Source organism: Carya illinoinensis, chromosome 5, assembly GCF_018687715.1.
Source record: "Carya illinoinensis cultivar Pawnee chromosome 5, C.illinoinensisPawnee_v1, whole genome shotgun sequence".
In the NCBI taxonomy this organism is placed as follows: domain Eukaryota; kingdom Viridiplantae; phylum Streptophyta; class Magnoliopsida; order Fagales; family Juglandaceae; genus Carya; species Carya illinoinensis.
Window position 1 is genome coordinate 29,919,217 of NC_056756.1, and position 144,179 is coordinate 30,063,395.

Sequence of the window (144,179 nt, forward strand, 5' to 3'; positions counted from 1 at the left end):
TTTATGGCTCGTGGCGGGGCTGCCTTGCAGCCACCGACACTTGATCTTGAACAACATGGCCATCCACCACATTCACCCCTCTTTGGTTTTTTATAGCTATTCTCCCTTCTACCTTCTCCCTTCCTCCTCTTCATCAACTAAACTTTGCTTCTTTAACATTGCAAGACTCTCAGAAGTTGACACCATACCTTTGGCTCGAGTAATCTCTTCCATTTGCCTTTTTTCTATAATAAGTTGATGCCTCCTATTTGTTCTTTCAAAGTCTCATTTTCCTGCATCTTTTCATTGAGTAATGACTCTCTTTCTCTAATACACTCTGTTTCACCTCTTGGATGGGCCTCAACATTATCCAAGCCCACTCTTTGCTTTTGTTTATCCATACTCAGCCTCTCACTCAACCTGACTGGCCCACTAAAGTTACATTGATTAATGCACTCAAATTCCATTTCCAACTGCCGTTTTGAAACTTCTTTTCCCACCATTTATTCAAAATTCATCCACAACAGCATTTCCTCAATATTCTCCCATATGTATTCTAGATTCAAAATTCAAAAAAGAATCTATCTCCTTATCCTCTCCGTGAAAATCTCCATCTTCTTCGTAGTTTCGAAAACCTCTTCCACCACTGCAACCCCTCTCATTGGATTGAACCTCTACCTCAGCCACCACCTTCTTCATTCCTTCCTTAGACCCAACCTCTCTACTATCTACACTCCTGCACTCCATGTTGTAATCCTTCCTTTCCTTCCATTTTGGTTCCTCAAGTCTACCAAACTTACCAAATGATTTCCTCATTATTGGCGTGTCTGCTCTCAGCCAACTCCCAAACTGATCAGAATGCAGCCCCGACACCCCCATAGCATACTTGACAAGGATCCAAGCATTTTCTCCTTTAACACTAATTCTCCTTCCTCTAGCCAAGGCCTTCTGCAATGGTATCTCAATTTTGATTTGTAAATACGATCCTCAACCAACAACATCATCTTTTGAATCCACCTCAATTATCTTCCCAATAGTCCTCCCTAGTTTTTCAACACAGTCCTTTATCATATATGCAAATTGTAGATTATGAAACTAGACCCAAAATACTTCACTTTGAAACTAAATTCAACTTAGTGGCATGAATCCATCAAAAATCTTGAGCACAAGCAGGCAATTGTCAAACAACCAAGGTCTCCCAGCCAAAACCTTCTCTTTCTTCGCATGAGTTGCAAAAGTAATCACAAACATGTTTTGTCCACATTCTTGAAACATGGCAGGTTTACTAATCTTCCATATTTTGGCCATTGTTGTTCCAAGTACTTCTTTCCCAAAAAAACAATCCATATATAATCTCCCGATGATACTATGATCACCTTTCCTCATTGATTCATCAAACCCCTCCATCCAATTCAAATATGTTATTTTCCTCCTCCGTCAATGAAAGCCTACCCCAATGACTTTCCTATCCCTCCATACTTTCCTTACTTTCCTATCAAAAAAGTACCTAATGCTAGAGACCTGAACACCACTCCTATTCTCTCAGAGAAAACAGAGAAGAGACTTACAATCAAGTGTGTTTTGATCCATTTCTAATTATTATTAAAAGGGTTAAAATGAATAATATGACCTGTTATTTAAATAGATTGTATTAAATTTTAAATGTCTTTTAAGTATAGACCAAAGTTAGATATAGACAAGACTACTAATTAAACAATGACTTAATCAGCAACATCCTTTTTCTCGAGTATGCAAAGTTACGTGGCTACATGGTATACGCCTAAGTCCTAAGATGCCACCAGAACTTGTGAATCATTCTTACCTTTAACTTTAGTTGTTCGGACACCTTGTGCCACTTGGAGACTTCGATCGCTTTTGCAACTTTTGTTTGTTTTTTCAAATGAAAAGATAAAACAAGCTAATGTTGTTGTTAACGCCTAGAAATAACACAATAGGCCAAAATGAGAGAAAGATTCATTCTTAGCCCATTGAGGCTATTTGGACTTGATCAATGCTGTATGGAGCCCTCGACGGTGGTCCAGTGCGGTTATACGGTATCCGTGCATTCATCCATGGCAGTGAGCATTAAATATATGCAGAAAAAATAAAAGAGACGGAGGCATATTGATTTACGTGGTTCAACGCTAGGCCTACATCCATGGGTCGTTTGGGAAGGAGAACCCACTATCATATGTTTGTTTTATAGTCTCTCATAATTTCTCATCCTTGCTATACAATAGAGATCGGAGCTGTATCTTTTGGGGATATCTTGTCAATGGAGTCCCTCTCGTGAGGTTGAAGAAGCTGAAGAAGTTTAAATCAAAGGAAAAGTCCCCTTAATCATATGGCAGAGGCCCCCTGATCCTTTGCTCCTCCCTTGCTTTATGTCTCATCTTCTCTTATTTACGCCACATCTCTACTTTTCCTCCTAACAACCTTTTCCTTCCTCAGCTCTTTGTCCCCTCCTTCTCTCTTCTTCCTCTCTCCTTGGCTTCTATTGGGACCCTTTGATGGCTAGGCATTGTTATTTGGGCCTGTGATATTTTATTCCTTTTAGTTGTATTCTCAAATCAATGATATTATCTACATTATTTAAATGATAAGATTTGATTTATAAAATTCAAATCTTAATATTTCTCTTTCAAATCGAATTATATCATATAAACATTTTACTATGTGTATTATCCACACCAATTTATGAATAGAATTTATTGACTTCTCAACTAAAATGCATTCACACACCTTTATCTTGTGAACCATAATAGAGTGATGAATTATATGTCTAGCACGTATTTTACATAGTGTCACATTCAATGCATATCTATAACATGATTTATAATTTCCAAACTCATAATAATTTAAAAGTTTATATACACTTCATCTTCTTGATATTTAATTTATAACATTAAATTTTCTTTTTTTAATGACTTTGAAAATTTCAACTCATTGCTTGGCGAGAAATTCTTCACATCTCCATATCTTTGAACCAAGAGAGAGTGATGGAACAAATACCTTGAATCTTTTTCATATAGTGTAACAATGAATGCAAATTATCATTAATATTTGTAATTTTCATACCATTATTTTTGTTCATGTTGAATCATTCCATCCACGACAATAGACTTAAAATAATTTGAAAGTTTGGAAACACTTCACTTCTTAGCATTTCTTTTGTGACATTTCTTTTTATTATTATTATTTTATTTATTTGAAAATCCCAACTTGTTACAAAACTTCTTCATAACTCTTTATCTTATGATCCAAGATAAAGTGATGAAGTATATATCTTTCACCTATTTCACATAGTGTCACATTTTTTTTTATAACTTTCATTGATTAAACATACTATTACAAAGGTCTAATTGAACAACATGTCTAATGCAATTAGGTATCTCTTCTAATTCATAGAGATCACACTCATTCAATAGGGCATCCTTGGCTAGTGTGTGGGCTGCCATGTTCGAAACCCTCTTAGTGTGGCAAAAGCTCCAAGAAACAAACTCTTGTAAAACCTATTTTGTATCCTTGATGATTAGACCACCTTGACTCCAGCCAATTGTTGTCTTCTACATTCTCTCCATCACTTGAAGTGAGTCCCCTTCGAAAATGATAGAATGAAAACCAGCCTCTTTGTAGAATAACATTGACATCATCATTGCATAAGCTTCAGCAGTAAAGGGGGATAAGTTGAAACTTCTTCTTGCTTAGATAGTGTCAAGGACTTGGCCATTATAGTCCCTGAGAATTGCACCAATGCTCGTAAGTTCCAAGGATTGGTTTATTGCAGCATCCTAATTCAACTTATAGATCCCCTCAGGAGGTGGTTTCCATCGTTGGTTACTCCCAGAGTAGCCTGCAGATGTTGCATTTGGACCCTTCTATTTTGCAATTTTAAAACATTTTAGATCATCCAAGGCTTTATGAATAATAGAGTTTGGATGTCTAAACTCTTTGCCATGCACAACCTCATTCATTTTTGTCCATATTAATCTCATAATTGATCATGCTTCCTCCATCATTGGTTTTGGTAGCTTCCCCATCATTTTCTACCAGATATCTTTTAGGGACTTTTCATCTAGGGAGAACTTTTGGAGTGGTCTGCTAGCTTGGCTCCAGATATCTCGAGCTACACTACAGCTCCACAAAACATGACCTGAGGTCTCTTCTTCAAGGCCACATATTGGGCAGCTGTCGTTCTATATTATTTTCCTCTTGACTAGGGTAGAGCAAGTTGGCAGAGCTTCATTACACGCCCAATCCTCCATTGCAAACCTTCTTTTAGTAACTTAAAGCCAACATGCAGGCTCTTCGAAGGGTGAGGGACGTGCACCTACTCTTGTATCTAACACAGAACCATGTGGCAAGTATTTTTGCTTGAGAATAAGGGCAAGAAGTGAAGTTGGGCATTGCAGCATTTTCCACCCATTTTTGGCAAGGAGAGCAATGTTGAAGCTATTAAAATTTCTGAAACCCAAGCCTTCTTGGTCTTTTGCTTTGCTGATCTGACTCCACTTTACCTAATGTATCTTGGATTGATCCTCATTAAAGCCCCACCAGAACTTCCTTATAACCTGGTCCAACCTGTTGGTGATGGACTTGGGAAGAAGGAAGATTCTCATTGTGTATGTGGGGATGGCCTGCAACACTGATTTTAGTAGCACCTCATTTCCTGTAGCTGATAGTTTATTTGTTTTCAAGTTATTGATCTTAGACCATACTCTATCAATTAGTCCATGAAAGCATGCCACCTTTGCTCTTCCCACCATGGTAGGTAAGCCTAAGTATTTCTCAAAAGAGCCTGTGGGATTATCACTTACAATTTGAAAAATATTAGCTCTGCAGACAGTGTTTGTGTTCCTGCTAAAATAGATGGCTGACTTTTCTTTGTTTAGTAACTGGCCAGAAGTTTGCTCATATACATTCAGAATGCTTATCAGTCTTCTCCATTCAAGTGTGTTAGCTTTGCAAAATAGCATGTTGTCATCAGCAAAAAACAGGTGGCTAACTTTGACAGGACCCCTTCCCACTGGTACACTTGAAAGCCTACCATTCCTCTCTGCCTGGAATAGGAGATTTGAGAGGGCCTCTACACAAATGATAAACAAATAGGGGGACATGGGATCTCCCTACCTTAAGCCTCGAGTTGGCTTGAAAATGTCATGAGCTTCACCATTGAGCAGGATGGAGTAGAAGACAAAGTTGATGCAGTTCATCACAAGGGCTATCCATCTACTATCAAAACCCATTTTGTACATCACTGAGGATAGAAAGGTCCACTCCACTCTATCATAAGCCTTGCTCATGTTAAGTTTTAAGGCCATGTAAGCTGACTTCCCTTGCATTCTTGTGGACATGGTGTGGAGATCTCATATGCCACCAAAATGTTGTATGTTATGGCCCTACCTGGAACAAAAACACTTTGGTTCATAGAAATTATTTCAGGGAGTATAAGTTTGAGTCTATTTGATAGCACTTTTGTCACAACTTTATAAATTACTTCACATAAACTTATAGGCCTATAATCAAAGACTTGTTTGGGATCTTTGACTTTTGGAATCAAGGATATATATGTGTCATTTACTCCTTTTAAAGAGTCTGCAGTGTTAAGGATATTGAGCATAAAGCTTGTCACTTCTTTGCTCATGATGTCCCAATTTGACTGGTAGAATAAGGCTGGAAAGCCACCAGGTCCTATAGATCCCATCCCTTTCATTTGAAAAATAGCACTTTTGACTTCATCATTCATACTAGCTGTAACTTTTTGAGGCATGTGAATTCCTGGAGAAGTAAATCATTCATACTAGCTGTAACTTTTTGAGGCATGTCCCTTATACACTCTTCTATGCTAGTAGGAGAGGAAGTAGTGAATAGTTCTAAGAAGTAACTTGTGAAAATGGCTCCAATCTGCTATTTGTCTAAGATCACCATGTTTCTGTGGACCATAATCTGTGAGATCTTGTTAATTTTCCTCCTGTGAGAGGTATGTAGGTGGTAAAACGTGGTGTTCCTATCCCTTTTTTGTAGCCAATGTTGTTTGGCTCCTTGTTTCCATCTCAATTCATCATCAGCTAAAGTTTGATCAAAATCACTTTGTAACTTTTTGACAGTTTCCACATGATCCCCTCTGCCTGTTCCTTAAAGCTCTTCTAACCTTTTTAGTTTCTATCTAATGTCATTTGGTGCTCTCTTATTTTCTCTTGCATTCCATTTCCTTAAGCCAGTTCTACAGTTCATCAATCTTTTTCTCATGATCTCAGTAGCATTCTCCCCAAGTGCATGTTTATTCCAAACATCTTTAATTGTTGTAGCACAACTTTCTATTAAGGACCAAGTTGCTTCATATCTAAAGCACGAAAATTGCTTGTGCTTGATGAGTGCTCATCGAAATGAGTAGGAGGGAATGGTCTGACTTCAAAGTTGGGAGTACCTTGTAGCCTGCATCATTAAACCTTTCCATCCAAATTGGGTTAGCTAGAGCTCGATCCAACCTTTCTTTAGTGAATAAAGGTTCACTTATATTATTGGCCCAAGTGAAACTGGGGCCTCTTGTAAGGATTGTGTTCAAAGAGCACCATTCAAGTGTGTTCCTGAAGGATTCCATTTATTTGTAGGGTCGAGGGGCCCCTCCCATCTTCTCAGCCTGACAAACAATTTCATTAAAATCTCCACAGCAGAGCCAAGGTGTCTGCTATACTGGTTTGAGGGACTTGAGGAATTCCCAGCTTAGATGCCTCTTAGATGTTTATGGATTACCATAGAAGCCCGTGAAAAGCCATGGCTACTCATTTGCAAAAGCTACATGTGCACTAATATGCCACCTCGAGTAGTTATAAATGGTCACATTATCTTTTGTCTTCCAAATTAAGGCTAGTCCCTCACTACTCCCTCTATTGTCCACTACTGACCAACCATCAAACCTCAGTTTGTTGCACACCTCTTCAATCCTTGCCTTAGTACATTTTGTTTCCATGAGAAATATCATGGTTGGGCTCTTATCCTTAACCAAGAGGTTAAGGGATCTCTGATCGAGGGTTCCCAAACTCTCAGCAATTCCAATCTAAAATACTCATTGAGTCTGGCAGGGCTGGAGACCAACATCTGCCTTAGTTGTGGTGCTTTCATTAGTGTTCTCCTGCTTCCTTGATCTCTTTAGTTCATTTTTATCTTTGTTGATGTTTCTAGTTCCTCCCCTCATGGTACCAATTTGTAGGAAATAATTTGAGATATCAACCCGTGCTCCCCTCTCACTTTCTCCATTTTTAGGGCTCCTCACACGAGCTAGCCTCTTCCATTTTCTAGTGATGGGCTTGGTAGGATTCATGTCAGGCGGCTTGCTTGTATCAGTACTAGGCAAGGAGCATTTTCTTTCTATGTTTTTGTCTACCTTTAAGCTAAGACTCGTGTGACTTCTAAGTGGTCCCCTCTCACTACTTTTCCCTCCCTCTTGGTCCTCACGGAATGAGACCTTACCCTTTTATTTGCCATTTAGTATCAGAGGTTCATGGTTAGAGTCAAGATCCATTTTAGTGTAATTACCTGAGGATTTTTTGGTCCCTGGTTCAGCTTTGATAGTTACCAGCTTGTCTTGAGTTACTTCTTCCTTGGATCCTGATGGTTGACTTCCCTATTTAGTTCTCTTGAGGGACCCGAGGATAAAGTCTAAACTTTTACTGACATTTGAGGTTTCCAGGTTTACCGCTGCTACTTTCTGTTGCAGGTTTGCTAAAACAGCTTGCTGGCTAACTCTGTTGCTTGTCCTAGTTTCTTCCATGTCACCACCTTCCCTATCATCATGCTGTCCACTTTGGTGGTGGCTGTTTCCTGGTGGACCACAGTATCTGCAGCTGTCAAAGATGTTTGTGTTCATGGGTTGAGTTCGTAGCCATGAACCGAATTGCTGAGGAGTTTGTGCATCACTCTGCAGATTCTTACGTTGTCTCATGCAAGACCTTCCTTTGTGTGACAACACTCCATACTAAAAATAGAAATTCTGCAACCTTTCCTGCATCACTCTACAGATCATTACATTGTCTCATGCAAGACCTTCGTTTGTGCGACAACACTCTATAGTGAAAACAAAAATTCTGCAACCTTTTATACTTGAAATGGATCCAATGTTGCTTTTCATTGAACATGAGCCATTTACCTCGCATCAAAGGTTTGTGGAGATCCGCCGCCACCCTTACTCAAAGGCATCTTCCCCATGCACGTCCGTCTGTTCCTACTTCAACCCTGATAATAGGTCCAATCGAGGAAGCAACCTCCTCGCCAAATTCCTCTATCATGGTAGCTAATGGAAGATTGTAGAGTTGAACCCAAAATGGTTCATATCGAAAGTGTAATGCATTAAAAGATAAAGTTTCATCAACCTATTGTATAGCTAGCAAACTTCTATAAAAAAAAAAAAAAAAAAAAAAAAAAAAAAAAAAAAAAAAAACCTAGGCACGCTCGTTGAGGACATTCTCCTTATCCACCATTTTTTGAAACTCTATCAGGAAACACTGATCTCCAAGTTCCTTGAAACTAAGCCATCCCTCCAATCTCCACACCTACGACATGGTGACCAGAAAAGCCTCATTGTTAACATTCTTTTTCACTAGTGCCTTCCCCCCTATGCATTGTTTTCCGAGTTCCCCAACCCCTTTATGACCTTCCTGTGTGACATGAAAACAAGAGCTCTCTTCCTTTGACAGATGCAGGCTCGTTTGGCCTAGTCCTTGGCTGCATCCATTGTAGGCTAGAAACCAATAGAACAGAAAACTCACCTCACAGTATGTGAGACCTAAACCTTTGAGACCTCAAAGATACTGGAACATTACTCTTTCTCACGAGAAAAGGACGTCACTCCTGCTCTAGTAATGTTCGAAATCCATATTGTGTCACATTGAATGCATATTATTTGTGATATTTATAATTTTCAAACTTAGTATAATTTAAATGTTTATATACACTCCACCTTCTTGATATTTCATCTATAACATTTCATTTTCTTCCTTTGATTATGCAGAAAATTCGAACTCAATGCTTGGCAAGAAGTTCTTCACATCTCCAGATGCTTGTGAACCATGAGAGAGTGATGCAGCATATACCATACATGCATCTATTTCATATAGTATAACATTGAATGTATAATATCAATGGCATTTATAATTTTTGAACCCATAGTTTCGTTCTCGTTAAATCTTGTCATCAACGTATGTGTTAATCGACGATAAATTAAAAAAATTTGAAAGTTGGACAACACTTGACCTTATTAGCATTGGATATTTGAAAACCCATTTTCTTCTCCAAGCACTCTAAAAATTTAAAGACATTGCATGACCAAAGATTCTTCACCACTCCGCATCATCTGAACCATGAGAGAGTGACGAAATATATATCTTACACCTATTCACATAGTGTAATATTCAATGCATAGTATTTATGTTTTTTATAATTTTTAAAACTCAAAATAATTTATAAATTTATAAACACTGTTAAGGACATATCCCACTTCCCCTCTGCAACCGTTCAACCACGTACTGTTAAGAGGCTCCGGTGTAATCCACCTGGGAAAACTCCGATACTTAAGTCAGTAAGTGTAACCAAAGAATTTAGAATTGAAAATAGAGTTCGATCCCTTACTATCAAGGGTTACCTGGTATATATAGGCTCATACATGATGCTTATCTTATTCAGAGTTTATCGGTGTGGATCATCACCCGATACGTGGAATGATCACGTAACCGCATGAAGTCTCTATATCTCCGTGAAAGATGGCGTGGTGCATTTATAATTTCGATGAACTTTGGACTCTCTTACTCCCTTCAATCAACCAAGGTCCTCTCCTATGGGCTTTTCCCATATTGGGCTTTTATGATAGATTGGGCCCTCAGTTTAAATGGGCCCTCCAGCTACCCAGCTAATTCTCTTTGCTCCCAGGCATAGGGAATTTATATTGATTAATCCTACCACCTTGTAAATGTTGTGAACCTCGCTATGGGACTCCTCCTTGCTTCCAAACCCCAAATCTTTTAATGGTTTACCACGCGCTTGCGTGCACGGAAAGCAAATAACTGTTGGTACAATCCCAGCCCATCTATGAACCCTTGAGTGCCTGCTGAACTTTCATATTCTCCTCCTACGTCATCTCACTTTTTCAAAAATTGAGGAGCCCCCATGATTTCCCTTTGTAGTGGCAAAAGGGGAGGGAAGCTTTCGTGCGACAGTTACTTTTTTGCTTCAGTATCAGGCCATGATGTCTACGGCCATTGGCATTCCATATTTGTTATTCTTTAAATACCCCTTCTCTGTCTCTTTTAATTTTTCCTCTGCTGGCTTTTCTTCCTCATGCTTCCTTTCTTGCTTTTGCTTCTTGCCCACTTTGTCTTCATTCACCTCCTTGCTTCCTTTCTCCCTTCCAGTTTCCATGGCTAAAAAAGGCGATAGCTTTATACAACTTTCCAAGTCCCGGAAGGAACAACCTTCGATGGGTACAGGTGGCGCTCAAGCCTCTGAGAGAAACATTTACCACTGATTAGGGAGGAATATCGCATCCTCGAAACAACTGTGATGGAGGCTTCATCGTCTAGATGTTGTGATGACGAAGGCTTTGCAGGTAAAATTGCCATAACCGTATCCCTTTTGTCACATGGGTTCAGGCTTCCCTTTTGCCGCCCTCTTCGTGATATCTTGGACCTTCTTGGTCTTGAGCCAGCTCAACTACACCCTTTATGTTGAGAGTGTATCTCTGTGCTTGCATCGTTTTCTATATGTTCCTAGAGCCTCTTGGCAACCCCTATCTTGATTTGACTGCCTGGAAATTTTTGACTTTTTACAATGTGAGGGCTACTACCAAGGGCAACGTCGTCAGCTTTTGCAATAAAGATAACGAGTTGACCTTGACTCGATTTGAGACTCGGTACTCCAACGCCAAAGCCTGGACAACCAAGTTTTTCTTTATTACCAGTCAAGGCTGGGAGTTTCCCACCCAAGAAGACATTTTCAGAGATTTTTCAATTAGAGCAATCTGGCGCCCTCTATCTGATGATAAGAGCTTGTGGGCTACCATGGAACCTTTATCATGTTGGGAACTAGCTCGAATTGAGACTGTCCATTCCTGGGCTGAAGCTCATCCTGATGATCTCTAGACTGACTTTTTGTTGACGCCCGTTTATATTGATTGGTTCATGATGTCTCTCAACCGATCCTATGTTCAAAGTTGTTCATTCATGATTTCAAACACTATTCCCCCTCCTCTACCGAAATTCTCTGAAAAGAGTAAAGGCATGACCACTCCATTCAAGAAAAGAAAGAGAAAAAGAGGCTATCTAAGAAGGAGGAGAATGCCGAGAAGAGAGAGAAAATGAGCAAGAAAAAGAATGAAGATGAAAGCCAAAGAAAAAGGACTTGCTCTAAAGACTCTCCTCTACCTTTGCCTCCCCAAAAGAAAACTTTGGCGCCCGTGCCCAAACGCCCCCATCGCCAGCCACAGCTGTGCCTTTAGTACCATTACCTACAAGCATTTTGGCACCCTTGGAAGGTGCCCGGATTCATCCACTTTTGCAGCCAGCCACACCCTCAGGCGTGAACAGGTCCAACTGTCCACCCCACCAACTACTGCGGTGCTCCCATCACACCGCGAGTCCCCCACCCAGCTTCTTGCCTTCGGTTTAAGGGACATTGAGGGTTTAGCCAGCATGGCCCTCTTTGACTTGGATGTTCCCCTCCGAGTCATGCCCGCCCAGTAGGCGTGCCCTCTGACATCCGACCCTACATTTCAGTTTCCTATTTTAGAGGGCCCGGTAAAGGAAGGCAAGCCGGATACTAAAGTGGTGGCCGCCCTCAACTTAGGTTCTATCACTGGTGTGAGGGCTCACCCACCCCTTTGACTGAAGCTATTCATGGAGAGGTGCCCAATTCCTTTTCCATAGATGGGGCGGATGAAGCTTCCCTACTCCCAAAGGGCAACCATGCCAATGCAGCAGAGTGCACGCTCTCTTGCCACGAGGATGTAAGCAACGAGACTGGGGCAAAGCAAACAACCCTAGAGACCCCACCAACCACTGTCTCTGGGGGAAGCACCCATTTGCCGATTGGCAGTGGTTAAGGGCTTTCTCTTCCTCCCCTCCACGCCTCATCCTTTGGGGGAGACACTGACTCCTTCTTCGAGGAGGAGTGGGGAAACTTTCTGTAGGAAGATACCTACCTGATGAAGGCCGACCTGGCTTACATCACCCCCTTCCACCTGCATGCCTCGGGGGTCTATCAGAAAAGGTAGTGGATTCACATATAAGGCTTACAAAGGCTTCCTCACTTGTGGTGGTTTCTAGCACTGGAGAGATCGTTGGGGGCGATGCTAGTGGCGGTGCCTCCTCTACTACTAGTGGTGCCCAAGCTGAAGCCATCGCTCAAATGCCCAATCGTTTAAAGGACTGGTTCTATGAGGTACAATACATCTTGTTTTTCTTCCTTTTCGTGCTTACACATCGTTTCTTACTTTGGGTTGTTTCACTTTCTCTATGCAGGGCATTAACGATCTGGCAACGTGGATTGTGCCAAATCATGCCCGCCTTGAGAAGGAGGTCAGAGAGCGACGTAAGTTATGCTAGGTTACCAAGCATGCTTCTAAGAAGTGGCTAGTTGATAGGGCTACCTTGGCTAAGAAGAATAAAGATTTGGAGATTCTGCTGGAGCAATTAGAAAGTTACTCCTACTCGTTGCAAGGCGACTTGGAGATGCGCGAGGGAGAAATCCTCGAGCTCTGTGAAGCTGCTTGCCTCACCCAAGAGGCGAAGGTCAGGGATGACTTTTCCCTAACACTTCTACAGTCCAAAAGGGACTTAGCCAGGCTCCAACTTTTTGAGGCACAGAAGAATTTTGAAGCCAAGAAGGCCTGCCTAAACTCTGAGCTTCTAGCCCACGATGAGGAGTTAAGCTCAACCCATGAAGAAGTAGCTCGCTCGCAAGAAAGCCGTAGTGAGCTCTCACGAGAGTTGGTGGCTGCCGTGGAGAAAGCCCGTCTTACCGCCCTTGATCTTTCAGAGGCGTAGGGGTCCTTGGTAGAACTCCTTGATGAGGATCTTTCACAAGCAGTAAAAGGACAGTCGTAAAGACCTTGATGAGGATCTTAGGAAGGCAAACTTGGCTCTTGTTGCTAAGCACCAGAGGCTGACTGAGAAGATGGATGAGCTAGTTGCTGCTCAGGCAGAGATCGCATGGCCTCATGCCCAGTTAGCTCACGTTCCTGCTACCAGGGATCATGCCTTTGCTTATGGCCACAACTTTGGCATTCTGAGGCTCAGGAACCACCTTCTGGTCGACCCTGCCACCAATGTTGAAACTCTAGATCAAGGTTTGTTCTCTCCTAAGGAAAATGCCTGCCATCGAGTCAACATGTTTAGGCGTGATGATATGCTTGATGCTTTTATAGGTGTACCTCCATTGCCGCCTCCCGACAACACTCCTTAGCTTCCTGGCCTCTTTCCTTTTGTTTTTATGAAAATTTTTGTCCTTTTCACATGTTGTAATCTTGTTATAAACTTTGGTTTACAATGATGAGTATATGTTACTTCTGCTATTGCACATTTTTGTTCTTTGGTCTTTTGTTTATGCTTAGACGGTTCTATCTTTTTGGTTTTTTGTTTGTTCTTGGTCAGCTTGTGGTGACCTTCAAACCCTTTTTCATGGCACCACAAGCTACTAAGGCTTGCTTTTTGTGTTTAGGGGTGGTGTGGTCTGATGACCTCCTCGCTCTTTTTCACTACACCACAAGTTACTAAGGCTTGCTTTTGGTGTTTAGGGGTGGCATGGTCTGATGACCTCTGCGCCCTTTTTCATGGCACCACAAGCTACTAAGGCTTGCTGTTGATGTTTAGGGGTGGCGTGGTCTTATGACCTCCGCACCCTCTTTCATGGCATCACAAGCTGCAAGGGCGTACCTTTGGTGTTTAAGGGTGGCGTGGTCTGATGAGCTTTGCGCCCTTTTTCATGGCACCACAAGCTGCTAAGGCTTTCTTTTGATGTTTAGGGGTTGCGTGGTCTCATGACCTTTGCTTCCTCTTTTATGGCACCAAAGGCTACTAAGGCTTGCTTTTAGTGTGACCTTCGCACCCTCTTTCGTGGCACCACAAACTGCTAAAGATTGCTTTTGGTGTTTAAGGGTGTCATGGTCTAATGACCTTTGCGCCCTCTTTCATGGCACCACAACCTACTAAGGCTTGCTTTTGGTGTTTAGGGGTGGCTTGGTCTAATGACATCTGCGCCCTCTTTCATGGCGCCACAAGCTGCTAAGGCTTGCTTTTGGGGTTTAGGGGTGGCGTGGTCTGATGACCTCCGTGCCTTTTGCTTTTTTGTGCTTGCCAGGCTTTGCACCAATGTCCACCCTCGGATGTTCTTTACCTTTTATCGAAAAGTTACTAATAACATTGAGCACAATAGTTTTTAAGCAGTGATAAGTGAACGAAAATATTTCCTCAACATGAATATGAATGTAATATTGTAAATACTAGGGAAATGAATTCGACATAAATGACAATGCTATAAAGGCTACTGATAAAATTTCCTTAAGTGCTCTGCGTTCCATGGATGTGGCAACTCCTTGCCCTGGCTATCTTTCAAATGGTATGATCCAGGCCTGTTGTTAGCTATCACAAGATAAGGCCCTTCTTATCAGGGCCCCTTTTTCCCTCGCTTTGGGTAGTCACTTCAGCCTTCCTTAAAACTAGATCTCCTACTTTAAAAGTCCTAGGCCTCACCCTCTTGTTGAAGTACTACTCAATTCTTCCTTTTTTCTGCAACATTCTGGCTTCTGCTATCTCTCGTTCTTCCTCTAATAAGTCAAGGTATTCCTCCATCTTTTTATCATTTTGGACGATCGAGAAGTAACTCGTTCTATAACTTGGAAGCCCTACTTTAACTGGTGGGACTACCTCGCATCCATACATTAGTGTGAATGAAGATTCCCCTATTGGGGTTTTAACTGATGTTCTATACACCCAGAGTAACCCAGGCAACTTGTCCGCCCAATCTCCCTTCTTCTCCCCAACCTTCTTCTTAAGAATTGAGAGTAATGCTTTGTTTGTTGTTTATTCTTGCCCGTTCGCTTGGGGGTGGCCCGGCGAGGAGTACTTTGTCTTGATCTTCAACTTAGCACACCACTCTTTGTAATGGTCAGAGTCAAACTTGCATCCATTGTCTATTACTATGCTTTGTGGGATTCCAAATATACAAACAATGTTTTTCCACAAGAACCTTGTTACGACCTTGCTGGTCACAATCGCCAATGGTTCCGCCTCTGCCCACTTCATGAAGTAATCTACGATAACTATCATGAATTTCACTCCCATTTTTCCTTGTGGGAAAGGTCCCACCAGGTCTATGTCCCACTGGGCAAAAGGCCACGGCGCAGTCACAGATGTTAACTCCTATGGGGGGGCATGCAGTACCGGCGCATAGGTCTGGCACCTAACACACTTCTCGGTGAAATCCGGAGAATCCCTTAAAACATTAGGCCAGTAGTATCCTACCCGGACTGCTTTCCTGGCCAAGGCCCTTCCACTGGAATGGTTTCCACATATTCTTTCGTGTATCTTTACTAATACGTATTATGCCTCTTATGTGGAAATGCATCGCAGCAATGGGATGGAGAAACCCCTTCTATAAAGGACTTCGTCTATGAGCAGGAATCTTGTCACTTTCCTTCTCATCCTCCTCACCTCTTCCTTTGCTTCTGGTAGCTTTCCTTAATCTAAGTACTCAATCATCCCGCTTGCCCAATCTAGGATGTTGGAGCCCAAGGCGCCTACTTCTGGGCTAATGGCAGGGACCTCGATGACTCTTCTTTCAACTCGCCATGGGAGGGGCACCTCCTCCATCCCTAATGCTGTTCACACCAATTTTTTCCCTACTTAGTTGCCTACCCTTGGCATCTGAGTTATTGTGAAGCATGAGAAAAGGTCGCGCACCTCCTAGACTCATGCTAAATATTTTTTCAATTTCTCACCTTTGGTAGCATACAGGCCCAACACCTGATTTACCACGACCTGCGAATCTGATTTGGCCTTTATCTTGATTGCCCCTATCCTAGCGGCTATAGAAAGTCTCGCTATGAGTGCTTCATACTCAGCCTCATTATTTGTCACTTTGAAACCCAGTGTGGTCATGTAGTACCGTTCTTGGCTATCAGGGCATAACAAATGTATTCCCAGGCCCCTGCTGGCTCGACAGGATGAGAAATTTATGAAAAGTTCTCATGGCTTTCCCAATGGGGCTACCGTGTCTTTTTGGGGAAAACTTGAGAACTTCGCCAATAAGTATGCCAGTGCTTGACCCTTAACTGCCTTTCTTGGCTGAAATTCTAGATCAAACTCACTCAACAGATTGCCCATCCTATCAGTCTTCTTGTGTTGTCTGGCTTCCTTAGGGTTTTTGCTAATGGAGCTTTTGTAAGCACCCTTACTGTGTGGGCTTGGAAGTACGGGCAGAGCTTACTAGCCGTTGTTACTAAGGCAAAGGCTAGCATTTCCCTTCGAGGGTACCATGCTTCTGCTCCTCTGAGAGCCCAACTTACGTAGTACATGGGATGTTAGGTGATCCCCTCCTCTTTCACCAGGACGGTGGACATGGTAAGCGGGGAGACTGCTAGATATGCGCAAAGTACATCACCTTCCTTTAGCTGCTTCAGAAGGGGCAGACTGGCCAGGTACTGCTTCAACTTCACAAATGCCTCATCACACTCTTTGTTCCAAGGATGCACTTTTCACAATACTTGAAAAAAAGGGAGACATTTGTCCATTGACTTAGCTATGAATCTTCCCAGGGCGGCTACTCTGCCCGCCAATCGTTGAGTTTCATTCAGATTTCTCAGCGGCTTCATGTTGAGTATGGCTTCTATCTTTTCTGGGAAGGCTGCAATTCCTCTTTCAACCACAATAAAACTCAAGAACTTCCCCAGTTGGACTCCAAAGGAATACTTTGTAGTGTTCAACCTCATTTTATAGTGGCATAAGATCCCGAACACCGTTCGCAAGTCATCAAGGTGTAGGTTGGGCTCCTTGCTTTTTATCAACAAGTCATCCACTTAAACCTCCATAGAATTCCCAATTTTTTGTTTAAATATTAGATTGACCAACTTCTGGTAGGTTGCCCCTGCATTCTTCAATCCGAAGGGCATGACCTGGTAACAATACAATTCTTGGTCTATTATGAACGAGGTTTTTTCCTCATCTGCTACATGCATCCGTATCTAGTTGTAATCCGAGTATGCATCCATGAAACTCAACATATAGTGCCCTGCCGTTGTATCCACGATAACGTCGATGCATGATAACGGGAAGCTATCCTTTGGGCAAGCTTTATTCATAAATGTGAAGTCTACGTATATCCTCCACTTTTCATTTGCCTTTTTCACTAAAACCACGTTGGACAGCCATTCTAGATAACAATCTTCCCTAATGAAACTACCTCCGAGCAGCCTTTCTACCTCCTCATTAATGGCAGAGTCCTTTTCCATACTGAACGATCTTCTTTTTTGGGGAATTGCCTTGTGTGTAGAGTCCACGCCCAAGCAGTGTTCAATGACATTGTTGTCTATACCAGGCATTTCTTCGTGGCTCCATGCAAAGACATCTTTGTGTTCTATCAACAGCTGCTTCAAGGCTTCTCTATCCGTCAGCGAGACTTGTGTCCCAATGCGTGTGGTAGTTCATGGGCAGTCTGCATATAACGTCACAAGCTCCAATGGTTCATTGACTTCAGCATGTTGTTGACTATGGTCGTCCCTAATCTACACATCTTTTTCTAAAGTCACCGCCAATAGTGGTGCAAGGGGTGGTGCGGGCACCTTGTTTTGCTCTGTTACAACACAAACTTCACTTCAGACCTATCTTAATTCTTGCACATAGCACTCCCAGACTAGAGCCTGCTCGCCCTTTGATTCCCCCACCCTGCTATCGATTGGGAACTTTATCTTAAAGTGGTATGTTGATGTCACTGCCTTGAGATGGTTGAGTGTTGGTCTTCTCAATATGGCATTGTAAGTAGATGGAGCTTTTACCACCAAGAAATCAGTCATGATGGTCACCATCCGTGTTCCAGTCCCGATGGTCACCGGAAGGGTGATAGCTCCTACTGGCTGAATCGTGTCTCCAAAGAAACCATTTAATGGTGTTGGGGAGACCCTTAACTTGCCAGCATTGATTCCCATCTTAGTGAATGCCTCCTAAAATAGTATATTGGTAGAACTTCCATTATCAACTAGCACCCGCCTGGTCGTATAGTTAGCTATCACAAGAGTGATTACCAAAAGCATCATCATGTGGGTACAGCACTCCTTCTCTATCCGCCTCTCCGAAAGCTATTACCACCCGATCATTGCTAAGCTTTTATTGTTTGGGAGCTCTGTCTGCTACAAATACTTCCTCATATCTCGTCTTTCGTGCATACACCTTCCAACTGGATGCGGAAACACCGCCCCCAGCAAAACCTCCCGTTATGGTCCTTATTTCCCCTATGGATGGTCTGTTCCTGTTGCCTTTTGGAGGTGTTTTGTCTCCATCATTCTGACAACCACCAACTCGATGCCTTCGTTCCTGACTACTGCTCCTCTTGGCCTCACACCTAGATTCCTAACACCTTCTAGGCTTCAACCGCTCTGCCACCATCCATTCCAATTCGCCTGTTCCCGCTAGTTCAGCTACTCTCTTCTTCATGGTCATGTAGTCTTCCTTTTCCTTTTCTTCCTCTCGTATGTTCAAATTATTATGTATCAATCTATGATTGTGATCTGACCGCCTTTCTCGTGCTCTTTCCTGCCTACTCACCTTGGCCTTCCTGTCAACCGGCCCACTCCTCCATTCAATCTTCTTATCCTCCTTACAAGGATCCACCAAAGATTGCAATGTATCCTCTACGTTAACAAAGTCATCCGCCCTATTCATGAATTCCCTGATGGTGGAAGGAGTCTTTCGGGTCAGCTCCGCCATAAAAGGACTGTGTGGCCATATTCCTTCCAAAAGGATGGCAAGGGTAATCTTTTCATTCTGGTCATCCGTTGTTAATTACTCTTTGTTGAAGCGTGTAAGGTAAGCCTTCAAGTTCTCATCCTCTTTCTGCTTGACTGTTAGCAGGTAGGCAGCTGGGCGCCAACGCCTCTTGCTAGACATAAACTCGGTTAGGAACTTCTTTGACAATTCTTCAAAGTCTATCAACTTTGGCCTGAGGGTTCCGAACCATCCTCTTGCAGTCCCTTTCAAGGTCAAAGGGAAAGCCCGGCATGCAATCTCACCCAAAAAATCGTGGAGTGTGATGTGGGCCTTGATGTTTTCAAATTATCTATCGGATCTTTGGATCCATCATACATGTCTATCTGGGGAACTTTGAATTTTGGCGAGAGTGGCATGGCCATAATCCCTTCGCTGTATGGCAGATCTGTCCGATGAAGCAGGCATTCCACTAAGGAAGATCCCCCCATCCTCTTCGCCATCTCCTCATACTTTCTTGCCAATTCTTTTAATTCTTCATGCATTATTTCCTTCTTTGTTCACCCCATGTTTGCCTCAGTATTACAGTGTGCCTCCCCCTCACCTTGCTCACTGTGGGCATGCGTAGCGGTATCACTAGATTCAGCATTCTTCCGCCTCAGGTCGTCATTTTCCTTCTGCAAGATTTCCATGGCTTCCAATGCCTTCTTCAGCCTCTCCTCTGCTGCTGCTAATCGTGCCTTCATAGATGGTGGCAATGTATCCACCGCTCGGCTTGCTAGGAACATGTTACAGTTGGCATGTGAGAACCACGCTGGATAATTATGAGATCCCGCAGATGGCGCCAATATTAAGGATATGTTCCACTTCCCATCTACAACCGTTCAACCATGTACTATTAAGAGGCTCTAGTGTAATCTACTTGAGAAAACTGTGATGCTTAAGTCAGTAAGTGTAACCAAAAAATTCAGAATTCAAAAGAGAGTTCGATCCCTTATTATCAAGAGTTACCTAGTATATATAGATCATACATGATGCTTATCTTATTCAGAATTTATCGGTGTGGATCATCACCCCGATACCTGGAGTAATCACATAACCGCATGAAGTCTCTATCTTTCCTTGAAAGATGGCATGGTGCATGTATAATTTCAATGAACTTTGGACTCCCTTCAATCAGCCAAGGACCTCTCATATGGGCTTTTCCCATATTGAACTTTTATGATAGAATGGGCGCTTGGTTTAAATAGGCCCACCAAACACTTCACCTTCTTCATATTTTATCTATAATATTTCATTTTCTTTCCTTAATAACTTCAAAGATTCCAACACATTCCTTGATGATAAATTATTTACAACTCCATAATATTTGTAGTATTTATAATTGAGTTCTGCTACCCAACCTCCTACTATTCCCCAACCTCTGCACACCATCCTACATGTCATTTATTTATTTTTAAATGAAGCATGCATTTTGCATCTTCTGCAATAGAAACCAAATTCAATTTCCCTCCCACCATTGGGCATTCTTCCCCCCTCCCCATGTTCCCTTGCATTTCCCCCCGTCTTTTTCCCTCCTCCCACATTCTTGCTACCGACATCATCACTGTCTATCTTCTAGTTCCACCGTTATCTAGTATCGCTGCCTCCACCAACAAAGGTAAGAATAGCCCGAAGAATGGTTTTTTTTTTCTCTCTCTTTTCGTTGCCCACTTTTTTTCTCTCTCTTTTCGTCTCTCACTTACTCTCAATTTCTAGCATTACTCATCTTGTGTGGTTTTGTGTTAAATGGATCTGTGTTTTGTGGGTTTTTGGTTGCTGATTTTTTGGGTATTTTCTCATCCGAGAATAGCATCAACTATCCACAGTACACATAAATTTTGTATACCATGGCACAGTACACATCTACTGTGTTTTTTGGGGGATGATTTTGTATACGATTCACTGGTTTTTGGGTTGCTGATGTTGTATACCAAGTTTCTCAACTTTTCTACTTTAAAGACTATCAGCCTTTGAAAAAATTGATATTAATTTGCCATTGAAGTGTTTAAATAAAGAATTAAGCAAAAATAAATTAAAGCTTTGATTGAGAATGGAAAAATTATTGTTTTGCTTTTTACAAAAGGTGTGTAGCCTAAGATCATGAAGCAAGTGGACAATTTATGAATGCAAGATAAATGGATAATTATGTTGTTTTTAATACTTTTAATATAATGGGTTGAGGGAACTTTATATGTTAAAATAAGAGTATTAATCAAGAAATGTGCATTAGCTCTTCCTAGCTTATGAAATGACCATTTATACCTTAAGTAGATATAAACTTCATGTTCTCCTATAAGAAGCACTTAACTAATGTGTACATGATTTGATTATTATTTCTATCAACTATTGAGCTTACTAGTGTTTAATTACAACTTATATGAGCTATGACCCATTATTGCAGGAGTGAGGCCCATGAGTAAACTAAGTAAAGGAAAAGAAAGGGGAAAGCTTATGTGAGGATCCGAAAAGAAGCAGGTGGTCATAGGGGAATATCCATTGAGCTGTTATGCGTGAGAAGGAAGAATGTCTGTTACTTATGAAGGAGGAGAGGGGATCCGTGGCAAGGAGAGAGAAAATGGGGAAAAGATTCGGGTATAAGAGGAAAAGAAGATTCAAACCATGGGGGGATTCAATTTTATTCTGCTGGAATTTTTCCTAGTGCTTTACGGAAGACATTTTTCGTATTCTTCATAGGGTTTGTTTTCATTTCCATTGTTTTGATAGTTTTAGAGTAAGGTGGTCGGCTAATCTTTTATAGCTTGGGTTGCGGTATAATCTCTACTGTTTTACATGATTTGATATATTTTCTGTGATGTTAATTATATACTTTTGCTTGGCTGAGAGCAAATTTGAAGAGCAAAGTTGATAAATCTCTTGCTCTTATTTCTTGTTTGGTTGTTGACATTAGGCACAGCAAAACCTTGAATTAATCAAGGATTTTCATCAGCTAAGTGTTACATGAATTTTGGTTGATACTTAGTGAGGGTATTTTTCTATTAAGAACTGGCATGTTTACTTGAGTTTCAATTTGTATATTTCGCTTTATTAAGGCCCTGATTGGATTAATATGAGAGGAGTAATGCCCAGAAAACTAGTAAATGGTGGAAGTAATGAATGTTTAGACCTGTAACCCAAGTGTTTGATAATTTGACTCTGTGAACTTGTTTTATTTTGGCTACTGTTTTGGAAGTATATTTTTGAGTCTTAATAAAGTTTAAATCTCATTTTCAGCTCTTTTGAATCATTTAATTTTTAGAAGTCAAATAGTTCATGATTTAGCTAACTTTTCAAAACATAATCACAAACCCGAGACCCTCCAAGCTCAACCATACATTCCAATTTTCATACCTTTTCTACTGTGAATATACCACTTCCCATTTTGCTTATTGTTTTCATAAACATAAAAATACAAAAAGAGTTTTTTACATAGCATTTTAGATTATCATATTTTTACAATAAGCTTGACAAATACTTTGAAAATCATTTGTTCCTGTGAAATACGATCCTGGACTTATCATTGATACAACTTGATACTTCTACACTTGGAAACACGTTTGAGAACACGTCACTGACATGCCAGCATTTTTGCCAAAAAGTATTAAGTTTATGTGTAAGCTTTGAAGCTTTGTAAGCTTGTATATTTAGGGAAGTCAAACCTATGCTGCCAGAAATGGCATGGCTCCAACCTTTGGTCTGCTGGTCCTACTCATGAGTATGGATGTTTTTCATGTTCTATAACCAAAGAGTCCCCAAATGTGATACAGCAAAATCTTTAATACATTGTCTTCTTCACCTGCCAATTATGTAATGTAAAAATTGTTGTGAGAGTGGAGATCAATAAGGCTTAGAAGTCTAAACTCATTAGTTATGTTTGGTACTTAACGTATTACCTAGATCATGAGTTGTACAAGGTTAATCTTGTTTAAAAAAAAAAAAAAAAAAGGCCAGCATGTTCAAAGTCGAAAACTGAACACGCTCCTAGAGCTATTGCAACTTTTTCAGTGGACTGAAGATGGTTCTTCTTCTTGAAACACGATGTCCTCATGTGAAGGGTTGATTTGGAGCTCAGCATTTAAAAAATCTAATTTTAAGTAATCCCAGTTGACTTTGGGAGGAGCTCACTGCCATTAATGGTGAAATCAGTCCCTGAGTTTGAGTTAAGCTGAGGCCTACTCATTGTGTATTAATTGTAAATGGGTAATTTCAGCCTCTGTGAATTTACATAGCTATTAGGGTTATATATTAGTGTTTTTTTTTTTCTTTGTTGCTAGAGGTATATACATAGTTGTTAATGTTATGTATTAGTGTCAGAGATTTTTTTTAATTTTTTCCTTCCTTTGTTGGTACAAGTATATACATAGTTGTTAGTGTTATGACTTTTTTTTTCCTTTCTTGGTACAGGTATATACAGTGAAGGTTGAACATGCAAAGGACACTAGAAGTTCAAAGGCCTGCTTTCCACCTAGAGATTGATGTTGATCTGATAATGCATCTTTTATGGAGCTATGTCACTGTAATCTGTTTCTATAAAATGTAGGGTATGGAACTGTAATCGTTTTTTGTATCTAAACTTGGTATTTTGATGTTTGTAGTGCTTTGGTTATGGATTAAGATAATTATTTTGCTTTTAAGGATAGAGGGATGTGAATGCCTTGAAGAATTATGGCTTAAAGATGAGTTCCACGATAAGAAGAAAGAACTGTAGATTGTTCAAAGCCGAATTTCCAGTTAATGAATGTAGTTTTGAATGTTGAATGTACTTTTTGTTCAAAGCCGAATTATATGTTGCTATTTCATCATCTTGGTTACATTTTGGACACTGTTTTACTTCTACATACAGAGTTCAATATATTTATCTGTTTATATATATATATAATGTATTGCTCGTGTTGGGTGAGGCTTGGTGATTAAATACATGTATGTGGACCTTGTGTATTGGTTATTGGGTCTATTAGTGCACACAGAATGAAGAATTTCATGTCTTTATCATTTCTAATATGCTTGTGCACACATAATAGTTTTCAATTTTACCATATACTTGTCTTGTCAGGCTATCTATTTAGATATACTACTTATATAAAACTGAAGCATCTTCTCCAGTAAAAGAATGGCTTACTTCATCCTTTAACATTTTATAATTTGTTATTTGAGATTTGAAGCTTTGAAGATGTAACATTCGGGGTTTTTGGAAATACTCTCTCTGCTTCTCATTTATTTCTCTCTTTATATATAATTATATATATATAATGTCTTGCTTGTGCTGGGTGAGGCTTGGTGATTAAATACATGTGGACCTTTGCATTTCGAATGAATAAGTTCCAGCTTCGTTTTCCACGTACGCAAACAATGAATAAGTCCCTGCTTCCACTCTTCTCACAGTCCCGCTCCCTCCCTCTCTCATTTTCAAAATCATGATTTCCATCTCTATCCCTAAGCCTTTCCTTGTCCTTGTCTTGGTTTAAGGATTTCCATGGTGGGCTCTCACTTTGGCTTTGGCTGAGGTGCCGCTTTCTTGAAGCGTCTCAAGCATCATTTCGTCCGTCCCTCCTCTCAGAGGATGTTCTTGCTGTAGCTTCAAAGTAAAATGAAAAACATGTTAAACACCAAATCCAATTCAGTCTTGCAATTTGCAAAGAACCATTAACACAAAAGCTAACAAGGACTAAAGTAAAAATCTATGATAGAATTAAAAGGCATGAAAAGCAATAGATAAACCTATATATAGCAGAGAATAGTTAACATTTTAATATCAGTGGACAGAGAACACGAATTCAACCATGTTAAATCTTGCCTGCTTACAAAATGAGAGCACTTATTGTTCCCTGAAGAACCGTCGTTAGAATCTGATAACACATATTTAGGTTATAGCTATTGTCGACAGATAGCAACCTTCTTCTCAATTTCATCCAAACTTTTAATTCCCTACTCTTCAAGGGATTCACTATATTCTATCAAGGCTACCTCTAGACGTCTCAGCTTTTGTATGTACCAACATAAGAATAGTCAAGAACTGTAAATACAAATAGACCACCCAAAAAAAGCAATCTACATAATTCATGCCAAGCAGGGAGCATTAGATAGAAGATGTAAATGACCTCATTTACAACCTTTTCTGCATGGCATTCAAAAAACTTCAAATTGGAATATTTAAGCTCCATCACACCTTAAAGGAAAAGAAGACCAAAGGGAAATTTGAAATAATTTTTGACAGGTGCAAGGTCTTATAAGAATTTTTTGATAAACCATCTTTTCCTGAAAGAATGAAACTATGACTGCACGTTACAGTGAAAATATGATCTTGTCTTTGCTTTCCATTCATTATAGTGTCAGGTTGTGTTGGGATGCTGGTACCAACTGCAAACTCCATGTCATCAGTGTTATAGGATCATCACCAGCATTCTCATTGAAGGGGTGAGGGAGATGGGGCTCGAGGGTGGGTTTCTGGAGTGAGACTAAAGGACTGGGGTTTTTGTTGGGGGCGAAATTTGTGAGACTGATGTGGCGTTATACCACGTCAGCTAATATTAAAAAAAAAATGAATACAAAAAGGGGAAGAAAAGCCGATTGAAACCATTTCTCTAGTTTCTTGCTTGGAATTTGTTTTTCACTTTTCTCAGGCAAATTCTCAAACTTCGAATGCAATGCCTGAGTACCATAATCCTAAGTTCTATAAAAAATATCATAAATATCAATTACATCAGATGTATCACTGATAGAATCAAATTTAGAATTAACAAGAAAATACTCAAGGGGATCAAAATCATGAGCTGTAGAAACGCCCCTATCCATGAGTGAGTCAATCATGTATGTCTGGTGGCTCTCATCATCATATTCTAACTGTTTTGCAATATGGAAGATATTCACCTCGAGAGTCATGTTTCCAAAAGACAGCTTCATGAGCCTATTACTGCAATTAATAAAAGCATTAACAGTGGCAAAGAAATGCCTATCTAAAATCAAAGAAATTTTAGAAGCAGTATCAACAACAAAACTAGTGTCAAGAATTAGGAAATCAACAGGATAATAAAACTTGTCAATTTGAATTAGAACATCCCTCTACCACACCCTGAGGTATTTTGACTGAACGGTCAGCCAATTGCAATACCACATTGGTTGGTTTGATTTCTCCCAGCCCCAATTGCAAATAAATAGAATATGGCATTAGATTCACACTAGTTCCTAAATCTAGCAAAGTTTGTCCAAACTCATGATTTTCAATGCTGCATGCAATGGTTGGACAACCAGAATCCTTGTACTTGGGAGGGATCTGCTGCTCAGTTAGAGTACTAACTTGCTCTGTCAGGTTTGCTGTCTTCTTCACATGGTACTTCCTCTTTACTGTACACAAATCCTTGAGAACTTTTGTATAAGTAGAAACTTGTTTAATCACATGAAAAGAGGAAGATTGATTTTTACCTGCCTTAGATTCTCTAGGATTTCATTATTAGGATCCAGAACTTGCTTGCTTGATTTAAAGCTTGAGGGAATTGTACCTAAACAAGACTCTTTGTCACCTCAAGTTCCTTGGGCAGCTCGGCATCACTACTATCTTAATTCTTTTCCACATCCTCTGACTTGTTAGTTGTTGAAATGTGTAATGACTTATCATTTCATGTCACAATGGCATTCACATTCTTCAAATTCTCTTGCCCCATTTGTTGACCATGGGGTATGGACTGAGCTTGAGAAGAGAACTTACCTCGCTCATTCACACTCAAGGAGCTCATCAATTTGGACACTTGGCTCTTTATCTCCTTATTTTCTTCAACAACCTACGTAACCAAATATTCAAACTTTTGGTTAGTCTTACCATGTGCCTCACTAAAAGCATGAAAATTGTCTTCTAAAGGACTCCTAGAAGATGAAGGTGTATGATATGGTGCAGGATATAATCTAGGGGGTTGTGCAGGCGGCTGGTTTTCAAACTTTCAGCTAAAATTGGAGTGATTGGACCACTCTGGATTATAGGTATTAGAGAAAGGTGTAAAAGGTTTCTTGTACATACCTAAGGTATAACATTATTCCTTATACATCCCTCTCATCTTAGCAAATGTGGGACACTCTTGGGCGGGATAATCTACCCTGCCACACACAACACATGGTTCAAAAGGCTCTACATGATTAGCCACTTATGTTGGCTTTAAGTCCTTAGTCTTTAACACCTCTAGCTCCCTAGTCAACATCTCAACCTTAGCTTTTAGATTATTCTTTTCCTTGATATGGTAAATTCCACCACCATTTTGACTTCCAGCAAGTCGTGGCCTATTTGTACTCTCAGTAGGTTCGATCCAAGTGTAAGCCTTTTCAGCTGGCTCATTTAGGTATTCTATGGCCTCATCAGGATATTTCTATAAGAATTCACTATTATACATTGTCTCCACAAATTGGCGCTCTGTAGGTGCAAGTCCCTCATAAAAATAGCTCAATAAGCACCAATTCTCATACCCATTGTAATGACACATACTCAACAACTCTTTAAATCTCTCCCAATATTGATACAAAGTCTCACTGTCCTTTTGTGCAAAGGTAGAGATTTGTCATTTTAGAGCGTTGCTCTTATGTTGGAGAAAATAGTTATTAAAGAGGACCCGAGTCATCTCATTCCATGACCCAATATATCGTGGTCTCAGTGAGTATAATCAACTCTTAGCTCTATCATTCAAAGAGAAAGGAAAGAACTTAAGTCTCACAATGTCATCAGTTGCATTTTGACTATGAAAAGTCGCAACTATTTCCTCAAACTCCCTAATGTGTATATATAGATTTTCATTTTTCAAGCCATGAAAAGTAGGGAGTAACTGTATCATCCTTGTTTTAAAATCAGTTGGCGAGTATTAGATAGAAATATGATGCATGATGGTATGGCTATGCGTGTAGGGTGGAGGTAATCCTAAAGGGTACTAGTGGGTTGATCTCCTTGTTCACTCATTTCCTCAGAATTAGAAGAATTATCAAACAAATTATTAGAAAAATTAGATTCTGACTCTGACTCTAACACAGTCTACAAGCAAATCAACCCAAGGCGTCTCTATACCGGTGCATGCAAGGTAGAGAAAAATGCAATACTAAAACAAACTATAAAAATAAAAAGAAACTAAAATAAAGATGCAGCAAGTTAAAATAGGGAACAAAGTTATCGCCTTTACAAACTGCTGAAAAGAAAAACTATCTAACAATTCTTCTACAGTTTCCTTGGCAACGACGCCAAAATTTGATTACACCCAAAGAATAATGCGGTAGTTGTAGCACGGTTTTGGGGTGTCCATTCCACATGGAGACAAATTAAAAGAATAGCAGAAGGAACAAACAAACTAAAAAAAAATATTAAATGATTAATAGAGAATAAAAATTAATTTTAAATGCAAATCAAAGTGAAGCAAAGTAACTAAAGGAAAAATTACTCAAATTTGACAAACAATAAAGCGTTGGAAATCCCTTGCACAAATCTGGTATTTTAATTATTCTTAATTCATTGAATAAGTCAATTGGAAACTTAATTCTCAAAATTTTCAATCGGAAAATATAGATTATAAACCAAATATAACCCTTTGAAAAACCATTCACCACTTTTAAAATATATAAATTATTATTACTATTGAGAAAATCCAATGACGATAATATACGTAGGGAGCAATATTGCAGTAAAAAATTAAATCAATATAAATAAATAATTGATCCAAACATAATCACAGAACTAATCCATTCAATAGAAAAAATATGACTAAATCCATAAACAAAATAAATTTTATAATTATTCGGAGAAGAAAACAGCAACAATGAATTGAGAACGATAAAACAAAAAAGTTTTAGTAATTGAAAATCAAATACATAAATTAGAATTAAATTAAAAATATCATCTAATGTGCAAGTTCATCCTTACCTCTACTTGAGAATTTAGTTACCCATAAATATAATGAACAACAAAAATCTCCAGAGAAAAATAAATCAAACGGCGGCCATGAAAGTAATTTTCTCCTCTATTCAAATCTGCCTCTTGTACCTCTCCTCTCCTCTCCTCCCATTTCATGCTAATGATATGCTTATATAGAGTAGGAAATAAATTTATAGCTTTCTAACGTATGAAGAAGCACATAAATATGATATATGAGTGGAAAGTTATAATTAAAATACTAAAATATGTCCAGGTTGTCTCCTAGTGAATTTTGAACTTGGACTTCTTGCAGTTTCCTTTTGTGATTTTTTTCTTGATCTAAATTGCTCTCAAATATCTCGTTGATCCTGACGCTTGGCAAGAGGGTCGCTCGCCATCGTTGCAAAAGTCAAATTAGTTAGTGTAAATAATCACTAAAGTATGCAAATCTAGGCTATCTAGCTGATTTGTGAAGGTTCGAGATGTTACCCAAAAGAGGAGACAACCTTTCTGACATTGTGTCGGGTAGTTTTGAGACTATCCCGCACTCTGTCGAGGGAGGGAAAGGGGTTTCTCAAACCACACCCTTCCCTTTAGGTCCCTCGAGAGAAGTAATCATCCCTTTGCCATGACGGGATGGGATAATGTTCAGGTAGTCTCGGGGTTGGACCTGCTCTCCTTCATAGGGGAGGTCGGGCTAACCTAGAGTTAGTCCTGTCTGTTGACGCTCATGTGGAGGTAGTCTGCTCAGACAATTGATGTTGCAATTTGCAACTATACCCTCTCCCACCCGTTAATGTTGCAGGAAAGGGGAGTGAGGGCCAAGTTGGAGCTCTGCCCAATCTTCATCATAGCGGAACGGGGGACGTTCGAGCAGCCTCAGGGTTGGACCCCCTCTCCATTGTGGGAGGATTGAGACAGCCTTTGGCTCGTCCTGCCCATTGATATCCTGAGGGGTGGTAATCTGTTCGGATAGTCCCTAACTGGACCCGCTCTCGTCGATCAATGCTCACGGTGAAGGTAATATATATCAACTGCTGAGGACAAACTTGCACTCTGCCACAGAAGGGATTGAGCTGACCTTAGGCATCACACCCATTCCTTTGGCTTCCCATAGGGTAGGTAACGATCGGAGGGCCGAGGGACCATCCACTCTTCGCCACAATTGGGACGAGGTAAAGTTCGAGCAGACTCAGGGCTAGACTTGCTCTCCCCCACAGAGAAGGTAGGGCAAGCTCGGAGCTAGTCCCACCTGTTGACCCTCAAATGGAGGTAGTCTGTTCAAAAAATTTGTGGTTGTAATAGCTCTCGTCCGTTGACATCACAGGGAAGGTAAATGAGGAATGGGCTGGTGCCACGTCCACTCTTCGCTGTGTCAGAATGGGGTATATTTGGGCAACCTTAGGACTGGACTCGCTCTCCCCCGTGGGAGGGTCGAGATAACCCCTGGCTCATCCTGTCCTTTGTTATCCTGATGGGAGGTAATCTGTTTGGGCAACCCATGACTGGACCCACTCACGTTTGTCTTTGCCCACGGCAAAGGTAAATCCATGTGCAATCGGGCTTTACCCGCTTCTCACCACAAGAGGGATAAAGCAGCCATTTGGCATTACACTCATTCCTTTGATACTTGCGGGGAGATAGGTGTCAGAGGGCCGAGGGGTTGTTCGCTTCTTCATTATGATGAGGATGCGGTAAAGTTTGAGCAGCCTTAGGGCTGGACCCGCACTCCTTTGCTAGGGAGGTCGGGATAGGTCGGGACTAGTCCTACTTGTTGACCCTCGTGCAGAGGTAGTTTGTTCAGTCAATTTGTGACTGTACCCACTCCGATTTGATGACATCATAGGAAGGGTACTTTATTGCCATGGTTCTCATTGGTGCAAATTGTGCTCAAATAGGAATCTCATTTTTGTGCATATTAATCCCTAAAACATTCACAGTTTTTTCATTAATAAATACACAGCAATCACAAAGTTGATCATAAGTAACACATATGTGCATCACAGAGTCTTCATTGGTAGAACATTCGTAGGTGTTCAGAGTTCCACAGATGTTGTAGTTCATTCCCACAAGAGTCAAGGAGCCAGTAAACCCTAGGACAATTGCTGGCAACTACCACATAGGGGCCTTCCCATTGCGGTCCAAGCTTGCCTTCGTCTCTCATGGTGGTCCCCGTCTGTTTCAGCATAAGGTCTCCAATTTTGAACAACCGTCGATATACTCTTTGGTTGAAGTAGTGTTCTACCTTCTTCCTATATGCCGCCATTGATCGTTCTGCCTCCTCTTGTATCTCTCATACCAGGTCAAGTTGTTCTTTAAGGCATCGGTCGTTGGAGTGCTACTCGTAGTGGCGCACCCTGTTGGTTAGGACATTCGCTTCTATCAGTGGCAAGGCTTTGTGAACATACGCAAGGGTGAACTGGGTTTCCCCTCTCGATGTCCTCACGGTCACCCTATATGCCTATAGAACAGCCGAGAGTTCTTTTTCCCAAGTTCCTTTCCGGTCATTTAGCTTCTTTTTTAACATTCACAACAAGAACTTGTTGATCGTTTCCACTTGAACATTCAACTGGGGGTGCCACGGAGAGGAATATCGAAACTTAATCCCTAAATCTTGGCATCAATCTCAGCAGTCGTCGGATTCAAATTACCTCCCATTATATGAGACGATGCTATGGGTATGCCAAACTTGCAGACGACACTCTTCCACTTGATGAAATAATCCACCGCTACCACTACGAACTTTACCTTGCCTTTGTCCTAGAGGAGGGGGCTTACTAGGTCGACCCCTCATTGGGCAAAGGGCCAGGGGGAGGCTATCAGCATTAGTTCTTCTGGTGGGCGATGGATGATTCGGAGAACTGCTGTCACTTTTTGCACCTTCGTACATATTCCTTAGCATCCCTCAAGGAGCGTGGCCAATAGTAACCTGCTCGCATTGCCTTTCCTACTAATATTCTTCCTCCAGTATGGTTGCCACAAATTCCATCATGTATCTCTGTTAACATCTGCTAGGTTTGTTCGCCTGAGATGCATCTTAGTAGGGTAGTACTGTATCCCCTACGGTACAGGACACCATCAACTATAATGTACCTTGCCACTTGGTACTTGACCTTCCTCGCCCTTTGTCTATTGTCGGGACTTCATCGACATTCAAATATTGGAGGATGTCCTGAGCCCATTCGGCGATCCCGGCCCTACTTGTAGCAACTCGATTCCTATGGTTGGCACTTCCACAGTTCTGAGAATGGCTGATTCTAGTATCAGGTTAGCTTCCTATCCAGACGTCGTTTTCACTAGTTTGTCTACTTTGTTGTTCTCGGCTATGGGGATTTACTGTATTTGGAAGTGCTTAAAATGAGCATGCTCAGCCTGCACCAATGTTAGGTACTTTTTCAATTTTTCACTCTTCGCCCCAAACTCCTGCACTTGGCTAACTACCACATAGGAATCAGCTCGAACCTCTATCTCCTCAGTGCCTAGGACTTTGCTATGGTCATGCCAAAGAACAACGGCTCATATTCCACTTCATTATTCGTGGTTTTAAACGATAGCTTAATGGCATAGTCGTGCTCTTCACATTCGTCTGTGATGATATGCACCCCCGCTCCCCCTTTAGCATGGCAGGATGAGCCATCAATGACAACCTGCCAGGCCTTCACTGGTTGTGCATATCCCTTCTCGTCAGCAAAGCTAGTGAATTCTGCGATGAAATCTGCTAATATCTACCCCTTTAGAGAGTTGCGCGAGTCTTATTCGATGTCAAACTCTCTTAGTTCTACAGGGCCTAGTTAGTGAGACGGCCTAAGGTATCTGGTCGTTGCAGTATCTTTCTTAGAGAGACTTCTGTGAGGACCTTGACCAGATGTGCTTGGAAATAGGGTCAAATTTTCCAAGCGGTTATTATTAGTACAAAGGTGAGCTACTCAATACAGGGGTATCTGGCTTCTACCCCCCGGTATGCTCGACTAACATAGTAGATTGATTTATGTACCTCGCCATCGTCTTACACTAGAGTTGAAGAGACCGTTTGTAGGGAGACTATTAAGTATAAGATTAGTGTTTCCCTGCACTAGGGTTGGCTAAGTAACGGAGGGCTAGCTAGATACTTCTTGAGCGTAGTGAATGCAGCATCACACTCTTTGTTCTAGTCTTGGACCTTTCGCAGTACTTTAAAGAACAGTATGCATTTATTCGTGGATCGCGAGACAAAGCAGTTAAGAGCCGCCACTCGGCCGGCGAGCTTTTGTACGTCATTAATGCTCCAAGGAGGAGGCATGTCTAAGATTGCATCCACCTTTTCGAGATTGGTTTCAATCCCTCTTTCCAATACCACGAATTCGAGGAATTTACCTGAGCCTACTCCAAATGCGCATTTGGCGGGATTCAACTTTATCTTGAACTACCTTAGTACTGCAAAGGCTTCTCAGAGGTTGTTCAAGTGCTACATCGAGTCCCTGCTTTTGACTAGCAGGTTGTCTATGTAGACCTTCATATTTCTTCTGATCTACGCTTTAAACATTCGATTGACTAGCTATTGATATGTGGCCCCTACGTTCTTTAGACTGAAAGGCATGGCAGAGTAGTAGTATAGCCCTCGATCAGTGATGAACGACGTCTTTTCCTCGTCGCTTGGGTTCATATAGATTTGATTATACCCAGAGTAAGCATCCATGAAGCTCAACATACGATGGCCAACTATTGAGTCCACAATGAGATCGATGTGGGGTAGAGGGAAATGATCCTTTGGGCACGTTTTGTTTAGAGTCGTGAAGTCTACGCACATTCTCCATTAACCATTAGACTTCTTCCCAAGCACCACATTGAGCAGCCAATTTGGGTAGTGCGCCTCCCGTATAAACCCTCTATGAGTAGGCAGTCAACCTCAACGTTGACGACGGCATTCTTCTCAGCACTAAAACTCCTACGCTTCTACCTTACTCCCCTGGCTTTAGGATCTACACTCAAATAATGCTGCATCACGGTTGGGTCTATTCCCTGCTTATCCTCTTTGCTCCATGCAAAGATGTCGCAGTGTTCCACAAGCAATTATTGCAAAGCCTCCCTCATGTCGACGGTCATTCTTGTGCTGATCCTGGCGGTCGCTTTCGGTCAATCCTAATCCAGCAGAATCAGCTCAAAAATTGTTCGCTTCTGCTTTCTTTAGTGTGTATTCATCCCTTGTTTTGTTTTCCGCAAGGATGCATTCTAGGGTAGATGGGAGGTTGGGTAGTGTCTCATCCCCTTGCTGTGTGGTGCGAACTCCCCCTCCAGCATGTTCTGGTCAGCCTACCGCTTTGCCTTGTATTGTTGCCCGCGCTTCTTCCAGTTGGTCCCTTCTGTGGTTGCCATTTGCACATTTACTTATTTTAGTGTGCTACCAAGCCCCCGAGCCTCCTGAGGGTGTGTTTCACAGGCGTATGAAGGACACATTTAAATTTATCAGATTCCACAAATGGCACTACTATTGACGACATGTTTTGTACACTCTTGGGCCGGGCCCTTGGCAGCACGGGTCTTCGACCTGAGTCTTGCAAACACAAGGAAACTCTCAAGTTTGGCAACTGTGGTGGTGGCCGGACCAAGCCTTTGATACTTAAGTTAGTGAAAAGCGGAGGAAAAGAGAGAGGATTCTAGAGAATCAAAGTCGATCACCTTCAAAGAGAGAAGAGAGAGAAAAGAGACCCCCTACTTAGTGCCTAGGGGGCTTCTTTTATACCTGCGTCCGAGGTCAAAGACCCATGACCTGTGGTTTCGTGGAGGAGCATCTCTTGGTAGACCTCATTTAATGTGGCGTGGTCTTCTAGTAAAACAATTAATGTTGCGTGGCTTCCTAAAGATGCATGCATGTGGAGTTCCATCGAAATGGCATGCTTCTTTCCCCCTGTCTGAAAGGTTTCCCATGCTCCCCGGTTTGTGGTCTACCCCGATCCCACACCTCTGTTCGTGCTGCCCGGGTCAAGGCTCTCAGGTGGGTCGTCTAGAAGTCAAATGGGCTCTGCCCTTGAAGTGATGGGCCTATCTGCATTTCGAAGAAAGTGTTTTTTTATCCCTCGAGCTGGGCCTATGCTCTTGGGCCCAAGGTCTCGAGAAAATCCCCCCAACACCTAAGTTGGATTTAAATGGGCTTTTTACAATAGATGTAGGGCCACAATTTTCTCCTATAACGGTATCTTCTTCGTACAAATGACCAACTTCAGTGCCCCCTTCGAAATTTAGGCACTAGGCTATTGGGTTAAGTTGAGTTGAATGGTGAATAATAATATTTTATAGGTCATATTGAGATGTGTTTTACTTTTTAGCTTTATATGAATTTAATTTTTTAGGTTGAAATGTATGAAGTAAGTTGAGATAAGTAGGGCTGTTCATCCGGGTTCCGACCCGGAAATCCGGGTATACCCAACCCGGAATCCGGATTTGAAATCCGAGCCGGAACCCGGACCGGGTTAGCCCGGATCAGATCCGGGCTGGAACCCGGATGAATCCGGGTTTTGTAAAACCCGGATTCCGAGTTCCAGATTGAAACGGTTTTTTTTTTCTTTTTTCTGCTGTATTTGTCTTCTGTTTGTCCTCTGTGGTCTGGAGGGTCCCACCCTATCCTAACAAAGCCTGTGGTCAGGGCAGTGAAAAGCTGACGACGGCAGTCACTAAACTGCATCTCCAGAGCTTCCACGGTGACTTCAATTGATTCTCGTGTCGGCAGAGACCAAAGGAATACATGGTGATTTCTGCGTCTGTAATGCTACTCGATAGGTGGTTTTCATGGTGTGGAACAGAACTGAAGTTAAGGAGAAGATGTGTAAAGGAGTTGGGCAATGATTGAGAGTGCTCTGTTTTGGATACCAGAAACAAACATGGTGTTGCAAAGTCCTTCTACGGGGGTTACAATGGCGTCTTGTTGGCTGAGCAAATGCAAACGACATCATAAGGCAGACAGCGGTTCATGGGGAAACTATGGTGCTTGGTGGTTTGTTTTGAGGAAGCACGAGTTGCGATGATGGTGGTTCACGGTTGCTAAGGATTGGTAAAAAGGCAATGATAGAATTATATACTAGGGGTTATCGAGTCTGAAAAGAGACTGAAATGATAGAATTTTATTGAGGAGATTTGAAAATAAAGAAATTAAAGATTACCTGAACCTTTTAAAAAAGTGAGATGAGAATCTCAACAAAATAATAGCTCTGTTTCAGTCTCTTTTCTTTCTTTCTTATTTCTCCCTAGATCAAATGAGCAGGATAATGAAGACTAACACGAACACACAACCGAAAACCCAGGTGACTGGGAGGACGAAGACGAAGGCAAGCTCGAGAAGACCATTGAAGACGAAGACCACAGAGACAAAGACTGGATACCTTATTCGGACTTCAATCGGGTCTGTATAGATACTCGATGAGTCCAGAACCGTAATCGTCATGGGAAACGCTATCTTCCTAAGGCCTGAGCAGGTAAGATGAGAGAGAGAGAGAGAGAGAGAGAGAGCAGTGAGATTAAAAGGGAGGGGTGGATAACGGAAACCGGGTACCGGGTTTTACCCAGACCGCATAGGTCCGGGTTTTGAAATCCGGGTTTCGGCCCGGATTAAATCCGGGCCGGATTTTATGAACAGTCCTAGAGATAAGTTTAAACTTTTGTAGAAAATTAAGATAGTAGTGGGTCCCATCAATGATTGGTTTGATATTAGATAAATTTAGTTGTTGAGTTTGATTCAACAACTAAACATAACTAAAGAATTTCAAAATTTGAATTTAATTTTTCACTCAAAACTACTGCTCCTTTTTCAAATTACACCTCAAATAATAAATATTAACAATCTGGTACCATAACCTATTAATTTTTTCCAACAGAAATTAATTGTGCATTGATATGGCCAATTCTTTTTTACTGTTCATAATCAATATGTGAATTCTACCTTCATATGTGTTGAGGCAATTTCCGGTCACAGTCCCGATAGTATGGTCGGATGATATTTCCCTTTCACGTGGTGGTTCATGGTGGTGATATACTCGGAACTCTCATTTATGGCATATTTAATCATAAATAACTAAAAATAAAGGAGGTTTGTATCAACGTGTTTCAACACCGGGGCTTATGTCCACAGATTTTAGGTATAAATCCACTATAACCAAAGTTTTATACAAACTCCCTAACCTCTCAAAACACTTTACAAATGCTCCCGTGGAGTTTTCTATGGTTTTCAAGTTATCCCTCCAGATCTCTAGTCTTCATTCTCTCTTCAAGTAGCCAAAACCGAATGAATCTCCCTCTCTGTTTCCCTCATTTTTTTTATTTTTTATTTAAAGTCTATCTTCTTGCTGTATATTCTATTCTCAAGGTTTATGTCTCATCTCCCTTGCTTTGGTGGGTGGCTAGCATCAAAGGGTAGCAAGTAGCCCAGCTCAGTCCACGTGGCTGACCCAATTTTCAATTATTATTATCATCATTATCATCATCACTATCATCATCATATTTACAAAGAAAAATTTTATATATCACATTATCATCTTATTTTTATCTTATTACGTAAAATGTGTCATATTTATTATTATTGAATGATCTTTTATTAGATAATTTTTTATTATCTAATAATAATAAATGTGCTGTATATTATATAATAAGATAAAAATAAAATAAAAGTATAGTATATAACATTATTCAAAAAATAGATAATCGCCAGCCACCTATAAAAACCTAGGAGTGATTGAATCAACCCTAGAAAACTCTTCATAGGGTGCTCCAGCCACCCACTGTAGCCACAGACATGATGCAAACCACCTCAAAAGAGAATTCTCACGGATTGCAACCACGCGCATGGCAAGTGATAATACTAGTCCCACTGCTAGTGGCTCTCACTGCGAGTTACTGCTAGGATTAGTTTAATTCTTTATTATTATTTTTTTATTTTGTGATTAGAAAAATATTTTGTAATAATGTTATGAATTTTTTTAAAAAAATATATTTAAAAATATTAAAAAATATACATATAAAAAAGTTAAAAAAAATATCAAAAATCACTAACGGTAGCTCTCTGTAGGAGCTGGTAGCGGTAAGTATAGCATGATCCCATGGCAATAGGAGGGTCCTCAAGGCCACTATGGGGTGGCTAGTAGGCCACGCTTCCGGACAGTCACTAAAAATGGTGGCTTGTCGGTCAACATAATTTAAAAAATATGAAAAACAAGTTTTAAAAATTTTACACATATATCTATGTAAAAAAATTCTATTAATCATCTTACACACCATATTTTTTTATTTTTATTTTTTATTGTTATTAAATGTGTGGTGTATGGATGATGAATATAAGAATTTAATTAGTTCAAGAATAATAAAATAATAAAATAATAAAAGTAAAAATAAGTGTGATGTGTGGGAATAATAAGTAGCAAAATTTATCTATATAATAGTTATTCTTTTATTTTTTATTTTTTTATTTTTTTTTTCTTTTGGAGAATAGCAATTCTATAAGAATGACTTTTTTTTTTTAATTTAAAAAATAGTCATTCCATGGGAATAGTCACTCTTCGATACTATTCCAAGTGAATATTCTTTATCTAAAAAGACAATCAAATAAAATAATAATCATCCCTATGGAATTATTATTCATTTTCAATACTCTATATTAGTGTAGTGTATAGAATTCTTTATTTATAAATGAGTAATGTTATACATCATATTTTTATCATATTTTTATCTTACTATGTAATATATGGTACATTTATGACCATTAGATGATAAAGAATTATCTAATAAAAAATCATACAATGATGATAAATGTGTCACATCTTACATAGAATGATGAAAGTAAGATAGTAGCATGGTGTATAAAATTTTTTTATTTGTGAGTAATCAAATACACTATACTCTTATCGTATTTTCATCTCACTATGTAATATATATATATGACATATTTACCACCATCAAATAATAAAGAATCGTCCAATAAAGAATCATTTAATGATAATAAATGTGCCACATTTTATATAATAGGATAAAAGTGAGATAGTAGTATGATGTATAGAATTCTCATTACTTATTATCATGTAATAAGTAAATTGAAAAAATAATAATAATAATAGGATGCAAAAGAGAGAGTTTTACCTCCATACACAAATCTCACACAAAAATGTATACAAACTGGTATGACTTAATGTAAATATTGTATCTACTTTATTAAAAAAAAATTATTTTAGAATCTAATGAATTATATTAAACCATGTTATCATATAAGCTTTATTTCGTTTATATTTTATTTAAAGAAATGAAATTTTTATTTAATTAGTCAATTGGATAGATAAAAATATAAAAATAATAATAGTTTGGGATGCTAAAAAGAAGTGTTAAATTCATTCACAAATCTTATGCAAAATATTTACATGCTGAGAGTGATATATCATATCAATCTTATAATAAAAAAATATTCGATAATCTAATAGATCATATTAAACAAAGTTATCGCGTAAACGACTGGTTTGGTTACCAAATACTAAACTATCTTATCTCATCTCATCGTATCTAATCATTATAATTTTCTTAAATTTTCGTATAAAATATAATATATAATTCAATTTTTTTAAATTTTAAAATAAAATTAATATTAAAAAATTATATTATAATAATATTTTATTTAACTTTCAATAAAATATCTCATCTCATCTCATTTAAATTGTATAACCAGACGAGACATAATTTTGTAATATTAGGGCTTAAATCAAATATTTCACAATTTTTTAATAAATGAATGTTGACAAGGGCAAGATCGTGTGCACACGCACGTATCCGTGATCCTATGCACACAGCAAATCCAATGGAAAGTCCGCTCCACTTTGTTACCGTTAAAGGCGCAATTCAAAATGTTACCGTTGGCCATTGCCAACTTTTTGCTTCCATTTCGATTCAAGACTAATCTATTTCTGCAGCGTCTTTCGCGATCTTCGTGTTTGGCATCGTCTTTGAATGAACGAAACCCTCCTCCTTTTGATCTTTAAACTAATAGAGCTCTCACCATTTTCTTTTTTCTTTTTTTGCAAGATTGAACAAAACCCTTACAAAAATTATCCCATTTTTTTGTACCGATCAATTTGAAAGAAAGAAAAAGAAAAACCGTAGCCTGTGCGCTTCGCTCTTCTTTTACTGATCTTGAACAATTGCCTCTTCTGCTACCGATCTTTTCTTCTACAAATCCCGATTAGTTGGTTTTCTCCCAGCCCAAAACATCTATTTACAGGAAGGTTCTTTATGGCTTCAAGAACTGTTGCTAAAGATATCATCACCCTTCGAGGTTCAGCGGCAATTGCCAGCGAGTTCTTTGGTATATTTCATCGTATCTTATACATCTTTCAGATCCTTTTTTTTTTTTCTTTTTAACTTACTTTCCGATTTTTCTATTGGGTATTGAGGTTTCCTGGAAATGCTGGCTGATCTTTGTTTTTCTTTGCAATTTTACTCTTTCAGGGTATGCTGCAAACAGGTAACAACATTGGGTATTAAATTTCTTCTTCCTTTCTTTAACGTTGCCTTTTTTTAGTTTAATATTTAAGACGTACAAGTGTTAAGTCTTGAAAATTTTGCAGTATTCTCTACAATCGGGGAGTTTATCCGGAAGAAAGTTTTGTCAAGGTAAAAAAATATGGGCTTCCAATGCTGCTTACTCAGGATGAGGGTGTCAAATCCTTCGTTGCCAACTTAACCTCTCAGCTTTCCGGTATGTTCTTCCTCTCCGGCAGTGTTCAGTTCGAATACAAATCAAATGTTGGAAAAGGGTAAAAAATCCAACTACAAAACAGAAAGCTCTTTTTATTTTTTTGCTGGTTGTATGTTCTTCGCATCATCTGAAGTTTCGTGCAACATTTAGTAACTGAAAAAAAAAAATATGACGTTTCCTTCATTTGAACCTCGAACGATTTGGCTTAGCGTACATTCTGTTTCCCACTTTTGGAATATCAAAAAATGAGAAATAAGATTTATTATTATTATCATCAACAATAATATCATCATTGATATTATTGTTGTTATTGGGTTTCGTTCTCTTCCAATTTGTGAGCATCCATTCTTCAATTTTGTGCTGCCATCTGTACAAATTCAATGACCGAACTGTTTGGATTTCTTGTAAAAGAATGGCTGGAAGCTGGAAAGTTACAGAGGATTGTTCTTGTAATAATGAGCAAGGCTACCAATGAGGTTCTAGAAAGGTGGAACTTTAGCATCGAGACGGATAGCGAGGTTGTTGAGAAGGGGTAAGTAATTTAACCAAGTCTCGAGTTCAACTTTTCTTCCTCGTGCTAAGAAATCATCGATCATTCTTAATGCAGGAGGGCAGAACTCATTTGTTTTTTATTCTTTGATATGTTTCAGTGTCTCAAGGGAGAAGAGTGACAAGGAAATCATGAGAGAAATTCAAGCTATCATGCGGCAGATTGCTTCAAGCATTACCTACTTGCCATGCCTCGACGAACCATGTAAAAAGACTTGGACTTTCCACTCTAATTTGGATTAGTCTTTGTGATTATTCTAATCAAATTCCTTTGTTTTATAGGTGTGTTTGATGTTTTGGCATACACTGATAAAGATGTTGCAGTTCCATTCACTTGGATTGAGAGCGACCCCAAACTCATAGCAAATCCACAAATGGTCAAATTGCATTCATTTGATACCAAGGTAAGACACACCATGAATTGTATATTATTTGATCTGATAGAGACGAGAATTTCTGATTGGAAAAGTCATTTTTTGGTGGGTTGTGCAGATTCACAAGGTTGACACTCTTGTTTCGTACAAGAACGACGAATGGGACGAGCAGTAGAGATTCATTCAACACTTGTTTAGTTGCCAATTTGTTTGTGCTTTTTCCCCCTTCTTGGCTTGAGTGGAGATATTGTGAATCTTTTATTCACATTTTGTAAGAAATTTCCATTTGTTTTGTGTGGCTGTAGAAGAAATACAATGCATGTCTTGCTTGCTTGCTTTCTGGCTGATTCGTTTTCCATTATAATTGTTTTCCATTATGAACAAAAGGTACGTAATTTTTCCTTTTTTCAGAATAGTGCATGGTTGACAAGGCCAGTAATTGCCATCTAAGAAGAAGATTGCCATCTCAGAATAGCGCATGGTTTCTTCATATAAAAGAGCTCTACGTTCATCTTGTTTCTCTTTATAGAATCTCTCTTAAACAGTTTCGCTGGTTCTCTCTAGAATTTAGAATGTGGATTTTATGGGGATTTCAATCTCGTGACATGAATGCTCTTGTTTAATCTAAATTAAGTACAAAATAAAATAATATCTTTAATAATTGTTTCTTTATAAGTAATTTTTCTTTTTAGAATACTCCACCGTTGTCAAGGCAAGTAATTGCCAGATATTATGAAGATTGTTTCTTTTGTAAAGGAGTTTCTTTATATAAAAAGCCCTCTTTATATATTAAAATTTAATATTGAGTGTTTTATTAATATTGATGCACAAAATATTAGTTATAGATGTTGCATCGGTTTTTAATCCCAACATATTATTATTATTCTTGGATTAATTTTATTTGCGTATTTGAAATTATTACACAAGATGAGAGCTTATTGATACAAGTGAGAAATATGGGCATTTTCCTAATCTTCTCATTTTTCATTATTCACATATCGTTGATGTTAGGTAAAAGTGTGCACCGAGAGTATAGGTTCCAAAAGATCCGTAGATTTGAGTGTTAAACCACTTAAATCTTAGTGATCTTTTTATTTTGATTTTATTTACCGTTTAAACTATGAATGAGAGGGTCCAAGCATTGAACCACCGTCCAACCCCTCAGTGGGCCATCCAACTCTATACTGTTAGCTTCCAAGCTCGACAGAAAAATGCATCAAAAGCATTGAAATTTCCTTGAAGAAGACAGTGTTTCACATAGCAGTCCGAGTTTTGGGGTTTCTTTTACCCATCGATTCAGCCACTGAGAAAGGAGTATAACTCGGAGAGGCGTCCGTGCTTCGGTTGAGCCCAGAGCTTCTTCGAGTGGAAACCAGAACCAACCTAAACTTGAGAGATTAAGGGCATGTTGGGTAAGTGATGAGATAGATGAGAATTCTGTAAAAAATATTAATGAAATGGTTTGAGTTAAAATATTTTTTTGGGTTTTAGAAAAGGAAAGAATAAAAATATTATAAAGTTAAAAAATTGTTTGAATATATTTCTTGTTTTGAAATTTGAAAAAATTGTATTATTTTTTTGGTTTTATTTGAAAATTTAGAAAAGTTGTGTAATAAGGTAATGATTAGATGAACCACCAAGGTGATAAGCCTGTATGAGCTGGTATTTCATGACTTTGATATCAGAATTTTGAGTAAGGACATAAGTTGAAACCATTTGTAGTAGTAAAGTCTGACTTTTAGATCATGTGATGGGCTTTGGAGCAACTGGATACTTTGAGGGTGTTGTGGTGACCAGGTTGCCCTTGGGGCAGTAGCTATTGCTCAAATCAGACATTCCTCAGTTGGGAGGGGCTCCTATAGTCACGTTCAGAGAGAGTTGCTACGTTAGTCGCTCCAACCTCTCCTTTTAAAAAAAGAAAAATGTAATGATTAGATAAAAAATTGAAAATTTGAATTTAAAAAGTATTTTGTAATTGAGTGATGTTTGAGAATGAAATTATAAGAAGTTTTGAGATAAGATTCTCACTTTCAAACATGGCCTAAGAATTCACCACATCAATGGCAGCTCTACAAGGTATTCCAGATATAGATCCATTAGTTTTCCCAGGTTGTTTCCCTTCATAGAAGCATTTTTTGTGGTCATCCATTCGAGAGAAAGTCATGAACTTTGTATCTAGAAAGGAGGCTCCAAAAAATCAAATCTCTTTCAGTGTTACTTGATGACCCACGCAGTTCGGCTTTAGGACAAGTAGATAACCTAGTTAGTAGTTGCGTTCCGGGGAATTTGAGACATCGCTTTCTCGTTATAAGGTTTGAAAAGTTTATCGGAAGAATAGATTGATCAAAGTCCTTCATGCTTTCAGCAATTGTCCATGCTTGAAACATGTTCTATTTTCTATAGGTTCTATATCATTTGTAGTGGTTGAGGAAGGTCTTCTACTCAACAACCTTGGATAAGAGAATACGTGTACTCCTATCGACGGCACACAAAGCTACATCACAAAACTTCCACACTCTAAGAAAACTCGTTTGATTCTCGCAATGAGTTAAAAATGGTTGGGCTAATGGGTAATGAAGGATTAAAAATCACCAGATGATCAAGAGAGTGGTGATTGTGGTGGTTTGTAACTGACAATGAATCAAACTTTAAACTTGTCTCCACAAATAGAGTGCATCCACTTAGATATAAGGAAAGCAATAAAATAGGCAAGAACATGGGGTCTGAATCGTCTGATCAATAACAATTTCACCAATGTTTGAGAAGTAAAAAGAATTGCACCAACATGTGGAACTCAAACAAACAGTTGGTGAAGGCGTGGGTTATATCAAATCTTGAAGAGATGGGACCAATGAATCTATTGAAGTAGCATGTGTGACAATGAGAGCTCAGACAACGTAAGACACGCGAGGCCCATGCATCACTTTGAGGTGCGTGTAATGTACATGCACCCATAGAAGTGAGTCGCAATTTTTTCTTTTTCTTTTTTTCAAATCTTTGTAGATTGGCAGCATGAGGATCTAGTTGTAGGTGGTGTGTTGCTTAGAAATTGCCGCAAGGCTGTAGATCATTCATTTTCCATTGTAGAAGAAGACCCATTGGAAAACTCTACAAAAATGGCTTTTAAGCCTCAATAAGTAAAGGGGTAAGGGAGAGGAATGGAAGGGAGGAGCTCCTCTTTCCACTCATATCAGCACCTTAAGTGGAGGATTTCGCAGTGGATTTGGGATGCAACTGCAAAGTATTTTCAGGATAGCTATATGGAGAGAGGAGAGAAAGATTCAATGTAGGTTCGAATATTAAAGACATGGAAATTACTCTACTGTCAATGGAAATAAATATTTACAGATTATCTGAATTTGTGTAATGGGCTTTTCCATGTCCTATGAACATGCATATTGAGCAACATTGTTCTTGATCAGTACAGCGCTTGTATCAAGAAACAGCACAACAAATTCCCTCCAATGCATTGAAGCAAATAAAAGTGGGGGGAATAACACTATACACAACTGAGCAATACTGTTTCGAACCAGTGACAAACCTATATCAAGATTGAAACAGAATAACGAAATCCCATTGACGATGATGATGTACCTGTCTTCAACTCATGCCACGGTATATTGCACCAGGCCGAAGATCGTCCATATTATCGATGTTTCTATAACCATCAAACTCCCTCAGACATGACCAGCCCCGGTGGGACAGAAAACTACGGTAATCATCTTCAGTGTAAAAAATTTTCTCTTCAGTGTGCACTGGTATGTGATCAGACTCGTCATAAAGGCACACTTTTATTGCCAATCCTGCAATTAGGAGTTCAACATTTCTGCTTAGCCCCAACCAAAAAGAAAGGGGAAAAAAGAGAAAAAGAAAATTGCTTAGCAAAAACTTGTACAAAAGGGGGACAAAAAAATTATATCAACTCATCCAAGTTACAATCTACCTCTTAAAAGTCATTACGCTAGGCATATGGCTGTAGTGTACGTACTTGGTTAGAACACAAAGATTTCATATTAGCAAATATAGATCTTCGAAGGGTGGGACAAAGACAGGTTATGATAATTAATTCCAGTTAGAAAAAACTACCACCTTTCAACATTTTTTTTTTTTTCATAATGCACAGATCACTGTACCTTCATCAAGATGAAGCATATAATTCCCCAAAGGCATATCCCGGTCAAGGCTTCGGACTATCTGGTCCTCATCCTCCAACCAAAAGGAGCGTTTAGTTCTTAACCTAAAAGCACATTTAATTGCCTCCTTGATGGCTTCTGCAGTGCCATCAATACCAATTCTTCTAGTGTAATCCCCCCACTTGACTGATATGACCCTTCCACAATATGACTGACTCTCCCCACCTGCCAAAAAAGGAACAGAGAACAACAGCATTAACATGGAGATGTCATTAGTTCTGTATTGTCCGCTTGAAAGAACATGAGAGTGAAGATCCCATGATTCATGGTACTGGCCTTGATCACACTCACTTGGGCATGTCAGGTGGAGGGCACTCACTCATCGATAGACAAAAAGTGATTACAACTTTTTTTTTTATGAGTAAAAGAAAGTGACTACAATTTTTTTTTTTTTTTTTTTTTTTTTTTTTTTTTTTTTTTTTTTTTGTAAAAGAAAGTAATTACATTTTTGTTATGAGTAAAAGAAAGTGATAAAAAAAAAGTCACATTTAACAGCAAAGTTACCATTTCCAGGGGTCTCTCTCCAATTCCATGGAGGAACTCCAGTTGCAGCTGCTGCAACTGCATCAGCAGTGGTAATGGCAAGAGGATGTCCATCATGATCCAAACGTCTCTCAAGATTGAGTGTTGGCCTGCCAGTGGCTGCACACGGAAGAACTTAAACAGGAGGAAATGCGTTTTTCTCTGAGATAAACAGTTAAAAAGATAAAGGAAATGCAAAATATAAAAGTGTCATAACTGGAAAAGGAATAAAATACAAATGAATTTATCAAAGTTAATAAAGAAATTTCCAGTTTTCTCTTCCCTATCTCTTTCTATGATCAGTTAAACTTAGTCGTGGGGTACAAACATTGATAAGGACGCACAGAAACAAGATTGTCCAAACAGAATCTAACACATGAACCAGAGATACAGAGAATTCAGATGACCGCTTTGATTCAAAATTCTTCAGGTCTCAGCTTGTATGATCCACACATGATATACATAGGGAGTTATCAAGACAAGGTGAAACTCTGAAAAATGAGCTAGAGTTCTCGAGCCAGTTTCTTCTCTATGGACCTTCATGGACTGTTTTTTGGATTACTGAAGTGGAATAGACCTAAAAAACATACGCAAAGAGAGGAATAAAATATCTATTCACTCTCAACCTCCATTCCCCTAGTTAGCCTAGTCCATGGGAGGCGCAATTAATAAAAAAAAAATTTTATGATTCTTCTTTGTTTCCTTTAACACTATGTTTATTGTGTAATAGGATGTTCCCGAAAGAGAGAAAAGAACCAAGAGAGATTTCATAAATACATTTCTAAGTATACTCTAATACATGTTATAGCAAAATCGTTCGGTATTTGCAGAGGATAGACAACGGAGACATAAAATACCATGGGTTGGCATTGTACTGCTATATCCACTACAAGATCATGTCTTACTCAATAACAAACTGTGCAAGTCTATGAAAGGCTTCCATAGTGACACCCCCCCAATAAATCATTTCTGCCCAAAGGTGATGTTATGCAAGTTTTCTTGGAATTCTACTCTTTCATGAAGTTCGAGAAAAGCCTTAATGCGACCTTCATCGCACTTATCCCGAAGAAACATGGGGCTACAGCTGTTTGAGGATTTTCGCCCCATAAGTCTTGTGAGCAGAGTATATAAGATTATTTGCAAAGGTTCTTGCTAACCGGCTTAGCTCGATTCTGGAACATATTATTTCCAAGCCACAAAATGCATTTATTCAGGAGAGAGAAATTCTTGACTCAATTCTTATTGCCAACGAATGCGTAGATCATTAGTTGCAAGAAGGTGTGCCCGGTATTCTATGCAAGCTTGACATGAAAAAGGCTTATGACCATGTGAACTATGATTTTCTCTTTTACTTGTTGAGGAGGTGTGGCTTTGGGAATAGGTGGATTTCCTAGATTCGATAGTGTGTCTCTACCGCATGCTTTTCGGTGTTAGTAAATGGTACTCCAGCTGATTTTTTCAACAGCTCACGCGGTTTGAGACAAGGCGACCCTCTGTCTCCGCTTCTCTTTGTTATTGTTATGGAAGCACTTGGGCGGTTGGTGAAGGTAGCTGTTCAAGGAGGGTTAATGTCTGGTTTCTCGATCGCTAACGGCACTAATGGATCTATTTCGCTCTCACACCTCTTATTTGCAGATGACACTCACCTCTTCCAGGAAGTGGATCATGGGCAAATTCAAGTGTTGCATGCAACGCTGTTATGTTTTGAAATAGTGTCAGGGCTTAAGGTGAACTTTGAAAAATCCAAAATGGTGGCGGTAGGTGTGGTGCCTAATATCACTAGCTTGGGTCATCTCCAGGATTGCAAAGTGTCTTCTCTGCCTATGAAATATTTGGGACTTCCGTTGGGGACTTTTAAAGCTCAAGTTATTTGGGACATGGTTATGGAAAAAGTAGAGAAAAGGCTTGCTGGTTGGAAACGATTGTATTTATCGAAAGGGGAGAGACTCACTTTGATTAAGAGTACTTTAACTAATCTTCCCACCTATTTTCTTTCTCTATTTCTATTGCCTGCAGGGGTGGCAAATAGGATTGAAAAATTATATCGAACTTTCTTATGGGGAGGAACGGGGGAGGAAACGAAATTTCACCTTGCTAATTGGAGCAAAGTTTGTTCCCCAATACCTTATGAGGGTTTGGGTGTTTGCAATTTGAGGACTTTCAATAAAGCTTTATGGGAAAATGGTTATGGAGGTATCATTTAGAAGAAGACTCGCTATGGAAGGAGATTATTAATGCTAGATATGGAAGTGCCTAGGGGAGTTGGTGTTCTAATGTAGCAAGGGGGGGATATGGTGTAGGTCTTTGGAAATTTGTTTGGAAGGGATGGCAGAGTTTCGAGGATCAAATCCGGTTTGTGGTGGGTGAGGGGACATGAGTTAGGTTTTGGCATGATGTTTGATGCAGTGATTGCGCTCTTCACAGGGCATTTCCAGCTTTGTATCGTATTGCAACTAACCGCAAGGCTTCAGTGGCAGAGATGCGGGTTTTTTTCCATGGCTCTTCCCAGTGGAATGTTCTCTTCAACAAGGACATTCACGACTGGGAATTGCAAATTGTATCAGAATTTTTCAGGTTACCATATTCCCTGGGGAACACTACGCCGCTGGAGGATACGATATAGTGGAGGGCCAAAGGTAGCAAGAAATTTACAGTTAGAGGATACTACAAGATCTTGACAGCATAAGACCAATTAGAGGATTTGGAGGTCTTGTGTGCCTTCCAATGTAGCTTTCTTTGTATGGACTGCTGCTCTTGGGAAGATTTTGACTACAGACAATCTAAGAAAAAGGGGACTCATCGTGATGGATTGGTGCTATTGGTGTAAAAAGCAGGGAGAATCCATGGATCATCTACTCCTGCATTGTGAAGTGACAAGGACGCTATGGAATGAGATTTTCAAAAGGGTGGATGTTGCCTAGGTGATGCCATTGAGAGTAGTCGATTTATTGGCCTGCTGGAAGGAAATTCAAGGCTATCCTTAAGTGGCAAAATTGTGGAAGATGATCCTATTGTATATCATGTGGTGTACTTGGTTGGAAAGAAATGAACAATGTTTTGAAGATAGGGAACGCACTACGGTGGAATTTCAGAACTTTTTTATGCACACTTTAATGCTTTGGTTTTCAGCCATTGTACTTGATGGAAACAATATTCATGACCTTTTGTCTTTAATTTAGGATGTATTTAGGTGTTCTGCTATATACTTCCTATGTACATGGGCTATGCCTATTTCATTCATATCAATATAATTTACTTCTTACATAAAATAAAAAAAAAATAAAAAATAAAAATGAAGATCTCAGACCACCAACAAACCCACCACCTCCGAATAACCTTGATGAGATTTTAAGGGAGGAAATCACTTAGGAAGACCATGGACAATGGAATGCCCTACTCAATTCCTACTGACGAGGAGATTAGAGAAGTTATCTTTCCAAATGGGAGCAACAAAGGCAGCAGACTTGGATGGCACTGCGGCTTTGTTTTACAAGCCCTACTAGCAAATTGTCAAAAATGACATCACAGCAACAATCAAGAATTTTTTCAGAAGCAGGTTGCCTGTTAAATAAGCTCAACCATACACATTTCATTTTACCAAAAATTCCACCACAGCAAGCCACTACCAACCTAACTGTGCAATGCCATTTATAAGGGTCATACATAATATCCTAGCCAAAACAGTCCTCCATAAGATTATCTCCCCAACACAATTTGCATTCATCCAAGACAATTCCATCTTGGCCAGGAAATATTCCACATAACGAAACACAAAAAAGGGATGGGGCCTAATAGCAGTCAGGGTGAATATGGAAAAAGCCTACGACAGGATAAAATGGAGCTTTATCTTGAAAGTTGTCAAAAACTTTGGCTTCAAAGACACATGTATCAACTGGATCCACCAGTGCATTTCCATGCCCATGTATGCCATCATGCTAAATGGAAGCCTGTTCAGTCTCATCAAGTCTTCTAGATGATTAAGACAGGTGATCCTCTCTCACCTTTTCTTTTAATCATTGGATCAGAAGTTCTTGCAAGTTTTCAAGATTACTACTCAAGAGGAATGGATCAACTGTTTGCACAACATCAAAGTAAGCAAATCTGCTTCAGCCATGTCACATTGAGTAGTAACCTCAATCTGATGAGATCGTATTCGCTCGTGCAACAAAACAAGAGGCTGGAACTATCTTGAACACTTTCCAATCAATTGTCAAAGCAAAAGATATTAATTGTATCAAATCTAGTGTTCATTTCATCAAAACTTTGTCCCTGAAGGCTATCCAGACAATCTTCATAGCAGGTCAAAAAACAAAACTTTGGCTGAGATTGTAGACAAATCCCAAAGCAAGATAGCAGGATGGAAAGCAAGTCATATCCCTTAGTTGCTTTAGCTACTCCCAACCTATGGTATGACCACCTTCCTTCTTCCATAGTATGCAACTTCCTTGATAAAATGTTCAAAACTTTTGGTGGGGGCTCTACGAAAAGAGGTATTTACCTCCAAACCATGGGATATTATGTCTATATAGGGAGGTCGAGAGCCTAGGACTGAGAAGAATGTATGACATCAATAGAGCCCACACTGCTAAACTTGGGTGGTCAGTCTTGAACACTCTAACTGCCTGTGGGTGAAAACTCTAAAGCACAAACATTTAACAGGCAACTCTAGCCATAATCTTCAACAAACCACCAATGCCTTACGGGTTTGTAAGAGTATTCTGAAAATGAATGATATAGTAACATAGGTGATACAGGTTGCATGGCTATCAAGGGCATATAAGTGCTTAGAGGACAAAATGGCTTGGAAAGAATGGCTCAACTCAAGAGTTTGCTCAACTCCTACTCAACATTCAATCGAGCTGGAATCTGGCAGAGAATTCGCTTGAGACCTCGCTCGAGTCTCGGTCAAACAAACATGGCTGAATCACCTCTATTCCGTATTTTAGATAGATTTTTAATTCAATTTGAGTAATAATTAGCATTTGAGATAAATTTTTTTATCGATAAACAAAATTTTATTGATCATACAAATAAGAAAGAGCCCAAGTATACGGGACAATAAGAAAGAGCCCAAGTATACGGGACATATACAAGAGCAACACCTAAGCGTGCTAGTTTAGAGACACAAGGAATTCATGAAAAGTCATGCCATGAAAACCGATTGCAATCTACAATGGAGTAAAATATTGAAAAAGAAATTTCTAAGCTCATCCATTGACTGCTCTCGATCTTCAAAGCTTCTTTCAGTCTTTACCCTTCAAAAACATCAGCTTAAACATATTTGAACCATCTTCCATATTGTTGCAATCTGAGAGTTGCCCAAATGCCTCTCCAAGAAGCTAGGAGGTCAATTACCCTTCTCGGTATCAGGCAAGCTAATCCTATCCAAGCAAAGATTTCATTCCACAATGTCATGGCAATCTCACAGTGAAGTAGTAGATAGTCGATGCACTCTCCGCTCTTTTTGCACATACAACACCAATCCATGACTATGATTCGGCATTTCCTTTAGTAGTCTTTAAGTGGTGAAGGCCTTGGTCTTGGGGTCTCATTCCCTTCAAGGTCCAAGGTTCAACACCTCATGGGTCAATCCTTTGGGGCCACATCCCCTGGTGAAAAGCCAGCGATTTAACCAGTTCCATGTAGGGAAACTTCCGAGGGTGCGGTACACGGGACCGGGGTTTATTCTGCAGGGATGGGTCCAAAGGGCCCTGCCTTGGAGAGGTTCCCCGACATCAAAAAAAAAAAAAAAAAAAGTCTAGTGTGAGGATCTTCGCCAAGGAAGCCGTCCATACAAAAAAACATTGCCTTTAGGAGTGTCTCTGTCTTCCAAATATGCTTCCATGGGAATAGATTGTTCTAGCATTCGTGCGTATCCCTAGTCAAAGTGAATATTGTGCATTGTCATGGTTGGTAGAAAGAGTGGCCTGCGAACTTTCCTTTCTTAGAGGGGCACAAAAAAATATTGTCTTCAACTACTGGGTAAACACTAGATCATAGAACTCTAAAAAAGCGTCAACTTCCCAATCTTATGCATCTCTAAGGAAAGTAACATTCCATTGGGGAGTAACATTGGATAGGATTAAGAGGTTTGCAATTGAGGCTTCTTTCATTCTTGCTATACCATAAAAAAATTTGACAAGAAAATTTTATTGATAGTAAAAGGCATAACCCAAGTACACGGGAAGTATACACAGAATACACCTATACCATAAACTTGTGGATAAATTTCCTTGAGTGTCATATAGCCACACCATACATCATGCCAAAATTTGATTTTGGATCCACTACCCACCTTAAAACAGATATTTCTTGAATTTCAGCCCCACAACTCAAAGATTTTCTAAATTCGCAGCCATTCACCTCTCTTAACATAAACCTTAACTGTAGGGCATTCATGTGGTATTTTGACAATTTTTCTTCAAGTTGTCTAAAGTCTTTACATCAAGAATTAAATCTAGAAATCAAGTAGTCATCTATTAGATTTCTGCAGAGGTTTTGTCATCAAAATCAACGCAAGACCAATATTTCACACCACAACTCGTCAAGATGTACTGGAAAGATCAGGGGAACCAATTCAATGGAATATCATATTCAGTAGGGCGGCACAAGATTGGGAGATGAGCAGTATTGAAGCCTTTTGTATGCTACTAAACCGGATAATTCACAGGATAGTTTATGGTGGATACCTACAGCTAAAGGTACTTTTTCGGTGCACTCTTTTTATAAGTCTCTTTCCTAAGAAACACCTATTCAGTTCCCATGGCGAAAGATATGGAGACATAAGGCGCCACCCAAAGCAGCATTTTTTGTGGACTGCAGCATTGGGTAAGATTCTCACAATTGATAATTTGAGGAAGCGCAGGGTGATCATCACAGATTGGTGTTGCATGTGTAGAAAGGGAGGTGAATCGGTGAACCATCTCTTAATACACTGTGAAGTAGCAAGTAGGCTATGGAATGAGGTACTTGGTGGACTTGGCTTGGGCCATGCCGGAGACGGTGGTCGGGGTATTGGCCAGTTGGAAAAATATGAGAGGAAATCAACAGATAAAAGCAATATAGAAGATGATCCCTATATGCATCATGTGGTGTCTATGGAGAGAGCGCAATGACAGGACGTTCGAGGACAAAGAGAGATCGTTGGAGGAATTGAAAGTTTTTTTCTTTAGAGCTCTTTGTACATGTACCTTAGTAGTTGATTTCAATGGTTTGGGGCTACATGAGTTCCTTATATCCATTGTTCATACCTAGATGTGGTCTCTAATCTTTGTATCAGGCTTTTGCCTTCTTTTGATAATATAATTTATTTTACTTATCAAAAAAAGAAAAAAGAACTCAATACCCAACCACTCTTGGTTTTATTCTATTAGGTAGGAGTCTTTATTCAATCCTACAGGCTATCTTGCTAACTTGTTGTAGAGTTAAGTGATTAGAAGGTGAAATACATAGAATGCGGTTTTCAATTCCTAAAGGAACTTCCAGAGACAAAGATGGGCTGCTTTTAGGGTTTAGGGTTTAGGGTATGTATCACAGGTTGATCCGACATAGACCATTTATGTATCCAGGTCGTGCCAAGTTTAAAAGGGGAGAAACCAGATCTGTACTAAACCACTGGAAGCATTGTTTAGCAAATATCAAAGATCGATGGTTTACAAATGTGATAGCATTATATGATATGTTATGAACATAAATTTTTGCATATACTTTGAACATAAATTTTTGCATATACTTTTTAATGTGATACTTAGCTATATTATATGTACTGGATGTGCTCATGTTATAAACATTTTGAAAATGCTCATTAATGAAAGCTATGCTAAATAATGAATCAAATGAATGAATTATGATGCACGAATGTATGAATGTTTTAAAAATGTTTTAGTTGCATAATTATGTTAAGTGAATCAGTGATACTGGATTAAAAAGCAGGGGCAAACATCAATGTATGAACTGTGGCGGTTTGGTCGTATAATGATGTGCAATGGTATCGAGGCAAAAAGCAATGGCAACCATCAATGTACCGTGGAGGCTTACAACTCTTTTTAATGTATGATATGCCATTTAATTAGTATTCGACTCATTCTGTTTTTATGTTTTTAACGTCTCAAGTAACGATCGCGATGAGTATATAGGCCAAAGTCAATAGAGGAAACAATGACTTAGTGAAACTAACTTAGGCTATTCATTTAGGATTATTATATGACATTATGATTTTTCCTAAATTTGAACGTGCTGAATTCTATTCCTATATTATTTCAAGGTTTCATTAAGTGATCAATAGTGTTTGAAATCTATATTGTTCATAGAACTCTTATTAGCTGGTGCTATGGAAAGTGCCATGTAGCATTCCTAACCTTAATGTTACACAAGTGCTAGATGGGCTGCCTTCAATGATGTCATTGGAGGCATTCCCACACCGAGCATCCCTCACCACATCTTCAATCCAAACTTCCATTTCAATCCTATTTGATCCCATGTCTTGTAATCTTGTAATATGCTTATCTTGTAATAATGTCATTGTCAATCTTGTAATATGTCTATTTTATTGGCAGTAATTCCATCCAACCAGTCAAGATATTTTATGGTAGACTGAAGCTTGAACAACACAGCCATCTAAAGAAGCATGTCCCATGCATGTTCAATTCTTTTTCTATCGCTTTACAACTAAACAGGCAATAAACAAAAAATCCCATTAGAATTACAGATACTACGCTAGTCACAAGCCACACAAGAGAGAGAGAGAGAGTAAATAGGCGAGAAAGAAACATGGAATTCAAATTAGTAGAATATCAATCGAATATTCTTTTTTAGATTAGTACAATGATAATCAAGTATGTACATACCTTCCACAGGTCCAAAAGAAATGCTGGCATCCTCAATCCCTGCATACGCAGAAAATAGTTAAACAGTGTATCGTATAGACCTCAACATCCTAATATAAGTACGCCATATCATACAATCATAAGATGTAATTAGGTAGCTTAGTGCATTACTCATCTCCATCCCAAGATAGGAGTTTGAAACTGGCACATATTTTAATGAAACAAAATACATATAACATCTTCCTATGATGCCCTTAGTTGGGCCAAGAAGGATGACTTTGAATTTGGAAAAATGAAGGCTCAATATAAACGATAATCGAGGAAAATACATGGATAAAAACTTTCAATTTTAGGAAAGAATCTTCCTATAACGCCCTTAGGTGGGACAAGAAGCATAGCTTTAAATTTGAAAAATTGCAGGTTCAGATTTAAGGATAGTGTTGCAAGATAATTGGATAACTACTTTTGTTTTAGTGAGTTGAATATGCAGACAAATAATCCTTGCAACGAAACGTCCTAATTGGAAGCCTAAAACTAAACAAAATCAAGCCAGAAGCCTTTTTGATCCAAGAACAAGTGTCCATGGTAATTAATTGGGTCAATAATATCTGTTTTAATGTATTTGTGGTTTTTTCTAGCTGTAGGCCATAATTGTGAGTCTTAGGTTTCATTTCATTAACAGTCAAGTCATAAAATGTTTGTAAGGGAACAGGTGGGGTTTGGCTCAATCCAATATAGAGTTTTTTTTACTAGATATTTCAAACAGTTCAACTCTAAACTTTTTCCATTCAGTAAGACGGTAACCCACCAAATAAACCCTCAAACAGTCTCAAATTGTCAAATCTTGTTGCACGAGCTGTCTGCTTAGAAAATAGACATCTTTACTTTTTAACCCTGTATCATCCAAGCGCAATCCTTTTATACATACCCTCGAGATGATGTTCTACAATCCTTGCCCTTAAACCCCAACTTTTGACCCTAAAGCGCACCACAAGACACATAAACAGACTCTACATCTGCCCTAAATTCAATGAAGAGGCTGACCTATATAGCCAGATTTTCAGTTATCTGTTTAAGTTTTGAACAAGGTATTAAAGGATCAAAAGAGAATTATGCAATCAAGTCAAATAATCTAGGACAGATAATATGAGAATGTGCCACAGAAAATTGGTCTTGTATGGAATATCTACATGCTGTCATTCTACCAATGCAACTCTACTAGCATTGGTAGAACGACACAGCATTTGAATGAAGAGTAAAAATAGAGGGGTTGAAATTGCAAATCAAAAAATAACTTCTAAGAAGTTTGCACACACCAGAGAATATTATCCAACTTGGATGATATCATCTATCCATTATCTAATATCCATAGATGCATACCCAGTAACCTATATGATCTGTTTATAGGCGATTTCAATGCACAGGAGCATATGATATTTGGAAACAACCAAAATCAGGGAGTATTGTGTGCCAAGATGTATAATCTGGCGACATTCTGGATGTTACTGAAAGAAGCTTCATAACTGTCCATGTATATTTTTGAAACCAAGCAGAGAAATCATCATAAACAAGTAGAAGCAAACTGAAAGACAGGAAAGGTTATTACCACAAAATCCTAGTGTCACATTCATTTCACATCCAGGTTGGCAATTGAAATATAGAATGCTGTAAACCATGTAATGTAATTTGATCCAAAAATAACAAATTTCCTTCAATATTTTTCCTCAAAAGTAACATAGGTAGATGAATTAAAACCTAATGTTTTGGAATCCAATGAGAGGTAAGATTTTCAGAACAATGTAAAGGGACCTGGGTAATCAAGAAATCTCGGAAGATAATGAAAGCTACTATGCATTCCACTTCTTTTGCCCTGCCTATGAAATTGAGATGAAAATATTTTTTAATTAGACTACGTTAATCTAGAAGTCCCCATACACTGGTTGATAAGATATCATGGCTTCTAATTAAAACTAGAAAATGATATTCTCATTATTAAGTGGCCTTTATGGCCCCAAATCCCCTCTCCAGTTGAGTTCCCACATGATGTAGAGTATAAACAGCATATGCAGTCCACACTCAAGGTAGCAAGCAAAAATAGTCTTGATGTGCCTTGCTATTTTATCAGAGTGCAGGAAGCACTGAAATAGGAATTTCAAGTGCCTTCCCCCCCCCCCCCCCAAAAAAAAAAAACCACCCGGTGTTTTAGGGTTAATCTACAAGTCCCCATAAACTGGTTGATAAGATATCGTGGCTTCTATTTAAAACTAGAAAATGATATTCTCATTGTTAAGTGGCTTTTATGGCCCCAAATCCCCTCTCCAGTTGAGTTCCAAAGTGATATAGAGTATAACCAGCATATCATTGCAGTCCACACTCAAGGTGGCAAGCAAAAAGAGTCTTGATGTGCCTCGCTATTTTCTCAGAGTGCTCCAACAAAAAAAAAAACAAAAAACCAACACCACAAAACAAAATAAAAGAACAAAAATACAACAAATAGAAATGAGAATTACAAGCAAGAAGAGATAGTGATGATGATGAATTGATGAAGATGGTTTTCAGTAAAATTAACTATGGCTTGGGATGTTCGAGGCTCCCAATTCCTCCAATGATTTCAGCCAACATACAATTCAGATGCCCCCTACAAACCATCACTTCCCATATATATTCTGGAATACAAACCCCCTTAATTAATTGACAACAACCAAACTAAGGCCATGGGCCATTCCTACACACAACAACTAAGCCCATGGGCCACTAAACGACTTAACAACTCAAATAAAGTAAAAGGGAAACAACTAAGCTGGAGAACCATCAAGCCCGGCCCAAATTAATTGGGTTCGTTACAAATAATGAGATTTACAGTTTGGAAGAGTTAAACAGTGCGCTGAATGCATTAGTGATAGAGTGTGTTTTGGGGTTAGAAGAATAAGAGTCGAAGGATGCATTCTTAGGCCAATACGTTGTCGTTTTATTCTTGTATTCTTTGTAAAGAAAACTGGTATAAAAGCCTGGAGGGAACTCTATGAATGATCATCTCTGAAAGTATTGAACTTGCTTGTACGGGAGGTTGAAGGAAAACCTTTTCCAAGAATTAAAACAAGTGATTCTTGGGTTTTTTTTTTTTTTTCATCTCTTTCTCTCTGTTTTTGCATTAGATTGATTCTGTTCTGGGTGTGTGGTATTTTCTTGCTATTCTTGGTATTTTCTTGCTGTTCTTGGTACTTTATCCCTTACAATTGGTATCAGAGAGGACGATCCTCTCCTAGCAGACGGGACACGTGCAACTTTGAAGGCACAACAAGATGGATCACAGAAGCAACAAGAGGCTGTACAACGGCAGTTGGATGATCATCATCATGCCATTCACAGCATTACTAACAGGTTAGATAAGCTTTCTGATATGTTGAAATCTTTGGTTGAAAGTCAACAAGTTTTACCTCCTGAGGGGAATTTGTATGAGGGTAGAAGTAGTAGTCATTCTTTTTAATTGTTGCATTTTATCAGGTTATCTCTTCTACCATATTCTTCGTTTCTTTCAGACTTAAAGTGGGATTGCTACCGTATTCAGACATCTTTGTTTTGACTCCAGAAAATGGCCTTCTTCTTTATGTAAGCTATATGCATCTGCCAATGTTTCATGCTTAGAATACAGTCAGTTATCCTTTATAGTTAGGGTGGTTGACGACATCTCTCACGGTGGCGTTTTTCCTGGTACGTGATGTATCTGTGTAAGGAGTTAGTTATAGGGTCAAAATGTTTCACTCTTGCCAAGGAGGGAGACGGTGGTGATTACAGAAAAAACTTGGAGAATGGTGGCAAAGGTTGTCCTGGGACCTTCAGCAGTGCAGTGGCTGGTTAAGGCAATGGAGACGTGCTCAAAGGAAGAAAAGAAGGATTTTTACACCACAATAAGGGAAGGTAATAGTAGTTTTATTGGTCAACGGTGTGCAAATATGAGAGGCCGATACTTGGCGGTGGTGGAATATGGAGGTGGAGGGAGGAGAAATTTCATCTTCATACCTGAGGAAGTGGGAGATGGGTGGAGGAAGATGGGGAAGGCACTGAGGGACCTTTCCGATGAGATGAAAAATGCATACAAGGGGAATAGCCTAAAGAGGTCAAGGGCCAAGGCACAACCACTAGCTCTTTCGTATAGGGAGGCGTTGATGGTGGAAAAGTCACATGGACCTAGAGTACAACAGGGTGCGGCTATGGGACTGGTCTCTGACAATGAGGCGTGCCATGTACAGTGGAAGGATGGGAGTAGCAGAGTTGGTGGCGTGGATGACAGGGAGACGATCACACTTTTATGGGAAGCTAAGTCCCAGCTAGAAGATCTACAGCTAAAGGTAGACTTCTTGATACGGAAGGAAATGAGGCGGGAAGGGGGAGGGCCTGGAATGGGCTTGGAGAGTATGGGCTTGGAGAGGGGAGCCATCTCGGCCCAGAGTCAGGATGGCCTCATAAGAATTAGGCCTGCTGCAAACGGCCTTACCCGTAGAACAAAGGAACTGGCCTCATTCCATGGGCCGGCTGCATCTCGGGTAAGGAACTGGACCCGAAAGTCACAATCCGACCCATCAACGTCGGACCCGAAGAAACCAGCACTGAACCAGACTCGGGTTGAGCCTCCGATGGCTCAGAAAACGCCGGCAACACTGAGTATGGCACAGAAAACACCGGCGATGGCGGTAGACCAAATCTTGCCGTTGCGTAGGGGGGAAATGGCCGAGATTCAGCCTCCGATGGCAATTTTCCCTGATTTATACACACAGAACCCACAGATTTTAAACATGGAGATGATTTCTTCACAAATGGAGGCTCATGGCACTGAGTATGAGCATTTAGACTTGTTTTTGGAAGGAGGGGCTGTAAGGGACCAGGAGGCCGTGGTCGAGATAGAAGAAAATGGGCTCCAGGGACCAGGAACACTTTGGGTTTGTTCACAAAACCTGCCGACTACCCATTTGGGTCCTGAATCAAATGGTGAAGGTACTTTTACTGTGGTTCCTGAATCTCAAGAAGCTATTCAACTTTCGGAGGGGGTGGAGATTGTGGATACGGTGGTGGAATGGGAAGGTATTAACCAGTTTGAGGGGCATGGTGATGGGAACCCGTTCCCTTTACATTGTTTGTTACCAAAGGAATGTGAGATATCAAATTGGGTATTCAATAAAGTAAAGGATATCCAACATATAGTGGGTTTGAAGTGTGTGGGCTATGAAGAACAGTTTCTAGCTCTTCTCACGGCCATTGAGGTGGGTCATTCGGATTCTAAGAATAAGGGATCAAAGAAACGAAGAGAGCTTAAGAGGCTGGACTGGTCATTGAATGAGGGTAGTTCAAGCCGGGAGAGAGCTAAAGGGAAGGGTACGTTTGTCTCTTTATGAAGCCAAAAATTGTGTCTTGGAATGTTAGGGGGTTGAATGTTTTTAATAAGCGATCTCGCATAAAAAATTTACTTAGAGATTGGAGGGCTGATATTGTGTGTCTTCAAGAAACTAAATTGAGACTGGTGACTAGAAAAATAGTGAGAAGTGTGTGGCATTGCTCGTATGTAGATTGGGTATATCTGGCTTCTAATGGGGCGTCAGGAGGTATTCTTGTGATGTGGGACAAAAGGGTGGTAGAGAAGATGGAGGAGTTCATAGGGGATTACACGGTTGCCGTCTCTTTTAGGATGGTGGAGGATAATTTTTTGTGGGCTTTTGCAGACATTTATGGACCAAATAACGACAACGCCAGACAGTTTCTATGGGAAGAACTTGCTGGTGTACACAGCTGGTGGGACCTCCCTTGGTGCATAGGAGGGGACTTTAACATCACAATGTTCCCTAGTGAAAGATCTGGTGACAGTCGTATACGCCAAGCCATGACAGATTTCTCCGACTGTATTTTCAATCTGAACTTGGTGGATCTCCCACTCATTGGTGGTCCGTTTACTTGGTCAAATAGCCAGACGTGGTTACGGCTGGACAGATTCTTGATATCGCCGGAGTGGGAATGTCATTATCCAAAAGTATGTCAGAGGAGATTGCCACGTCTTTGTTCAGATCATTTTCCAATTTTACTGGATGGTGGAGGCATTCGAAGTGGGCGCAGTTATTTCAAATTTGAAAATATGTGGCTGAAAAGCGAGGGTTTTGTGGACAAAGTAAGGCAGTGGTGGTCTTCTTACCAGTTTATTGGTACCCCTTCTTATATACTTGCAGGTAAACTAAAGGCACTAAAGGAGGACTTAAAGATTTGGAATATTCAAACTTTTGGAGACGTAGGGGAGCAAAAGAAAAACAGGATGGAAGAGTTACAGGTGATAGAAATGATCAATGAAAATAGACCTCTTACCACAGAGGAAATAGTAAGAAAGGCAGAAATGACTTTAGAGCTGGAAAAGGTAGTATCACTTGAAGAGATCTCTTGGCAGCAGAAGTCAAGAGCTTTGTGGCTGAAAGAAGGGGACCGAAGCACAAAATTCTTCCATAGAGTGGCAAATTCGCATAGGAGAAGTAATACTATTGAGTTGCTGAAAATCAATGGTAGTGAGTGTAGGGAGGCTCCTATGATCCGGGATCATGTGCGGAATTTTTTTGAACAGCTTTTCACGGAAAGAGAGGGATGGAGACCCAACTTGGATGGACTTGTTTTTGATTCGATTGATACATAGACTGCGGTACGTTTGGAAAGAGCTTTCGAGGAAGATGAGGTATATGAAGTGGTCAAAAGAATGGGGAAAGATAAAGCACCAGGACCAGATGGTTTTTCGATGGGGTTTTTTCAAACTTGTTGGGAGGTAGTAAAAGTGGACTTATTGAATGTCTTTCAGGAACTGTTCTTGCATGGGAAATTTAAGAAAAGCCTGAATACGACTTTTATTGCATTAATCCCGAAGAAGACCGAGGTTCTGGAAGTGAAGGATTTTAGGCCGATTAGCCTTATTCATGGGGTATATAAAATTATCTCAAAGGTGCTTGCAAATAGGTTGGGGGAGGTCATGGGAAAGATAATATCGAAGCCACAAAATGCCTTTGTTAGGGGTCGTCAAATTCTGGATTCAGTTTTAATAGCTAATGAATGTTTGGATACTAGATTAAAGTCTGGGATTGAAGAGATTATCTGTAAGCTAGACATGGAAAAGGCATATGATCACGTAAATTGGGAATTCCTTATTTATTTACTGAGGAGATGTGGCTTTGGGAAAAAATGGTGTAAGTGGATTAGATGGTGCATTTCAAAGGCAAGTTTTTCAGTTCTGATTAATGGCAACCCAGAAGATTTTTTCAATAGCTCTCGAGGGTTAAGACAAGGGGATCCCTTGTCACCACTTCTCTTTGTGATCATCATGGAGGCTCTGAGTAGGATGTTGATGGCACTAGTGAACAACAGGCTGTTGGCTGGTTTCTCAGTGGGTGATTTGAATGGGGGCCTTAGTTCGATATCTCACTTACTTTTTGCCGATGACACACTAATTTCTTGTGAGGCTGAACAAGAACAACTGAGGACATTGAAGGCTCTTTTTTTATGTTTTGAAGCAGTATCAGGGTTGAGAGTGAACTTTGATAAATCAGAATTAGTTCCAGTTGGGAATGTTAGTAATACTTGACAATTGGCGAGCACACTGGGGTGTAAGGTCGCTGCTTTGCCTATGATTTATCTGGGATTACCGTTGGGAGCTGCTTCACGAGCCGTATCTATCTGGGACACAGTCATCGAGAAAATAGAGCGAAGATTGGCTGGATGGAAGAGATTGTACTTGTCGAAAGGAGGTCGTGTGACTCTGATTAAGAGTACTCTTTCTAACTTACCTACTTATTTTTTGTCCTTATTCCCTATTCCAGCTTCTGTGGCGGCCCGGATCGAAAAATTGTACCGTGATTTCCTGTGGAGGGGGATGGGGGATGAATTCAAGTATCACCTAATCAGCTGGGATAAGGTATGCAGACCAATTTCTTCAGGGGGGGTTGGGGATAAAGAACTTGAGAACTTTTAATCGGGCACTTCTTGGTAAGTGGCTATGGAGATACAATATAGAACCGGAAGCTTTATGTAAAGTAGTAGTCGACAGCAAATATGGCAGCTTATGGGGGGGCTGGTGCACTAGAGAGGGGAATGGGTCTTGTGGTGTGGGGATTTGGAAGCATATACGAAGAGGGTGGGGCGTGTTTGCCAACCATACTAAACTTTTGGTAGGTGAGAGCACACGAATAAAATTTTGGAGGGACATCTGGTGTGGAGAGGAGGCACTGAAGGATTCTTTTCCATCTATTTTCCGTGTGGCTTGTTATCAAGAAGCTTCGGTGGCGGATCTCTTGGTTCGGTCAGGGGACCAAATACTTTGGAATGTCACTTTTAGTAGAGCTGCACATGACTGGGAAGAAGATAGCTTTGCGGCTTTTTTCAGCCTAGTGTACTCTATGAAGCTGAATGGTTTGAATGAAGATAAGCTGTGGTGGAAACCTGCGGGTAAGGATACTTTCTCGGTTCGCTCTTACTATAAGTCCCTTACAATTAATACAAACTCTCATTTCCATGGAGAAACTTGTGGAGGAATAAGGCGCCTCCCAAAACGCTTTTTTTCATTTGGACAGCAGCTCTGGGTAAGATCTTGACTACGGATAATTTACAAAAGCGTCGGGTAATTATTACTGATTGGTGTTGTATGTGTAAGAAAGCTGGTGAGTCAGTGAATCATCTCTTGCTACACTGTGAGACAACTCGAGCCTTGTGGTACGAGGTATTTAGTCGTATTGGGTTAAACTGGGTGATGCCGAATTCAGTGGTTCAAGTATTGGCCAATTGGGCGATGCCAGACGGCGATTCACAAATCAAATCTATGTGGAAAATGGTCCCTACCTGCATTATGTGGTGTATTTGGCAAGAGCACAACGCACGAACTTTTGAAGATAAGGAGCGGACAACAGAGGAGCTTCGTTCCTTATTTTTCAGTACTTTATTTTTGTGGACCTTAGCTATAGATTTTTATGGTTTGAATGTACATGATTTCCTTGCGTCTACTATAGGGACCTAAATAGGTTCTTATCTCTTGTATACCATCTTGTGTACTGGGGCTATGCCTATTATTATTAATACTACCGTTTACTTATCAAAAAAAAAAGTAGTAGTCATTTTTTTGATGACGAGGTATCCGAGAACTTTCACTGCTCTAGATAAGACTCTGGTTCTCGACTAATCCCAGAGTTAAAAGACGTCTCTGCGAGCAAATTTGTCACCTTCACCGCGGTTCCTTGTTCCCAAGGACCAGAGATCAGCCAGGAGCAACCCACCTGTAGGGTTTCCTTTCAATGCGTTCCTCACCCAAACTGGGGTCTCTGGGGAGCCTTTTAACCTCCTGCTCATGAGGAGAAGTAGTAATCATGAGGAACAGTTTGTCAAAGCCACCCAGTATTTCGAGTTTCATCAGACTCCTTTTTTTAAACAAGTCCGCTTTGCAATGGTCCATCTGTTGTTAAGCCATCAACAACATCCAATAAAAGTCCTCCACATAAGCAAGTCCAAATAAAAGCCATAAGTATCAATAAACTAGATGATTTATCTCTTTGTTAAATTATTTCTCCGCTGATTTATTTTGATCATTGAGCCTCTCTCTCTCTACTCTTCTCCAAATCCATTGAAAACCTACCTTATCTCTCTCTTCCCTTTCCAATTCCCAAAGCTCCTTTCTTGCTTGCTAGCTACCTGCTCGGGTCCTCCTTTTAATTAATTTCTATCAAGAAGATTAATTAATCACACCTACTTCCATCATCAACCTCCCATCACAAGTATGGGCAAGATCGACGCCCTCCGTCGATTACTCCCTTCTTGTTTCTTCCCCACCACACAAACCAACACTGCCACGGCCTTTTTGGAAACCATTCCTGAGGGAATAAAAGGGTATATCTGGCTGACATCTTTCCAACCCAAATGATCATACAACAAAAGCCCAAAAAGAAGAAGACATTAATACCTGATACAGACTTTGTTTTCTGTTCCAGAGGATCCCAAAGATTAAAATGTCTTATTTCTTTTTCCTTCTCTGTTGACTTGCCCAGGTTTTTTTATCTCTTTGTTAATTTACTAACATTCAATGGGGGGAAAACATAATTTGCCTCTGGAACCAAATTTGCCTCTTTGTTAATTTGCCTCTTCTCCCAGATTCACAAGGCACAAAAATATTTTGCACAAAAATACCAGAGAGGAATTACGTTGGCGCCGTCTAGTCTAGGAGAGGGGTGGGTGGAGGGGGGGATGGGTTTCATGCAAGAGGATGGGTAAGGGGGGAGAGGGGTGGGTTCCGTGGGATTTCATGTAGTCTACAGGTACATGGGAATTAAAATGGGGAGTTTATTTGTCAACCTCCTATTGGAGGGCTGTTATTTGGGGATTATTAGACAGATTGATCTGAAGATACTCTCTTTTTTTATAGTTAAAATTTCATCAGACTCCTCTAAATCAAAGGATCTTGATGTCAGCATATCACATGCAAGGTAAGGCCTTGGTATGGTACCAAGATGCTATAGACTAGAGTTTTTTATGGGTGGGAAACATTTATAAAAGCCTTGCAAGTCAAATTTGGCCCCACAGTCTATGATGACCCTATGGAGGCTTTAACACGCCTCAAGCAGACTGCTTCTGTGACTAGTTATAAGGCTCAGTTTGAGTCTTTGTCTAATAGACTTAAAAGGGTTGCCTAAAAGGCATAAGTTGAGTTGCTTTTTAAGTGGGTTGAAGGATGAGATTTGGTTGCCTATCCAAATGCTCAATCCTATTAACCTTAATGCTACCTTTGGATTGGCAAAAATCCAATAGGAGTATTTGATAGCGACCACATCATGGAGAAGTGGTGGAATCATTTCTGATAGATTGCAATCTGAGACAGTTTGGGACAAGAATAGAAACCAGAAGAAGTGGTGCCAATTAAGAAAGTTTTTTCAGCCTAAATGGATGAGAAAAGTAGGAAAGGGTTATACTACCACTGTGATGAAAAGTGGAATCCAACACACGTGTATAAAAAGCCAAAAGTTTATTTGCTGCAAGGGGAAGAGAGTGTAGCTGAAGACTCAGTGATGAAGGAAGATAGTGAGGAGGTCAGTGCTTTGGGGAAAAAACAGTGATTGATGATGACACTGAAATTTCGATTCATGCTCTTTCTGGTGGCCTCAACAACAATTCTTTTTTTTTTTTTTTTGATAAGCAATAATCTTTATTGAATATGAAGAAACTAGGCAACAAGTACACAGGGAGTATACAAAGTGAGACACCTAGTTACATTCTAGTGGACTATAAAGAAAATTGGAGGGGGTTGAGTTGAGGGAAATGGAGACTAGTGGGGTTGAGGGAGATATGGATAGCCCTATCATGCTACGTACCCTATCCCCAAAACCGGTGTTCAGATTTTCTTCGGATTGGGTGCTAAAAGAAGTCACAAAACTGCATGAATGTGTGGGGATTTCGTGTCCTGGGTTCAAAGATCAGTTTAAGGCTCTTTTAAGTGCAATAGATGAAGGGAGAACTACAGTGCTAAAATCAGCTGTGAAACAAGACCAGGAGTTGAAACACCTCAAGAGTTCTATTAATTATGATAACAAAGAAAGCAGTGTGGGGAGGGAGAGGGTGAAGGGAAGGGGGCCAGCGTCTTTTATTAATGCCTAAAATCCTTTCGTGGAATGTAAGGGGGATTAATGATGTGAATAAGCGCCTTCACATTAGATCCCTTCTCCGTATTTGGAAGGTGGACATTGCTTGCATTCAAGAGACCAAGTTGTGTAGTATTGACAGGCACATAATTCGCAGTTTGTGGGGTTGCTCCTTTGTGGGGTGGTGTTACTTAGCTTCATCAGGGGTTTCGGGAGGTGTGTTGGTATTGTGGGATAAGCGAGTGGTGGAGATGGTGGAAGAATGTACCGGGATGTTCTCTTTGGCAGTATCTTTTAAGAATATTGAGGATGGGATGACGTGGGCTCTAGCTAACCTATATGGGCCCAATGCGGATAGAGAGCGAAATTTGTTGTGGGACGAATTGGCGGGTTTACACTGTTTGGGACTTACCTTGGGTCTTTTGCGGAGACTTTAATGTAGTTAGGTTTCCTAGTGAAAGGGAGGGGGCATCCATGTCAACGGGCGCAATGGAAGCTTTTTCAGAGTTGATATTTGATTTGAACCTTGTGGACTTGCCGCTGCAAGGGGGGGCATATACTTGGTCCAATAGCCGAGGGGGGTCCCGACTGGATAGATTTCTAGTCTCTTCTTCATGGGAAACACGTTTCCCAGATCTATGCCAGAAAAGGGTATGTTTTGATCATTTCCCAATTTTGCTTGATTGTGGTGGCATTCATGGGGTTAGGCGCTCCTTCAAATTTGAGAATATGTGGTTGGAAGTTGAAGGATTTGTGGAGAAGGTACTGAATTGGTGGGATGGTTACTCTTTTGATGGTACCCCTAGCTTTATTGTGGCGAGTAAACTTAAAGCTCTCAAGTTAGATGTAAAAAAATGGAATGTAGAAGTTTTCAGACATACAGAAGTACAAAAAAAGTCCTATGGGAAGAGCTGCACGCTTTGGAGGAAGGGGATGTTAATGAGGCTTCTTTGTCAAGGAAGAATGCGGTTGTGACCGAAATTGAGAAGGTATTGCTGCTGGAAGAGATATCTTGGAGGCAGAAGTCTAGGGCGCTTTGGTTGAAGGAGGGGGACAAGTGCACCAAGTTTTTTCACAAGGTGGCCAATTCACACAGGCGCAATAACGCTATTGAAGTCCTCCATTTTGGCTCACAGGTGTTGCTTTCTATTGAAGAAATTCAAGATCACACAGTGCAGTATTATGAGGAACTCCTTGCTGAAAAAGTAAAGTGGCGCCCCAAACTTGATGGTTTAAGTTTTGGACAGTTGGATTCCAAGGTAGCAGGATGGTTGGAGAGGCCGTTTGAGGAAGAGGAAGTGCATCTTGTGGTGAAAGGTATGTGTAAAGACAAAGCCCCGGGCCCAGATGGTTTCTCCATGGCTTTCTTTCAAGAATGTTGGGATATAGTGAAGGAGGAAGTAATGAAAATTTTTCATGATTTTCATACTACTCACAAGTTTGAAAAGTCACTAAATGTTACCTTCATTGCTCTCGTTCCAAAGATAGTGGGTGCCAATGACTTGAAAGATTTTCGGCCTATCAGTTTGGTAGGTGGGATTTATAAAATCGTCTCTAAGGTGCTAGCAAAGTGCATGAGCATAGTGATGGATAGTATCATATCCAAATTCCTCATTCCAAGCTAAGATTTTTCAGCACATACACAACAGCCCCCAGGCTAGACATGTGGGATACAAGAAAACTTGCAGAGGGCCAAGTCAGATTTTTTATGGGAAGCAATGCGCAATAGCATCAAAAGGCTTTTGAGAGAATGTGTAGTTTGCCAAGCCAATAAAAATGAAACCATTTATCAAGCAAACTTATTACAGCCTTTACCAATCCCTCATTCTCCTTGGTTAGACATATCTATGGATTTTATTTAGGGATTGCCATTGGCAGATAGCTTTAGTGTTATTTCTTCTGTGGTGGATAGACTCACCAAGTTTGCTCACTTTCTACCATTGGCTCATCCCTATACAGCAAGCAAGATAGCTCAGGTGCTTTTCAATGGGGTTTTTAAACAGCATGGCATGCCAAAGTCAATTGTGTCAGATAGGGATCCAATTTTCACAAGTTCCTTTTAGAAGGAATTATTCAAGCTGCAAGGGACCTCATTGAATTTTAGTTCTACTTATCATCCACAGTCAAATGGTCAAATTGAGGTGTTGAATAAATGTGTGGAAGGGTATTTGAGGTGCTATACTAGTGACCCGCCAAGGGAATGGAACCTTTGGATTCCCATGGCAAAGCAGTGTTATAACACCACCTATCATTCCTCCATTGGAACGTCTCCTTTTGAAGCTCTCTATGGTTATTTACCTCCAAAATTGCTCTATTATGTCCCTGGCACAACTACTAATGCAACTGTTGATCAGCAGTTGAAGTTCAGAGAACAGTTGTTAGTGATGTTGAAAGATAACTTGCAAAAGTCCCAGCAAAAGATGAAGTTCTTTGCTAATAAGATAAGAACTAAAAGATCATTTCAAATTGGAGATTGAGTATTCTTAAGACTTTAGCCATATAGACAGAAATCAATAGCCATGCGCCACAACTTGAAATTATCCCCAAGATTTTATGGGCCATTCCAGGTGGTTGCCAAGGTGGCGTCAATGGCCTATAAACTCAATATGCTAGCATCTTCAAAAATTCACCAGTTTTCCATGTCTCATGTTTGAAGAGGAAATTGGGTCAAGATATAAGTCCACTTCCTGCATTGCCTCCATTTGATGCACGAGGACAGGTTCAAACTGAGCCTGAGAAGATCTTAGAAAGAAGAATGAAAAAGCTGGGGAATCAAGCAGCTACTGAAGTTTTGGTGAAGTGGCTGGGTGCACCTATTGAGGACAGTTCATGGGAGTTGTTATGGGACCTACGTAAGTTGTACCCACATCTGGTGCACAAGATCCTTTGATTTCCAACTAAGTTTTTCTAAGGGGCCTTGAGGACAAGGTCCTTAAAGTGGGGGATATTGTAAGCAGCATAGTAGTGGTTTGGAGGAGTGAAGGGATGTACGAAACGGTGCGCTTCATTAAGTTGAATAATGAGATTAACAGTTTGGAAGAGTTAAACGGTGCACTGAAGGCATTAGTGATTTGGTGTGTTTTGGGGTTAGGAGAATAAGAGTCCAAGGACGCATTCTTAGGCCAAAACGTTGTTGTTTTATTCTTGCATTCTTTGTAAAGAAAACTGGAATAAAAGCCTAGAGGGAACTCTGTGAATGAACATCTCTGAAAGTATTGAACTTGACTGTATGGAAGGTTGAATGTTACTAAAAAAACCTTGTCCAAGAATTAATACAAGTGATTCTTGGGTTTCTTTTTCATCTCTTTCTCTCTATTTTTGAATTAGATTGATTCTGTTCTGGGTGTGTGGTATTTTCTTGCTATTCTTGCTATTTTCTTGCTGTTCTAGGTACTCTATCCCTTACACTATTTTATATCGAAGTAATGCAGCACATAAGCACCAGAATAGCCATAAATGCATCAATCATATCATATACAGCTGAAATAGCAATGAAACCTACATCCAGAAACAGCAATTTGAACGAAATTTCTTTACAACAACGAATTATTAGTTCATACCCACAAAGACTTCTTCGTAAAGAAAGATTGAAACAGAGCTGAAGTCTATACCTTTATCCGAGAATTGCATATAAGTATCAACTTTAGGCGGCGTGGGGCTCTTGTACTGCGCATTCTTACTCCTCTCTCTTAAAATCTCCTCAATTTCCTTGTAATACGACATCTTGGCCGACCCACTCCCCCTATCTTGATGCTTAGCCTTCTTAAATTCCTTCAGCAAGTTCCTCCACTTATCGGTGCACATTGTCGGGGAACGATCGAAACCCTTTTCCCTCATCTTCGAGGAAATCTGCTCCCACAAATGCTTGTTAGACTTGGAGGTGTTAAACAACCCGTCCATCTCTCGGCGAAGAGCGATTAGGCTACGGGTCTCGTCCTGGACCCAGGTCTCGGCGCGCTTCTTGGGGGCCTTGACCTCGACCTCATGGTCCTCGTCGCCGCCGCTGCTATCGCCAAGGATCATCTGCTGGTGGTGCGGGTGAGGGTGGTGATGAGGTGGCAGGTCGCCATTGGAGACGACCTCGATCATCATGTCGCGGGTGCTTTCCTCCTTGTAGAAATCGATGGGACGGGGCTTCTCGGACAGATACATGGTGGTCGGTGTTTGTGTCTTCGTCTGTGAGAGAGAGAGAGAAGTGGCTTGCGTCTAGAAAGAGATGGGGATTTTGATGGGTGGAAGTTGGAGTGAGAGTAAACTCATTTGTGGGGACTGAGAGCTGCTTGGAAACTTTTGATTGCTTTCTTCGGTATTTGGTTTCCCTTTATGCGGACGTAACAGTAACTTTGAAGGAGTGTGTAATTTCTGTCTGTGTCGTGAAAAACACAGGCAGGCAAGAGAGAGAGAGAGAGAGCGTGAAGTTCAAGCTTTGTGTATAACTAGCGAGAAGATGGATTGAACTTGAAACAGATTTTTTTCTTTAAAATATTCGTAGTTTACTTTTGTATATTTTTTTTTATAAGTAATATGATATTTCTTCGTAAAAGGGTAGCCATAGCCTAAATATATTAGAGGTATACAAAAGCATATACTTTTTTAAGTAGTAACAATTACAAGGAAATTATGAAAACTAAGTTTATTTAAATCCAATGCAATAGTCCACAAAAACAAAGTCTTCTAAAAGAAACTCATAAACTCTTCCAAGAAACGTTCATTATCTTCAAAAAGTTTCTCATTACGTTCACTTCAAATACATCAAAAAATACAAATAAGGGTCATTTTCCAAACAGCTGGAATATGTGATGTCCCAATGATATCTCTCCAGCATGCCAGAAGATCAACCACCCCGCCTGACATCACCCACGTTAATTCCATCTTACTAAAAAAATAGTTCCATATGTTTCTAGCAAACTCATAGTGTAAAAGTAAATGATCCACCATTTTCCCACTCTTTTGAAACAAACAACACCAGTCTGTTATAAGAAAGCCCCTTCTCCTCAGATTATCATTAGTCAGTATCTTGATTAAGGTTGCTATCCACACAAAAAAGGCGGCCTTTGTAGGTGTTTTAGTCCTCCACATGTTCTTCCAAGGGAAAGAATGTCATTGTTGCCCAGCAATAAAATCATAAAATGAGCGTACCGTGAATTTTCCTTTCTTAGAGGGTCTCCAAATTATCACATCTTCAGCTCTGGCAGCAACAAAAATATTATATAGCAAGTTAAAAAAAATCCACCAGCATGTTCAATTCTCAGTCATGTACCTCCCGATTTAGGCTAATATTCCACTCTTGTGAACCTTGTATAGTTACCCTCAAATCAGCCACTATGGCATCTGGATCCCTTGCAATACTGTAAATAGCGGGATAAGCCTCCCGCAACGATGTATCACCCACCCAATTATCCTTCCAAAAGCGTATCCTTCTTCCATCTCCCAAGCTCAATCGAGTATTACTAGCAAAAGAATCTAATCCTTTCCGTATGAACTTCCACAACCCCACTCCATAGGACCCCCTTCCCTCTTTTGAACACCAACCCCCCGTTTCACAACCATATTTCAAGTCTATCACCCTTTTCCATAGAGCTTCCCTTTCATTGTTATAACGCCATAGCCATTTACCTAGTAAAGACCTATTAAGAATCCTCACATTCCTAACCCCCAGTCCGTCATCTCTCATGGGATTGCACACTTTATCCCATTCCACTAAAATGAAACTTAAACTCCTCTCCTATTTCACTCCATAAAAAGTCACATTGAAGTTTTTCCATTCTACATGCAATGCTAGTAGGAAGAGGGAACAAAGATAAATAGTATGTGGAAAGATTTGAAAGAGTGCTCTTAATAAAAGTGAGCCGCCCCTCTTTGGATAAATATAACATTTTCCAATTGGCCAACCTACGCTCAAATTTTTTCAAAACTCCATCCCAAATGGACTTAGCTTTGAAAGAAGCCCCCAATGGGAGCCCAAGATACTTCATCGACAAGGAAGAGACCACGCATCCCAATGTGTTAGCCAATCTACTTATGTTACTTACATCCCCTACTACGACCATTTCTTTCTTATCAAGATTAATCTTTAATCCTGAAATAGCTTCAAAACAAAGTAGAATGGCCTTCAGTGATTGAATATGTCCTGCATTTGCCTCACAGCACAATGAGGTATCATCTGCAAATAAAAGGTGAGAAATAGTGGTTTGGTTGTGTGAATCTCCCTTCGAGAAACCAGAGAAAAACCCTCCTCCTACTGCCGCCGTCACCATTCTACTCAAAACCTCCATGACTACTACAAATAAAAGTGGTGATAGTGGATCTCCTTGTCGTAGCCCTCGCGAACTGTTAAAGAAGCCCACAGGTTCTTCGTTTACCAAGACCGAGAAACGTGTCGTTGACACACAATGCCTTATCCAGTTCCTCCATCTTACCCTAAACCCACATCCACTCAACATGTGCATCAGAAAGTCCCAGTTAACAAAATCGTATGCCTTTTCTATATCTAGCTTATAAAAAATACCTGGAATTCCTGACCTGATTCTGTTGTCCAAACATTCATTGGTAATGAGAACCAAATCTAGTATTTGTCTCCCCCTTATAAAGGCATTTTGCGATTTATAGATAATCTTTTTCATTACTGTGCTCATTCTATTTGCCATCACTTTCAACAATAACTTATAAACACTACCTACAAGCCAACACCTTCTACAAGGTGATAAAGGTAGCGTTTAAGCTTTTTTCAAATTTGCCATAAGTGAAAAATTTATGGAAAACCAGCATAACATCTTCTCTCACAACCTCCCAACAAGTTTGGAAAAAAGCCACATTGAAACCATTCGAGCCTGGAGCTTTATCTTTATTCAATTTCCTAAGAACGTTATGTACCTCTTCCTCTTCAAAAGGTCTCTCCAACCACACCATACTAACTTGGTCAATACTCTCAAAAGTTAGACCAACCACCTTAGGTCTTCATGCAATAGGTTTTGACAATAAGTTTTCAAAATGGCTAGCTACATATTTCTTCATTTCCGCCTGATCTGACGAGATAATACCATCAATATCCAGAGACTCAATGGTATTGAACCTCCTAAGTAGAGGTGGCAGTATGTCACACGACCCGTTAACCCAACACGAACACGACACGATAATAGCGGGTTAGGGTTTAGCCTTAATGAGTTCGGGTCAAAACGGGTTGACCTGTTAAGACACCCCGTTATGACACGTTAAGAAAGTTAAAATTACAATTATACCCTTATATCTAAAAATAAAATTGTTAGAATTTCAATTTCGATATTTTTATTATTTGGATTGTAGTTTTGGACTTATTAGTTTTATAATTTTATAAATATTGTAATTTTAACATTTATATAAAATTATACTAAATTTAATCAGGTTAAAAAGGTTAATTTCAGGCCTATTCAACCCATTTATATAAATAGTTTAAAATAAGTTGTATTGTGTCGTATTAACTTATTTCGTAATATTTTCTTAATTTATTTGTTTACTTATAAAAAAACATATTTCGTAATATTTATTAATGGGTCAAAACGGGTTGACACGACACGACCCGTTATGTTAATGGGTCGTGTTAGGGTTTGAGATTTTGACACGATAAGCTTAACGGGTCGGGTTAGGGTTGACTTATATGACCCGTTAACACGATTTGACACGACACGAACACGACCCATTAACACGATTTGACACCTCTACTCCTAAGTGCATTAGGTATACGGCGGAAAAACTTAGTACATTTATCCCCCTCCCAAAGCCATAAAGTCATTGACTCTATGAAATCTCCTCCAATAAGGTCAATCTTTCAAGTTCAGTTACTACTTGCTCATTTCGGTTGTTCTCGTCGTCTACTCTCTTCAAGCTTTGTAATTCTTGTCATAAGCAATTTTTCTATTTAGGTTCTGCTTCGCCACTGAGAATTCTCAGATGAGAATTTTGAGTTTTAAGATTAAATATTAAAATATTATATTTTAATATTATTATTGTATTGGGATTTGAAAAAGTTAAGAAAAAGTTAAATTGTTTATTATATTTTGTATGGGAATTTGAGAAAGTTGTAATGATGAGATGAGAATTTTATGTTTGAGATAAAAATTCCTTAAGGCCAAGCAGAACCTTAGTTATCCCACCAAACTCCTGCTCATTCCAATTCTTCAAATTCTTCTTCAAAACTTTTAATTTTCCAGCCAACACCTTACTTAGATTACCCTCAAATACATAAGAATTCCACCAATTTCTAACCAAATGCACAAACCCCTCCTTTTTTAGCCACATATTTTCAAACTTAAAAGGCCTCTTACCCCCTTGCACACCACTCCCATCTAGTAAAACAAGAAAATGGTCAGAGCATAACCTCTGAAGTCGCTTCTGGGTCAGATCTGGAAATTGCAGCTCCCATGAAAGAGAAATAAGAAACCTATCCAGTCTTGACCAAGTGTGATTATTAGACCAAGTGCACTCTCCTCCCATTAGGGGAATGTCCATAAAATCTAGCTCAAATATAAAGTCCGAAAACTCCACCATTGCTGAATTTTAACATCCCTCCCTGATCTTTCGGTAAGAAATCTTGTTACATTAAAATCCCCTCCAATGCACCATGGGACCTCCCACCAAGAATAAAGTCCAGCCAGCTCATCCCACATTCTTTTCCTCTCCCTATCCAAATTAGGCCCATAGACCCCAGCAAAGCCCCATAAAAACCCATCTTCTAAATTTTTGAAGAAACACCCCATTACGTACTCCCCCATAAACTCATCGGTGCACTCCACAACCCTCTTATCGCACATAACCAATATACCTCCCGAGGCCCCTTTCGATGGTAAGTATATCCACCCTACATATTGACAACTCCAAATGCTTCTAATAATTCTTCTACAAATGATTTTCAGCTTTGTTTCCTGCAAATAAATGACGTCTGCCTTCTATTGCCTTAACAAAGCTCTTATATAAAGACTTAGAGAAAATAGAAGATGAATTGAGATAAAGGTTAAATAAAATATTATTAAAATATATTTTTTAATATTATTTTTATTTTAAATTTAAAATTTTAAATTATTTATTTTATTTTGTATGAGAATTTGAGAAGTTGTAATGATAAATAATTTGAAAAGAGTTGTGAAGACAAATGAAATCGCATCTCTATATTTTTTTTAAACGCATTAGTTACGAAAACATGGTAAATTTATAAATTGAATAACTTGATATAGTATATTAGTTTCTAAATTTACTATTATTGTAAATTAGATTTAATATTTTATATGAAATTATATGAGTTTATAAATTTAAGATCTCTTTATAATTATAACATTTTTTTTTATATTAGGCCAACTAAAGATTTTATGGTAAGTGTGATGACCCGCTTTTAAGTGTATTTTCGTTGAAATAAGTGTTTTTATTTTAATTAATATATCAGTTATTTATTTTAATTTATTTGATGTTGTGTTTTATTTCTTTAAGTTGTTTTGTGGTTTTTAATCTTTTTGGCGGTTTAGTTTCGTTTCTCGGAATGAGGATTGGACCTCATTTCTTTTTACATCTTTTTCCTTTTTCTCTTTTTCCTTTTTTCTTTTTCCCTTCTTTTCTTTTTTCCTTTCTTTTTCTTTTTTCTTCTTTTTCTTTTTCTCTCTTCTCTCTCCCCGATCGGTCCCCCCCGAGCTCTCTCTCTCTCCTCCCTCTCCCTCACGCCGGCGTCCCTTCAACAGCCCAGACCGCCGCCGTCCAGCCACCGTTCGGCCCCCCACCGGTCTCATTCTCTTCCCCTCCCTCCGGTGCACCACCCCACCCAAGCTCACCCCCAACCGGCCGACCATTTGGCCGGAAAAAGCCCAACAAAGCCGCACGGTTTTGGCTCCGATCCGCCGCCGTCGCTCCACCTCCGGCCACCACTTCTTCACCACTTCATCACCGACTCCTTGCCGTCCTAACCCACCCATTTCCGGCCTCCAACGACCACCGGAACAGCTCCTACGAGCTAGCTTTCCGTTTTGGGTAATCCGGCCATTTCCGGCGATTCCGCCGCCACCCACGGCCAACCACCACTTCCAATAGCTTCACAACTATCCCTAGACCATTCCCTATCAATCTCGTGTCCTAGTTTGTCCCCGTTCAAAAGTGGGTTTTTCAAACCCACGGCCACAGTGAATTTTCACTGTGACGTTGCTGTTTTTCCGCCGTTTGCAACGCCGCTTGTTTTCTAAAATTGCCATATAGCGCTGTAAGTATTTTCCAAACCCTATTTTCAGATTTTAATATATATTGCTCATTCAATTATTTACTGTTGTTGGTTGTTGATTCCGGACTGAGTCCGAGGAGTTTCGGGGGTCGGATGGATGGAGGACGGAGTTGCCTGTTTATTTGATTTATGATTGTTGGATTATTTTATTATGCATTGTTATGGCATTACATGGTGCATGCACGTGTGTTTAAGGATTTATGTGAAAAGCCTGTGTTTTGGCGTAAGTGTATTGCGGGTGCGTGTGTATCACGAGCCCAAGCCGGGATAGGTTATTATCTCGGTGGAGCTCCTCTGGTCACTCGGGAGCGGAATAAACTGAGTGATGTCCCCTGAGTTGTTGAGAGCGATGACGGGAGCGGGGCTAGGGGATGCTTGGCTACGAACGCGCCGGGCGCGGAACCGGGCATCGCCCTACTCACCGACTCCGTGGCCCTTCGCTGGCGAGGGCTAGAGGATGCTTGGCTACGCACACGCGGGGCGCGGAACTGGGCATCGCTCGTTAGGTGTCACATGCGTGGTGGTACTCTACGGTGTGACACTGGAGCCAAGGTGTGCGGATGACCCCTAAGGGAGGTCATGGTGCATACGGTTAAAATTGGATAATGGTTTATGAGGCCAAATGGGACTTTTGGCGTGGGCCAGATGGACTTCTGGCGAGATATTGGGCCGGATGGACTTCTGGCGAGATATTGGGCCAAATGGACTTTTGGCGGCCAAATGTGACTTTTGGCGTGTTTTTCGGAAAAGATGTGTTTTTGGGCCAAAAGGGTTTTTGGCGTCTGTGGAAAACTGGTGTTTTATGGGCTTTGTGCATTGGGCATGGTTCATGCATCTTGTTTGAGTTTTATGTGTTTTATCTGATAGTGTTTGGGTTTTACTTACCTGCGGTACCATTCGTGGTTCCGTAGCTTTTGGTGCAGAGTTAGAGGACGAAGAGGAGGAGGCTGAGCCCGAGGATGCGGCTCCGCCGGGCTGCTGATGTGGTGTTTTATATTTGTCAAAACTGTATTTGTGTTTTGTAATATTTTATCTATGTATGTTTTAAACAGCTTGTATTACGTTAAGAAAAAATTCTGGTACTTAGTTATGACTTTCGTTATCCGCTGCGTTTCCTTTTACACATTTGTTGCCTTTGCACACACTTGGCACCCGTCGATGGGATGGTGACCCGGGTTGTCGCCATCCGGACGTCTCGATTTTCCCGTGTTCGGGCGTGGGGATTTGGGGGCGTCACAATAAGCTCTCAAAACATTAAAATGATAGGAGAAATCCAATGGCGGAACCAGCAATTGTGTTGAGGGGATTAACTTTTCTATTTTACAATACATTTATGTAAAAAGTAATGCTAAATATATGGTATGCAAGCTCTACGCACTTCCTTTAAAAAAAATATAGTCTACCATTAAAAAATAATTTTTTTCATATAGATCATAGATTTATCGATTTTTTCCAAATGGAGTGGGCGTCGGGGCGAGACTTGCACTTGGTCTTAAGACTATAAATATCAATTCTCTCATATAAATTAAAAAAAGATTGAAAAATTATAAAAATATAACAACAAACTACTTTTCATATAGATCATTGACCTTAAATCATTTTTCTTATATTTTTACTTTGGATTCCATATTAAAAAATCTAATATTGTGTGACAAAAAATTATGGGATTCATATTAATAAGTTTATTATTTCTTCTAAATTTAATTTTAATTTCAATTTGAGAAAAACCTGATCCTTGAAAATAGATAATATATATATAAATTAAACAAAATTTTGAAACTATAAAAAAAAATGGAGAGAGACATTTCAAGGTATATTAAATTTAAAAAAAAAATAGAGAGCATATAGAAATTATAATTTTTTAGAGGGTCATTTTTTATATTTATATAATTACGCATAAAATTTAGGGCTTATTATATAATTTTAAAAAGTTTTAGGGGGCAATAGCCCCCTTGGTACAATGTGGCTCAATCAGTACTAATAATAATAGGTTATTTACACTTTTTTAAAATAATGATCCACTTTTTTATAAAGAGATACATGAAATTTATTTGCAGGTTGGAATTGCCTAGGGCTCGAGTGGAAGAAGGCTCCAGTGGAAGAAGAGCCCATTTTAAAAAAATCTAAAGTAAAATTTTTTTAAAAGAAAAAATATTTGATTAAAAAATTAATTAATCCATTAAGATAACATTAAAAGTATTCAATAAATGTTATGTCATTATTAGTTTTAAAAGTATTCCACATAATAATTATTTTAAATATTTTTCTTCTAAGAATACACTTTCTTTTGTCATTATTAGTTTAATATATAACGGAAAAATTATAAATAAAAAAATCTAATTTTTGAGTGTTGATAAAAAATTTAGTATGATCTTTGAAAAGGCAAGGGCCTACTTTTCTCCAAATGTATACGTTATTTATAGAACTTTATTGACAATTATAATTATAATTGCTTTTAGAGCTTGTTTATATACTAAAAATATATATGAATAGTAGTGAAATAATTAAGTTAAGATGTTTTATTTGGTTTTGAGAAATGAGATAGAAAAATCTGAATTTGAGAATATCTGAAAATACATAAGAGTAATTGTGTTTCCAAACGATTTCTAAGTTTAAAATACATCTTGTTAAACTAGATTTGATAAAATCATCTCTAAATCGAAAATCTCCTAATAAAAATTAAGTCGGTTATTAGTTGAAAATGTAGTATAAAATCTTAAACAGTAATTTTACTTGACAAACAATTAGAATTATTTATAAATAAAAATATAATGTAAAAATTAATTTTTACTTTAAAAAAAAAAACCCCAATAAAAATTTTGGCCTTAGGCCCCCATTCCTATTGAGCCGGCCCTGCTTATTTGTTTGGAATTTATATAAATCATTTCTCTAAAACCTAGTGTAACGCCCCGATCCCCAAGGTCTAGAGGGTTAGCTCTTATTACTTAATATCAACTCTGATATCATACTATAAAATCCAGAAATCTCCATAAAAATATTAATTCATTTGCTCAACCCAAATATCCATGTTCCTTCAAATGGACAACAAAGAAATTCTCCACTAAATAAATTAGAAACTCTCCAAAGACTCGAAAAAAATATATCCTTAACTCAACATATCAAAACAACTAAAAATAACCAATTTATTAACTATGACTCAAATAAGTACTTGCACTATCGAGCACTTATTCCTCTATGATCATCAAACTTCTCTAATACTGTCTACTTTTACTCCCCAGCTAAACCATCAAGATTATCTAAAAAATATTGTGGAAATAAGGTGTTGAGTTATCAACAACTCAGTAAGGAGAGAACATATATCAATGTATAAACATTAGCATTGACAGAATTCAGAATGCATAACAAAATACTTATATGGTCAAAATGTTGAATCAGAATATGTTATTAAAAATATCAGAACGAATATTCAAAATATTCTTATTCAAAATTCTTTTGACATAGTATAACTGACCATTATCATACCAGAACATCATATCACATCAAGTTCATGCTTAACTCCCGTGGTAGGGTTGTGTAAACCCCGGTAGCTAACAAGCAGAAACATAATGTGAATCTTCTCCTTATTATTCTTTGAGCCTCGAGTGTGTACACAGGAAATATCACCAGAAAAATCACTTTGTTTTCAAAGTGGGTGCACTAGAAACAGAACAGTTGGTACCAACCCAAATAGAAGCCACTATTAGCATCTGTGGTAGGTCAAACAGATCACCATCCACAAACCACATCCAAATTCAGAATGTCATGCCAAAAGTTTTCAGAAATCACATCATATCATATTAGAGTTCAGAACATCTTTAGAACATAATAGAATCATATCACAAAAATATAATTTATATACAAAATTTCATATTTTGCTCTCTTTTACACAGTTTAGAAACAAAATGCCAGAAAATAAGCTCATCTCTACACCAGTCATGACAAAAATACTTTCTCTTTCGTATAAAGTTTATGAGTGATGCTGAAACAAATAATTGAGACTGTTTTTCATATTTCTTTTAAAAAAAAACAAAAGATGTATATTTTAAAAGTCAACCTCGTTTCATTTTCCTTTTATGCAAAGTCTAGTATAGGAATCCCACTTACTTAGACTTCTTAACTTTTCTGAAACTTTCTCATGACAGTACCAACAGAAATATAATCATCACCTATAAAATAGTCAAGCTTAACTTTCTTAAATCCCGATCGAATCTATATATCATTACTTAAAGCCGAAATGCAAAACGTAACCTATTTTAATTCCTTATGAACCTAAAATTTCAATATCGTAAAGTATCATCATTTTCCAAATTCCTCAATATTCACTTAAAATCTCCAATTAACACATTAAATTCTAACTTATTTAGTATTAAGGTCTAACTATATAATATAAAACTAGATAACATAAATATATCAAAATCTTTAATAGTAGAAAACCATAATTTAGGTTAAATAAAAAATATTCTTTTAAAATGATTCAAAATGAAATTTTGTATTTACTAATCACTTCAAAAATTCATATTCTAGAAAAAAATAATATTACTAATAATATATTTCAAATATTTATTCATTTTCTTCTTCGTAAATATTTAGTTAAAAATAAAGCTTCACAAAACAAAACTAGATTTAATACAAAACTATTTTGTAAATAAACATACAGATATTTTAAAATATTTAAAATACCAATAATATATTATAAAAACATAGAATACATTGGTTACTTTAAATTCAAATAAAATAAGTAGTGAAAAGAAAACTCTTTTCTTAAAAATAGGTTTATTTTCTTATAATGAAACCAGATTCTTGAAAAATAAGATTTATAGGCTTAACAACATACCCCCAAACCCAACTTAAAAACAACTTCAATTTAAGATTAAGCCCAGTTCAAGATAAAAACATACGTTCAAAACGTTTAAAGTTTGCTAAGCAACAAAGGGATATACATGTAATCCAAATTTAAAAGCCTACCCTTATGAGAAATATTAGGGTTACTGAAAATAAACCAAACTCTTCTGTTTGTACAAGAGCTATAAATAACAAAACATAGGGTGGCGGTAGAAGCTTATCGAGAAGAAGAAGAAAAACGTGCTACAGTCTTCCCAATAAGAGGACCTGTAGCAACAACACCATGGGGAAAAATGAGTTAGGCTCAGGCAGTGCAACGAAGGTGCCATTGATCTGGGTGGTTGTTTAATAGAGGGAGAAAGCGTGATGAGAGAGAAAATGGAGAGAGAGAGAGAGAGAGAGAGAGAAGAGAGAGAGAGAGAGAGTAATGGGAGAGAGGGAAAAGCTTTGACAAGGGCTTATTGTGTGAATGATGGACCAAGGGTGGAAACTGTCGGTGGAGCAACTGGGAGTAGCGGAAGGGCTTTGCAATGTGATGGTTGTTGATGGAGAACGATCCTTTATTTTTGTTGTATAAAAATAGGGGCTGGTTTTAGGTTGTTCAAGCTGGAAAATAATGGTGAGGGCTGGACAGAGGGTGGCTAAAATAGAGGCTCACGGTGGTTGGCTTTTGTAAATGGCAAAACAGATCACATCGGGATCATGGTTAAGCCTAGGTAGTGGCTATCACACGGTGGTGGAGCAGCAGGCAAGCTGGTGGTGGCAACGTATGTGGAGGAACTCTGTGGTTGCTGGGCATTTCTTGGATGTGGAGGCATGGGAAGGGGACAGGCTAGCTCTGAGGGTGGTGGTGGGCAACGTACGTGAAGGGGCCAATGTTCTTGTAGTTGCTCTAGGTTGGCGGCTTGGAAAAATCTTCATGTGACTTGTGGCAAGGGATGTCAATAGGTGATATGGGACAGAAGTAGAGCGGCAACCCTAGATTTGATGGGTGAGTTTCTACATGGGATTTAAATAAAGAAAGCCGGTAAACCCTATAAAAGAAAACGTGCATGACTTGAATGGTGCGAAAACAGGAGTGGGAACGTGTATGGTGTGGAGACTGGACTTCGATAAATGGTTCTCACGGGTTTGGGTCTTGGGCTTTTCTTGAGTTTTGGGTCTTAGTTCAACCTCTTTTAAAAAAATAATTCGACTTGTTCAAAAATTATCTCGGCCCATAAAAGATTTTTAACTTACATATCAAATTCAAAGAAAATCATAATTCACTAAAACAAAGATTTTAAGCCTGTAGTTTATTCAATAAAAATTAAATAAATATATTTGAAAACAGCTTAGCACTGGACTCGAATGTTACACCTAGACTCTCAAACTTCTTAACTCTAAAAATGAAGATACCAAAACTAAGATTTTTTTTTTTTAATTATTATTGAGGAAAATACACTTTATACTCCCAAATTATCAGGATTTTTGTATGTTGTATTTCAAACAATTAAAGGCTAGTTTGGACACTAAGGTATTCTCAGGTATTATCATATATTTCATTCCCAAACATCATTTAAATACAAAAAACTTTTTAATTTCAAAATTTCAATTTTTTTTATCTAATTATTACTTAATCATTATCAAAATACAAAATCCACTATAACTTTTCTAAACTTTTAAACAAAATATAAAAAATAATATAACTTTTTCAAATTTCAAAACAAAAATAATATTCAAACAATTTTTTAATTTATAGTATTTTTATTCAACCTTTTATCTCTTATTTTTAAAAAGCCAATAAAACATCTTAACTTAAACCATTCACTATTATTCATAAATCATTTCACTATTATTCACTAATATTTTGAGATATTTGTGTCCAAACACGCCCTAATGGTGATTCATTATATGTCATGACCTGACCCCTTAGAAGCCGTGACACAAGACCCTAAATCTGGCTTGCCGGATTATTTGAAAAAAAAGGGGCGAAATGACTCTTTTTTCCTTCTTCCTTCATTCCCGGACACTCCTCTCTATTTCTCTGTGAGTTATGCCACCCAATCCCAACCCTCTCTCTTCCATCTCTCTCCCCTTTCTCCATCTGCTCAACTCTCTCTCTCTCTCTCTCTCTCTCTCTCTCTCTCTCTCTCTCTCTCTTCTTTGTAATTCCAACGCCCCTCCTTGAGTAGTCTATCTCTACCTCTCCGGTCAGTAAGTCTTACTTGTCCATATCTCTTTCTCTCTCACTCCAGCTACTCTCTTTCTTGTCCTCCCTCTCTCCTAGTCTTTCCCTCTCTTCTTTGTGGTTACTGCTTGCTGCTTGCTCCTGTTGACCGTCGTTGTCGCAACCGGCCATGCCTTGCACCACGAGCATGCCACTGCCGGTAAATCACTTTCTATCAATATTAATGTTCCTCAATTCTTGTCTTTTGATTTTACTTTCATCTCTCTCTCTCTCTCTCTTTGTGGTAGGGTAGCACCTACAACTAGTAGAGCCATTAGAGGTAGCCAAATTGCCTCATTTTGCCAAGGGTTTCATACCACCAAAAACCATCTCTAGATAGCATCACTTCACTCTTGGATTGACTGACCACTGCTCCAAGTTGAGTAAGGCACCCTCGAACTCTACCCATGCTATCACCCTTAGTTTTCACAATTGATTTATTTGATGCCTATTGGAAGATTGGGTTTCCTATGTTGGAATTGTGGTTTTAAGTAATTTCGTGGCTTGGTTGATGCCTAGAAAGTTCCTTGATGGCTAGAAAGTTCCTTGATGGCAATGTGAGGGTCTGAGGAGGGAATGGCTATAAGATGTGAGTTGTTGTTTTTTGTGTGATGTGTGTTGGAATGAGATTTAAGTGAATCCAATGAGATTGAGCTAATATATTGGTGGAGTAGTGCTTTCGGATGGTAGACTATTTGTTTATGGGTTGTTTTTGGGCTCTTATTGAGCTATGGTTCGGTTTTATAGAATTATGTTAATTAGGTTGGTTTTGTATTGATATGAGTTAATAATGTGTTACTGATATTTTTCTAGATTAGGTCACAATATTGCTATGGTTTAGGTTTAGATCTTAGATAGTATATTGCGAAAGTTAAGTAAGAAGTGCTCCTATGCTAAACTTTATCTAAATCTGATTAAGGTTGATTTTGTACTCTGGTTCCCTACTGCACAAAATGTGAATATGAAATTGAAAATTTTTATATGATTCTATTGTTATAAACCAACTTGTATTGTATGACCACATTTAACCTTCATTATTGAACAGGTCTTAGCCGCCAATTAAGATTTTTGTACCCCTATATATATGGGGATATTTCTAGGTTCATGAATCAATAACAAGAACCTCTCTCTTGGTCTCTCTCATTCTCCCTCTTTTTCATAGAGTTCATAATAAGTTATCAGCACGAATGCGAGAAAAAAAAAAAATTCTTCCTTCTGTCGCATGGTTCTCGAGTTTCTCTTTATGGGAAAGACCATGATCAAACTCTCCCTCTTACTTCCACAACAACTTTTTCGATTGAGTTCAATGATAAGTATGGAATTACAGAACTAAATGCTTCGCGACTTTAAAATTGTACCCCAAAATGTAAATCTACGGATGCAAGCATCAGATCTTTGATATTGGAAATCTCGGATCGACAGAGGAGAGAAAACTAATCAGATCTGCAAGTTTGATCTAGTCAAGAGGATCAAAACCGGCTTTGTCCACTTTAAGAAAGAAAAATAGCTTCAATTCAGACAGTTCGTGGCCTAATAAAATCCAGATTTTCATGGTTTGTGGCTCCTCCCATGGCTGGCTCGTGATCATGGACGAAACTGTAGCCATCCTTCTCATTAATCCCCTGATCTCTTTAAAAAGTAGCGAAGATGAAGAAGCAAGCAACTTGAAGAAAAGGAAAAATGAAGATGAATACAAACAGATTTCAGATCTGACTGGTTTTGACAACCTCAGAGTTTTGATTGAGATCGAGGCTCTCAAAAGGAGGTTGTTCTTGGTTGAGCTGTAGTAGCACGTATGCAACCAACGAGTCGTCGGTCATGGCTTCTGGGTCATGGTACTTTCACCAAAATCTACCATGCCAAGAACTTTCAGACTGGGAAAAATGTGGCTATAAAGGTTGTGGGGAAAGAGAAAAAGCAAAACAAAAAAAAAAAAAAATGAAAGAAAGGCAGCCAAGGGCTTCTTAGGTTCAAAAAACACATGCCCAATCTCGTTCCGAGCAACCAGTCATTTCCCAAGCCCCACCCTCGAACATTTATTCATGGCTCCCAAGGAAGAAGAGCATTGAAAGCAGCAGGATTTTATTCTTGTGAAAGAATATCTGAAGCTACTTCTAGCAAGGAAACATGTCAAATCCCATAAAGGCACTGGAGAAGTCCAATTTTGCACAGAGATGCAATCTCTTGAGCCAGTACTTTAAGGAGAAAGGAAGTTTTGGAGATCTTGGCCTTGGGATGTGCAGGCAACTTGAATCCAAAGAAGCCCAAGGATTTTCCTTCTATAGCTTGGTTCTTTCGGTCCCCAAAACGCGATCGACAATATCGTTGCCACTAGGACTGATGTCACTTATCTCAGCAGTACGAAACCGGAAATCAAGGAGCCTGAAGCATTATTGAAAAAAGAAAAGAAGCTCGAAGCAATACCTCAGATGACAAAACAAAAGGAGCCTGAAGCAACAGCACAGATGACAAAACAAAAGGAGCTTGAAGCGACAGCCCAGATGACAATATTTTATTGCGAAGTACACGTATTGAACGATTTCCCGGTGTACACAACTTCCAGCTTCGGTGTGTGACAGGTTGCTTCGATTCTACCAAAAAGTTCCACTCCTACTCCATTTTTTGAAACCAGTGCTAAGTTGTCACAAAGGTTCTGATGATCCTGAAGTTAGTGATCTTTTACTTCAAATAAGTCTTTCAATATATTATTTACAATTTTTAAGGTGAATATTAAAGATTATATTCATTATTATTACTTGATAAAATTCTATATTTATTTACATAGTTTACATATCAGTTATATCTATGGTGAATTAAAATTTTCATAATTTCTATTTCAATTATATCAATGGTAAATTTTTATTCACATAGTTTATATATAAATTCTATTTATTTTTATACTTGTTATGAATTATTGATGATAAGATTCGTTTTGGAATAGAAATTGAGCATCCTTGAAAGATCGTTCTAAATCAATAATTTTATTGAGTATCTCATAGAATGATACGTATATCAAAAGCTCATTATGATTAATGCACCTGAAATTGCATAATTGAAATTGTGTAGAGAAAAGCTACTAAAGAATATATGTTTAAAATGAATGCCTAGAATGTACTCCTAAAGTAGCAATATTGAGTGTGCTCATGAAGTAGTAATATCGAGTGCAAAAGTTCACAATATATTCTAGATTTATATCTGGTTTTCTAGTGGCTAAGCAAAATAATGAACTTTTAATAAGAAATCATTAGTCACGTCCTAATAGTGCCACATTATTCCCTGAAATGAATGATATTAGATTTATATCATTTTATTCTCTGAAGTGATGAAAATAATGTATTTTATTCAAAGAAACTAAGAGATTGAACGTGGTAATGAATATTTTTATAATACTTTTATGATTTCAAACCAAAAACTCATATTGGAAAAATTACTAACTTTCTCTTTGAGATGATATTATATAATTATTGAATCAAATATTATGATGCATCAAAAGTGATATGATTTAAAATATTTGTATGTTTTCATGATTATCTTGATCATCCAAAATCAATTACGATAAGAATTTTCATATAGACGTCCATAAAAGAACTAGAAGATTCTTTTACTATAAAGCCTTACCAATAGGAGTGGAAAGAAAAGTTTGCTAGAAGCAAATAAAATGAACTAATTCGACGTTATCTTGATTATCATAGATGAACTGGAAGTTCAGATGATAATTAAATTATGGATGCAATAAGATAAAAATGTCTTATATTCTAACTTCTAAAATCTCAGCGAGGATTGAAGTCCCAGTAGGACAATTAAGAAATTTAGCAGTCTAATGAACATAAGACATGTCTAAAAGCATATGAGACCTATTGATACAAAAGATAAAACATCTCGAAAGAGAAAAACACAAATAATTTGGTGCTCCTAAAGAGGCCGTACCCACAAAACAAGTAATAAGATCCATCCAAATTTTCTGTATAAAATTATCCCATATAAACTCCTGAAGAGTATAAACCTCCTGAAGAGTGCCTCCTGAAGAGATTTTTCATGAAATGTCTTCCTTGAAGAGGGACAGGTATCTGAAAATAACGAGATTTCGATACATTTCATGAATATTGGAGAAATTCTGGATAGAAATAAAACCGTTGTCGACAACGTATTTTCATATAAGATAGCAATTGTCATTACCAAAAGTAATGAAGAAAGTGAATAAAAAACCGTCGAAGAATACCGATGTAAAAATATTGCCTAAATTTGAAAGAAACAATTCCTGCAGAATTGATATCACTAGTAAAATATGATGCATAGGGACTTGTAGTCCAAACACCTAAAGAGATGATGCTTGTTGAATATCAATAGATATTTATATAAAGGAAATGAAAATATGATATATAAATCACGAGTCAGTTTCTCGCAGATAATTCCTCCAGAATTGATATCACTAGTAAAATGTGGTACATATGGACTTGAAGTCCAAACATCTAAAGAGGTGATACTTATTAAATATCAGTGGATATTTATATAAAGGATATAAAATGCCTGAACCTTCTAATCTAAAAATGTGATATATAAATCACGAGTCGGTTTCTAGTAGAAACAATATTGATATGTTTTTGAAGTAAATGAAATTATATTGAGATTTTTATTAGCTTGAAAGTTACCGAGAGTTTGGATATGCATGATTAACTGCATATTTATATGGATTACTAAATATGAAATGCATGAATCATATAGTCCTGAAGTACTTATTCTATCAAGTTTCAAAAATCCTTATATAATATAAAACAATCCAAATACACGTGGAACAAGCTATTGTCAATATATTTTTAGTATCTATATTAATTTTTATTGCAGTTTATATAGATGATTTAAATGTCATTGAGGTTCCAGAAGAGCTTATGAAAATTGCAGATATTTGAAATATAAATCTGAAACCCTTGCGGTTTCAATAGGAAGATGAATGAAATTATTAGTTCTGAAATACTATCTCTTAAATGCAATTAGTATTTCAGATTCATATTACGATTTTGTAAAAAGTATGCATTATTAAAGGATAAATAAAATGGAGCAGAACATCTACTAGAAGATAGAAACACAAATATGAATATTTGTGAAATATTATTTTATTATCTCGAAACAAAATTATAAAAATTTAAGGGTCTTCGCCTCATTCTTTAAACGCTCTTGTTTTTCAAGAATCTGCATGACATCCTTATCTAAAGGAGTAGACAATCGAAAAGAAGATTTTAACAAGGATTTTAAATTCCTATTCTCTTATTTCATTGCTCATATTTTCATGTTGCACTCTAGAAAAAGTCGCTGAAGAATAGAGATGTTCTCGTAGAGTTTGTCAACCCCACAAATTTTTAATTGTAGTCGCTGAGAAAATGCGACAATGCTTGATGAGTATCGGGTACCGAAACTCACAAGCTCGTAGATAATTTCATTATTTGACTTATTAGTCAGATCGTTATTGTATTGCATTGCAGCACCTACGGTAGAAGTAGAAACAACTGGTGAATGAGATGCAGAATACCTTATATATTGGCCATGAGAAGATTGCTGAGCCATTGCAGAGTAAGAATGAAGAAAGAGATTGCAGACTAATTACAGAAAAGTGAAGAAGATGAGATGCGAGTGAAGATGAGTTGAATATTTCTTTTATAGAGAAAAATACGACAAAACATCTCTATTGCTTCACTGTATCTCTCGTGAAGTATCTCTTTACAAGAGACAAGAGATATAGCATCATAACTCTGCGACGCTTGACAGTTACAGAAGAGCTATAAAAACCTGTGGTGCTTGTCTGGTCTAAAAGGCTGATGACCGTTTTTGTTGAAAAGGGAGGTTAGTGACTTAATTTTGATGAATTCTCCACTAACTATGTTATTTATAAGAACTCTAGAAGATCACAACTCTAGAAGAGTAGTGAATTTAATATGATCTTGAATCAATATGGTGAACTTGTTTACCAAAACATTATCAACTACATCATTTAAAGAGTCAATACATAATATTGGAATGCATCAACGCAAAGACTTTTCACTATAAAGTCTTGAATCACTTTTATATGGACAAAACTCATCTCCTGAGTATTCCAATAGTTGCTTGATTATTTGATAAGCAGAAAATATTCATTTCGTTCTTATGAAGACGATGAAAAAATTCTTGATCCTGAAGTACCTTATCTCTAGCTCAAATAAAGACCTATTATCCTATGCTTTTTAGGGGGAGTCATGTCTTGAAAATTTATGCTAATTGTACTATTTTTTCTTTGCTAAGGTTTTATCCCATTGGATTTTTCTTTGCAACGTTTAAAGAGGCAATCCTAAAGTATTTGGCGGTACACATGAAATACTGTACTTTTTTTTCCTTTGCTATTATTTTTTTTTCCATAAGATTTTTCTTTGGCAAGGTTTTAACGAGGCATATTCTTTAAATATGGTCATCTAAAGGGGGAGTGTTATAAACCAACTTGTATTATATGACCACATTTAGCCTTCATTATTGACTAGATCTTAACCGTCAATTAAAACTATTGTACCCCTATATATATGTGGATATTTCTAGGTTCATGAATCAATAACAAGAACCTCTCTTGGTCTCTCTCATTCTCCATCTTTTTCATAGAGTTCACAACATCTATGATATCGTTTCAGTATATTATATCTTATTATTGCATTGTATCTAAAAACCTTGAGGTATAAGGTTTTGTTTTGCTTTTATTTTTGGCCCAACCACGGGATATAATAGTGGTCTCTGTATTGAGTGCACTTACTTTGGTGACAATGTGATTTCTGTTTTGCTTGGCTAATTGCAGATATGCACAACTCTACCATAGGGGTAAACATGGCTTATCTTTCTGTTTATGATGTTGTTTCAATATGCTTGTGCCTAAGGTATTTTTTCTATATTAATATTGTAATGAAAAGCTTATGAAAATACCATTGCCATTTTTTAGAATTGTTTGTCTCTGCATTCTGTAATTGACTTATGTTTACATACTAATATAGGTTTACTGCTTATTGAGTTTTTGATAACTCACATAATTATCTCAATTATTTTTTAAATGTCCAGCTGAGAATTAAGAATAGGAAGCACGTGTGTGATTAGTTGAATGTAGAGAAATAAGTGCCAAAGAGATACAAGTGGATTAACATATTGAAATAAGTACCAAAGGGTACAAGAGACCATTGGAGGAATGTTATTCATGATATTAGTTATTCCACTTTTGAATAGTATTTTTAGATAACGATGCATTATTTGAGAACTTGTGGAATTTCTTTTATTTTATATGTTGGAGGAGTTAATTGACTTTTATGTGGAGGAACGTATACTTTTAATAAATCGATTTTACATATTATCAAGCCTGTCCCTTTTATCGTTTGGAGACTATACTTGTATTGTTAAAAATATGATTTTAAGTGGCAGGAACCACTCTTTCTAATCCTTTGGATATGAGGTGTGACATTGTAACATCTAACTATAAAAAATTTACACTTTGGACTATCGTTTAATTCTGATCGATTAATTTATATATATATATATAAACAAATATGTAAAACAATATAATTTTAACAATGAAATCTTAATAGATAATACAAAGTGTCAATCTTAATAGTTTGAGCATGCAAGGAAAAAATTGACTGTTTTAGAGTGATAACTCAAAGGTGTAAAACTATATTTGTCCAATATTTGTTGGTTTCGTCACACAAAACTAAACCATTTTATATCGTCTTACATCATATAATCATTATAACTTTTTTAAACTCTCACATAAAATATAATAAAAAATTTAATTTTTTTAATATTAAAATAAAAATAATATTAAAAATTTATATTATAATAATATTTTATTTAACTTTTAACAAAATATCTCATCTCATCTCATATGAACTGAGTAAATAAAATAATAGTTTTTTTAATTTAGATTATTTATAAATTATTCCTATTCTTATTATTATTATTATTTTATTCTAATAAAAATTAGAATTATATTTTTAATTAGAATTATATTTTTAATTATATATAATATATAAATAATATAGAATTTAAATTCTAATAAAATAAATATTATAATTCTATCTAATTATTAATTAGAATAAAATAAATATTTTTGTTATTATATTATTATAATTAGTATAATTAAGTTCTTATAAGTTTCTAATTATCGAATCGTTGCAATTGGCGTTGGATCCTGACCAAACGAGTAATCTTTCTAGCCTCTTCATGTTGGCGCAACGCCGTCGTTTTGGCCTGAATTGAAAGGCTCTCTCGCTGTTTCTGTCAGTGTCTCATCCTGGTTCCTTGCATTGCAGCAAAACCCTTATTCTGCTGCATACCCTCTCAGCCTCGCAAAGCTGCAAACTTGAACTTCCGGTTTGCTTGGTACCATTCTTCTTCTTTCATGAATATGGTCGTGATTCTAAGAAGTGGAGGGCCCTCCTGCATTCCGAGCCTGCCGTTTGCTCTTTTGTCCCCAAAAGCCATCTCCTTTAGCTGTAGTTCTCTGTCAGGTATTAAATCAAGCACAGTACGTTTATTTTCTTCCTCTCGTACATGAAGTAAATAGGCTTATTTGGCTGTCAATAGTTGGTTTTCGGCTCTGATTTCTCTTTGGGTTTTCATTGTTTTCCGTTGCTCTTGTCCATTTTAGTATTATAATGTGTAAGCCTCTGATTACGTGCGTCATTTCTTCTCTGTAAATGAACCATGAAGTTATCACTTTCTCTTCTGCGTATGGTATATTTATTTCTTGGGTTGCATTGTTCTTCAGTTCGAATCATTTTGTTTTAATTTCGACGATTAAGGATTGTTTGCAGCACATTTCCATGAGTTATTCTGAACAAGAGGCCTGGAAATAACTTGTTGATGAGAATTTCAAGCTAAATGATCAAATTCATGATTATAAAAGTTTAGTTTAATTCAAATTAAATGATCAATATTCTCTGATGTCAATGCTACTTCCTGAAATGCATTTGCATGAGCCGGCATAGATTTGTAGTTTCGACTGTACCATGAATTGCATATTCATTCATCTTGTTCTAATTGTTTTAGATTGTTCCTCTCCCAGAAAAAAGCATTGCATACTGCTGTTGTAGGGAAATAAACAAAAATCAGTCCTTTTATTCAATACAAATGTCATCTGGAAATAGTTGATTGTCAACTATGACCATATTCGAATGAAATGTAGACCACTTAATCATCGAGAACAGAATGTGCTTTTGGTAGAGGGAAGAGATAAAAATACATTTGTACTGCTTGTTGTTTACAATTTCGTTCTTCATTAGTGGTGTGGCAGTAGCATATGATGCTATTTGCTGCATGCAGTCTTTTTGTATTTGTTTCAGATGATTTTTTTTTACAAACTCATTTCTCTCCTCTCTTTGTATTTTGTACTTCGCAATCTTATCATGTGTGGGAAAATTCTCCTCTTATAATTACTCTATGATGAACTCTTCAACTAAAATTTCAAGCAGTATGTGGTTTTTGTAGGAGGATCCTTCTGCCAAATAAGTTTCCTGTCAACTGCATGCTTAGCTCCCTAATGAGCAATGCCTGCATGGGTAGATTCTGCGGCACTTGCCATAAAGCGGCTGCATCACTATATCCAAGAAAAAGTCATGGAATTGGGATTCTGAGAACCATGTCCCCATGCACCTCAACGGGAACCTTTCCAGCTACTCCACCGATTGTTCGTCCCCCCTCAACTATTGTGTTGGCTGCCCACATTACACCACCGGATGCTCCCCAACGTTCAGAGGAATGGTTTGCCCTTCGCAGGGACAAGCTGACCACAAGCACTTTCAGCACTGCCTTGGGCTTTTGGAAAGGGAATCGTCGCTTTGAGCTCTGGCATGAGAAAGTGTTTGAATCAGGAACAGAAATTTTGCAAACTTCAAAAAAGTCTGCCATGGAATGGGGTGTGCTCAATGAAGCAGCAGCTATAGACCGTTACAGAAGCATTACAGGCCGTGAAGTAAGTGCATTAGGGTTTGCAACCCATTCGGAGGAGAGATTTGATTGGATTGGTGCTTCCCCAGATGGCCTTCTTGATTGCTTTCCAGAAGGTGGGATCCTGGAAGTAAAGTGCCCATATAACAAGGGGAAGCCTGAGATGGGTCTGCCCTGGTCAACTATGCCATTCTATTACATGCCTCAGGTGCAGGGTCAGATGGAGATAATGGATAGAGAATGGGTTGATTTGTATTGCTGGACACCGAATGGAAGCTCAATATTCCGTGTGGACAGGGAACGTGGTTATTGGGAGTTAATTCATGGTATTTTACGTGAATTTTGGTGGGAAAATGTGATTCCTGCTAGGGAAGCTGTGTTGCTGCGGAGCAAAGAAGAGGCCATGTCATATAAGCCAACATCTACGCACAAACGGACAGGACTTGCCATTTTTAAGAGCATAAAGTTAGCTAGTGAAGCAAAGTTGTTGTGTAAGGAGATTGCTGGTCACATAGAATTTTATAGATGATGGGAAAATTATCTCTCATTGTTCATCCAACATTGTTTCTTTTTCTTTTTTGAAATCAAGATAGCTTTATTGCATAAGTAAACAGATTACAAGGATTCAACTTCTACTACTTGCTTAATACAAACAGGTATCTCTTCAAGATCATAAAGATCAGATTCACTCAAAAGGGCATCCTTGGCTAGCAAGTGAGCAGCCATATTAGCATCCCTTTTAGTATGACAAACATTCCAAGAAATAAAAGATTTTAAAACAATTTTAGTGTCCTCAATGAGTAATTCTCCCGTGCTCCAGTTTTCCATGAATTTTGCAGCCTCTCAACCACCTGCTTTGAGTCACCTTCGAGGATAATTTCATTTAACCTTGTCTCATTGCAGAACAGGACTGCCATCATCATGGCATATGCCTTAGCTGCATAAGGAGACAGTTTGAGGTTCATCCAACATTGTTTGATTAGCTAATAGCTCTTCTTGTAAATTTATAAAGCTTATTGAAGATAATCTTTCCTGTTTCATTATGTTGCAAACCAATTGGAATTCAGGGTCCCTATCTTGCTGCTATCATGGCTTTCATGGTATCAGAGATGCTAGAATCCATTAGGTGGAGGCAGGGGCGGACCCACGTTCATAGGCATGGCCACCACATTTTTTTTTTTAATTTTTTTAATAAAATCCTGCAGAGATACGAAAATTCTCAAAATCATCTCCAAAAATACAATTTGACCCCTAAGATTAATTAAAAAAAAAAGAAATAAAAATATTATCTCTTCTAATCACCGGCTGCCCAAAAATTTATTTTTAAGTTTTCACCTAAAATCACTATTATTATTTCCAACAATAGGTATGGTTTGGTAGTAAGATGAAAATTTTGAATTTTAAGATGAAATATTAAAATTTTAATATTATTATTGTTTTGGGATTTGAAAAAGTTTAATTATTTATTATATTTTATATGAGAATTTAAAGAAGTTGTAACGATGAGATGAGAATTTTAAGTTTTTATATGAGAATTTTAAAAAATTATAATGATGAGATGAGAATTTTGAGTTTGAGTTGAAAATTTTTAAGTAACTAAACCAACTCTGACTCATATAACTTAAAAAGTCTTAAGTTATAGGTTTTTTCAAATTTTTCTTTATCTTGTTACTCTTTCAAAATTTGGAGATATCCAACTCAGAAAGGAACTCATAATGGCAAGGTGTGAAACAAACTTTTGAAATTTGTTTTTGGCATACAAGTTAGTCCCCAAACTAGTTATGAAATTATATTTTGGCATGAATTGACTCCGTTAGATATCTATATTAATTTTCAAATTTTTTAGTTTATTTTCCTCCATTTTGGCCTTTTGTTCTTTTCTGAATAAGAGGAAAAATAAAACTTAGTGAATTCAAGTTTTAGTTTCTTTTGGTAAAATAGATGACAATGAAGTTATTTTTTATTTTTGTTTTCTTTTTTATGAGTTTTTATGTGTTGACATCTTTTAAAGTTCTTTCCCGTCCACATTTAAACCTTTTCTTTATCTTGCTTAGTTTTGTGGTTTTAATTGATTGACTTATTTGTCCTTTTGCTTGTTAGAGAAATATGGCAAGCAAAAAACAATTGATTCATTATTTATTTAAGAAAAAAGATGTGACTCATTCAAAAGTTAATGCACATTTAGATGGATCTTTATAAATGAGTCTTGGTACTTCAGTAACTGATGGGCGTCTCTATAAATATTCAAGAGGCCAATATGTAGAAATGGACACCACATGTTTGGATTATAATCTAGGATTACGTTCACAAATACGGGAATTTTCAATTAACTTACAAGATGAAACCACTATACTTATCTTAAAGTTGGTTCCCATCAATCCAAACTTTCAGAATATCTATTTTCAGGACCAGATAATCATTGTCTTTCAAGCTTATTGGTTCAACATATTCTCAAATTAGTTGGAGTACTCCTCTTAAAAGAATACTATATTTTGTCTTCCATACTCTAGGTTTGCTAAGAAGTTGAAAAACCAACCAGGGTTGGGTGCATTTACATTAAAAGGTTTTGACAATTGAAAAAAAGTAAACGATGAAATGAATTTTCCTCTAATAGGACATGTGCTGAAAGATCAAAATTCACAACATAAAGCTGGCACGAATCGTTGTGAGATCTAATAAATCATTCTCAACATATTGATAAGTTAGTTGAGAGACAATCATTCTTGGAAATGGAGAATCATCGGTTCTAACTCAAAACTTCAATAGAAAGGTTTAATGGCTAACATTCCAAGCATGTGCATTTAGAGGTTATGTTGAAAGCTCTGATTTAAAAAATCAAGATAATTTTATTGAATTGATTAAGCTCTTTAGCAACTTATAATGATAAAATTGATGGAATTATTTTGGAAAATGCACCATGAGACTCCAAATATACATCACCTAAAATTCAAAAGAAAATTTTCCATATCATTGCAAGTAAAGTACGAGATGTGATTCACAAAAATATTGGGGATGCCAAGTTTTTCTTATTGACGAAACTCGAGATGAATAAAAAAAGAGCAAATGACTATTATTTTGAGGTTTGTTGATAGAGACAATTTTATTAGGGAGTATTTTTTTATATTGTACATGTAAAAGATACTACTGCAGTAACCTTAAAAAAGTGAGATATGTGCTGTCCTTTCTCGTTATAACCTTCAAATTGATAATATTTGAGGTCAGGGATATGATAGAGGTAGTGATATGCGTAGTGAATGGAATTGACTACAAGTTTTTTTTAGAGATTGTCTATATGCATATTATGTGCATTGTTTGGCTCATAAACTACATTTAGCTTTGATGGCATCAGGTAGAGATGCAAAATCTGTCCACCAATTCTTTATCCATTTGACTGCCATTATCAATATTGATTTAGATCCTTTAAATATAATGATGAATTGCAAGAGGCTCAAGCTGCTAAAATAGAAAGTATGATTGCTTCTAAGGAAGTTGAGACTGGAAGGGGGATAAACCAAATTGGTACTTTGCAACAAGCTAGAGATACTCGATGATCATCTCATTTTCAATCTGTGTAGCTTGATTATAATGTTTGGTCCAACTTGCTCAGTTATTAATATTATCTTAAATCAGCGAGCCAACTATTTTCAACATGGTGATGATGAACAGGTTTATATGATATTGACATCATTTGAATTTGTTTGAATTTATTTTTATCTTGAATATGATGGAAGTTATTATGGGAATCACATCAAGCCAACAAATTTCCCAGGATATTTTGCATGCCATTAACCTCATTTCAACTACAAAATTACTGATTCAAAAGTTGAGAGATGAATGATAGACACCTCTACTTGATACTATCAAGTCATGTTGTGAACATCATGAAATTGATATTTTTTTATATGATTTCTCGCTATGGTACTAAGGCTCGAGGTAGATCTGGTCCTCATGTTGGAGAATCCACAACAATGATGGATCATCATTTTAGAGTTGATATATTTGCCACTGTAATGGACTTTCACTTGCAACAACTAAATAATAAACTTAGTAAGCATACAATAGAACTCCTTATTCTTAGTGCTGCTTTAAATCCTAAAGAGGCATACAAGTTGTTCTAGATTGGTAATATATGCAGCATAGCTAAAAGCTTCTATCCTCAATATTTCATTAAGGAAGAAAAAATCCATTTGAAATTTCATGTGCCGCCCCCAAAATCCCCACGCCCGAACACGGGGAAATTGAGACGTCCGGATGGTGACACCCCGGGTCACCATCCCATCGACGGGTGCCGAGTGTGTGCAAGGCAGCAATTGTGTACAGAGAGACACGCAGCGGATAAGAAAGTCATAACTAAGTACCAGAATTTTTCTTAACGTAATACAAGCTGTTTAAAACATACATAGATAAAATATTACAAACACAAATGCAGTTTTAAACAAATAAAAAGATAACATCAGCAACCCGGCGGAGCCGCATCCTCGGGCTCAGCCTCTTCCTCCTCCTCCTCAACTCCTGCACCAAAAGCTACGGAACCACAAATGGTTCCGCAGGTAAGTAAAACCCCAAACACTACCAGATAAAAACACATATAACTCAAACAAGATGCATGAAACATGCCCAATGCACAAAGCCCAAAATCACCAGTTTTCCACACACGCCAAAAACCCATATGACCCAAAAACATATCCTTTCCGAAAAACATGCCAAAAGTCACATTTGGCCCAATATCTCGCCGGAAGTCCATCCGGCCCAATATCTCACCAGAAGTCCATCTGGCCCACGCCAAAAGTCACATTTGGCCTCATAAACTATTATCCAATTTTAACCGTATGCACCATGACCTCCCCTAGGAGTCATCCGCACACCCTGGCTCCAGTGTCACACCGCAGAGTACCACCACGCATGTGACACCTAACAAGCGATGCCCAGTTCCGCGCCCCGCGCGTGCGTAGCCAAGCATCCTCTAGCCCTCGCCAGCGAAGGGCCACGGAGTCGGTGAGTAGGGCGATGCCCGGTTCCATGCCCGGCACGTTCGTAGCCAAGCATCCCCTAGTCCCGCTCCCGTCATCTCTCTCGATAACTCAGGGGACATCACTCAGTTTATTCCGCTCCCGAGTGACCAGAGGAGCTCCACCGAGATAATAACCCATCCCGGCTTGGGCTCGTGATACACACGCACCCGTAAAACCAGTCACACCAATACACAGGCTTTTCACACAATCCCACAAACACACGTGCATGCACCATGAAATGCCAAATCAATGCATATTAAAATAATCCAACAATATAAATCAATAAAACAAGTAACTCCGTCCTCCATCCATCCGACCCCCGAAACTCCTCGGACTCAGTCCGGAATCAACAACCAACAACAGTAAATAATTGAATGAGCAATATATATTAAAATCTGAAAATAGGGTTTGGAAAATACTTACAGCGCTATACGGCAATTTTAGAAAACAAGCGGCGTTGCAAGCGGCGGAAAAACAGCAACGTCACAGTGAAAATTCACTGTGGCCGTGGGTCTGAAAAACCCACTTTTGAACGGGGACAAACTAGGACACGAGATTGATGGGGGATGGTCAAGGGATGGTTGTGAAGCTAATGGAAGTGACGGACGGCCGTGGGTGGCGGCGGAATGGCCGGAAATGGCCAAAAAGAGCAAATCGGAAAACAAGCTCGTGGGAGCTGCTCCGGTGGTCGTTGGAGGCCGGAAATGGGTGGGTTAGGACGGCAAGAGGCCGGTGATGAAGTGGTGAAGAAATGGTGGCCGGAGGTGGAGCGACGGCGGCGGATCGGAGTGAAATCCGTGGGTGCTTGTTGGGCTTTTTCCGGCCAAATGGCCGGCCGGTTGGGGGTGGCTTTCGGAGGGGTGGTGTGCCGGAGGGAGGGGGAACTTTTGGGACCGGTGGGGGTCCGGTTGGTGGCCGGACGGCGCCGGGCCGGAGGAGAGAGAGAGACGACGCGGGGGAGAGGGAGGAGAGAGAGAGAGAGCACCGGGGGGGGTTCGGTCGAGCGGGAGAGGAGAGAAAGAAAAGAAAAAAAAGAAAAAGAAGGAAAAAGGAAAAGAAGGGAAAAGAAAAAGGAAAAAGAGGAAAAAGGAAAAAGATGTAGGGAAAAGATGAGGTCCAAACCACTTTTCGGGAAGCAAAACTAACCCGCCAAAAAGATTAAAAACCACAAAACAACTAAAAAAAAACACAACATCAAATAAACTAAATTAAATTAAAAACCCAATTTTTAAAACGCAAATAAATTAAAATAAATAGCTAATATATTAATTAAAATAAAAACAAATATTTCAGCGAAAATACACTCAAAAACGGGTCATCACATTTCAGCTGCAGCATTATGAGCTTGATGAAGCAAAATCATCTAGATTTAATTTTTTTTTTCATTATCAGAGTTAAATAGACGATAAGTGATTTTAGAAAAAGTAAAAAATTTATCATTTGATTGACAGATTGATTCATCTAGTGCCGATTCCTCCTACTTGTACTGCCACTGCAGAACGTGTCTTTTCTATCCAGAAAAGACTAGATTATGAACTAGAATGGCAGATAAGTTTTGATGAATCATTTGATATTAACTTATATTGAGAAAAAAAATTATTGAGAACTTCACTTAAAAAATTATAATGGATGAGTTTTATTCTATGAAAGATCGTCATTAAGACATAATTTGAAGGTGACTATTATTATTATTTTTTAACATGTTTGTAACACTTAGTTGGGGAACTTTTGTATTCAAAAGGAAAGTTTCTTTTTATATGAGATTATGGACATGCATTTTGTACAATTATAACTCATGACATACTTTATGATATACTTGTGCTAGCATCCACGTATATATAGAGATAAAAGAATTACAACTTTGTGTGTTTATATGATGTCATAAATTGGCCCCTCCACTTAAATACTTCTAGTTTCGCCTATGACCTTGAAGAACTGTTTTGGGATGGCTATGCACTCTCAACTATCTTGGCTTCGATCATGTGGTAACACCAATACAGTCTCATTTGTATGATAGAAGTGGCGAGAAGGATGTGACTTGTGTATGTGTAAAAGGGTGTATACTTTTGTGCTTGGAGGCTGGTATAACTTCAGAATTGTAGCTGAAAATTATTTTTATATTGTTTTCACCCAGTGGCGAACCAGGAACTTTTATGAGGGGGTCAACATTTTTATCATATGACATATTTATACAAAATAAAAAGAAACTAAAAAAATTATAAAATATAACTATAAATAAAATTAAATCTCAATAATTTGCAACATATACATAGAAATAAAATTTTAAAAAACACAACTTAATATATGTTTCAAATTTCTGACGATAATATTTTATGGAATAATATTAATCCATTATTATTTTTATAATGAAATATTTAGAATTTATTTTTTTCATAGAAACTATCAAGTGGTCTTTTAAAATGTCATCTTTAATTCTACTTTGTAAGCTAGTTTATCAAGTTTAATGCAAAATCTAAATATTTTCATATCACATTAAGTATATAATGTTATAATTGAGACTTTAAATATTTTGTTTTTTTTTTGCTCAATGAAGTTTAGAAGATAAAATCTCAACTATTTTTCATGTAAATTATCAACCTTAAATGATTTTTCTTATATTTTCACTTTAGATTTCATATTAAGAAGTCTAATATTATATACCAAAAAAATCTTTGAAATTCATACTAATAAGTTTATTATTTTTCCTAAACTTAATTTTAATTTAATTTTGGTGAGACCACATCCTTGATAATAAATAATATATAGAAATTATACAAAATTTTGAGACTATAAGAAAAAAAATTGAAGAAAGACATTTATAAATATATTGAAATTTTAGAAAATTATAAAAAACATATGGAGATTGTAAATATTTTTAGGGGGCATTTACTATATTTATAAAATTATAAATAAAATATAATGTATATTTTGAATTTTTTAAAAACTTTGGGGACCTTAGACATTACGTAGGTCCACCACCGTTTTCACCCCCAGTTTTCTCAACATAAATGCACTATGCAACAATACAATCGACTTATTACATAACACTATCACTTTTTCCAAGAATCTCCTAAGTTTATTTTTTTATATGATTTAATTTTTAATATATATATATACGTATATATCACCTACAAATTTCTTACTTAGTAATCCTCCATTAGTTCTAGTCAAGCATGCAATTTTAGTAGACGCTTAAGAAAGACAACAAAAGTAATGTTTATCGTTACTAACTTTGTTGTATCCTATAAGCGGATTGCTTGTAACCCGATAGCTAACACATACTCTTCCAAGTGGGGATGTTTATCTTTTTCAGAGTCATACACGATTGGGAAGTTGATGCATTCAAAAAGTCACAAATATTTTTTTTCTCTACCAGTACTGGATGACAGGATTAGACAGTTGGATATTCCAATTGGGTCAAAGTGTAACTGCTGTGTTGCTGCTCAAATGGAAACATTAGATCATGTTTTGTGTGATGGGGAAGGGGCTAGGAGTGTCTGGGATTTTTTCGCTGGGGTGTTTGGGATCAAGTTGCCACAGCTTAGAATTTTGCAAGGGGTTGTTAGTGTTTGGTGGCTAAGGGCATCCACTTCTTCTCAAGTGGGATGGCTTTGTGGGGTTGTGTCTATTATTATTACATAGTTTATTTGGAGGGTGAGATGTACAACACAAAAGGGGGGGGGGGGGGGATTTTTTATTGGAAACGGATTGTGAGATGTGTCAAAGGTTTCTTTGTAGAGCTTTCAATTTCTTTAGGAAACTAAAAAAACTCACTAGCAGAGATGTGTTAATTTTGTAGGAATTACACTGCCTAATGGTGCCCGTGTGCACTAAGGAAGTGAAGAAGATTGATTGGACTAGACCGGCTCATGTAGGTACAGTAAAATTGAAAGTTGGTGGTGGAGCCTATGGTAATTCAGGTTTGTCTGGAGGGGGTGGTGTAATTAGAGATTCTCATGGTAAGGTTATTGCGGGTTTGCTCATTGTTATGCGCATGCCACAAATACCGTTGTGGAGTACCGAACTTTCCTTGATGGATTAAAGTTACGTCATCAAATTGAGAGATTTTTTGGTAGAGTCAGATTCAATGGTGATTGTCAGTTGGTTTCATTCAAGTATATGCAAATTTTGATATTTATTGGATTTTTTGGAAGAAGCAAGTCATTTATTTCATTTGATGAATGTCAGTGTTCGTCATATCTATAAAGAAGCAAACATGGTTGTAGATTTTCTTGCAAAGGAGGGTGCGATGGGTCGACATTTAGATTTTTTGAGTGAGGAGTTTAGAGAGAGACGTTTTTGTTGCCTTGTACGTATTGATAAATGAGATCTTCCCTATATTAGGCTCTAGTAATAATTGTATTTGTGGCTTTCCTCTGCCTTAGTGAGGCCTTGAATAAAACTAGGGCTTTCGCCTCTTGTTTAAAAAAAAAAAAAAGTTACAAATCTTTTGTATCTTATTAGAGTGGGAGGAGATTCAGATAAGCTCTTTTGGTGTCCTAAGCAAGTTAAGTTCAATGTTCGTTTTTTCTACAAGTCTATCATTGCACAAAATATAAATTTATTCGCGTGGAAGACTATTTGGAAGACTTAAGGCTCTCATAAAGTTGACATTCTTTCTATGAACAGTTTCTTTAGGGAAGATTCTTGCCTTAGACAATATAAAGAAATGCCGAAACATTATGATGAATTAGTGCTATATGTGTAAAAAGAGTGGAAAGTTCATTGATCATTTACTAAAACATTATGATATTGCCATGAATTGATGGAATGACTTCTTCGCTTGAGTACTGTTAGTTTGGGTGATGTCAAGAATGATGGTAGATTTTTTAGCAAACTGGAGGCATTCTTGGTAATCAACAAATTGTAATAACTTGGATAATGGTACGATAGGCCTACGAAGAAATCTTGAAAATCATGAGCAGTTGAAGGATGAACTTAGAACGTTCTTTTTAATACTTTATTTCATTGGTTGATTGTAAGTGATTTTAATGGCGTGAACATTCAAGAGTTTCTTGTAGCACTAGATCATCATGCAAAGGAAACACTCTTGTATATCTCCCATGTACTTATTATTATTTTTAATAAAATATTATTTACCGATATTTAAAAATAAGTGAGGACAATTATCGCCTAAAAAGATAGCATTTAGAAAACGAATCGAACTCGTATTTGTTACTTATATTTCTTTTTTTTTTTTCATGTAATTGTCACAACAAAATCGAAGTAAGCAGCAATATAAAGTACTATTTGTACAACATTCTACAGTCCTTTAAATTTGTAGATGTCTACCATTTGGCATTTGATCACATATGATAATATTGAAAAGGTAATTACAACATTCAAAGAGAGAAGTGAATCAGATTACTATTAACAAAGAAAGAATTGAATAGACTGTATTATTGAATCATAGAAGAAGTGATAGAGGCCACAGAGGCTCCAGATGCTTTAATAGTAAGATGAAGGCTAATGAGTGACCAAAATGGATTCTGTTTTGAAATTGCGACATAGAGGCAGCTTCTTGATGCACATCAGTACTCATTGTTTCTCATGAGATTTCTTGCGGATGTCTTTAATCCATTTGAAATTTAATATTGATTTCCCAAACTTCCTCCCTTTAGACCCTTCTTTTCCCTTCTTTTTATCATTCTCTGATGACGATGGTGGTGGAGGGTCAGGATTGTCATAATCCCATTGATCAGCCCAAGAAAGTCCAGAATCCATCTCTCCTTCCTTCCCCAACTTTCTTGCATTCCCTGGACAAGAACTTTTGGATGAACTACTTTAGAAATTTGTTTTAACAATTACTTGTTATTTTGTGCTAATGCTAATTTGGTTATTATGGATTAACAGCCACAAAAAATTGTCTTAAACCTTAAATATAACCAGCCTTTCTTTATCCAACTTCTGAATGAGTTTGGTTAGCGCTAGGCTATTTTGGTAAGTTAAAAAACGTTCCTTCATCACCCTCTTTGACGAGGTCTCCATTGCTTAATACAATGATAAATTTAGACCTTATATCCATGCTAAACCCTACATTTTGTGTAATTATTTCTGCCATCAATTATCTGGCTAATTTAAGATAGATGTTCATGCTTACAAAGTGCGATTCACTTCAACTCTTTATAACATCTTCATAAGGTAGAGATCAATATCGAGTGAAGGAATTACTATCAAGTACTATAATCTTTATCTATACGTGGATGCATACGTATATATGTGAAATAATGCAGACAATTCTAATCATAAATTAGAATATCATGATGAGCTATAATTGTACAAAAAACATGTCCATAAAGTCACATCACAAGAAACTTTCTTTTTGCATACAGAAGTTCCCTAATTTGTTATATACAAAAGTAAAAACTTGATTACTTGCAGATTGTCTTACAACGGTTTTTCATGGAATAAAATTAATCCATATCTCCTTTTTTAATGTTAATGCATTAGTGTCTTTTTACATTCACAATATGAAAAAATCGCTCCATAATAAAACCATCTCTATCAACAAACCTCAAAATAACTCCATCAACAGACTTCTATCAATTTTGAATTTTGGGTAATGTAAATTTAGAATTTCATGGAGCATTTTCCAAAACTACTCCATCAATTTTATCATTATAAGTTGCTAAGAGTTTAATCAATTCAATAAAATTATCTTGATTTTTTTAATTAGAGCTTTTATCATAACCTCTAAATGCACTTGCTTGGAATGTTGTCCATTGAACACTTTATATTGAAGTTTTGAGTTGCAACCGATTATTCTCCATTTCTTGAAATGATTGTCTTTCAATTAACATATCAATATGCTGTGGGTGATTCATTAGATTCTCACAACGATTCATAACAACTTTCTGTGGTAAATTTGGATCTTTTCCTCACATGTCCTATTAGAGGACAATTCATTTAGTCGTTCACATTTTTTCAATTGTCAAAATCTTTCAATGTAAATGCATTTGATCTTGGATGATTTGTTGAATTTTTAGCAAAAATAAGCATGGAAGATAAAATATAGCATTCTTTGAGGTTGCATACTCCAACCAATTGGAGAATATGTTGAATCAAGAAGCTTGAAAATGACAATTATGATTATCTGGCCCTGAAAATGGATAATCTGAAAGTTTGGCTTGATAGGAAATGACTTTAAGTTTATAAGCATGTCGGATTTATCATGTAAGTTAATTGAAAATTTTCATATTTTTGGACGTAATCCTAGATCATGTTCCAAAGAGGTGGTGTGGGCTCTTTAATATTTAGAAAGACACTCATCAATTACTACAGTATTGAGATCCATTTCTAAAGATCTATCTAAAGGTGCATTAACTTTTGAATGAATTGCATCATTTTTATTAAAGAACGAATCAATTGTTTTTGGCTTGCCCATATTTCTCTAACAAGTGAAAGAAGGACAAATAAGTTAATCAATTAAAACAACAAAACCAAGCAAGATAAAGAAAATGTTTAAATGTGGATGGGAAAAAATTTAAAAGATATCAACACATAAAAAATCATAAAAAGAATCTTCATTGTCATTTATTTATTTATTTTTTTTTAAAAAGAATCTTGACTTCACTAAATTTCATTTTTTCTCTCATTCAAAAAAGAATAAATGGAAAAAATTGAGGAAAATAAACTAAATAATTTGAGGATTAACTAAATAAATGGAAACTAAATATTGATTGAATATTTAATGGAGTCAATCAGTATCAAGATATTATTTCATAACTGGTTCAGGGTAATACTTATGAAAAACATTGGAGGCAAGAGCTAGGGCATAACCAACATGTAAACGCTGACGTGGTGGGCAATGTAAGTTAATGAAATGATCTCGTTTACATGTGAAATCGTTGCATTTTTTCCACTATGGTGGGGAGATTAAAGAACTTTAAGGATATATTTAATGAAATTATGTGTTTTATTTAATTTCAAAATACATTGTTTTGCAAATTTGAACCTTAACTCTGATTTCTCACTGACTTCTCCTTCTCCATTGAGCTCCCTCTCCCTCTTCATCTCTCCAATTTGTAATCCTAAACCCCATTTCTCACCGAATTCTCCTTCTACTTCAACCTTCTCTCCCTTTCCATCTCGATCCAGTTCATAACCCTAAGCACCCATTTCACTCTATTCTCCTTATCGTAATCCTTATACTTCAACCTCCTTCTCCCTTTTTACCTTTGTTAACATGAAACCAAAGGCCTGATTTCACTCCCTTCTCTTTCAAACCTGCTTCTCCTTCGAATGTACATAGCTTTTTGTTTCCCTCAAATGAAATTTAGGAAACAAAATGAGATTCAAGAATAACACTAGACCTTAAAAAGAATCACTAGTAATGCCACAAACAGAGCACTCCAGAATCAAGAAAAACAAGCAACAGTAGATTATATAGTGTTGCCAAGATGGGTTTGGGAGAAACAAAATTGTCTACTTGTGAAATCATTGAAATAGGTTTAGGAGAAATCATTGAAATGAAATCCAACATTTTTTTGAAATGAAATCTAAGAAATGGATTTTATATAAATCTTCGAAATGTATTTGTGAGAAATTGTTGAAATGAAATCTAACGTTTTTCAAAATGAAATCTAAGAAATGGCTTGGGGAGAAATTTTTTTTTAGAGGAACATTGGCCAATGTTTTTCATTGAAATCGTCTACCTTTAGTTTTGAAATGGTTTTCAGAGAAACACTGGCCATGGTGATCTATTTTTAGCCTTTATTTATTTATTTATTATTTTTAACAAAAGCAGACATGGCAATTTGCCATGTCACACGATTACATGTAGGTTACGCAATGGTGCTTGTACGTAGTGCAACTGGTTAAATAATTTTCAAGATTTCTGCTCTTTCTTCTAAAAATACACCTAAGTTGATCTCTAAAAGTTAGGTTTTTTTGACTTCATACCTGATGTGCATCCGAGGTGTTCCCCAATTCTAGTTTTTTTTTGGTTCTTCATATCTTGATACTCTTTTAAAATTTGGAGATATGCAGCTCGAAAAGTAACTCATACAGGCAGGGGCAAAACAAACTTCTATATTTGTGTTTTTGGCATATAAGTTAATAGTTTTGCTACGTACAAGTACCATTGCGCAAATCATGTGATGTGGTAAATTGCCATGTTAGCTTCTGTAAGAAATTAAAAAAGAAAAAAAAAGCAAAAAGGTGCAAAGTAGACCACCATGGCTAGTGTTCCTCCAAAAACCATTAAAAAATCCAGTTCCGCCACATAAAAGCGCCATTGCGCAACCGGCGTGTAATCAGGTGAGCAAATTGCCACGTCAGATTTTGTAAGAAATTGAAAAAAAAAAAAACCAAAAAGGTGAAAAGCATACTACCCTGACCAGTGTTCCTCTGAAAACCATTTCAAAACCAAAAGTAGACGATTTTAATGAAAAATGGTGGCTAGTGTTCCTTCGAAAACCAATTCTCCCAAACCTTTTTATTAGACTTCATTTTAGAATACGCTAGATTTCATTTCGATAATTTCTCCCCAACCCATTTTGATGATTTTTGTAAAAACTCAAATTTTATATTTCATTTCAACGATTTTTGTAAAACTCATTTCTTATATTTCATTTCGACGATTTCTCCCAAACCTATTTTGACAATTTTGCAAGCAAATGATTCATTTCTCCCAAACACATTTCAACGACGCTAGATAATTTGTTGTTGCTTGTTTTTCTTAATGTTGGAGTGCGTCATTTGTGGCTTTATTGGTGACTCTTTGTAAGGTTCGGTGTTGTTCTTGAGTCTTATTTTTTCCCTAAATCTCATTTTAGGAAAACAAAACACTACATACAGTCAAATGAGAAGTAAATTTGAAGGAGAAGGCAGTGAAATTGGGAGGCCCTTAGGGTTCACATTGATGGAGGTGAGCAAGGAGGTTGGAGGAGAAGGAGAATGGAGTGAAATGGATGCTTAGGGTTATGAACCGGACAAAGATAGAGAAGGAGAGGAAGGCCGAAGGAGACTGGAGTGAAATGGGTAAATAGAGTTATGAACTGGATAGAGATGGAGAGGGGGAGAGAGGGTGGTTGAAGGATAAGGAGAAGTCGGCGAGAAATGGGTTTAGGGTTATGAATTGAAGAGATTTGAGAGGGAGAAGGAGGTCGAAGGAGCAGAAGTCAATGAGAAATCGGGGTTAGGGTTCAAGGGAGAGCTTATGACCTTGCGCCATTTCCAAACAAAAATATCTTTAAATGCCATCTCCTTTCTATTTTTCCCTCTTACAAACAAAATCCCTAAAGTTTGCCGAAAATGTGATAATGCTAATCGGAACTCATTTATCTCTCACTTTGTACTGTAACATTGTGGCCAAGCGTCTTCCAAGTGATTTACAGTTTACTAGATATTTTTAAATTTCTTGTTATATTGGAACTTGAGCATTTGTTGTGTTTGTATTTCCCTTGAGATTGGCAAAATTCCTACTTTCAACCATGGGATTTATGATTGGTCTAAAATGGCCTATGTAATTACTCTGGTCTCATATATTCTATTGACCATTATACTTTTAACAAATTTTGATTTTAGTGGTTTTTTCTTTTAATTTTTAATGTTTTCTATTATTATTATTATTATTTTTCCCCTCTTAAACCATTAGAAAAAAGAGATCATTTTCATCTTCAAAATATAAATATTTTTGGATGGGTAAACAAATATGTTCAACACTATGATGTAGCCAAATTACCCCTCAATCCTTCGACGCCAAGTTTTTCGGCCCAATCTTTAATGAAAAGGATGGGAGTCTTATAAAGAAATAACGATTTGCTCGTTTTGCAATCTATTATATATCTTGAACCTTTTTTGTTTATTTGCAGTCCATCTAGATCACATTGCACAATAGGAAGGAGAATAAACTGCTGAAAAGAGGGAACGAGATAAGAAGAAAGGAGAATGAACTCTTGAAGAGAGGAAGATGTACGAAAATAGAAACTTTGGATAATATAATAAATTCTGGTTTGGTATAACGTTGGCAATTTTCTGATTTTTTATGGTGTAGTGTAACTTGGATGAGAAAATCTATTTACAAGGGCAATTGTCTGCCTTTTTTTATGGTTTAACTTGTGCAATTGGAGCTATTATTACTTTTTCAGATTCATTAAGTTTCTAACTTCCCTTCATTTCTGGCTTGGTTCCTGAATAAATAAACAGGTCATAATCAGAGATGGGGCAGGACCAAGAAGTAGAAGAGTGAGTGCTCTCTATAAGAATGAATGCAGGGTTATTCTCTTATCATCTTTTGCTGCCTTTGAAAGAAAATACAAGAATGTAACTTAAAAGAGCTTGAAAATGTGGAAGTACAAAACAGATTGTCACTGGCAATTGCTAAGCAAGCCATGCTGCAAATTTGTTTAATTTGGCACATGATGATAATGTGAGTAGCATTTGTTTGGGTGAAAAAAATGCAAGGATAAAGAAGAGGCAAAAATCAAGACTAAATCCGAACAGCTCAGGGCAGAGGCTGGAAGTAAATTACCAAAATCTTTGGCTTTAACCCCTACTGATGAACCCAAAAAAAAAAAAAAGTTCGAAAACTTTCATCAACTCAAAAATTCCATCCGAAATTTATGAATTCTCCTAATTAATTCCGAGACTTCTTCCTTGAGGACTTGGATTGAGGCTTGGATTGCTCAGCAGCTCCTTTGGAGGCACCCGCTTGGTTAGCTTTTGAATTTGAAACGTATGAACTGGATCCCACACCAACTGCTTCATGCTTTTCTCTAGTCACCGAACCCTGTGATCCTCTCACCTGCGCCGCCCTCTTATCCTTCCTCTTTGGCCTGTAACTCGACCTCTCCCTCTTAGGGAGCCACCTTTCTGGATCTGGTGGAGGACCTGGGTTAGCTGGGTCAAACCCTTTAGGGTACCTTGGCTTTCTCTTTCTCTTCTTCTTTGCTTTTGCCTTACTCTTACCCTCATCCAGTGCCTCACTGACCCCAACATGAGAAGCACCCTCAACATGTTTTGCCCCAGAAGTCTTCTCCAAACTATCCACATCGATCCCCTTCAAACCGGGTAATGGCGTCAGCTGCTTCTCATAAGCTTCCGCCTTATTAACATCCACATGAGCCATTGTTGTTACCAGCCCAACCAATGCTTCTATGTTTCCATGGCTTTTTACGAGCTTCTCGTACAATTGGGCAGCATCCTCTTCATGGCCGTGCCTGAGCTTGAAGGAAGCAGCCTCTTGCATTATCACACTGAGCTTATTGTCCTCAGTCATGGCATTTGACCACCATTTGATTGCAGAGTCGAGCACTGCAGCTGCACCATCAATATCTCCAGCACGCTCCTTAAGAGCCACAAGGGTTGCAACGGTGGCAGGCATGTGCTGGATATCATGTATCTTAGCCAGGGACTCTGCTGCAATATGAGGATGGCCAGCAGCAGCAGCAACCTGCGCCCTAGCAAGGAGAACCACCTTGGACTTATCAGGGTACTTTTCGACAAACTGCCCTAATACTTCCTCAGCCTTTCCAGCCTTGTTCTCTCTAACCAAAACAGCAGCTTGAAGCAGGATGGGCCTGACACTGTCAGCAAACATGTCAGGCAGTGCCGCAACGAGTTCACGGGCCTGTAAAATTTTAACAGAGTTCATTTAAGGAAGTCAGCAGAACCATAGTCGTTCACTTTGACACAAGGTCAAAGACAAGCATTAAAAAATAAAAAAATTCAGATACAAGAAAAAGAATGAAAGACCTGATCAAGCTTATTTGCATGGAGAAGCAAAAGAACTCTGTTTGCATATATTGCTTCCCTTTGTTTTAGAGAAAGTTTTAAGTCAAGTCCACGAGCAAGATGGAAGTTCTGTAAATCTTTCTCTTTCAGCCGATCAAGTTTCCTTAGGCTATCAGAAACATCTTTCGAACCTTTCAATGCAATAAGGTTGTTCACTGCCACAGCTAGTGATGATTCATCTGACACATCTCGTTTTATAATGTCTGTGTAAGCTTGTATGGCCTCTTGTTTGTGACCAAGGAGCTGATGAAAAAAGTCATTAGCATCAATTGCCACCTAGAATAAAGGAACAATGCATTTGAAAATGAAATCAACTAACCTGCTGAACATAGGCCAACTGGACAGCTATAGGAGCCAATTCAATCTCTATTTCATCATCAGGCAAGTTGTCTTCCAAGAGTGTTTCCTGGCCAATTCTGACAGGAAAAAGCATATCAACATCTAGTATATCATCAATTTTTACAGAAGTTCCATTCTCCCTTTTCTTAAGCTCATACATATTCTTGGTTCAGTGCATATAAATTCATTCCACATTTTATTTTCTCCTCTAATTCACCATGAAAAATAATAAGTTATTCTACATTTCAATCATCATTTTCTTTATGTTCATAGGAAAAAGAAAAAAGTGCATATAAAAATATCATCCCTAATCACCTCCATTGTCACTTCCCTTGCAACAAATAATGCATTTATGAAATTACCTTGCAAATAAGACTTCAAAACTACGAACAAAACTTACATTCAAACTGAATGTAAACTCCACCCAGAATAAGTTTTTCCTTTTAACTGTCAATTTCCCTTATAGTACATATAATTACCACAAGTAAAAGAGAAACTACTTTCAAAGTTACCATTGCAAGTGTCAAAGAGAGAGATCTATACAAAAGCTAAGGTGCAACCATGATTCGGAAGACAGAATATCAGGTTCTGAGAAAAACAACAACAGAAGAAAAACCATTCTAATTCTAAGATGTTACTTTGAATTGACGATCATTGCAATGGTCACCTGAGATAATTTCCGGTCACACAGACAAACTGAGCAGAACAGAGCAATCACAAACATCAAGAATTGTTTTATGTATTTATTTTTGCCCTAGATCCAGGACAAGAATAATGAGAGGCTTTCCATATGAAGATTACATATGGCTCTTAATTCAAACCTTAAACTTCCTTCTACAAACAGGAATCTCTTTCTCCCTTCTCAGTCTCACCACCGCCAAAACAAGTATTCCCCCAACCTCTAGAGGTTGGCTTAAGTGGTAAGAGCCTTGATCGTGGTGGTATGATCCCTTCAGGTCTAAGGTTGCCAGAAGTTATTTCAAAATCACTTGGGTGCAAACAATTTCTAAGGGCTATCGGATTGGAGGAATTTTTTCTTGAATTATCCGAAGTACACATTTTTGTTTTGATAAGTAAATGGTAGTATTAATAAGGATAGCCCCAGTACACAAGATGGTATACAAGAGATAAGACCTATCTAGGCGCTAAAGAGGAAACAAGAATTATCCGAAGTACAAATGCTGGAAACTTCCTGCCAAGGGCCAGTGCACCCTTGGAATTAGTCGAGACTTTGTTCCGAATGCCCAGTGCCAATTAAAAAAAACTCCCATGAAGAGGAAAACTCAAAACCGTGGCCAAAATAGACCAATTGGACCTGAAAAATTCAGGTCAGAGGTAGGGTGCTGATAAATTTAATAAACTATCACAATAAAGAGCAGCTAGTTTTGGATCACATGATATAATCACCAAAAATATAGATAAGACCAACAAAGTTGAACATTACAAGAAAAATGATTTCCTTTATTAAGAAATTTAAGAGCAAACAGTTTGCTTGACCAGATTCTCTTTAACAAAGTTGTTGTCCTTCAATTAAGTTGAACGGAACTTGCTAATGAACATCAATTCTTGCAACCAAAATAGTACATTACCTTCGGGCTGACAGCAAGAGTTGTTCCGCATCTGTGTACATGCCCCTCTCAATTAGAGAACACGCAGTGTTGTATGCCAACTCAAAACTGCTAGTTGCTTTGACCCTAAGTGTATCCAGCATTCTTTGTACTTCAGACGCCCTCCCAGAGGCAACCAAACCAGCAACAGAGTTTATTTCTATGGAGTCAATCTTGGATTTTTGAAGCTTCTGATAGATATCCATGCAAGCATCCATTTTTCCCAGACGATACAGAATCTGAGACTCTAACAGCATTGTTGCAGAATTACCCTCTTGACGTTTCAAAGACTCCAAAGCTTCATCGAGTTTGTTCTGTCTGTATAAGCAGTATGCCTGTTTACAGAAAGCAAAAGCATAAATAAGAACATCAATGAGGCATTTAGGACGCTCTTGGAGCATTGTATCCGAGCACATGTATAATTGAAACTCTGTAATTGATTTGAGGAAGAAAATCTATTAGAGTTAAATAAATAATAATAAAACATGTAGGCTGTTTTCATTTGATTGAGCCCACGTATGAACCACTTAAGATGCTAAGATGCTCAAAATTGAATGCAAAGAGAGATTTGACTGGTGTGAAAAAACTAACATTTCTTATCAATATATAAAAACTTATTGATGAGTAGTAGGCATAGCCCAAGTACACGAGAAATATAGAAGAGGCACCTAGGCATGATTGTCTAGAGATACCAGGAATTCATGACTGTTTATACCACTGAAATCTATTACAATCGACTTGTGGATTAAAGTATTACAAAAGAAAATTCTAAGCTTGTCCATTTCAAAAATTAACATGTGAACAAAGAAAATCAAATCCTTAAATTTGATAATAACAGGCAGATAGATAGTACCTAAATTCAAAGGCAATCCCAATCACCTTCCAAGAAGCATCAAATTTTGTAAATATTGGTCTTTTCTAGTTGATTTTTCTCCTAATAGGGACTCAACAACTTGTAGTTTTTTTAGATGAATAACAACATGTAGTATTTAATGAGACAGAAACACGTTTCCAGCAAAACTAAAGAGATTACAAATGGGTGATCTACGAGCACGCCCGCACACACAAGAATATTACCGTAATAAGAATTTTTAAAATAAACTTTTGTAGGGAAGTAATCAATATTACAACAATGAAACTTTCATGAGTACGAGGTTCTTTTTTTTTAATAAGTAAAATGAAAGGTTTATTGATATGAATGAAGTAGGCAAAACCCGTGTACACATGAAGTATACAAAAGAACACCTAAGTAGATTCTAGGAACCAGAAATTAAAGACAGAAAATCATGAACACTTGTTCCGTTAAGCACAATGGCTGAAAACCAAAGCAATAAGGTGTGTACAAAGAAGTTCCGAAGTTCGTGCGCTCCCTGTCTTCAATGCACTGATCATTCATTTCCATACGGATACACCACATAATGCACAAAGGAATCATCCTCCAACCTGCAGCCACTTGGGGGCAGCCTTGAATATTATTCCAGCAGGCTAATAAATCCACCACCCTCAAAGGCATAACCCAAGCCACCCCAATGCTTCTAAAGACCTCATCCCACAACTCTCTTGTCACCTCCATAACCATTTCGTCTCTTGGGAAAATCTTGACCATAGACAACTTGAGAAAGCGTGGACTTATTGTTATGGATTGATGTTATATGTATAAAAAAAGTGGAGAATCTATGGACCATTTATTACTTCATTGTGAGGTGGCAAGGGTGTTATGGGATGAGATCTTTAGCAGGACTGGACTTGCATGGTTGATACTTAGGAGGGTGGTGGATCTCTTTGCTTGTTGGAGAGGCCTTCAGGCCAACCCACATTTTGTAGCTATATGGAGAATGATTCCTTTATGTCTTATGTGATGCATTTGGCTTGAAAGGAATGATCCGAGCTTTGATAATCGCAAGTGCTCTTTAAATGAACTTAGAAGTTTCTTTTTCCACACCTTATTTCTTTGGGCTTCTATTATTGTACTTAATGGATCTAGCTCTCAAGATGTTCTAATATCATTTTCTAGCTCCTAACTTCTAACTAGGTGTTCTCTTTCATATACTCCCTACATACTTCCCTGTGTACTTGGAAAATGCCTATTTACTTAATTGAATAAAACTTTATGTCACTTACTAAAAAAAAAATAATCATTATGTCAACGCAACTCCTAGGGATTAAAATTTCTCCATTTTGCCCACAATCCGCCAATGTAATACGGTTCATCCATATTTATGTACCGCAATGCATATCGACATCAAGTAAGACACAAGGGGACCCTAAATCATTTAAGATGGGATTATAAACCGAATCAAATGCGCGAAATTACGGACCTTGAAGAAACCAAAATCGAACGGAACCTTCTGGGAGGATTGAATCATCGACAAAGCGTCCTCGATCCTATCGTCCTTAATCAACGCCACAACCTTGCACCGAATCGCGTCCTCATCACCGGGTGCGATCGAAAGAACTGCACAGAAATTCAAAAAAATATAAAAAGAAAATATAAATGACGAATTTGTCGGAGACAAGAGTGAACAAGAGAATTGAACCTTGATCGGCGACTTTGGCAGCCTGTTCGAAATCAGATCGCTGGATGTGTTTGCTAAGGGAAGTAAAGAGATCCTCGATGGCGGGGGGAGGCTGTGATGACGAAGGAGAAGGTTTCAGTTTGTCTTTGGGCTTCGGAGCCATGGATTTTCTGGAATGTAAGAGATTTAAACGAGATAAACTCCCTTGCCAAACAGATGAGAGGAAAAAAAAAAATGGAGGCGGAGGTTCAGGTGGAGGCTGGAGAGAGCTGTGGCGATGGGATGGCTATCTTCGACTTGTACTCTCCAGGGCTCGCAGAATTCCTCAAGTTCCTCTTTGCCTTCTCGGGATATTGCCTCACGGGTCGGGTAGCACCCGGTTGACCCACCATTTGGTGGGCTTGTGGGTACCATGTGAACATTCTGTTGAGAAAAATGAGGCATTTTGAGAGTTTTTACACGTCATTTCTATACTCCTCTTTAATCATTAAGAAATAAAAAATAGTTAAAATACACGAGTGGGCCTTTTTAAAGGTCCTATTATCATTTACCTATATTTAATATATAAATAGATTTGGTGTAAATGATTTTGCATGATTTATAAAGTGATAGAACGGATTTCTTCAAAGTGTGTTTGATTTGGTTTAATTTGTCATTCTAGCCTTAGAATCTTGATTCTATGGTTTTGATTTTGAAACTCTTGTTCTTAAAAGGATTAAGTTGGAGTTTCAAAGCTTATTGTCTTAGTTCTTGTTGGATTGTTGACAAACATGCAAAGGGCATGATTTTAAGCAAGATTTAGACGCTCTCGGGTTTAGTGATATTTTGTTGTGATTATTTGGTATGACATGTTGGATTTGATACTTAGATCAAATTATGACTTGAATGTGTGGTATATGGGTGTATTGTTTCAAGATTTGTTTCATGTAAATCAAGGATTTTGCCTCTATGTTTAAGTCAAAAGCATGTTAAGTTTTGGTTTCTAGGTTTTCCATGCAAATCGATTTTCAATTGTTGAGTAATGTGATTCTTGTTGTCAGTCAAGCATGTTATCAACTAAGTTTGAAGGATGAAAATGTTAGAGTTAAGATTTGTGAGATTTTGGAATCCTTGGAGTTAAAATGTAAATGATAGATTAAGAACACCAAGGTTAGGTTCAGCTTGACCTAATGTTGATGTCTTGGGTAATTATTTGAAATTGTGAGTTTATGCTTTTGTGAAACATGTGATTTTCTTGGTATGATTCTAGAACTAAGGATGTGATATTTGAGATTTGTTATTTCGGTTATGTATGTTAGTGTGTTGAATGACCAAGTAACAAGCAAAATCATGGTTTGTAGTCTTTATATGAATCGGCCAAGAGGATTTCTCATGGTAGGGATTAGTTTTTGAAAATTCTAAACCCATATTTTGATTTAGGATGAAATTTACATGAGGTATGTACATTTTGGTAACTTTTGGGGTTTGTTTACAATTTCCTTAACTGTAGGGCTAATTTGCAATTTTCTAAAAGTTAAGAAGTAATTTTGAAAATTAAGCCTAACGTTAGTAATTATGGTTTATGAGTGTTAAGTGAAATTTATAAACCTCGAATGTCTCTCATTTCAACCTACACTACATTTATGCCACGTATGGAATTTTGTAAGTTAGCTTCTAACTTATTTATTGCTTGCTTATGTATGAATTGTAGTAAGGCTTGTAAAAGTTATGTTCATGTTTTCTTTAAGCTCATCGAATTGAATTATGTTATGTCATGCTAAGTTGTTATGTATATCAATCATGAATATATGTTACCTGTCACGATCATCATGTCATCATGTCATGAAGCATGCAAGCATGTCATGAAATTTTTGAAGTCAAGTGTGAAGAGTCAAGCTTACACCATGGAACAGGTTATTATGTATTAGTCTATCTTAAGTAAGCAAGCATGCCATGTTCATTAAAGTGATGTTTTTACACCCAATGAGACAAGACACCAAGGTATACCCAGGAAACAAGTTTTATGTATTAGTCTATCTTAAGTAAGCAAGAATGCCATGTTCATTAAAGTGATGTTTTTACACCCCATGAGACTAGAGAGAATGGTAAACCCGTGAGACAAGTTATCATGTACAAGTTTATCTTAAGTAAACAAGCATGCCTTGTTCATTAAAGTCATGTTATTGCACCCCATAAGACAAGACATCTTGTTTGAGTCAATTTTAGGTAAGCAAGCATTCCGTGTTCATTAGAGCTATGTCTTTATAAGCAAACTCGTGTATCAAGCATACATGTTATGTTTACTATCATGCATGCTTATTTATACTATTGGTAGCTTAGTAATTTTACTTGTTGAAATCTATAAATTTCATTATGGTAGTCTCAACTACCATTCCCCAAAATGGTAGAAGGTGTGATAAGGACCAATGGAACCTAATTGGATAAGGCGAAGAGTGGTGTGGCCAGAGCCGATTGACACAGAGTTGATTGTAGATGACTGTTTTTGGTTGATAGATTGTTATATGGATATTATCATACATCTGGTAATTGGTATTGAAGAAATTTTGGGGGGAGACCTTGAGCCCCAATGGATGCCAATATGTGAAGAGTTTCTCATCCTAAAGAACTATTTTGTATTGGCTAAGCATTTTATGGATGTTAATTCGATATTGTTGGATGAGATCATAGAGATTTTGAGAGGCACAAGATGTGGATTAGGATCTTGCAACCTTGTACTATGTGCTTCCCTTTTGAGGTTTAAAAAGGGATCCATGTTTTGGGATCCTACTGTTGCCCAGATGACTAACACAAGAGGGGAGGTGAATTGAGTTGTATTTAAAAAAATAACAATTATAAATCAAATATACAATATAAAATATAAATAAAATACGAAACAGTAATAAATATAAAGAGTAAGGGTAAGAGATAAACAAACTCAGTATGTTAACGAGGTTCGGCCCCACTGCCTACATCCTCGCCTCAAGCTACCCCTTGAGGATCCCTAAATTCACTATTCAACCTCCTTCAGGTGGAGATAGAAACTTATTACACATTTGAACAACACTGCTACAAAAGATTCGTGTAGAACACCCTCTACACTTGCAATCACCTTACACGTAGTGATTTAACTATTTCCTGTATAGAACACTTTCTACACGCACAAGGGTTATACACACCCTTTTACTGATACAAGAGCTGATAGTGGGTAGGTTATCAGAAAACACTCCTCAATGAGTGAAATAAGAACAATACAGCGCAAACTATATCTCTCAAAATGAACAAGGATTAAGGTTCAATGCTTAGAGAAGAGAGAATGAAAATTTTGAATGAATGTTGTATGCTCTTGGTGTTGTGAATGTGAAGCTTTCAAATGATCTATTTATAAGCATATGAGACTTCATATTCAAATTTAAAAAGATTCACATGTCAAAGACAACATCATTCACTTTTTTAAAAAAATCAAACCTAATCTTTTACTTTTGGCATATAACAAAAAGAGTACACTTTCCTTTTAAAAAAATTCAAACCTAATATTTTACTTTTTGCATATGACAAAAGGAGCACACTTCCCTTTTCAAAAAATTCAAACCTAATCTTTTACTTTTTGTATATGACAAAAGGAGCTCACTTTACTTTTCAAAATTTTCAAACAAAATCATCTACCTTTTGTATAAGTCTAAAAAAGCATCAATCACTTTTGAAAATATTCAAATAAAACATGCACATGTGAAAGACAACAATCAATCATCTTTAATATTTTCAAAGTTCAACCTTTTAATCAAGGCATGTACATGTAAAAGATGACAATCAATCATCTTTCAAAATTTTCAAATTTACTTTCCAAAAATATTCATGCACATGTGGAAAATGTATTTTAATGCTTTATGATAAAATATTAATTTTGAGCATTAATCCTAATTTTGAATTTTGAAGAGATTTACAACATTACTCTATAACTTTAATGTGAACTTGTTCCCTTCTTGCTCATGCTTATTTCCTTGATGTGCTTGACTCTATTGTGTAGACAACTTGAGCTTGAGACTTTTTTATTCTTTGAATTCATTTGTTATTATCAAAATTCATGTGTAGATATATAATTACACAAAACTTGAAACCTTGGGTTCAACACCTACTTTTGTTATATGATGTTTTAGTTTGCTATTTTGGATGATCGATGTGACTTTTATTATGTGGATATTAATGGATAAGTGTTTATGTTTTGGGTTTAGCATTTTTCACATTATGTATTACTAAAAAAAAAAAAAATTATTCATTATGATTACTGCATACTGTTAGAAGCATGCTAGGTGCATTATATTCTTAACTGTCATGAACGTGAATATGTAACTTTATATTACATGTCCCGATATTTCAAGTTTAGTCAAATCTCAAGAGAGTTGGACCCATCACAGAGGGTCTATTAGTGCGGAGAGGACTATTGTAGGGATTCATAGTGTTTAGGCGACTCTGTTAGTGTTTTTGATTGCTTGCCTATGATAAGTCTCACTTCTCAAAGCTTCACAAATGTACTGTATCTTCCATAAAGAGATAGAGAGAGATCTAGTTTGATTTTAGGGTATCATGCCATTAGCTCATTGGGAAGCGATGGAAGCCAGACAAAAACAAGTTTCTAAATTACCAGTTTGTCCTCACTTTTTGAAAAACTTGAAGTACTAAAAAGATAAGGAAGATGTTTATGTACATTGTTTGAAGAAGATCAATTTATATAGTTCTCTAGAAGCCTCTCACTCTCATTTTCATTTTCTATACTGCCTTCTTGATTCATATAGACATGAAAAGCATACGTTTAATACTCTTAGTCTCTTGTTTCTCAAACTCATTTACATATATTGTCTTAAGTGCCTATTTGTAGCTTCTTTTGTTGCACATGGGATTTGACACACATGCTTTCTTGTAGACAAGATGTGGGTTATCTCTTATGCTTACTCTTCATTCTTGATTCTCAATGTTTCTATTTGATGGTGGTAATAAAATTACTTTAAACCAAAATAAGGTTAATTCTTTTAATATTTACTTGTTATAGCTCAATTTTGAAATATTTAATTTACAATATAGGTTGTTTAGTCTTGTATTGAGTGTGTATTTCAAGAGTCTTTTTTTCTTATAGATAAATGAAAACCTTAAAAAATAGATAAATAAGGTCTAGACAAAGAATTTCCTTATTTAAACTTGTAGCATTAACGATATTAATTGAATATTTTTAATAAAAGAACAAAGGATGTTATTCGTAGAAAATATTCAAATGTAAAAAAGAAACATATCTTGCAATGTTTTCTCATCTTCCAAAAAATTAAGTTGGCATATTAGGCAAAGTTTTGGATTCCATTTTGGTTACCATTTCAGTTGAGACATTGGAATTGAATATTTTGTTATTGGTATGTTTTGGTATACCATTTTGGAATAGTCATTGCATAGATAAGTATATATACAAATATATATTTATATGAACTACATTCCCCAATAAGTGGAAAACAAATAACATCTAAGAAATATCTATTTTGATGAATATCAATAAACACAAGAAAAAACATTTTTCAAAACCTAGATCAAAGGGACAACCTAGTAGTTTCAGTCTTCTATACCATTAACAACAATTTTTTAATTAATAAAAATAAATAAATACAAGGCAATAATTACTCTCATTAAAGGAAAAATTATCAATCATAAATTTATTCCTATTGAAGAAAAATAATTAATCATTTTGTTCATGGGATTTGTCTCTAGCCATTTTTTTTTCCGTTTGTTTTCTTATGACAGTTCTCACTTAACAAAACTTCACAAAAACACTGTACTCTCCATAAAAATCATATAGAGAGTGTGAGTTTGGATTTAGGGTATCTAGCCATGAGCTCATTGGGAAGCGGAAAAGAATGGGCGTGGGATAAAACAATATTTCAAAATTATCAATTTGTCTTCACTTTTCGAAAAATTAAAAAAAAAAAATGTCATGCATATAAATTTCGAACAAAGCCCATAATTTGCCCGCAATACTAGAATCAGGCTTAAATGGGTCGAATGGATCAAAATATACAAAATTTGATCTAGAAGTAATCATCCCATCAAGCCTTGCTTGTTCTGGTACGAAAAATTCCGATCCTCTCGATTGAAGGAGAAAGAAAATTAAAACATTGGTATTAGGAAATATTGTCTTAAGGTTTTCTTCTATTGGGATTGGCATATTCATGATGGTTAGGGATGTAAGAAAAAATTGACAAACGGACCAAGCCAACCGAACCGAAACAAATTGACCGGTTCGGTCGATTTGAGTTCTCGAAAACTGAAATCGACACCCTTAATGATGGTGGTGTTTTGGATCCAGTTAAAAATAAAGAGAAATGTGGTTAGTGATGTAGTACTAGCATTTTTATTTAAAAGACCTTTAAATACATAGCATTTTTTCCATTGTTTTTGTTAGTGTTACATGGCATTTCTACTATTATGCTTTTGGTTGATGTTTTGGAAAACAAACTTGCCACATTTGATATGTGTGTGTAAAGTAAATCATTCATTTTAGGAAACAAAAATATGATAACTCATAATTATATAGACTTGTCAAAGAATAAATTTGAGATTACAATTTTATTATCATAAAAAACAAACTGTTTAGTAGACATGGTTTTGCCATAATTGCTTTAGAAGTTGTTGCAGCCAGACTTAAAACTAAAATTATATAGATCTTCTTGAACTCTCTTTTCAAGAACTTCTCGACTGTTGCAAAAAAGAGATCAGGACAAAGTGCTACCCATATCCATATACCAAAACTTTTTATTATATCCAAAATGAGAGGATTAGGAAGGAGGAAGAGTATCCTTTCAAAATAGTTAAGTAAAATTGTCAACCCAAGACTGAGGAACGACCATTAAGAAATTTAAATTTTCATTTCTTATGAGATTTTTCTCCTAAAATCATATAACTTGATCTTATATCCTCTAGAAATCCCTTGCGGTGATGATTGGTGGAGTCATCACGATAGATCACAGAAATGAAGAAGAGTTTCTTACGAGAGTCGAAGAACAACCAGTAACTAATGGGTAATATAGACTACAGAATTTGAAGTACTTGAAAGGAGTAAGTATAACTAATTTTTACTTGTCAAACAAATACTAATTTGAGGATGATACCTTACTCTTTTGCTTCTATCTAATAGGATATCCGTGAAGGTACCAACATGCTTGATAAATTGAATCAAGGCAATAAGTCAAATCGTAAACATGCAATTCTTATAATAAGATTGGGCTATGACGAGAAAGAAGAAAATAATTATTGGATTGTTAATAATTATTTTGTCAAAAAGTGGCGCATCTATGAATATGTTAGCATTGCTTGAATTTCAAGTCTTCCAATACAACAAATGGAACTTGATTTTCAGAACCTATTGTCAAATTCTAGCCAAAAAGTAGCAAATTGGTATAATATGTTTATGCTATCATTTATTCATTGTCTATGCAAAATACAAGATATGTAGTATGCATATGAAGTAATTCAAATCTACGTTCTGAAGTTTTCATTGTTACAATTGAGTCATTAGTTGGATATCAAGATAAAAGAAAAAATGATATGCATTGAAGATTAGAAACTCTTACATTAAGGGACTCAAATAACCAGATTTATGAATTGGGATAAGAGGGTTGACCTCCCTCTGCTAAATTTGTTAACTGTCAAGGCTTGACACAGATTGACAAGAATTTAAGGCCACCGAAAGCAAAGCTTGCCATCAATGTCTATTTGACAGTCTTAAGTGGGACAATTTTTTACTAGGTTTCTTTTGCGAATGCCATGTTTCAAGTAAGCTTTAGGTCTTTGATTTGGGTTTTACTATTTCTTCTTGCATCCTAACTTTATGCTGTTGGTTTTGTTGGTTGGTAGGGTGCCTTTAATTAATGGAGTTGTGGTTACTCCTATTGGTGGGTATGAGATTTGTGATTGCAAGTTTAGATATGCTATTTTCTTGATCTATGCTTTCTGGAATCGCCTCTTTTCATGTTCCTAATTTGTTTCGGCTGATGGTTGCAAAGGGCACAATGTTGGTGCGTGCTATCTATGCTGGTTAGACTACTATGGTTTAAGAAAGTATTACTATTTTCATGACCTTGTTGCGAAATACTGTTCAAACTTGGAATATTAACTGTTATTTTCTCGTTACTATTTATCTCTTGGCTTCACCTATTGTCGTCAAGTAGGGCCCCCGTGCCATCTATGTGTCAGTGCATGGAACCCACACCTACCTGTTTATTAGTGTTCTCTACATTTTCTATTTGGGTTTGTACAAGTTTATTTACATTTTATCTTTGATGCATATAGCATCCCATACAAAATTAAATGGATGCATTAGGAAAAATTTTGAATTACACTTTGGTGGTTCGATTGAGAGATTAGAACGGAACATTTCTATACCGGTACATTTGGTATACCGTTTTGGACTAGTTATTCTTTTAAAGGAAAAATTCTAAGCAATAATTACTTCATTTAAAAGAATAATTGCCAATCATAAATTTATTCATATTGAAGAAAAATCGAGGGGTTTATTTCTAATCAATATTTTTCCACTTGGTTTCCTATGACATTTCTTACTTCTCAAAACTTCACAAAAGTACTATACTCTCCATAAAAAGTGTAACACCGGGGCTTGGTCAAATCCACTTTTTAAATATTTTTGGACTTATATGTATGAAAAAACTGGTTGAGTTTTTGAGTTGTTTTTATTTTTATTTTTTTTATGGGTCCAATTTATTTTTTTTAAGAATCCAACCTATGTTTTTTTTTTTTTTTTAAATGTTTGTTATCTTTTCAAATGGACTCTAGAGTCCCTTTTCTATTAAAATTTTAATTAGTTCTAGTTTACCCTTAGTACCATGTTCAGATAGGTTTGTGTTTTTTTTTTTTTTTTTTTTTTTTTTTTTTTTTTTTTTTTTTTTTTTTTCAGAAAAAAACCTGCCCCCACTTCGTGCCACATCCATTCCCATTGCATGCACGTCTCTTTCCATTAGGGTACAAACCAACTCTATTTATTGCTATACGTAGCAGGGGCTCACGCATAGAGTGATCATCTCCTTTTAACCTAGACTAAAGTTGCCACCGCACCACCATATAACCTTCTCGAACCTTTTCCTCCACTAGCCATGAGCGAGTCCTTCCACTCAAAACCACCGTGTGTTAGCCATTGCCTAGCCCACACGCACGGCAACATCACCACATAGCCTTCACAGTTCCTTCTCCACTTCCCAACTAGGCCTGTTTTTAGCAACCATAATAGAGCACCCACCCTCACACAAAACAGAAAATGAAAAGGAGCATTGATACTCTGAACAAGGACTCCATAACATGCAGAAAATATCATGCAGCAAATAAGTTGATGAAAGAAAGATACAACAGCTAAAAAGTATAAACCACTGGCATAGAAAAGTAAGGCAACAGAAAAGCATGTAAAGCATGGATCGACAGCTGACCAGAATGCACACAATTGCAGATAAAGTCATGTAAAGCAGTGTCTTAGGTTGTCATGAAAAGCAACATCTTAGATTACTTGTAAATCACTAGAAAATAAAAAGTTAACTTTAATACTCTTTCTCCTTGTCTTTCTGTTTTTCTGTAATGTATATATATGTGTAACAGACCCTTGTGTTTACAAGTTAAGTAAATGAGAATTACTTTTCTCCATTTCAAGACTTCATTTTGAGTTTTTACTTCTATTCTAACATGGTATTAGAGAAGGCTTGTCCTGCTATGTTTGCTTGAATTCACAAATAGAAACTCTATTTTATGAGCCCTGACATCTTCTTCTTCTTCTTCTTCTCCTATTTCCCTTGTTGAGGACCCAAACAATCCATTCTTTCTACATTATAGAGACAATGGCAGTATATCATAGTGACAATGCCAATACTATCATTGTCTCAACTCCATTGAATGGTTTGAATTACATGTCTTGGAGCAGATCATTTCTGCTTTCCATTTCAATAAAAAATAAGATAAGTTTTTTGGATGACTCAATTTTTGCTCCTGAGTTATCAGATCCCTCATGTGTCATGGCTGAGATGCAATGACATCTTATTAGCTTGGATCCTAAATTCTATTTCAAAAGAGATTGCATCTAATGTATTTTTTATGACTTCAGCTAAACAGGTTTGGGACAAACTTAAGGAGAGATTTGCTCAACCTGATGAAGCTCGAATCTATCACCTCGAACACAATCTCAGTAGCATTGTTCAAGGGCATCTCTATGTAAGTGACTACTTCACCCAACTTAATGCCATTTGGGAAGAGTTACATAGTTACAGACCACTTCCCTGTTGTACTCGTGGAAAATGTACTTGTGATGCCTTAAAAACTATTGGTGAAGTCCAGCAAGGAGACTATGCCTCCAAGTTTTTAATGGGATTAAATGACAGTTATGACTTTGTGAAGGGATAGATCATTTTACTAAGTCCCTTACCTTCACTAGACAAGAATTTTTCACTAATCTTGCAAGAAGAAGACAAAGGTAGGCAAGGAACACATCTTTGCCCATCTCAGAGCCATTTGCTCTTCTAGCTTATCAAAATCTTCCTAAGAAAAGGGAGAAATCAGACTTGATTTGTCATCATTGTGTAAGGTTGGACATACGAAGGATAAGTGTTATAAATTAGTAGGATTCCTACCAAACTTTAAGTTTACCAAAGCTTAGTTTGGAAGTAATCCTGCTGCATCCTATTCTGCCAACCAAGTTACTGCATAGGTTACCTCTTCACCTCATATAGCATATGCTCCAAGTACTTCTCAACTAAATCTCTCTCAAGCACAAGCACATCATCTCATGTCTCTTGTCAATGCTCAATTTCCTCAGCTAAATTTGGGACAAATTATGCCAATATTGCTTACTCCTGCTTTTGCTCCTACCAAACTAGATCCTCTTGAAACAATTCCTCCATCACACCTTACTCGAATCTAGCAGGTAAATATCACTGCCTCTCCACTCTCTCATTAATTGCTAATAACTCTTATTTCAGTGAAATAAATCATTGCAAATGTATGTCATCCTCTCAACATGAGCACTCTGATGTTTGTCACACACCATGGATCATGGACATTGGAGCCACTGATCACATGGTGTGGCTCCACCTCTTTTTTTGACAAATCTCCTTCTCGTATTCAAGCCTTTGTGTAACTCCCAAATGGTACAAAGGCCCAAATCACACACATAGGCACTATCAAACTTTCAGAGTCACTAATTTTGACTGATGTCCTATGTGTGCCCTCATTTGCTTTCAATCTTATCTCAGTCAGTCCCTAACTCATAGACCATATATATGCCTATTTTTCTTAAGTGATCTGTGCTTTATTCATGTCCTCTCTTCATGGATGACGATTAGACTTGCTAAGGTTCATGCTGGCCTATATTACTTACTACCTTCCTCCCATGACAGTAGCATCAATCTTCTTTCAAATCTCTCCAATCAAACTTGAGTCAATCAAACAGCCTCTCAACAAGTTTTTTTATCTATGGCATTTTAGATTAGGACATCTTTCTTCACAAAGGATGAACTTGATTCATTCCCATGTACTTAATGTAAAATCCAAAGATCAATCTCATTGTAAAATCTGCCATTTGGCTAAGCAAAAACACATTTCTTTTCCTTCAAGCACATTCACTAGTTCTTTGCCTTTTGACTTGATACACTGTGATATATGGGGGCCATATTCTCAGGCCTCCCTTCAAGGCTTTCATTACTTTTTAACCATTGTAGATGATTATTCAAGGGTGACTTGGGTTTTCTTAATGAAACTAAAATCAAATACAAGATCTATTTTGTAGTCATTCTTCCAACTCATCCATACTGAATTCAATAAGAAAGTTAAAAAGATCAGGACTGACAATGGCCTTGAATTTGATATTTTTGATTTCTATAAAGACCATGGCATTATCCATCAAACGGCTTGTGCATATACCCCTCAACAAAATGGTGTTTGAGAGGAAGCACCAACACCTCTTAAATGTGGCTCGTGCCCTTCTATTTCAAGCTGCATTACCCACTCAATTTTGGGGAGATGCAATTCACACAGTTGCATATATCATTAATAGGATACCTACGCCCCTTCTCTCCAATAAATCTCCATATGAAATGCTCTTTTCATCACCACCATCATTTGCTCACCTTTGAGTCTTTGGATGCTTGAGTTATGCTAGCACCACCAAACAACATAGAACAAAATTTGAGCCACGAGCCAGGCCATGTATTTTTCTAGGATACCCTGCCAATGTCAAGGGTTATAAGCTTTATGACATAGAAACTCATTCCACCTTCATCTCTAGGAATGTAGTTTTTCATGAATTTGTTTTTCCCTTTCAGTCTCCCATTCATTCTTATCATTCCTCTAAGGAAAACCACTTTGCCTTTCCCTACAATCTTGTGCTCCCACCTGCACTACCAGATGATTCTTTTTCACCTTCTGGTATGCCACAGGCTGCCTATTAGATGACTCCATTTCACCCACCCCTTTGACACAATTCGAAACACACTCTTCTAAAACCTCCTTCCCTGCTACCTCCTCTCCTCTTACAATGCAATCCATTGAGTTGCAAACCATCCCCCCTTCGAAGAGAAAGAAATCAACCTGCCTACCTCCATCAATACCACTGCCAGGCAGCAACTTCCTCAACTTTTCACCCACTCCACCATCACTTGACCTACAAACACCTCTCCCCATCCCATCACTCATTTTCTGCTTCTCTCACACTCTCTTCTGAACCATCCTTCTATAGTGAAGCTATCTAGTTTAGGCATTGGCAAGATGCCATAAAAACTGAACTCAGTGCCTTGGAAGAGAACAATACTTGGACTGTTACAGCTCTTCCACCCAACAAGACTGCAATTGGTTATAGTTATGTATTCAAAGTTAAGCTCCAATCAGATGGCTCTCCTGAAAGACACAAAGCAAGACTTGTAGCCAAGGGATACACTCAAAGAGAAGGCTTTGACTTCCAAGAGACCTTTAGTCCAGTGGTCAAGCTCACCATAGTTCGTGTCTTCCTTGCCATCCATTCAAAATTGGTTTTTATCACAAATGATGTCCATAATGCCTTTTTACATGGGGATCTTGATGAGGAAATTTACATGGAATTACCACCTAGTTACAACCTTTACAGAGAGCAGCTTGAGGGGGAGAAATTAGTATGCAAGCAAAATAAATCCATTTATGGTTTAAACAAGCATCAAGGCAATGATTTTCAAAATTCTCTAATTCAATCATAGCCATTGGCTTTCAACAATCCAACTTTGACTACACTTTATTCGCTCAAGAAAGTCAAACAGGAACCTTCACAGCACTCCTAGTATTTGTGGATGACATCATCATAGGAGGCAATTCTCAAGAGGAAATCGATCTACTCAAATCCCATCTTCATAGCAATTTCAGAATCAAGGAACTTGGACCCCTCAAGTACTTTCTGGGACTGGAGGTTGCAAGGTCATCAGTTGGAATAAACATTTGTCAAAGAAAATATACCCTCGAGATCTTGGAAAATTCAGGGCTTCTTGGCACCAAACTTGCTTCGACACCTATTGAGCCTAATCATAAACTGAGTCATACCACAAATGAGATCCTACAAGACCCTACAGCCTATATAAGACTCATTGGAAGACTCATTTACCTAACCACTACTAGGCCAGACATTTCATATGCTGTAAATGTTTTGGGCCAGCTTATGGACAAACCTTTACAATCTCACCTACACTCAGCTTATAGAATACTTAGGTATCTCAAGGGTTCTATAGGTTAGGGTATTTTCCTGTCATCAAAGTCATCACTACACTTGAAATTCTATAGTGATTCCAATTGGGCTGTTTGTCTTGAGACTAGGAGGTCAGTTACAGGATTTTGTATATTTATTGGAGACTCATTGGTAAGCTGGAAATCAAAGAAACAAGTGACTGCTTCTAGGCCTTAGCAGAAGCAAAATATGGAGCATTGACCTCTACAAGCTGCGAGATTATTTGGCTCCTTGGTCTATTAAAAGAATTTAGCATTAACCATGTACAACCTGCTCTCTCGTTCTGTGATAACCAGGCAACCATCCATATCACCAAGAATCCTGTGATGCCCCCAAATCCCTATGCACAGATACGGGAAAATCGAGACGTCTGGATGATGACATCCCAGGTCACCACCCTATCGACGAGTGCCAAGTGTGTGCATAAGCAACGAATGTGCACGAGAAACATGCAGCGAAAAGCAAAGTCAATAACTAAGTACCAGAATTTTTTTCTTCTTAATACAAAGCTATTTAAAACATGCATAATAAAATATTACAAAGCACATATATAGTTTTAAACCAAACAACAAAGTTTAAACTTTAACTCAGAACTCCGGCGGAGCCGCATCCTCGGGCTTAGCCTCCTCCTCTCCCTTGAGCCCTGCACCAAAATCTACAGAATAAAAAATGGTGCTGCAGGTAAGTAAAATCCAAACACCACTAGATAAAAACATATAAAACTCAAACAATATGCATGAAAGAAAAACCAATGCACATGACCCGTAAATCCACATCTTTCCACGCACGCCAAAAACCCATTTGGCCCAAAAACATATCGATTAAAACCAAGCTTGCCATTATCCTAGATAATGGCCCAAACTACCATTTTTCCAGAAAATGGATAACAAAGCCTCAAATCCAAAGCTCACCATTTTCCCAGAAAATGGCCCGCATCCGAAAACCATAAAAATGATCCAATTATGCATGCACCATGATCTCCCCTAGGGATCATCCGCATACCCTGGCTCTGTGCCACACCACAGGTAATGACTACGCATGTGATACCTAAATGAGTGATGCCCAGACTCACGCCCAGGGCGTACCTGGCCAGGCAATCCTCTAATCCCCACCACTCTAGGGACCACAGAGTCGACACGACAGCGTTACCATATTGTGCGATCCGGTTGTCGCCTTACGACAACTCAGGAGATATCACTCAGTATTATCCACTCTCGAATGACCAGAGGAGCTCCACCGAGATAATAAACCATCCCGGCTTGGGCTCGTGAGACACACGCACCCGAAACTCATTTACGCCGATAAAACTGAAATTTTCTCAAATAAATAAAATACACATGCATGCACCATGTAAATGCAATATCAATGCACAAAACAACCAACCAATCATAAATCAACAATCCAAGCAACTTCCTCCTCAAACCATCCGACCCCCGAACTCTTCGGACTCAGTCCGGAATCAACCAATCAACAGCAAATATTTATTGAATGAGCAAAATATATTTAAATCTAAAAGTAAGGTTTGAAAAATACTTACAGCGCTATTTGGTATTTTTCGAAAGCTCGCGGCGTTGCAAACGGCGGAAGAAAAGCAACGTAACAGTGTAATTTACACTGTTGCTGTGGGTAATAAATTACCCACTTTCGAACGGGGACAAACCAAGATACGAAATTGATAAAGAAAGGTCTTGAGATATTTATGAAGCTAAGGGAAACGAGTTTTGGCCGTGGGTGGTGGTGGAAACGGCGGTCGAAGGCCAAAAAGGGGCTGAACGGAGTTGAGCTCGTGGGAGCTGCTCCGGTAACGGATCGAGGCTGGAAATGGGTGGTTTAGGTCGGAAAGAGGTAGGGGAAGAAGTTGTGAAGAGATGGTGGTCAGAGGTGGTGCGACGGCGCCATAATCGGTGAAAAACCGTATGGCTTAGAGGAGCTCGTGGTGGCTAACGGTGGCTCGGATGGAGGTGAAACTTGGTGGGGATGTTCACCGGTGAGAGGGGAAGAAAACTGGGTGGGTGGTGTAGGCAACGCGGCCTGTGATCGGTGGTTCTGGGCTGCGAAAGCAACTGGCGACAGGCGAGAAAAACAGGCAAGTGCTGTGACTTCCAGGGGCTCGTGGCGGCTAACGGCTGGTCCGATGGTTCTGAAAATTGGTGGGGATGATCTTTGGTGGAAGGGGAAGAGAATGGTGGTGGTGGTGCACTAAACGGTGGCCGGACGGCAGAGAACTGGGCAGTCAAAGGGGCGGAAACGGGAAGGAGAAAAGAGAAGGAGTAGCGCACGGGGAGAGAGGAACCGGGGAAAAAGAAGAAGAAAAAGAAAGAAAAGAAAGAAAAGAAGGAAAAGAAAAAGGAAAAGGGAAAAAGAAAAAGAGAAAAGAAAATAAATGAGGTCCAATCCTCATTCCGGAAACCAAAAACAGATCCGCCGAAACCGATTTTAAAAATCGTAAAACGACAAAATAAATTAAACACAACATCAAATAAGTTAAAAATCAATTTAAAATACATTAATTTAAAATAAATAAACCAATATATTAATTAAATTAAAAACAACCATTCAGTGAAAATACACGTAAAAGCGGGTCATCACATCCTCCCCCCTTAAAAACAAATTTCGTCCTCGAAATTTGCAAGATCAAACACCAACGCCAAAAAGATACAGGATACAACTCTGAACATAATTGAGAGATACATATCATCGACAACTCCCAACAAACCCAATGGTTATTATCTTCTCACCATAAATTACTACTAGCCGCTTCCAAAGTTAACCATCCTGTTGAACCCAAGATTTCAAGTTTTGTATAATTATATATTTACACATGGATTTTGATGATAACAAATGAATTCAAAGAATAAAGAAGTCTCAAGCTCAAGTTGTCTACACAATGGAGTCAAGCACATCAAGGAAACAAGCATGAGCAAGAAGGGAACAAGTTCACATTAAAATTATAGAGTAATGTTGTAAATCTCTTCAAAATTCGAAATTAGGATTAATGGTCAAAATTAATATTTTATCATAAAGCATTAAAATACATTTTCCACATGTGCATGAATAGTTTTGAAAATTAAATTTGAAAATTTTGAAAGATGATTGATTGTCATCTTTTGCATGTGCATGCATTGATTAAAAGATTGAATTTTGAAAATATTAAAGATGATTGATTATCATCTTTCACATGTGCATGTTTTATTTGAATATTTTCAAAAGTGATTGATGCTTTTTTAGACTTATACAAAAGGTAGATGATTTTGTTTGAAAAATTTGAAAAGTAAAGTGTGCTCATTTTGTCATATACAAAAAGTAAAAGATTAGGTTTAAATTTTTTGAAAAGGAAAGTGTGCTCATTTTGTCATATGCCAAAAGTAAAAGATTAGGTTTGATTTTTTTTTGAAAAAGTGAATGATGTTGTCTTTGACAATTGAAAAAGAAGAACCTTTTATTTGAATGTTTTGAAAAAATAAATGATGTTGTCTTTGACATGTGAATCTTTTTAAATTTGAATATGAAGTCTCATATGCCTATAAATAGATCATTTGAGAGCTTCACATTTACAACGCCAAGAGCATACAACATTCATTCAAAGCTTTCATTCTCTCTTCTCTAAGCATTGAGCCTTAATCCTTATTCATTTTGAGAGATATAGTTTGCACTGTATTGTTCTTATTTCACTCATTGAGGAGTGTTTTCTGATAACCTACCCACTATCAGCTTTTGTATCAGAAAAAGGGTGTGTATAACCCTTGTGCGTGTAGAAAGTATTCTACACGGGGAATAGTTGAATCACCACGTGTAAGGTGATTGCAAGTGTAGAGGGTGTTCTATACGGATCCTTTGTAGCGGTGTTGTTCAAAGGTGTAATAGGTTTCTATCTCCACCTGAAGGAGGTTGAATAGTGAATTTGGAAATTTTCAAGGGGTAGCTTGAGGCGAGGACGTAGGCAGTGGGGCCGAACCTCGTTAACATACTGAGTTTGCTTCTCTCTTACCCTTACTCTTTATATTTATTGTTATTTCATATTTTGTTTATATTTTATATTATATATTTGATTTATAATTGTTATTTTTTTAATACAACTCAATTCACCCCCTCTTGTGTTAGTCATCTGGGCAACAATTGGTATCAGAGCTAAGAGCTCTATTATAAGATTAACTATCTTTTGAGTTAAGATCCTATGGCTAACATTACAGCTTCATTTGGTGAAGGTCAATCTAGCAGTCGGCCTCCACTCTTTTGTGGGATAACTTGGGAATCCTTTATTACATAAGTCAATTATGTGATAAAAGATTTATAGTTACTTTCAAAATGAATAAGTGCATTATTTTGAATGATCATGATTGTAATATTTGCTTTGTTGCTTTTAGAAACAATAATGTTTATACAATTGATTTTGAAGAAATTACCTCACAAGATGCTATTTGTTTTTCAGTTCAAAATGAAACTAGTTGGTTATGGCATAAAAGATTAGGTCATGCCGACATGGAACTTATTTCCAAACTTTCAAAAAATGATCTTGTGAGAGGTTTACCAAAAACAAATTTTCTTAAAGACAAAATTTGTGATGCATGTCAATTTGGTAAACAAACAAAAACTTCTTTTAAAACTAAGAAACATATTTTCACTACTAGACCATTGCAACTGATACACATGGATCTTTTTGGACCAAATAGAGTTGCAAGTCTAGGAGGAAAATATTATGCATTTGTTATTGTTGATGATTTCTCTAGATATACTTGGGTCATCTTTCTTGCTCATAAAGATGAGGCACATAATGCCTTTACCAAGTTATGCAAGAGAATTCAAAATGAAAAGGGCTATACTATTTCAAGTATCCGAAGTGATAGGGGAAAATAGTTTGTTAATAAAAATATTGAAACATTTTGTGATGAAAACGGTTTTGTGTATAATTTTTCTGCTCCTCGAACTCCTCAACAAAATGGGGTAGTAGAGAGGAAAAATAGATCTCTTCAAGAGATGGCAAGAACAATGCTCAATGAGAACAACTTGCCTAGTTATTTTTGGGCCGAAGCGGTAAGTACTGCATGTGATGTTATAAATAGAGTTATGCTAAGGTCTAAATTAGATAAAACCCCCTATGAGCTTTGGAATGAGAAAAAGCCCAACATTGGTTACTTTCATGTATTTGGATGCAAATGTTTTATTTTGAATGACAGGGATAATTTAGGCAAATTTGATGCAAAATCTGATGAAGGTATGTTTATCGGGTATTCTACTAATAGTAAAGCTTATAGAGTATTCAATAAAAAGACTTTGACTGTACAGGAATCTATGCATGTAGTATTTGATGAATCTAATTCTTCACTCTCCAAGAAATCTATTGATGAAGAAACAGGAGGTATAAATAATATGGAAAGTCTCAATCTCAACAAAGAGAAAATAATAGAGGAAGTTCAACATGGAGCCATCAGGAAAGATCATCAAAATTTAATACAAGATGCAACCAAACAGTGGAAATTTGTGAAAGATCATCCAGTGGAACAAATTTTGGGAGAACCTTCACAAGGTGTAAGTACTCGATCAACTCTTAGAAATATTTGTAATCATACTACTTTTCTATCTCAAATTGAACCCAAAAATATTGATGACGCATTTTTTGATGAATTTTGGATTCTAGCTATGCAAGAAGAGTTAAATCAATTTGAAAGAAATGATGTTTGGACACTTGTTCCTAGACCCAAAAATCATACTATTATTGGAACAAAATGGGTTTTTAGAAACAAGAAAGATGAGTCCGGAGTCATTACTAGAAATAAGGCTCGACTTGTAGCCCAAGGTTTTAATCAAGAAGAAGGAATCAATTATGATGAGACATATGCACCTGTCGCAAGATTAGAAACTATTCGAATGCTACTTGCATATGCTTGTTATAAAGATTTCAAACTTTTCAAATGGATGTTAAAAATGCTTTCTTAAATGGTTTTATAAATGAAGAGGTATATGTTGAGCAACCTCTAGGTTTTTAAAATCATATTTTCCCAAATCATGTTTTCAAACTCACAAAAGCACTATATGGACTTAAACAAGCTCCTAGAGCTTGGTACGAAAGACTTAGTGGTTTCTTAGTTGAAAAAGGTTTTTCAAGAGGAAAAATTGACACAACTCTTTTCATTAAATATGAAAATGATGATATTCTTTTGATTCGGATTTATGTTGATGATATAATATTCGATGCTACTAATGAAAATATGTGTCAAGTTTTTGCTAAGACTATGCAGGAAGAATTTGAGATGAGCATGATGGGAGAACTTACATTCTTTCTCGGATTGCAAATTAAGCAAGCAAAAAGTGGGACATTCATCAATCAATCAAAATATATTAAGGAATTACTGAAGAAGTTTGGGATGGAAAATGCTAAGAAAATTGGAACACCAATGAGCCCATCAACTAAACTTGATAAAGATGAATCCGGTAAGCCAGTTGACTCGAAGATATATCGAGGTATGATTGGTAGCTTATTATATTTAACAGCCAGTAGACCAGATATTATGTTTAGTATGTGCTTATGTGCACGCTTTCAATCATCTCCAAAAGAATCACATTTAATTGCAGTTAAGGGCATTCTTAGATATTTTAGTGGTACAATTAACCTAGAGTTATGGTACCCTAAGCACACATCTTTCGATCTTATCAGCTACACAGATGCAGATTATGCTGGCTGTAAATAGATCAAAAAAGCACTAGTGGAGCATGCCATTTCTTAGGTCATGCATTAGTTTCCTGGTTTAGTAAAAAATAAAATTCTGTTGCACTATCTACTGCTGAGGCAGAATATGTTGCTGCGGGTAGTTGTTGTGCTCAAGTTCTCTACATGAAGCAACAACTTGAAGATTATAAACTCAAGTATAATCACATTCCAATCAAATGTGATAATACAAGTGCTATAAATCTTTCAAAGAACCCAATACAACATTCTAGAACTAAGTATATTGAAATAAGGTATCATTTTCTTCGAGATCATGTGCAGAAAGGCGATATAATATTAGAGTTTACAAACGCACACGATCAGTTAGCAGATATTTTCACAAAACCTTTACCAGAAGATAGATTATGTATGATCAGAAGAGAAATAGGTATGATGCATGCTATGAATATTTCTTAAAAGATAGACCAGAGTCAATAAAAATAGAGATAGATTTTTTAAATACTTTTACATAAACTTGAGATTCTTAGCCTCATGTTTGAGACGCTCATTCTCTTCATACAATATCATGTCATTCTTATCCATGGGAACTGGCAAGCGGAATGAAGAATCTAATAAAGATTTCAACTGTTTATTCTTTTGCCGAATGATTCCTTCCCTTGTATGAGACTCTTGAACAATTCGTTGAAGTACAACAATTTGTTCTTTGAGCTTTTTAACTTCATGATTTTTGGCTTGTAGCCGCTGAGAAAAAGCAACAATAAAGGAAGAGTAGCGAGTCCCAAGACTCACCAAGTCATAAATAGCATCAGAATCTGACTTATTAGTCAGATTACTATTTTCTTGCTGCAACATGGCACCAATGGCAGCTGCAGAAAGGACAGGAGGTTGAGATGCAGAATGCCTCATGGATGGATCTAGAGAAATGTTAGAAGAATGAGCCATTGAGAAAAGAATATAAGGCTTAAAACGAGAATGTTGAAGGAATGCAGATGAGTTATAGAGATGAGATGAAAACTTGATGCGGATTGGATGAACTTCAGGATTGATTTTATAGAGATAGCATAAAAAATAAGACAAGCTATCATCCAAGTCAAAGAGCAATGTATTTTTTTTCCGATCGGTGAAAATGACATTTTTTTAGAAACTCAGAGCCTTCAATCTCGTTTGTCAACAACATCAAATGATTTTTTCAAATCTCTAGCCGCACTTGTCGGGTCACGGACGGATGAAATTTATTTATTTATCTACAGTGTCTACTAACGCACCGTTTTCTTCAGGTCCATTTACTTGTTGCGGATCCTTTTTAATGATGCCAAAAGGGGGAGAAGTGTTAGACTAGAACTTTAACATTGTTTGAATTGCTAAACTTATTATATATACTTGGAATTATATTTATACTTTTGCTTGAAAAACTAACGCACATTCTCAGGGGGAGCTTAAATATTAATACAGGTTTCAGATTCTATCAAGTATTTGTCATCATCAAAAAGGGGGAGATTGTTGAACCCAAGATTTCAAGTTTTGTGTAATTATATATTTACACATGGATTTTGATGATAACAAATGAATTCAAAGAATAAAGAAGTCTCAAGCTCAAGTTGTCTACACAATGGAGTCAAGCACATCAAGGAAACAAGCATGAGCAAGAAGGGAACAAGTTCACATTAAAATTATAGAGTAATATTGTAAATCTCTTCAAAATTCGAAATTAGGATTAATGGTCAAAATTAATATTTTATCATAAAGCATTAAAATACATTTTCCACATGTGCATGAATATTTTTGAAAATTAAATTTGAAAAGTTTGAAAGATGATTGATTGTCATCTTTTGCATGTGCATGCATTGATTAAAGGGTTGAACTTTGAAAATATTAAAGATGATTGATTGTCATCTTTCACATGTGCATGTTTTATTTGAATATTTTCAAAAGTGATTGATGCTTTTTTAGACTTATACAAAAGGTAGATGATTTTGTTTGAAAAATTTGAAAAGTAAAGTGTGCTCATTTTGTCATATACAAAAAGTAAAAGATTAGGTTTAAATTTTTTGAAAAGGAAAGTGTGCTCATTTTGTCATATGCCAAAAGTAAAAGATTAGGTTTGATTTTTTTTTTGAAAAAGTGAATGATGTTGTCTTTGACAATTGAAAAAGAAGAACCTTTTATTTGAATTTTTTGAAAAAATGAATGATGTTGTCTTTGACATGTGAATCTTTTTAAATTTGAATATGAAGTCTCATATGCCTATAAATAGATCATTTGAGAGCTTCACATTTACAACGCCAAGAGCATACAACATTCATTCAAAGCTTTCATTCTCTCTTCTCTAAGCATTGAGCCTTAATCCTTATTCATTTTGAGAGATATAGTTTGCGCTGTATTGTTCTTATTTCACTCATTGAGAAGTGTTTTCTGATAACCTACCCACTATCAGCTTTTGTATCAGAAAAAGGGTGTGTATAACCCTTGTGCGTGTAGAAAGTATTCTACACGGGAAATAGTTGAATCACCACGTGTAAGGTGATTGCAAGTGTAGAGGGTGTTCTACACGGATCCTTTGTAGCGGTGTTATTCAAAGGTGTAATAGGTTTCTATCTCCATCTGAAAGAGGTTGAATAGTGAATTTGAAAATTTTCAAGGGGTAGCTTGAGGCGAGGACGTAGGCAGTGGGGCCGAACCTCGTTAACATACTGAGTTTGCTTCTCTCTTACCCTTACTCTTTATATTTATTGTTATTTCATATTTTGTTTATATTTTATATTATATATTTGATTTATAATTGTTATTTTTTTAATACAACTCAATTCACCCCCCTCTTGTGTTAGTCATCTGGGCAACACATCCATAAATCAAATTGCACGACCAAAAGATTAATCTCCCATTAAAACTTCGAATCACTACTAATCCTTCAAAATCAACACAAAATTTGAACTTCTAAGAATCTCCAAAAATCATGCTTTCGCGCGCACTCTGATAACTCACCAAAATACATAAAGGCTATATCCTCAAAAATTAATATCATGAAGTATAAGCTCAATCCACACCTAATCACAAGAAAACCTTTACCACTTTTCCATAGAAAATCATATACTTCCAAAAACTACAAATCTCCACTCATTCCTCAGTTGGCCATCGCTGCCCCAAACGAAAATCAACATTCCACAAAAATACATCCATTGATTGATGACAGAAACCAGTACTAATCAATCTCCAGGCCCCAATTTGAAAATACATAACATCATCCCAAAATATACCCGTCTCTTCTAAAGATAAGGAACATCTCCAAAAGGCCCAAGTCCCTCCCGGCCAACCAATGAGAGTGCTTATAACTTCTATCCGATATCCCATACTTCAAACTCATTACCTATATTATGAATAACATCTAATCTTGCAATAACTAACTCATTATAAACTACCATAGACATCACCTAGACATAATTGAAACGCTCTTGGTAACTCACCCACCTACTTGTACTCTAAAAAACTTTAGTTTTAGCACAACTAATTCCTTCAATAGCACTTCACAAATAAATCTCAAGACAGGCCATACTGTTTAAATCTTCAATTCATCAAAAACTATTAAACAAACTCATGGATCCTACTGCTTTATTACTTCATACACCACACATGGTGACCTAACGATCTCTTTTCAAGTCAAATAACCATACTCCCAATTCTCCCAACTGGATACTTGATCTCCAAAGAAAAGTATAGCCTCACAAATTTAAATTCCTATGATTTCAAGTCACAATTGCTTCTCAAGATAAACACAACAGTCGTTTCAAACCATCATCCCAATGGGTAACCCGCTTCGATTGCACATTCCGTTCAACTTACCAAACAACTCAGAGCCAAAATCTGTTGAATTTTATATTACCACACAGATTCCTCTTCAACTCCTACCAAGCCAAAATAGATGAGACTAGGACCCGCACTCCCCGGAATCCATACGCACTTATCATTACTACTCATCGATCTCATGTACTCTTAGCCAACACCAAAAATCATTCAAACGTACAAGTGATCCATTATCACATTTCCATCACCTGGACTTATATCCTCAACTCAACAAGAATCATTCCTGAATCTACTCAACTTATATCCTTAAATCAGCAACTAGCCATTGCTTAAAGTTTGGTACCGAGAATGACCTTAAACCTGCTAAGAATCCATTCCCAAAAGTTTACGGATCATATAGCCTCAAATTCAATCGTATTCAATACCAACACAAAATCTACTATTTCTAACACCCTAATGGACGTATATCTTTCGAATTGATAAAATCATTTCCTAAAATCTGTTACTACAATCTCGAGTTAACAATAATTATTTCCTAAACTAGTTCGATATCTTCAATCCTCAAAGAAATACACGAACTAGATTATTACCTCCAATCCTTAAAGAAATCTACTCTAGACAAATTTTCATATCAATAACTCAACTCTAATCAACCCCATTTTAATGGTTACAAACTAATCACTCACTAGAGTAGATCAAGCTATAGCACTAAGTCTGTAAAACTAAGAACTCAATTCTTATTATAAGTCAATCCTTCTACTCTGCAATTCTAAAACCTTAAATCAAATAGGAATCATCTTCCGGAACTTCTAAGATCAAAGAACTTATATCCCATAATAGAAAAATCGACTCCCAAATCTTTCAAATTCTAAAACATTAATAGATAATAAATCATTTTCTGAAATTCTCAAGATTGGTGAATTTAATCCAAAATATTCACCTTAAAAGCTTGTAAAATCTAAAGCCCAAATTGCCACCAAATTACTCATCTGAATTACGAAATCTAAAACTCGAAATTTAATTATTCCCCCCAAAAGCTTGTCGAACCTAACACCTTAATTACTATAAACTTATTTTTCTAAAATCTATAAGGCCCCAAAACTTTAAAACTTTGCTGAAACTTCATAAAATCTATCCTTGAAATTTGTTGAACTTACAACCTACTACGTTATAGACCATTTCATAAACTCCACGGAACCAAAGAACTCAATTATTCTACTTCCCTAAAAGATCACCCAGATCATGCCATTCTCTCCAAGCCTCGATAATATAAAAGAAACAAACCACACAAGGCATTCATCACGAAAGATTAGATTAGACCCTTACCTGCCATGACTCCAGCATCATGGGTCGCTAGCGCCTCATCATCAACATCTCTGGGTGTGATAGCATAAACCCAGGCTTGCACTGCTTGTCTTGGATTTGTTTTTCCACCGCGTCTACCTTCACGGCTTTCTTGAACTCTAACGGGGCACTCACGAGCAATATGTCCCACTTGACCGCATCTGTAACACTGGGGTCCACCACTAAGCCAACACTCGCCCTCATGAGCTCTATTACAAATTTCGCAAATTGGCACCCGTCCTCCCATAAGCACTCCCGAGGCTACTTGTGGTCGAGTCCGCTAAACAAACTTCTGAGGCGAACCTGAACTACTTCCTTCACCAATAAAACTCCGCCTCTTTTGTCTTGGAGGGGAGCCCATACTCAAATTATTCTCTCGCTCCACAAGAGTGACCACATCCACTAAATCCTGAAAAGTGGATATCTGGTGGCTGACCACCATACGGCGTATATCAGGACGTAGACCCTCTTGGAAACGCTTGGCTCGCATTTCCTCTGTGGCGATGAGGTGGGGAGCAAATCACCCAAATTCTATAAATCTTCAGGTGTACTGTTCCACAGTCATGCTCCCTTGGACCAAGGTTGAGAATTCTCTTACTTTTTGCCGCCTCACGGAAGAGGGAAAGAAGCGATCATTAAATTCTTTCTTAAAGCGCTGCCAGGTCACAGCGGCAAAAGACCCCAAACCTTAAATAAAAGTCCCTTAAACATATCCTTCAAGTTTGTTGAACCTACACTCTCCAATACTATAGCCTCGTTACATAAATTCTACAAAACCTTGACCTCAATCATCTTAAGCGACTTAAAGCTAATTCCTCTCCTCATTGCTACGTGAGTTCCCACCTTACAAAGATTGCCTAAACTATGACATTCCCTTCAAACCTCAACATCATACAAATAAACCACATCGCTAAAAAAAAAATTCAAGCCTACTACACTAAATGTTCATGCCTACTAATAATATCCTCGATTATACTGCCTTCCTACCACAACACAACCTTTGACCCCCTTTAAGAAAAACAAATAAAACCAACATAAAACCAAAACCAAAACCAAACTAGACAACAAGAACCAAAAAGAAACCAGCATGCAATAACATAACTAAATAAACAAATACAAGCAAACTAGCTCAAATAAATTCAAAACAAATAAAACAAATCAAATAACAACTTTACTTAACATAATTTTTAAAACACAACCTTAAAAACATTCTAGTACTACCTACGGGACATGTGGTTTTACTCAGAGCCAAACCGCTCGGATACCACCTGTGACGCCCCCAAATCTCCATGCACAAACACGGGAAAATCGAGACGTTCGGATGATGACATCTTGGGTCATCACCCTATCGACGAGTGCCAAGTGTGTGCATAAGCAACGAATGTGCACGAGAAACACGCAGCGAAAAGCAAAGTCAATAACTAAGTACCAGAATTTTTTTCTTCTTAATACAAAGCTGTTTAAAACATGCATAATAAAATATTACAAAGGACAAATATAGTTTTAAACCAAACAACAAAGCTTAAACTTTAACTCAGAACTCTGGCGGAGCCGCATCCTCGGGCTCAGCCTCCTCCTCTTCCTCGAACCCTGCACCAAAATCTACGGAATCAAAAATTGTGCCGCAGGTAAGTAAAATCCAAATACCACTAGATAAAAACATATAAAACTCAAACAATATGCATGAAAGAAAAACCAATGCACATGACCCATAAATCCACATCTTTCCACGCACACCAAAAACCCATTTGGCCCAAAAACATATCGATTAAAATCAAGCCTTGCCATTATCCCAGATAATAGCCCAAACCACTATTTTTCCAGAAAATAGATCACAAAGCCTCAAAGCCAAACCTCGCAATTTTCCCAGAAAATGGCCCGCATCCGAAAACCATAAAAACGATCCAATTATGCATGCACCATGATCTCCCCTAGGGATCATCCGCACACCTTGGCTTTGCCACATCGCAGGTAACGACTATGCATGTGACACCTAAATGAGCGATGCCCAAACTCGCGTTGAGCGCGTACCTGGCCAGGCCATCCTCTAGTCCTCGCCACTCTAGGGACCACGGAGTCGACACGACAGCGTTACCGTATCGTGCGATCCGGTCGTCGCCCTGCGACAACCCAGGGGATGTCACTCAGTATTATCCACTCCCGAGTGACCAGAAGAGCTCCACCGAGATAATAACCCATCCCGGCTTGGGCTCGTGAGACACACGCACCTGAAACTCATTTACGCCGATAAAACTGGGTTTTTCTCAAATAAATAAAATACACATGCATGCACCATGTAAATGCAATATCAATGCATAAAACAACTAACCAACCATAAATCAACAATCCAAGCAACTCCGTCCTCAAACCATCTGACCCTTGAACTCCTCGGACTCAGTCCGGAATCAACCAACCAACAACAAATATTTATTGAATGAGAAAAATATATTTAAATCTAAAAGTAAGGTTCGGAAAATACTTACAGTGCTATATTGTATTTTTTGAAAGCTCGCGGCGTTGCAAACGGCGGAAGACAAGCAATGTAACAGTGTGA

The 144,179-nt window shown here is 37.6% G+C and overlaps 5 protein-coding genes and 1 long non-coding RNA gene across 10 annotated transcripts; 3 read left to right on the plus strand and 3 right to left on the minus strand.

Annotated features, from left to right (window-relative positions):
* Nucleotides 1-21,217: 21,217 nt before the first annotated feature.
* LOC122308965 lies at nucleotides 21,218-23,739 on the plus strand. The gene is made up of 2 exons (XR_006242298.1): nucleotides 21,218-21,675; nucleotides 23,382-23,739. It is a non-coding gene; the product is annotated as an uncharacterized LOC122308965 (long non-coding RNA).
* Nucleotides 23,740-39,715: 15,976 nt separating this feature from the next.
* LOC122309244 (mitotic spindle checkpoint protein MAD2) lies at nucleotides 39,716-41,819 on the plus strand. 2 transcript variants are annotated; one of them, XM_043122640.1, is made up of 7 exons: nucleotides 39,716-40,156; nucleotides 40,300-40,328; nucleotides 40,419-40,549; nucleotides 40,961-41,081; nucleotides 41,200-41,303; nucleotides 41,381-41,502; nucleotides 41,591-41,819. In XM_043122640.1, the coding sequence occupies exons 2-7, from the start codon at nucleotides 40,303-40,305 to the stop codon at nucleotides 41,645-41,647; spliced, it is 561 nt and encodes a 186-aa protein (XP_042978574.1). In that variant the 5' UTR covers nucleotides 39,716-40,156; nucleotides 40,300-40,302; the 3' UTR covers nucleotides 41,648-41,819. The 2 variants fall into 2 exon arrangements, with proteins under 2 accessions (XP_042978574.1, XP_042978573.1); XM_043122639.1 differs by having other exon boundaries at nucleotides 40,300-40,315.
* Nucleotides 41,820-44,759: 2,940 nt separating this feature from the next.
* Nucleotides 44,760-71,092, minus strand: LOC122309943 (trihelix transcription factor GT-1-like). 3 transcript variants are annotated; one of them, XM_043123754.1, is made up of 5 exons: nucleotides 70,254-71,090; nucleotides 55,034-55,072; nucleotides 46,170-46,322; nucleotides 45,606-45,830; nucleotides 44,760-45,275 (listed from the first exon to the last, which is right to left on the minus strand). In XM_043123754.1, the coding sequence occupies exons 1-5, from the start codon at nucleotides 70,792-70,794 to the stop codon at nucleotides 45,073-45,075; spliced, it is 1,161 nt and encodes a 386-aa protein (XP_042979688.1). In that variant the 5' UTR covers nucleotides 70,795-71,090; the 3' UTR covers nucleotides 44,760-45,072. The 3 variants fall into 3 exon arrangements, with proteins under 3 accessions (XP_042979688.1, XP_042979689.1, XP_042979691.1); XM_043123755.1 differs by having other exon boundaries at nucleotides 46,170-46,307; nucleotides 70,254-71,089; XM_043123757.1 differs by having other exon boundaries at nucleotides 45,155-45,298; nucleotides 70,254-71,092.
* A 21,043-nt stretch (nucleotides 71,093-92,135) lies between these two features.
* On the plus strand, nucleotides 92,136-94,472 carry LOC122308871. Of its 2 annotated transcripts, none has more exons than XM_043122143.1 (2): nucleotides 92,136-92,428; nucleotides 93,392-94,472. In XM_043122143.1, exons 1-2 carry the CDS (start codon nucleotides 92,320-92,322, stop codon nucleotides 94,393-94,395), a joined length of 1,113 nt encoding a protein of 370 aa, XP_042978077.1. In that variant the 5' UTR covers nucleotides 92,136-92,319; the 3' UTR covers nucleotides 94,396-94,472. The 2 variants fall into 2 exon arrangements, with proteins under 2 accessions (XP_042978077.1, XP_042978078.1); XM_043122144.1 differs by having other exon boundaries at nucleotides 92,137-92,428; nucleotides 93,408-94,472.
* A 9,677-nt stretch (nucleotides 94,473-104,149) lies between these two features.
* On the minus strand, nucleotides 104,150-104,705 carry LOC122309002. The gene has a single exon (XM_043122323.1). It carries the CDS (start codon nucleotides 104,600-104,602, stop codon nucleotides 104,417-104,419), a length of 186 nt encoding a protein of 61 aa, XP_042978257.1. The 5' UTR covers nucleotides 104,603-104,705; the 3' UTR covers nucleotides 104,150-104,416.
* Nucleotides 104,706-110,184: 5,479 nt separating this feature from the next.
* Nucleotides 110,185-116,406, minus strand: LOC122310721 (signal recognition particle subunit SRP72-like). The gene is made up of 6 exons (XM_043124840.1): nucleotides 116,097-116,406; nucleotides 115,878-116,014; nucleotides 113,542-113,894; nucleotides 111,933-112,029; nucleotides 111,575-111,856; nucleotides 110,185-111,449 (listed from the first exon to the last, which is right to left on the minus strand). The coding sequence occupies exons 1-6, from the start codon at nucleotides 116,236-116,238 to the stop codon at nucleotides 110,457-110,459; spliced, it is 2,004 nt and encodes a 667-aa protein (XP_042980774.1). The 5' UTR covers nucleotides 116,239-116,406; the 3' UTR covers nucleotides 110,185-110,456.
* Nucleotides 116,407-144,179: the final 27,773 nt, after the last annotated feature.

Bases quoted from the DNA above. Each gene is read 5' to 3' on its own strand.
- LOC122309244 (XM_043122639.1), top strand. From the start codon at position 40,084: ATGGCTTCAAGAACTGTTGCTAAAGATATCATCACCCTTCGAGGTTCA. The intron at 41,082-41,199 runs GTAAGTAATTTA...GATATGTTTCAG, and splicing joins AGCGAGGTTGTTGAGAAGGG to TGTCTCAAGGGAGAAGAGTG. The intron at 41,503-41,590 runs GTAAGACACACC...TGGGTTGTGCAG, and splicing joins TGCATTCATTTGATACCAAG to ATTCACAAGGTTGACACTCT.
- LOC122309943 (XM_043123754.1), bottom strand. From the start codon at position 70,794: ATGTATCTGTCCGAGAAGCCCCGTCCCATCGATTTCTACAAGGAGGAA. The intron at 46,323-55,033 runs GTATGTACATAC...CTCCTGTTTAAG, and splicing joins TTCTTTTGGACCTGTGGAAG to TTCTTCCGTGTGCAGCCACT. The intron at 45,276-45,605 runs GTACAGTGATCT...TCCTAATTGCAG, and splicing joins TATGCTTCATCTTGATGAAG to GATTGGCAATAAAAGTGTGC.
- LOC122308871 (XM_043122143.1), top strand. From the start codon at position 92,320: ATGAATATGGTCGTGATTCTAAGAAGTGGAGGGCCCTCCTGCATTCCG. The intron at 92,429-93,391 runs GTATTAAATCAA...AATTTCAAGCAG, and splicing joins TAGCTGTAGTTCTCTGTCAG to TATGTGGTTTTTGTAGGAGG.
- LOC122309002 (XM_043122323.1), bottom strand. From the start codon at position 104,602: ATGGATTCTGGACTTTCTTGGGCTGATCAATGGGATTATGACAATCCT.
- LOC122310721 (XM_043124840.1), bottom strand. From the start codon at position 116,238: ATGGCTCCGAAGCCCAAAGACAAACTGAAACCTTCTCCTTCGTCATCA. The intron at 111,857-111,932 runs GTTAGTTGATTT...TTTTTTCATCAG, and splicing joins AGTTGGCCTATGTTCAGCAG to CTCCTTGGTCACAAACAAGA. The intron at 111,450-111,574 runs GTCTTTCATTCT...AAAATTTTACAG, and splicing joins ATGCAAATAAGCTTGATCAG to GCCCGTGAACTCGTTGCGGC.